Source organism: Xenopus laevis, chromosome 3L (genome assembly GCF_017654675.1).
Source record: "Xenopus laevis strain J_2021 chromosome 3L, Xenopus_laevis_v10.1, whole genome shotgun sequence".
NCBI lineage: Eukaryota > Metazoa > Chordata > Amphibia > Anura > Pipidae > Xenopus > Xenopus laevis.
This window is the reverse complement of record NC_054375.1, coordinates 36,368,265-36,512,443: the sequence shown is the minus strand read 5'-3', so window position 1 is coordinate 36,512,443 and position 144,179 is coordinate 36,368,265. Positions and strand designations below refer to the sequence as shown.

The 144,179-nt window shown below is 38.8% G+C and overlaps 1 long non-coding RNA gene across 1 annotated transcript; it reads right to left on the bottom strand.

Moving 5' to 3' along the window:
- Nucleotides 1–28,947: 28,947 nt before the first annotated feature.
- Nucleotides 28,948–136,009, bottom strand: LOC108710895. Its single transcript, XR_001934820.2, has 3 exons — nt 135,816–136,009; nt 116,412–116,514; nt 28,948–29,468 (listed from the first exon to the last, which is right to left on the bottom strand). It is a non-coding gene; the product is annotated as an uncharacterized LOC108710895 (long non-coding RNA).
- Nucleotides 136,010–144,179: the final 8,170 nt, after the last annotated feature.

Here is a 144,179-nt window from a genome sequence, read left to right as displayed (position 1 = left end):
TGCCCAACTTTATAATGTCTTCCTAAATGGCCACAATAGTGTGTTAGATAGAATTCACTGCAACAACATGCAAGTTTGCAGATGTAAATTAGCGCATATTTGTTAAATCATGCATATGTGCAAGAATGTTTTTTTTAAAAAAAAACAAACAAAAGCACACTTGAGTGGACATTTGGTCATGGTATAAATGTAATGTTCCAATGCTTGCAACCCTAAGGATTCTTGTACCTATATCATTGTGCAGTTCAGGCTGTGTTCTGCTCCTTGTACAGATATTGTATCTATTATCCAGAAGGCCTGGGACACAAGGTTTTCTTGAAATGGTTCTTTCTATAATTTGGATGACAGAAAACAAAAGGAGTTGATTAAAATGGACTGTTTGGGAGACTCCTGCTATAACCAGACATTAAGTACAGGGCTCTCTAGCACTTTGCTTCTCATGGGTGTGTGGGGATGTCCACTCTCAAATACCCTAGGGTGCAAACTTAGGGGGTGCCAGGCATGTACCTTCTCTGCCCCCTACCCCTAGTCTGGTCCCCTCTCTCTTCTCTGCCTGGCTGTGAGGGATTGTGTGCTCACCCCTATCTGCGTGTGTGTGCGCCTATTTGTTGCTACGGCTGGCAAGTTTGCCTAGGGTGCCTGGTCCATTGCTGCACCAAACTTTCTCCCCACCGCATTCTGAATACAGCACCTCTAAATAGAGGCAATGCAGCATGCAGGTTGAGGCACAACTCTTTGTGCTCTATTCTGGGTGCCTTGCTATGGTAAATGAACCCTTTGATGTTTCAGCTAAATGTTTAAAAACACAACCCAGTTCAGTTCAGATGCATCTTGATCAATTTAACTGTAACGTCAAACAGTGCTGCCCTAACAGTTTTGCAACATGGAGTTTTATACCCTTATAATCACTGAGGGTCATTTCTTAAGTTTGCGCAGCACATATTTATTAACAATCACAAATGGTCATATTGCCCATGTTTTTTCCTGAACGCTAAAATATTGCACTGCTGCGCCCGCCTTTCCTGTTTTTGCGAATTCGCATTGAGAATAAATTTTCACAAATGGCTCGCAAATGAGACGGGTGTTTGTGTGAGTGTGTCAACTGCGCGAGATTGTTGTGCATGAAAATAAGTGGTGACAATGGGGCTCATTTATTAAAGCAGCGCAGCGCATAAGTGGACGCAAAAGATTGTCTGCGCCATAACGAGCGTGATCGCTAATATATTTGCGTGATATTGCGCATAACACAGAGCTTTTGCGATGGTTTTGTTTATGCGCATTGCGCAAAAGATTGGGCATTTATGTCGCAAACGATGCCGTGGTTGTTAGGGGCGTGGCTGTGGGCGTGGCTACAATGCGCTTGCACTGCGGCCGTCGCAGATTTGCGTCTGTATATGTGCAAAACTGCACCCGGGCAACAGCACCACAATTTTTACGACTGCCTCTTCGTGGCGTAATAGTAACGCTCTTCAAAATGCGCATTCCTGCCCAGCTGCGCTAGTATATTCACATTTTTGTGTTTCATGTTGCTTAAAAGAGAATTTTATATATGTGTGCAGAGCCACACTGCTAAACTGGGTTCTGGCAAATACAATGGTGCTGCTGTTGGTGGGGATGTTTGTTAACTCAAAGTTAACTCAAAGATGAACAACCCCTGTAAAGTGCATATTAACCACGCCTTCCACCCAACATGTTTATATTGACCAAGGTTCCTTTAAGGGTATCAGGTAGGCTAAACACCTTTGCAACCAAACAAATATTAGCACAGAAACAAATGCAGATGCGTCTAAGTGAACGCAATATGCGCAATATGTGACGCAACTAATTAAAGCAGCGCATTCATACATGAGCACAACTAATCCTTACCTTTGCGGTATCTTCCTGTGCGCACAATTTATTATAAGCACTGCGACAGCTGATACGCAGTTTCACACGTCGCACCTGTCTGTGTCTACATTAGCGCACAAATCGCACTGTTAAGGTATCGTGCGCTACATTATTAAATACTCGCATGCGCTGGGCAAATGTCAGGCCATTGCGCTCTTTTTAGCGCTGCGCTGCGTTAATAAATGAGCCCCAGTAACTTAAATCGCAATTTGCAAAACTGTTTTGCAAATATTTTCTCCACCACCAAAGTTGTGGCATAATTCATACGCAGAGCGTGCACATAATATTTGCAAATTGTGATTTTTGCCGTATTTAAAAATCTCTTATTCGCAGTGTGAAAAAAAAATGGCAATTCTGTTTGTACACTCTTATTCAGCTTTTTAAATGTAACCATGCGCGGGGCAAATATATTCACTGTGTGAACCAATCTGCCCTGCGTGAAGTTTATAAATGAGCCCCACGGTGTATAAGACCACCCTATCATATTATTACTACTCACATCTCCATCCAGTCACAGAGGGGATCATAGACTATACAGTCACATTGTGTCCTGCAGACCAGAAGAAAGCATTGATCTAGCTGTGTATTTGTTATTAGTGATGGGCAAATTTATTCGCGGTGAATTTGGCCATTTTGCTGCTGATGAATAAATTTGCGAATTTGGTGCAAATTTGACGCAGGCGATGGTTTCGAGGCCGGCGACTTTTCCGCCTCTGGCGCCCATTTTGCCACCAGCGACAATAAACAGTTACCCATTAACTTTAATTTGCGCCGGCCACCCATTAACTTTGACGCCGGCGCCCATTTTGACGCTGGTGTCAAAATTGCAGTTTTGTGCATTTTTCACCAGTTTCGCTAATTTTGTGGGAAATTCGTGAAATTAGCGGTGAAGCAAATGGGACAAATTCACCCATCACTATTTGTTATGAATTTCTACTTAAAGAGGATGCCAGTGACTGGGCATAGATAATCACTCGTTTAATGACTAGAGAACAGGCAATTCCCTGTTAGACAAGTGCACTAAATGCTTGGTGAAAACGTTTACAAGAACTTGATTAAACAGAGGCTTTTGGCACAGTGACCCAATTACCCAACATAGGCTTCTGAAACAAAGGTAACTAATAAGATGCGTAACAGGAGAGCTCACAGCTGAGGGTTGAGACTTGCAGTTCAGCTCAGAAGCTACAGGGAAGCCACGTGATGGAGAGACTGAACACAAAAATCAAAAAAGTAGCAGGGAATTTACAAAGGAATCGTTACAGAATAGTCATGCACAGACTCACAGCTAAACCAGGAATCGGGATACACAAATCACCAATTTATAACACAATGGCAGGGATTTTACACAAATCATACACACATACTAGACCACAACACTCTAGCTAACTAGATTGCTGGAATACCATAAATCCCAGAAATAACCTGTTTGCTCAGGCAAGGTATGATGGGAGAAGAGACTATAAGAAGCCTACTCCTAGGGGCCGATTCACTAACTTCGAGTGAAGGATTCGAAGTAAAAAAACTTCGAATTTCGAAGGTTTTTTTGGGCTACTTCGACCATCGAATGGGCTACTTCGACCTTCGACTACGACTTCGAATCGAAGGATTCGTAGTAAAAATCGTTTGACTATTCGACCATTCAATAGTCGAAGTACTGTCTCTTTAAAAAAAACTTCGACCCCCTAGTTCGCCATCTAAAAGCTACCGAAGTCAATGTTAGCCTATGGGGAATTTCCCCATAGGCTTTCCTAAGTTTTTTTGATCGAAGGATATTCCTTCGATCGTTGGATTACAATCCTTCGAATCGTTCGATTCAAAGGATTTTATCTTTCGATCGAAGGAATTATCCTTCGATCGTTCGACTGAACTATCTGCGCTAAATCCTTCGACTTCAATATTCGAAGTCGAAGGATTTTTATTCCTAGTCGAATATTCGACCCTTAGTGAATCGGCCCCTTAAAGTTGATTGGTAGAAGAAATATAGCAATGAACCCCTGTACTGGCTTGGAGCTATCCCCTGTTTTTAGAGGAAGACTACCAATAGATGGATTTCCACTGTAAAACGATATACTTACTGTATATACGTATGGCAGCTGATCTCTTTTTGGGGAAGCTAATCCATCCTAAACCTTTATTGTTGCTTATGCCTGGCCTGCTTTCTATATGAGAAGAGTGTGGCATGGCCCCAAAGCATTCATGATTGTGGCTTAGTACACAATGGGGCTCATTTATCAACACTGGGCAAATTTGCCCATGGGTAGTTACCTATAGCAACCAATCAGTGAGTAGCTTTTTAAAGCCAGCCGCAGGTAGAACAATGAATGCAGCAATTTAATTGGTAGCCATGGGTTACTGCCCATGGGCAAATTTGCCCAGTGTTGATAAATGACCCCCAGTGTCTTGTGTGTCAGAAAGTTGTTGTACCCCTTCTACAGCTATCCTATGGCAAGGGTTAATGTTGCTGGGAAGTTTAATTGAATTTTAAAGGGTTGGTCCAACTTTGAAAGTCAAAAACTATTTGTAATTGGTTTTAATTTTTTATGGTTTTAGAATTATTTAGCTACTCTCCAGTTTGGAGTTTGCAGTTTGGAACGAGAGACTGGAATATAAATAGGAGAAGGCCTGAATAGAAAAATTCATGTAGCAAAGTAATAATAACAATTACATTCTAGCTTCACAGAACAATAGTATTTGGCTGCTGGGGTCAGTGACCCCAATTTGAAAGCTGGAAAGAGTCAAAAGAAGAAAGCAAATAATTCAAAAACTATACATAATAAAAAAGTTAATACCAACTGAAAAGAATAAGACATTCTCTAACATACTAAAAGTTAACTTAAAAGTAAGCAAACACTTTAGCCGTGCATACAAAAGCACAGGGGCCATATTGAACAGGATGTGCTTTAGCTTATTATTCAGTCGTTTGTGAAAAATCCTTCATTAATCCGAATTTATTTCAGTGATGCCTCAGATATAGCAGAAGCTGTAAGTGAGCCTCTCACCAATACAGTAGAACTTCACTTTATGAAAGAGTCATTTACATAAGAATAAAGGAAAAATAACAGTGACTCGTTTATAAGCTCTACTAAATTCCAATGTTTTTATTCTCCCTCCATCATTAGGCGTCTCCTGCCCTGAGAAATGTGTCTGCCAGAGGCCCTTGAACTTACAAGTTGTCCGACGTATTTCTGGATTTATTGAGCTGTGAAAAAAAGAACACTCCAAAAAAACGTCTCCAATCTTATCAAGAAGTGACAATACCACTTCAAAAAATCTCAGCAAATCTGTTTGCTAAGAATAATGCACTGAAATCCTCTACAGTCTATTCATCAAGCCGGTGGAGTCTTTGTGCATCCCCACAAATTATATTTTAAAGTATTTTTTTTTAGGAAGGGCATGTCTTGTTCCTTGCTTAGTCTGTCCTTCATAGGGGCAAATTCAGTAAAGGGAAAATTTTCGCCAGCTACCGCTTCGCCAGGTGTAAATTCGTTACCACTACGCTAATTCACTAAAACACGAAATTGCGTCTCTGCAGCCTAACGCTGGCGAAGTTTTGCCAGTGTTAATTTTTCAGCCTGAGCATTTCTTAGCGATCTTTCACTAGTGTTCAATTCTGCCTAGCGAAACTTCGTTAGTACTCTTATGCTGAGGTCAATCTAAATAGGGCGGGTACATATAGGTCGTATAGATGTCTTTATTAGAGATGTTGGTGCAAATGCTTGAAGTGGCCACTTATTACAAATGTCCAAGGAAGCAAAATAAAGATTAAAGGGACCCTCTAATGCTCTAGACATGAGCCCATCCTACGATCAATGTGGCATGCCCCTCAAATGGTTAAAAAAAACATAACATAAAAATCTTTAATACTCAGGACTTTTGAAAGCAATCCAGCTTTAAAAAATAAAAATTCGCCAGCGTTTTTTACAACTTTTATGACTTTTCGGGCATACAAGAAGAAACAAAATGAAAGGGGGCACTCACTGTTCCAATGCCGATACGCTGTGCTGCCACGTGAAAAACGCTTCTCGTAGCGTAGAATCCAAGTGAAAATCTTCAGAAGACACGGAGCACTTGCGGGGCTAAAAACATTCTTTTATCGTACAAACATCATTAAAATCATGGAGCGCACAAACTTAACACGCTTGATGCGTTTCGTGGACCAAACCACTTGACGCGGGCAAATCACTGACGATTGTGCGAAAAGTCGCTTGGCGATAGGGTGCGAATGTACACTATTGACGATCTCTTTCGCTAGCATATTGTCCTCTAAGCCTGTTAGTAAATTGGCAATGTCCCTGCGGATGGGATTTCTGGCAAATTGTCGCTAGCGATGGCCACTTCGCCCTTTAGTAAATCTGCCCCATAGTCTTTATACAGTTCAATAGGACAGAGACAACCAGGAGTTAAGAGATTAGCAAATCCCAGTTGTCTGATCATAGTCTCCAGAGAAGGCCTCAGCAGAAGGGAACAGTAAAGCAGATGCGTCTCATCTACATAAAAAAATAATCTTTTTGTTAACGAGATATGTCATAATGTTTGTTCAAAGGGCAATAGATGGATGATACATTCTTGGCCCATAAACCACTTAGGAAGTGATAAAACAAAGCAGTGCAATCAGAGTCGGACTGCCCCCTGGGACACAGGGAAAAGTCCTGGTGGGCCCCAACCGATATTGGACCCTGCCACCTGCACCCAAGCCAGCAACCCCCAAGCCACCACCACTTCCTGCTGCAGTGTGCTCCATTGTGGAATCTTTAATTGTTTACAGCGATATAAGTAGCTGAGCGGAGGGCTGGGGTGGAGCGGCAATGGGCCCTTGGGTGGCGGTACCCGTTAAGCCCCAGGTACCACAATCTCACTCTGAGTGCAATATATTTTTTTTGAGAAGTTATGGAGAGGGGCCTTTAAAACCTGATAACATTTTAGATGCTACAGGCTGAACTGCATATGTCTTCATTGTTTGCCAACTACTTCCAAAGTAGTGGAAGATTCCTCAACAGATCCTTGACTAGTTACATGGATTCATTGCTGATACTCAGGAAACAGAAGACCAGTCAATCCCATGAAACACTGCACACCACTCTACATCTATAATCCAATATTATGCCTTAGTAAATCTTTCCATTTCCCTCCCCTAATATGACAAGTAGAAATTTCAGTATGGTTACATGGAATCATTATATGGCCGCTAGTTGCATCTAAAGAGCTGCTATAAATGGGTTTTATTGTTTTCTAAAGGCAGCCATACACAGGCCAATTGGGTATACACTTTGATTGACTCAGGTCTGAATGATTAATGAGGGGCCACACACAGTATGGCCGCCTTTCTATTATTCCAATTATTTGTGCTCTTTGCACAACCTGTGGCTCCTCTGTACATTCTCCTCTGGCCAACAATGAGCATCAGCAAATGAAATTTTCAAACCTGCCCAATTCCTGAACTGACCGATAACCATAGTGCTTATGATTGGCAGGCCACCACATACAAACCAATAACTTTGTTTTATTATTGCCACATGTATCTAAGGTAGATACTGACACAGAAGGGGTATCTAAACATAAGCTAGCCACAGCAGGAAAGAAGGGTGATCTTTTGCTTGGGGAGGCTAAGAAAGGAACCAAAGGCTTTCCATTGGATACATTTTAATTAAATGAATATTTTGCAGTTGGTCTCTTTATAGGGTGGCTAAGAATCCATAAATTTTAATTACCTTCAGCGTACAGGTATGGGACCTGTTATTCAGAATGCTTAGGACCTGGAGTTTTCTGGATAAGGCATCTTTCTGTAACTTTATACCTTAAAGTGGGCTAGAAATCCCTTTAAACATAAAAAAAACTATTGGGTTTACTTAATTATTTAAATCTTAGTTTGGATAAAGTACAAGGTACAGTTTTGCAGAGAGAAAAGGGAACTAGGTTTTAACATTTAAAATTATTTCATTAAAAATGGGGTCTATGGGAGACGACATTATCGAGATTCCCCCTTTCTGGATAATTGGTTTCCAAATAATGGATCCTATACCTGTATCCAACCCACTGGTTAGCCCAATCAGCCATGCATACAACAAATCAGGTCATTGGTGAGGCTGTTTTTAGATTTGCCATTGCCAAATCCTTCATTAGATGGACCCACACCTACATTGGTAATGATACAATGGGATAGTAAAAGTGTCTGAAATTGAATTAAGTACCTGTATCCATCGTTTGAAAGAACGGATGAATAGTTTTAAAGTAAACTCATCTGCAGATTCCGCTAATATTTCCAGGATCCTTCTGGCTTCTTTGGGCATCTAATCTTGCAAGAGGCATATATGTCCTAATTCTTAATTATCAATACACTGCATTTTATCCAATGAACTGTAACTCCTCCATCACCTTCTCTGTAAGTCAGAAGTATTCTCTGATTATCATCAACCGGGCACAGAATTCTGCATGTCCCCATCTGTGCAACATAAAAGGGAGCAATGAAAAGGAAAAAAAAAAATCTACTCTTAGCATTCCATCCTAAACAAGTGAAGAAAGGGGTTAAGGTTTCCTGCTCACCTCTCCCTCCCCTAATTCCGGCTCCTTGCCAGCAGACAGACACTATAAGTACAAAAAGGGGAGAAGCAGCATGTTCCGTGTCGCTTCCAATTAACAGATCCTTTCATCTCACTGTAGGTTTTTTTTTTCCTTTCCAGCAGAAATCAATGGAGGGTGAGATTTCTTACCCCGCTGATGCTGGCTGTCTATATAAGAGTTTAGGAAAGATGAGTTTTCCCCATAAGAGGCTGCAGGAATAAGGCACAAGCGGGAAACTGAATTCAAGCAGTGTGAAGGCTGAAATAAACATTTTAGGGTTTTTTTCGATAAGAAAGGTAAAGTGTAAAACATAGCAATCGTTTCTACTTTTTCGATTAGTATTCTCTATAGTTTTGTTCAGAGCATGTGGGCTTACATTCACTTAAATAGCAACAAACGTCTTCTTCACCGGGAAAATATAGTCACTTACCTTCCCCAGGCTGGTGCTACTCTTTGCTGAAAAATGCACTGGCCCAGGGTAAATTCTATGGGAGCTCCAACAAAGGCATCTTACTGCTAAATGAGGACTCCTCCCCAAAAGCATTTTTTTTTCTAAACTATTAATTCACTGACATCAGCCAATTCGTAATTACTAAGCGGGAAAACTGCGATATAATATGGAAAAATGCTAAAGGCATGGGGGAATGTAATAAAATACTATAAATAGCCCTAGTGCAGTAACCCATAGCAGCCAATCAACAGGTAGCATTTTCTGGTCTCCCGTTTATAAGCAACATCTTATTAGTTGCTATGTGTTACTGCACCTGAGCAAATGTAGTGCCTTGTATTACATATGGGAGTAAGGCACTTATGCTAGGCATATAGAGAGCAAATATACACAATCCTTATGTTTCGTTTATTACCCGCTGATGAAATTACATGGCTCTTTTTTTCAGAGTATTCTCTGCTTTGATGGAGAGGGTGTAACTAAAGAACTATGCTCTCTATTCAGATTATCCACTACTATCAGATTTACAAAGTACTGTACCCATAGGCAAGGATGCTCTAAAGTTTCTGCTAATTGAACCATTACATAAAACCTTTATGCAATCACCATGGCTAATTAATCAAATTCCCACTGCTACTTGCCTAGAAAGATGGAAAACACTGCAGGCCACTACCTGGGCTGAGATCTGTAAAAGAGTCAGTAACAACATGAGATTTGTTATCTGGGATTGCCACATTTTATTGCACCCTTCTTTAACTGGCAATTAATCATTGGCTCACAACAATCCCAAAGGTTCCAGTTCTTTAGTAAATATTGTAGAATATTCTATAGGCCATTAATATGAATACTGAAAAGAAAGGTGCCATCTGTACTTCCAGTGTGCCTGACAAGTTCTTTCAGGACAGACCTGAGTTACATTCAGATTCTACTGCCAATGTGTTTGAGGCGAGAATAGATGAAATGGTTTAATTGCCTAAAATTGTGAGGCTCACTTCCAGTTCTGGTGAGGCTCATAAATACCTCTCTACCACCATGTGCCCTTCCCCACGTTTCTGTGAATACACAGATATACTGTACAATGCATGTTTGCAGAAAACTATAATTTATATTACAATTCTAATATTAATCCTACAAAGTGGTAAGGCCTGGGTATTGGCTATGATAAGTATATGAGGCCTGGGTATTAGCTATGAATGATTGGGACCAGATGAGTAACATATAAACTGTGATATGGATCCTTAAGTCTACTACAGAATCGTTTACACATTAAAAAAAAATTTCGCCTCCAGTAAGGATTAATTAAATCTCAGAAAGTATCGAGTACACGGTACCATTTTATTATTACAGAAAAAAAGGAGATCATTTTACAAAAACATGCATTATTTTGATTAAAATGGAGTCTATGATATAAATCTAAAAGCCCTCTTGAGACAATGTGTAAAATGAAGACACCAAGTTTGAATGTAAAGTTATGTTTTATGTTTTGTAAAATGTTTGTAATGATAAAAAGAATTGTTAAAAAAAGGAGTCTATAGGAGATGGTGTTCCCATAATTCAGAGCTTTATTAATAACAGGTTTCCAGATAACAGATCCCAGACGTGTATTGGTTATGATAAGCATGTGAGGCCAGGGTACTGGTTAGGATACAAACACGAGACCTGAGTATTGTCTGTGATACTCATGTGATAACAAACCTCATACTTAGTGATGGGCGAATAAATTCGGCAGGCTTGAATTCGCGGCGAATAAATTCGCGAAACTGGCGCGAAAATTCACCAGATGAAAATTCGCCGGCAACAAAAAATTTTGGGCGTGAAGCAGAAAAGTCACTCACGACAAAACCATTGCACGTCAACATTATTCGGACGTCGCCGTCAAAATTTACGCAGCCATCAAAATTCAAGTTTCACAAATTTTTCGTGGGACAAACTCGCCCATCACTACTGAATCCTTACATATCTTAGCCCTGGTAGGGGCCTGTGGATTTTTTTCCCCATCTTGCTAGGAGAGTAGCAGCGAGAATCTAATTAATTAGGCAATTGGAGCTTACTATTTTATGTTAGTTCACACGAGGAGAATTGGGGAGATTTTTTTCGCATTCATACACGTTGAGCCTTCAGAAAGTGAAGCAAGTATTATTCTTAAAGGGCCGTACACATACCAATAAAATCTTCAGAAATAAAATTCTGTGCTGTTTGCTTGCCGGGTAATCTCACACCATATAAACCCTGAATATCAGTCAGTTTGATAATCAGTAAAGTAATGCGTGTTTAATAATCTATACACACACACAATCTTTGCATTAAAAAATGGAAACATTTGTCAAACTCATTTATCGAAACAGAGCTTCTTAGAGATTTCTCTCTCATTGTCATCTTACATGTCCAACATACAAGAAATGTACAGCCGAGTGTATTTTTAGAATGATAACGAAGGACGACTATTTGCTTTTAAAACCCACCATACTTGGAAATTAATTAAACATCTTGAAAGGGGGCGAGAGGCAATAGCTGATCAGTTGATGAGTTGACAAGGGGCTGCAAAGGTTAAAAATAAGTGCATTTTGTGACTGGATATAAAGTATGAAAGCAAAACAGACTGATGTTGCCTAGCGATGGTGAAAGATGTGTGAAAATAAATGAACAATTTGCAAACCCACCCGAATCAGAGGGATGAGCGTTCTCAACTACGTTTAATCAGTTGATTTAGTTAACACTTTAGTACTGGGGAGCTTTTTGTTACAGTTTAGAGATTTAAGCAATTGTTCCCTTATAATAACAACTAATGATGGGCAAATCTGACCTGTTCTGTTTCACCAAAAATTCCTGAAATGTGGACAAAACCTGGTAAAACAAAAAGTCATCACTAATTCCAACAATTCTAACCTACAAATTCATCCCTGTACAGACTTAGGGACAAGGGGATTCTTTGAATATTCAGGAGATGTGAAGTGTACCCTAATATTTAAGTGTAACCTATGCCCTGTGGGAGGTGTGTTCCTATTGGTCTAAGCATTTTATGGGAAATCCAACAGAGGGATAACATAGCTGTTCCTTTTTGGAGATAAAATAACAAATAAAAAAAACAAACAAATACAAAAAGCTCCGAAAGCTTGCAATGTATTTTTATTGTTAGCCAATATAGGTATCACTTTTACAATACTTTTTGTATTTGTTTTATTTGTTATTTTTGCTACTGGCTAACATGATACCACAGTTTTTGTTTTGTTTTTAGAGATAATGATATTGGTGGGTCCATGCAGCACTTTCCAACGTTTTATGTAATCCACAAACTCATTTCTATACAGACTTAGGGACACGAAGATTCTTTAAATGTGTATGAAATGTGAAGTAAACCCCAATATGTAAGTGTAACCTATGACCTGTGGGAGGGATGTTGATGGTCCAGGAGTTTAATGAGTGATTCATAGTCGATAAATACAGAGGGATCCTATATCTTTTTTTGTACTCCACTAAAAGGGAAGGGTAAATGTGCCTGAGGAAAGAGGCCGGACACCTTAGTGGACGCTAGGGAAAATGGACCTTGTGAAAGGTCCTAGTTAGTCTTCTAGTTAGTGGCAGAGTAGGTCCTGTTATTGCACATCTAGGAGTGTAAAATAGACAGTATGAGCTATTAAGAGCCGTTCTGGGCTCCACTAAGGAGTTTGCACTGTCAGTTAGTTCACAAGGTGACTATTACCCAAACTGTATGGACTCCAATGGTTAAAACACAGGGTATTGTCAAACACTGTGAAATCCTGGTATGCTAAGACAGATATTAGTGATGAGCCATTCGGTCCCATTTCACGGAGCAAAAAAAAATATCAAAATGGCAAAAAATGTCAATGGACGCAACTTTTTTTTTTTGGCAGCAATTTTTTCAGCACACAATACATCAGTGTCTATGGGTGTTTGTTCGCTCACCACTAACAGATACCTGTGATGTGAGTAAAACTAATATGGAATATGAATGCGATGATCTACCATGAATATTAAGTGTACCAAGTGAAGAACCTTGTTTATTTTGTTCTTCAATAAGTCTACTGTTCCTGTTGGCAGCCAAGATTTTGTGTGGAAGTGTGTGTGTGTTATAGTCCGGCTTGGAGACTGCTCCATTCCTTTATCTGCAAGGGCCCAGCAGAGGAGAGCAGCTGGACAGCAGCACTACTAGTGTTTGTTCTGGAACATCACTACAAAGCTATAAAGGAAAATCGGCATATGATTAGAGCACTGGAGAAAAATCCAAACTAAGCCACATGCAGTGCCATAATCACACCAGTAGTATTTACTTCTAGGTCACAAAAAATTGTGATAGACAGGCCACTCACAGCCACTCACCGTATGTGGCACATGGACTCTAAATGTAATTACTTAAAAATGCTTGACCTCTAGGACACAATCAAAGCAATGTAGTGTAAAACCAATGGAATGAATAGAAGTTACAGGGCCACACAAAATCTTTTATGGTCCACAAAAGCTTGAGGATTATGATCTGTATCACAAACATACTTGCACATCAATGGTGACCAGGGGGGAATGCACATATTTCCTCCCCGTTTATTATACCACTAACCAACACCCCACCCATGAAAGAGGACATGGGATGTTTTTGTGGTATGAGCAGGCTGCAAAAGTCCTTATTTTGCAAAGTTTAACATAAATCATCCTTACATTCTAACAGATACACTCTTGCAGGGGAGGGAGGAACAGGCAGGGGAGGGAGGGATGAGCAGGGGAGGAAGAGACAGAGGAGGGAAGAACAGAGGAGCAAACGACAAAGGGGGTAGGCGAGACCTACAGAGGGGAACGAGTCTGGACTAGGGGTAGAAGAAATCTTGAATAGGCACCTGCCCAGCGCCCCCCACAGAGTTGCGCCCCTTGGCAGATGCCTCTTCTGCCGACCCATAGTTCTGACCCTTAAATGAAACTGTACCCCCAAACAATGTAGGTCTCTATAAAAAGATATTGCATAAAACAGCTCATATGTAAAAACCTGCTTCATGTAAATAAACCATTTTCATAATAATCTACATTTTTTAGTAGTATAATCATCCATAAAAAATTGCCATTTAAAAAAAAAAAAAAAAAGGGTGACCACCTGGGATCGTATGATTCATGGTGCACACAAACAAACCAAACATGTCCGGTCACATGAGCCAATTAACAGACAGTTCTGTCTTTTGCCTCCTGTTACAGTTAGAGCTGCAGTATTGATCTCTGAGGCAGCACACAGACCATCACAAAATGGTGGTTCAAGACAAAACATGTAAAAGGGCAATATTTACTTAAATATATATATATATATATATATATATATATATATATACACATACATATATATACATATATATATACACATACATATATATACATATATATACACATACATATATATACATATATATATATACACATACATATATATACATATATATATATATATATATATATATATATATATATATATATATATATACATATATATATATATATATATACATATATACATACATATATATATACATATATATATACATATATATATACATATATATATACATAATATATACATATATATATATATATATACATATATATATACATATATATATATATATATATACATATATATATACATATATATATATATATATATACATATATATATACATATATATATATATATATATACATATATATATATATATACATATACATATACATATATATACATATACATATATATATATATATATATATATATATATATATACATATATATATATATAATATCAAAACAGGGGGGTTGTGGGAGCACTCTAAAGGCTTTAAAGTATATATATATATATATAAGTATAATAAATGCTATTGCATATGTACCCAAAACAGGGGTTTATTTTGTTACAAAGTTATGATCATAAAATTGATAAGCCACCATACCACGTCAAGGTAAACCCCCGAATGGCGGTCCCTAACTTGTTTTATTTTTTATGTGCATTTTAGCATATGATCATAACTTTGTAACAAAATAACCCCTGTTTTGGGTACATATGCAATAGCATTTATTATACTTATATATATATATACTTTAAAGCCTTTAGAGTGCTCCCACAACCCCCCTGTTTTGATATTATATATATATATATATATATATATACACACGCCAGTTTGGTATGATTCTTTAAAGGGATACTGTCATGGAAAAACATGTTTTTTTTTCAAAACACATCAGTTAATAGTGCTGCTCCAGGCACTCTGCACTGAAATCCATTTCTCAAAAGTGCAAACAGATTTTTTTATATTCAATTTTGAAATCTGACATGGGGCTAGACATATTGTCAGTTTTCCAGCTGCCCCTGGTCATGTGGACCTCAATGGGCCCTTTACACTCCTGCACCACCAGGCTGCCTTATTTTCTCAAGAACTTGGTATATACTAAATTAAGAATCCTGATAACATAACTTACTTTCCATAAATGCAGAACAACCCCCAGTCACACAACACAATTAAATACTTTATATTTTTTGCTGTTTATTATGCATTTTGGAGCTGCGCATCAAGAGAAACGTGTTCATGTGTAAATGATGTGCACAAAATACAAATTGCTTTGCTAATGGCTTTTTCCTTTAATTTCTTTTGCACATTTTGTACAGGGAAAGTTTTCAGAAATCATTCCAAGCCAGGCGTCCCTATATCTCTCACTCCAGTAATTTGTCAGGACAGATCGCCTAGTAATTCCATTGGACCGTATCTAGAAGCACATTAACCCCCGGCTTACCCACTGCTGTTATTTTAATGCAGTCTAGGATTTACTTAAGCTTGCTTGTGTGGAAGGCATGTGTGAGACGTGGTGCTACAGGGGGAGGTGAAGAGAAATGGGGGTAATGAAGCTTTATGAGGTTAGATATGCCTAGGGTTAAATGCGCCTGATGTGGAACTAAAATAATCTTATATAAAAGATACAATCCGCGCTGTGGAATATTATTGTATTTTGTCAATGTCTAAGCGACATCTGAAACTGAGCTGTCTCAAACAATATTATATCATCCACCTGTATCCTATGTTAAAGGGAAAATATAATCAAAAAAAGTAATCATGTAGTTTACATGGAAAGACAGTAATGCATGAGAGCCATTTTTTTTACATTTCTACATATGAGCTTTCAGATGCCTTGCTATAAAGCTGGCATTATCCATAGACCCCAATAATATAATTTTAGTGGTCGCTAAAAGTGATGGGGGCGAATTTGGGGCTTTTCACCGGGAAATTTGCAAAACGGCGTCGTTTTTGACGCCGGCATCCATTTTTTTTACGCCGGCGAATTTTTGCGGCGGTTTTGCGAATTTATTTGCCGGCGGCGAATCGCGGGAATTCGACGCGCTTACGCTACGGCAAAAACTTCAGCTTTGAAGTAAAGAATATGGCAGTTCCTAGCTAAATACATTATTGCAAATACAGGTATCGAGAATGCTCGGGGACAGATATACAGTTTTAATGTATAACAGATCTTTCCATACTTTGGATCTTCATACCTTAAGTTTACTACAAAATCATGTAAATATTTAATAAACCCAATAGGCTGAGGTTGTCTCCAATAAGGAGTATTCATACCTTAGTTTGGATCAATTGCAAGGGTACTGTTTTATTACTTGGGATTTTTTAAAAATTAGATTTTTTTTGGATAAAATGGAGTCTGTGGGAGACAACTTTCCTGTGATTCAGAGCTTTCTGGATAATGGGTTTCCAAATAAAGGATCTCATATCTGTATAAAAGGTAATATCAGTGCATGAAAACCCTATGCCCATATATTATTTAATTACAGGCAGGTTCTCCTTACAAATAATGTGCAGTACAGTACATATTTAAAAATAATTTTTATGGGACACATACAGGAATCAGCAGGACTTTACTGTTCCTTAATAAACTGCAGCTTGTTGGCTTTTGTATTGCTTCATTCAATAGATCTGGCCACAAGATGTGTTATTGGAATTGCTCAAATATCAGTTGGACAAGGTAGAAAACAAACTTGACTTTGGAATCTAATGGCCAGTAGAACAACACAGCAAAACTAACCCTACATGATTGAGGTAAGGTGTGGCGGTTTCCATGTGGATTCAACTTGAGTTTAACATTACAACCAACATTTTACAGTTGTCCATAATTTAAAGGAACAAAAACTATTTTCTATGGCAAATCAAGTACAGGTATGGGATGTATTATCCGGAAATCCGTTATCCAGTTTTATGGAAAGGCTGTGTCCCATAGACTCAATTTTATCAAAATAATCCAAATTTTTAAAAACTGATTTCCTTTTTCTCTTTTACAATAAAACAATGCCTTGTAACTGATCCAAACTAAGATATAATTAATCCTTACTGCAAGCAAAACCAGCCTATTTGGTTTATTTAATCTTCACATGATTTTCTAGTAGACTTAAGGTAGGAAGATCCAAATTACAGAAAGATCTATTATCCGGAAAACCCCAGGTCCCGAGCATTCTGGATAATGGTTTTCATACCTGTACCAGACTTGCTCAGTGTCTCCTCGTAAATGTTGTTTTCCACTGCACTTTCAAAGCATCTCTGTTTGGTGGCATTTTTCTTCATGTTTCCATACATGTTGTGGTGTGCTTCAGTCTCTGGTGTTATTCCATTGCATCCCAGTGGGATTGTTCTTCCTGTTTCATCTTGCCTAGGGCTTTTTTTGTGGCTCCTTGATCAAGTCTTGTATCTTGATTGATTTGTCTGTATCGGTTTGACCATCAAACTGTCAGACTTTGTGTTATGTTTTGGCAGCCGATGATGAGTAGAGTATAACAGTGCTTTATTAGCAGGCTCATGCAGCCATTACACAACAGTAAGCAAGCTTTCTATACCACAAGCTGTATAGAAAGTATGCACATTATAAGTCTTGAGCACAGTGACATCTACAGGCCATTTGTATAAACACCGCACTTTGCTTCCATTCTCATTCTCGAACCTGTCCTGTTTATGGATTTATCTGCTCTTCATTGTTTCTGTTGCTCCTGTTGACCTCTGCATGTTTACAAACCCACCTTAGCTCTCTCCTTGTAGTAGCTTAGGGCTACTGCACATATGGTATTTTGACTATTAGGGTAATCTCAGACTATGGAGGTCAATGGCATATCCCGGTAGCATAAGTGTTGCACCACTCGGGAACTCCAAAGCATTGACTCCCATATAATTTTAGTCTGTTGTTAAATAGAAAATTTTGACAAAAAACAAATGCAATTTTGACCAAACAACCTCCTTCCAGACTGGGTCCATGAGAGCTGTGATATAACACACAAAGGGTATATTATATTACAGACCACACAATATTGAATTATCAAGCATATGTGGCTAGAAATAGTATGGGGTGCTTAAAATACAGGGCATTAACCCCCCCAATGAATTCCACCAGTTTTGTTGTAATTGTTTAAGCTGACTTGTGTGTTTGTATATACAGGTATAGGACCTGTTATCCAGAATGCTCGGGACCTGGAGGTTTCTGGATAACCGATATTTCCGTAATTTGGATCATCATATCTAATACTATAAAATCATTTAAACATTAAATAAACCCAATAGACTGGTTTTGCTTCCCATAAGGATTAATTATATCTTAGTTGGTACTGTTTATTATTACAGAGAAAAAGGAAAACATTTTTAAAAATATTATTACAGAGAAAAAGGAAAACATTTTTAAAAATCTTGATTACTTGGATAAAATGGAGTCTATGGGAGACGGTCTTTCCATAATTCAGGGCTTTCTGTATAACAGGTTTTCGGATAATGGATCCCATACCTGTAGCAGCTATTTTGTGGTTAACAACAACAGCTATTCCAATTCTAGGGATGTAGCGAACGGCGGAAAAAATGTTCGCGAACATATTCGCGAACTTGCGTCCAAAAATGCGAACGGTTCGCGAACGTCGCGAACCCCATAGACTTCAATGGGAAGGCGAATTTTAAAAGCTAGAAAAGACATTTCTGGCCAGAAAAATTATTTTAAAGTTGTTTAAAGGGTGCAACGACCTGGACAGTGGCATGCCAGAGGGGGATCAAGGGCAAAAATGTATCTGAAAAATACATTGTTGACACAGCGCTGCGTTTTGTGCTGTAAAGGGCAGAAATCACACTACGTCACTCAGGTGATGTTTCTGGACACGGAATGTGAAAAAGCTCACACAGCTAGGTGGCACTTGGTTAAAGACTGGGCAAACAATGCCTGCAAGGGCAACGTATACAGTAGTGGATACGGAATATATTATTGCTGCTGTAAAAACATCACTCAGGTGATGTTTACGGACACGGAATTATTATTGTTATTTAGACAGAATGTGAAAAAGCTCACACAGCTAGGTGGCACTTGCATACCTCCCAACTGTCCCTCTTTTGACCACTCAACCCCCTGTCCCTCTTTTGTACTGGAAAGTCCCTCTTTTCTCTGCACTGAACAGCCAGAAAAAAACAGTTTCTAACTTAATTAGCTTTTGGCAGATAGCTCAGAACAGCTAACAGGTGCAAATAAGATACTTTGTAACAATTTTGACTCTGGTTGGTGCTGGTAGTGGTGAACTACTAGGAGGAGCAGCACACCAGTCCCACTCCCCAACACAGCTAGACTAATAGCACTGGGCTCTTATAGTAGCAAAGTAAAAAAACAAAAAAGAAAATAAAAGCAGTCCTTACAAGGGTTATTACAGCAGTCAGCAGATGAGATCAGAAGCAGTGCCCACAGCAGCTACATACAGAGCACTGCAGTAGAAGGTAGATTACTAGTCAGCAAAGCTAACTAACCTAAACTCACTGTCCCTCAAATCCCTGCAGAGTTCTGTCCCTACAATACAGAGCAGTATCAAATAGATTACTAGCCAGCAAAGTTACTATCAACTGTCCCTCAAATCACTAAACAGCTCTCTCCCTACACTAGCTCTTTCAAGCACACACAGGCAGAATGAAAAAACGCTGCAGGGCTTCAGTTTATATATGGAAGGGGAGTGGTCCAGGGGGTGTGGGGGTGGTCCAGGAGGGAGAGCTTCCTGATTGGCTGCCATGTATCTGCTGGTCTGGGCTGAGAGGGCAAAAATAAGCGCCAGCTAAGGCGAACCCAAATTGGCGAACGTCGCGCGACGTTCGCGAACATTCGGCGGACGCGAACGGCCGATGTTCGCGCGAATTAGTTCGCGGGTGAACAGTCCGCAACATCCCTATCCAATTCTAAAAACTACTATCAAGTTTCAGGTGCATAGAGACCATTCTGACCTTGACAGCACAGAAAACTAGGCCTCACACTTTTAAGAAACACTGCTGCAAATTTAAGGGCCTATTTACTAACATTCAAATTTCTATTTTAATTTGTGTTTTTTTTGTCTCTCTAAAACTCTCTAAAAATTGGAGATTTTTTAAGTCTAATAACCACGAAAAACTCCAATACAAAACTTCGGCAAATAAAAGTAGTCAAGGTATTCAGACTTTTTGAGGCTTTCAGATTTTTTTTTTCCACTAGTATTTGCCCAAAATGCTAGAATTTTTAGAGGTTTCACAAGTTTTTGTATTCATTAGCACATTGCTCAGCTTTTTTAATTTTGTTTGTATTTTTTATCGTCCGATCTTTTAATAAATGACATGGCATGTATTGTTTTAGAGAAAATTACTTTATTCATGGTTTCAAAAACCTATAAAACCACTAAAATGAGTGTTTATATATGGCTCTCTAACAATCAAGGTGTAGAATTCCCCCCCAGCCATTTTTAGTAGATACTGCAGCCTATCTCCTGATCATACGAAAACTTTGTAGACATGTATATTTTATAATTATTTGGTTGTCAAGGGATGATGTTGAAACACATAGCAGGAAAAGACCAGTAATATTTATGATTAATTATGCCTGCAGCAAATACAGATCAGAAAAGGTAAAACATTGCTTTTTCATAGGAGAAACAAAGGAATCACATTAATAAATGTCTTTGTAGCTTAGGTATTCAGGCTTGAAACTTTTCTCTTTTTGCATCATTCTCCACCATGGCAGATATCAATCTCTTACAACAGCTTCACTTATAGGAGCCCACCACCTAGTCCCAAGGGTAACAAACGTGCAGGCAAACAAATAAAGAATAGTTGTAGTCAGAGATAATACCCTTGATACTGTAGAATAAAACCACCAGGAGCTCAAATAATAAAATGTATCCTTCTCCTAAAACAACAATATCAACCACCCACGACTCTCATTCTCCGTCATTTCAGAATACATTTTTCAGTAACTGTGAGCAGGACTTACTCTGCCTTTATTGTGAATGGAAAAAACATTTTTCCTGAAATACTTTTGCCATGTTAGAAGCATGCCTTGGATGACAGAGTAATAACATATGTGGCCACTCTCTCTGTCAAGCCCGCTCTAGTTTCCAGAGGACCAGAACAGGTTCAAGCATCAGTGGAACGTTTTAGACTGTTTGTCAAACCTCCCTAGAGCTTGTGATTCCAGAAATGTCACCAAAGATCTTGGAAAGCAGATGTCAATCAGTGTTAGCTGCACTGTTGAGTGAATTCAAGTAGAAAATAGCAGGCTCTTCTTGCTTTCACAAAGCAGCTTTCTTTTTGTTCTGAAGGCTTTTCCACCGTGCCATGAACTGGACTCAGCTTGTAGGCTAGTAGATTTTCTAGGCTATACAACTCAATCTATGAGACGTGTGGAGGTGAACTTTATCCATGGCCCTTAAGTGCACATTTTTCTTTAGTTCAAAAAACTATAAGACTAATTCAGATACATTTTGAGTCATGATTTATATTGTACTTTTTCCAACTAACCAACTATTGATTATTTGCCCATGTTGATTGTAGCTTGGTAACATTAACTGCCAGATGCCATTTTCCAAAGACGCTACAGTGGTGTCAAATTAAGCTAAGAGGCCACTGCGTCATAAAATGCTGGAAGTTACTGTGTCATATATTGCTACAAGGTTCTGAAATACTGGGGTTACTGTGTAATTAGTGATAGGCGAATAAATTTGCCTAGCGTGAATTCGTGGAGAATTTCCGCGTTTTGCTGCCAGCAAATAAATTCACGAAACTCCTGCGGCATCAATTTTCGAATATCACGAATTTTTCACCGTTTCGTGAATTTTTTAGCGAAGCAAAACAGGAAAAATTTGCCAGACACTATGTGTAATACATTCCTAGTGTTAATTTGCAATAAAACAGCATGGCCACTGGAACATATATTGCTAGAGCAGCTGTGAGATATTTGGTGGGGTCACTATGTCATAAATTGCTGGGACCACTGTATCATATATAGGTAATGGCGTTGTGCTGGGTTCACTAGGTTAAAACTGTGGTCACTCAAACATTGCTGGAATAAATGTGTCATTAAATGGCAGGACCATTGTGTCAAAAATTTCCAGGTTCACTCTAATAGATATTGCTGGGTGGCCTTACAAATAGTGGGGCTTAAATGGGTGGATGTGGCTAAAGAAATGCAGCACAAAATCAGGGTTGGACAGTGGGAAAAACCTAGTTGGCCCAAGTCTTCATGGGCCCTGCTAACCCAGGCCCCCTCTTCATGGCACTGTGAATGCCTACCCCGCTTCCCCCCCCTTTCACCGGATCACAACCATGAGTTGAGGAAGGAAGTAAAACAAACAATATGGCACAGGACGGGAGAGGGGTGGGCGGACGTCATGTTGGGGGCTCCCGGGGGAGCCTGGACACCTCAGTCCAATGCTGCACAAAATATACCATCTGTGCACTTTTTTTGAACCAATTAAACCACTGGAGCTGTTATTCAAGCATGAAAGGGGGTCTGAATATTATTATTAATATCATTAATATTATTGTCATTATATTTTAGATTTAGATTCACACTTCACTGCCACCAGATGTACATAAGCTTTGCCATGAAGGGATGTTACAGTTCAGCCCAAAAAAGTCACAAAGGAAGGATATTTCTGTAATTTAGATTTTCATAACTTAAATCTGCTAAAACAAAATAAAATAATAAATAAAACCCAATAGGCTGTTTTCCCCCAATAAGAAATAATTATATCTTAGTTTGGATCAAGTACAAGATACTATTTTATTATTACAAAGAAAAAGGAAATCATTTTTAAAAACTTGGATTATTTGGATAAAATGGAGTCTATGGGAGATGACATTTTTGTAATTCAGAACTTTCCAGATAGCGGGTTTCAGGATAACGGATCTCATACCTGTACTATGTTTTTCATATGGATTTGAACCTGGCCCTATGTATACCCAATTTTAAATGGATATGTTTTTACTGTTGACCTGTACCTAGGGATGGGCGAATTTTTTCGCCTTCTTTCACCGAAAAAAATTACGGCCATAGACTTGTATGGCGGCGTGCGTCAAAAAAAAAAAAAGACGCGCGTCAAACAATTTCGCCGCGCGACAAAATTTTTTTGACGCCCATAGACTTTAATGGGCATCTGCGACACGAAAACGGGTCAAATTCGCCCATCCCTACCTGTACCATATGGTTAATTACATATATTACTCTGCTATCTCTCCTGGACACTAAAAAACTATAATAAGTAGATTAGACCCTAAATGTAAAAAAACACAAAAATTCTCTGCTATAGAGTAACCTTGATCACAAACTCAATCCATCCCCAGCAGCAACCAACCATGCACACAGTCAACATCAAGACAAAATTGTCCATTCCCATCACAAGCCTGGCTAATCGTAAGGTCTGAGAATTATGCATTGAATATCTGCATTGAGCCTTGGGCAGAGTTCCCATCAGCACCCTCCCAGAATGGCGGCCCTGTGGTTATCCAATATTAGTGACTGCTCTGCATACCATTTAGATAATTATACAAGAGACTTTATAATAAAGTAATTACAATAATATGGGTATTAGTATAGTATTATTATACATTCATCTATTATAGGATTTATAAAGTGTTCTTCCATTAGTAACCCTCGTTGTAGAAGCAGAAAGCCTGATGCAAGAAGATTATCCAATAAGAACCCTGCATTGAAACACTACTTCGGTCATCTTGGAGTTATTTAAATGCATTTTGTATTGCCAGTTTTGCTCAGTAATTAGATATCAGAAGATTACAGATGAGTTTTGCTTATAGAAAAATTATATTTAATGTCCCAGTTTAGTTTGCATGAACAAAGAACAGGGTGCCATGCGTGTATAAGGCAGGCTGAATTCTCACTAGAGAATCCCCTTTTTAAGTAGGCCACTGGGTACTTAGGAGAAGTTTTATCAAATAGTAGTTGGTAATTTAAGCGTTCAACACAGGCGATCTTCCATCCAACCCAGTTTCTGCATATTTAATATCACCCAGATAAATACAAAGAGAAGCTAAAAGAAAAGTTAAAATCCCAGGTGCCTCTTTAAAAGAAGAGCAATATTTAATCCACTTCTTGGCTATCAGCATATATTATTTTTCTTAATATATTTGTGAAACCGACTGTTACATTGCCCGGCCTCCAGCCTAATTCCCCCCCCCCCCCATTCCTTGCATTCAAAGACCTTGACCAAGTTGGTCATACGCGAATGGCTACAATTCAAACCACTACAAAATTTATTTTAACAAATCGTATTAATCTATATTGTTTGTTTCTGTTTTAACCTTTTGTTATGACCTTCCATATTTCTGTATTATTCGTATGTACATTGCAGGAGAAAAGGAATAACATTGGTTCGAAAAGATGATTTCTCAAAACGTAACCATTTTTTGATCTTGTACACAAATTATTTTTCTCAATCTAAAATGAAGAAGTGGTGATTAATATTGTGCATAATATAAGATCAGTTCAATTAAATAAGGGTTGAAAATGGTTGCGATAAGACAAATGTTTAAAATAATAGAAATTCAATTATTAAGTCAAGTTATTAAGTTATGCCTATGATAGCAGGAGATATATCATCAAATACAAAATGATCTTTGGTGGACTTCCAGAAGGTAGAGCATTGATAGGACCATTTTATTAAACTGTCCTGAGCTAGGATTGCAAGTGATCAAGAGATATTTCTATCGGCCAACCTTAATGGCTTGATGTGTGGGTAAACTGATGCTGGTGACTAGGGCCTTCCCACATGACAATACCTGAAGATCAGTGGGCCTCATGCCACCACAGCACAGGTGGATAAGATAATTATAGCTTTATCCAGTGTTGGTCAGAAGTGACCTAGCCCGATACTCAAAACTAACTTGCTGCCAAACCTGATACAGGGGAAGACTTAGGGGCAGATATATTAAGGGTCGAATTGAAAATTGGAATTTTTTTATGGTCAATACTGGTTAATTCCCTAGTCAAATTTGACAAACTCGATTTGATTTGTTTTAAAAAAATTTGAATTAGATTTTCCAGATTTATCATACTCTGGCCCTTTAAGAATTTGAATTAGACTATTCGCCACCTAAAACCTGCCGAATTACTGTTTGTCGATGGGAGAGGTCCAGGGATCAATTTGGAGATGTTTGCAGCCTTCCTGACATTGAGTTTAAATGAATTTGAATCGAGTTTCGGGTCATTTAAATTTGAGTTTTTTGATAATTTGATTTTATTAGTACATTTCGGCAAGTGGAATTTTGAATTCATTCGAATTTAAAGTTTAAATATCACATTAATTCGACCATTGATAAATGTGCCTCCCCGGGGCCATTGAACAGCCCTGCTTTTCGTGATTCTGATGGTCACAGACAGCTTGCAGGAAGGCTATGGCACTTGAAGATTTCTGCATAGTGGGTGGCAGTCATGATACAGAAATCTATGCAGTATGGAGGTGGAGTCCCAGTGAAGTTGCAAATACAGGTATATATATATATATATTGTGTTTAATAACTGCCCTGGGGAAAATAAACACAGAGCTCTTTCTTCATTTTCTACTGGTATACAAAACTTTGCTTTGGTATGCTCCCTTTTGTTGTTCTGGTGAAGTCCTCCCTTGGTGCATTATATAGACACATATACAGATACATAAATTCATTATCATTGCAGTAATATATTCCTAGGCATATCCAGGACAAAAATAAGCATGTATGGTTAAGTTTCACCCCAAGTGGCCTTTTGGCTGTTCCTCCACTACCCATGAGAGAGGTCAGTCCCATAGTTTGGAACTTTACACAACAATGTAAATTGGCTTCAGTGATTATTTAGTCAACCTCATAACCTTGTGGTCCTGGGGCAAACATCTCCACCTGCTAATGTAATGTATCTTACTTTGTGTACCCATTAGCTACCAATATGCCTTGACCACCCAAATTACTATTCCAGATTACATCATATCTAATGACATACCCCCCAATATAAGGGGATGAAACAGCATAAAACACTAGCAGGAAAACCCATGGCTTTAAGGGGAAAAAAATCACTTTCCATATACAGTTCATGCTAAATCGGAAAGTCTCAATTGCTTTATTCCCCCCATCTACATACAGTGTCAGACTGAGTCACCAGGGGCCCACCCAAAAACCTTAGACCAGGGGCCCACACTTTCTCCTCACTCAACCACTATTCTCCTAGTCTCTATTCTTTACATATTATAATCTATTATTTCATCTATTTAGCCTCTTTGTTCTCAAAGAAATAGGAAATGGCCATGAAATAGGCCAAATCTTTAGCAGCACAAGGGCCCCCTAACACCTGGGCCCACAAGGCGTTTTCCTGGTATTCCGGTGGGCCAGCCCGACGCTGTCTACATAGGACATAGAATAAAAATATGAGGTGGGAAATTATTCTTCACTTCTTTTGGACCTGCCCAGTGATTCAGAAATGTTGATGCAATGTGGTTTCTTATTGCATGGTTAGTTTTAAGATGTTAGTTCAACTATGGCTCTCACACACCCTTAGTAAATTAGAGTAACGACACCTGGTGCACAAAGGCAGAGGATCGGCGCCTCCCAAACAGTCCAGCAGAATAGAATCCCAAGGCACACAGGATAATTGCAAGCAAGCTGCCTTGGGTGTTTATTGCGAAGTGCAACGTTTCGGGGTCATGCCCCTTTCTCAAGCATGAGAAAGGGGCGTGACCCCGAAACGTTGCACTTCGCAATAAACACCCAAGGCAGCTTGCTTGCAATTATCCTGTGTGCCTTGGGATTCTTTCTGCTAGTTTTAAGATGCTGCCTCCCCTTAACCCAGAGTGACAGCAATCAGTGGGTGTTCCCAAAGTGGATAAACGAACACGCTTGTGTATGTAGGAAAGCCAATAGTAAAAGATGTGAGTATTTTCAAAATAAAGCAAAAAGTGGTTAAAAATTCAAATACATTTATTAGAACAATACAGGTGAGACCTAGTGATGGGCAAATTTGTCCAGTTTCGGTTCGCCACGAATTTCCAGCAAAATTTACGGACGAAAAATTAGCTAAACGCCGATTTTGCTGTCACCGGCATCTAAATGGGCGCCGGTGTCAAAAGCTGAATTTTGCTGCAAATTCGCAAATTTATTCGCCTGCAGTGAAACGCACAGATTCGCTGCAATTTCACGCCGAGCCAATAAATTTGACCATCACTAGTGAGATCTATTGTGTTTCGTGCCTATTGGGGCACTTACTCATAGGCTCTATCTGTATTCCAGCAACCAGATCCAACTGTTTTAGGAGTCACTTTGGATATTCCTACTCCTGTTCTCCTTCAGACTGTGGTTTTGCTAAACAGGCTTAAAGAGTTGCACACTGCCAATAGAACTTTAAATCTGCCTTAATCGACTCAGGCACAGATGTAATGTAACCAGCTAATTTGCAAAACTCACATTATGTTGGCAGTATTTCTGACTGTCAGAAAATTACGACATCTTTACAACTTAGACAATTGCTGAAAATCACTGTCATAAATAATGTTGCCACCTTCTCCCAGAGTGATGACTGGGCAAGGAAAGAATGGCTAGGAAGGGGAAGGAAAGATCTAGTATTAAATGTGTCTGAAGCTATATTTCAAATGTTTTATAGGGATCATTCTATTTGGATATTGCACACATGTGCACTCATTTACATTTTCTACACTATACTATCATATACTTTTGAAAACGATTGCGGAAATTGTTTTTGTTAAAATTCCAAGCAGAGAACTGTATTCACAGATCTTATATTCCCAATGCTTTAAAATAGCAATGTCTTTGTCTGTGACATGGTAACTGTCAACCTGAACCATTCTGCTAGCCACCATCAAATTGTTCTTGTCCAACTTAAAGGCTCTCTCTGTTTTTCTGAGCTTTGGCCAAAAGGTACGTGGAAGATGTATCAATGATAAAACTGGGAATACTTTGAGTTTCCCTGCAGAATTCATAGTAATTTGATCTGCCGGAATTTCAGGTGCTATTGTCTCTGTGAAATCCCAGTGATGTCAATTCTTTGGCACAGATTGTAGATTCTTGATACTTGTCCTGAATGCCCATCACTAGACATCACTAAGTATTGTTTATAAGAATATAATTTACAGGATATTCATGGCTCTTGTTTAATATAAGGATTACTGAGGGGCAAACTTGTCAATCAAATTTCCTCCGAAACGGTAAAAAATTCAATCAGTGTCAGAAATATTTTGATGCTCGCCAATTTTGACGCCCGCGACAATTGTAATACTCACACCTATTTTGGGCAAATGCATTAAAGTCAATGGGCGTCTGAATAATTTTGACGCATGACAATGTGTATGTGCACGACTATTCTGACGCACGTCCAATATTTTTGCCGGTGAATTTTTGCGCCAGCTTCGCAAATTTATTTGCTGGCAGCGAAACATGGAAATTTACCGCAAATTTGTGCCTTGCAAATTTGTTCGCCCATCACTAATAAGGATATATGGGACAGGATATTCTTTGCTCTTTTGTATTATAAAGTATAACACAATTAGGCCCAATAGTGTTCGCTCTTCTGGTGCCTCATTAAACTGTAGTACTCATATTGCAATGTGTATATCATTTTAAGGAGAACCCTGGGTGTGCACATCATTCCACTTGGTATCTAACCAGTCTCTTCTTAAAGTCCATTAAAATACTGGTAGGCTAAAATTCTAATTTGTGCGTGTTGAAAGATGCAAAACTCCCAATCACCAGTTGGATGTCCTCTTTAAACACAATGGAAGGAAAACACTTCAGCTCAACAATAGCTGTATTTGTGGTTTTTATTTTATCGAATTTTTCAAGTTTACATTTTTATGCAACAGAACTTAATTTTCCAACATTATTATAAATAAAAAAAAAAGTTTATGAAGAGAAGAATCTGAATAAGCGTTTCTGCATTCTCATTTGTACTCTTGAATTATACACATCCCATGAGAGGGCTCCTGTCAGAAAGCTTTAGTCAGTCTACTACATTATCTTTATCTCTAGCAAAATGTTCTCTTTTTTTTTGTTATTTTATAAAATAATTATTTTGCCCAATGCGTCACTCTGCTTGATGTTTTCAAATACAGCAAACCGTCTTGACTACCACTGATTAAATGAGATGCCAAATATGTAAGATTAAGTTCCCCATAAAAAATGCAACTACAATGCACCCAGGGGCAGACTATGGATCTTTTAAATGTATATTGAAACAGAGTCAGAAATACTCGATGACATTCCTGGAAACCCATTTTTTCATCCAAAGACCCTGTGGGAAAATCGGAGAAATTTTCAGGAGTGTAAATTTGAAGAAAAACAATTGTTCTTAAAATATTTTTGTACACAGATTACGTAAACATACTAATACAAAACTGGTGTTTTTTATTTATATGTTAAAAAAAAGATTTTCCTAACTTGATCACGGCTGAGTTATAGGACATGTTGACTTTCATCAAACGAGGAAGAGAGAGATCTCCTGGAGAAGACTTTGGGGCCAATTTACTAACATTCGGATTTCTATTTTTTCCTCTAATAATTTGTGCTTTTTTATTTCTCTAAAATAATAAAAATTCCATATGTATGAAGTGTAAACACCATGAAAAACGCTAACACAAAACTTTACCAAGTAAAAGCAGTCGAGGTGCTATAGAAATCAATGGGAGCTGCGAAGATCCTGTTGGACCTTTTTTTTTAGCCACTCAGTTTTAGGGGTTTTCGGAATTTTATTGCTAGTAATAGTCTTAAGCACTTATTTTTTAGTGCATCATTCAGCGTTTCTTCTGTTTTATACTTTTTACTTTTACTGATACTTTTTATAATCAGATTTTTTAATAAACTTCATGGCATCCACGATTTTAGAGAAATAGAGTTTAAGTTTGAGGTGTTGGGTTTTCATAAACATATGAACCTATGCTCTTATAAGGCTCCTGTCCCATAGCAGCGACTACAATTCTGCATGTTTTTCTATCTTTGGCTTAAGTTGTTCTTTAAGTTAATCTTTATAGGAATCATTTAATATATAGGGATCCTAAATTATTCTCTAGTTTTTATTTTCCTGCTGCTGATTTTTTATAAAGCTATCTTCCTAGTTCCAATGGAAGAAAACAAGTGTAGTAGAAGCCTAGCTTCAACTGAAAAATAATGCGCTAAAAAATATGAATAACTCTGAAATTCAATATTTTCGGACAACTCCTAGCAAAAAAAAAAAATTGAAAAACTTTGTCTGAATTGATTTATAATGGTCCAACAGGACCAACGCAGCTCCCATTGACTTCTATAGGACCTTGACAACTTTTACCTGGACAATTTTTGTGTTAGCAGTTTTCACTTTAAATAAATCTCGAAGTTTTAGAGCTTTTTTTTTTAAAAAAAATAAGAAAACCACAAATTTTTAGAGATTCGTGGAAATTTTTAAATTCTAGTCAAACCAGAAATCAGACTTTATATGCAGTACTATAGATAGCTCATGAGAGAAGTATATACTGTACATCTGACCCATTAGTAACAATAGAAAATCTGGGAACAAAGTCATGATTTCTGTACTAATATAGTCACATGGCTCAGTTCAGTATCTACAAAGGTTTAAAGACATAAGAAGCAGAAACCTTATTTTTGGATTAATGTTTGGAGTGCTGTATATTGGGGCTAAACAAACCACCATTTGTAGACATTTGCTCTAGTATATTTTGGCATTCCTGCAAGCATTTTAAATTGGGAACCATGCTGAATCATTTTGTATAACCAGCCTCTAATTTTAGATGCATTTTCCCTCAATTATTTTCAAGACCTGGCTAAGCCCTTAGGTGGAATATTAAAATTCTGAAAGCAACATGGACAGACTCAGGTAAAGGCACTGTAGGACCATCTAATCAGACTGCTTGCTCTGTCAATTAGTTAAAAGTTGTCAGATTTCAGAAGCATCCCTTAAAGGTTGGTTACATCAGTATGTCATGGTAGAACACGGAACTCATTCAAACTGATGTATGCCAATTTATTAGGATAAAATAAGGATTGGCATTCAGTGCTGGCAGAATGGATAGGCTTGCTTCTATATCTAGTTATGGAAACATATTAGAACATAATTGGCCAAAATATATTTAAGGGATATTCCCAAGCGGAAGCCAAGGGCTTTGATAAAATATAGATTAGATTTTAAGTCAGCGTTTCTGGGCCTGAAGCAGAGCAACCATGACATTTTAATACATGAGTCATGCAGATCAGGTTGTGTATTTAAATGAATAATAAGTTGTTTTTTTATAGAAAATAAATGATCATAAATGATGTTTGTTTTACCCATGGCCTACCTTAATTAGATGATGGCTTTTAGATGATTGTATGGACAGTGCTGCCTTCTTTTTTTTTTTTTTTTTGCTTTATGCATGGGAGATAAAAGTGAAACAGACACAGCTGGTATTTATTGAAAGCAGATCTACAACATGTAGAACTGCTAATTAGGTACAGCTGGCTAAGAGCATGCAAATCCATTCACGGCAAAAGATGAAATGATGGAGAGGTTAGGATAAATTTGGCTTAAGTACAGTGTAGCCATGGTGGATAGATAAGGGCATAAGCTCCTTTAAAGGTGGTCCATGTTGAATTAATATGATTTTTTTTTCTTTTAGGTTTGTCAAAATTATCATTTATATTTAATTACTAGAACATGTTAAATGACTCATGTCGAACATTTACATAAAATACCATGTAACTGTACAAGAGATCTTACAACCCACAACCGCACAAACCATCAACATGGCAATGTTTATTAAGGTAAATTCCCTTACTCCAAAAATAAAGGCAATCTTTCCGGGATACACAATTGAAGATTTACATATAAATAAATCTATAAGGTTTGGATTTTCAAAGCAACTTTGCTAGGCACCTGCAATTGGTTCAGTCATAGAATGTGTGTTCAAATCTGACCATAATAAGGTTCCCATATTTAGACTTGTCAAAGTAGATGGGTTCCATATGCGGCTAAAGACAGGCAGAATCTGTTTATTTAAAAATGCCATCAAAATTGGTCAGTGTACACTGGTAGTCTCCTGGGCCCATACTCGTGACACTACCTAGTCTGGGTAACCAATTGAAAGATGAGCTCTGTTTTTTGGGTTAAGTAGCATCTGCCCCCCTACCTTTACCTCTCCCTTAAAATAACTAATTAGTCCATATAATTAATAAAAAAAAAAAAAGGATTTGTTTAAGTCTGTAAGGTTTGATGCCCTTAAATGGCAAGAAAAGATAATTCACTGTAGAGGGCCAATATGTGTATTAGATCACTGGGGGTCATTTCATCAAGACCCTGAGCAGAAGGGCGAGGACACTAATGGGCACCAGTGTGCAGGGTTGGAAGGGGGGGTCAGGGCCCACCAAGGCTGCCACATCAGGGCCCCTGCACCCCCCCAAGGGCCCCCCTTCCAGTCATAGCAAACCCCCCTCTGCCCTCTCCCCCCCCTTGTGGCTGTTTCCTACTTCATACTCATCTTCATACAAGCAAGTGAGCAGGAGGGGCAAGCGGGAGGAGGGGTAGAAAGTCAGCGGGTGTGGGCACACCGGGGTTTTTCCCAGCATCCCGCTGGCCCAGTCCGATATTGCCCTTAATGGTTGTGTAGAAAGCACAGCATTAGCCCTACCACAGCATGTCCCCGCTGCTGTTCCCTAACTTGTATTTACCTTACACCTCCCAACCTTTATGAATACAGCACTGCTCAATTTACTATTATGCACATTTACATTACTGGGTGTATAAAGAAGCCCCAAAAAGAGCCTTGAGAATATTGGTAAGACAGGGGCCATACACTAACTGGTGCAGTTATTCCAAAAAGGACCTAGAAAAAAATGTAGTGATTTTACATGTATGTATATTTTTGTTTATATAGTGCTACATATGTTCACAGCACTGTATAGTAGAACAATAGAATAGAATTAACAGGGGTCATTACAATTATAAATACAAACAAATACATAAACAGGGCTTATTACAATTATAAATACAAATAATACAAAGTACATTTGCATTAAAGTTTACAAGCTATGTATTAAAGATACAAGAGAAAGGAAGCCCCTATCCCATAGAGCTTACAATCTAAGGATATAAAATGCTGTAGGTTACAGTGGGTAACACTGCAATATAATTGCCAGTTCCCAGTTCAGGTGTTATGCAAGTGCTCCAAGAGGAAGCTTTTGAGTTTAGTTCTGAAGAGACTAAGGGAGGATTCTCTCTGGAGGAATTCAGGGATGGCATTCCAAATGCAAGGAAAAGCTAGCAGAGAAAGGTTTAAAGGAGAACTAAACTCCCCCATTAGAAAAGCCCCTACCTACTACCCTAGATAGTTTCACTCCCTGCTTCTACTTCCGCATAGTTAATTACCCCTGAAAGTGCCCCTAACACAGTACTCACATATCGGTGCAGGGTAAGCGCAGCAGGAGTTCATTGGTGTATCTCTGTATTCTTCCTTAAGGGAACGCCGTATTGGTGCATGTATTTGGGACACTTTCAGGTGTAATGAACTATGCTGGGGGGGAAGCAGGGTGGGGGGCTATTTAAAGGGATACTGTCATGGGGAAAAATTTTTTTTCAAAATTAATCAGTTAATAGAGCTGCTCCAGCAGAATTCTGCACTGAAATCCATTTCTCGAAAGAGCAAACAGATTTTTTTATATTACATTTTGAAATCTGACATGGGGCTAGACATATTGTCAATTTCCCAGCTGCCCCAAGTCATGTGACTTGTGCTCTGATAAACTTCAATCACTCTTTACTGCTGTACTGCAAGTTGGAGTGATATCATCCCCCTCCCTTTTTCCCCCCAGCAGCCAAACAAAAGAACAATGGGAAGGTAACCAGATAACAGCTCCCTAACACAAGATAATAGCTGCCTGGTAGATCTAAGAACAGCACTCAATAGTAAAAACCCATGTCCCACTGAGACACATTCAGTTACATTGAGAAGGAAAAACAGCAGCCTGCCAGAAAGCATTTCTCTCCTAAAGTGCAGGCACAAGTCACATGACCAGGGGCAGCTGGGAAATTGACAAAATGTCTAGCCCCAGAATTCTGCTGGAGCAGCACTATTAACTGATTCATTTTGAAAAAAATGTTTTTTCCCATGACAGTATCCCTAGTAGGTAAGGGCTTTTATTATTGGGGGGTTTATTTATCCTTTAAGGTGGGAAACAGCAGTAGTAGTGGGTGGTGTGACTAAGAGGTTTGTCTGAGAGGAGCAGAGGAGACGGGCAGGAACATATGGCGAGACAAGAAAAGAGATGTAGTTCAGGGCCTTAAAGGTTATGAGAAGGACTTCATAAGCAAGTCCTTGCTTTATGGCAAACCATGATAAGGACTTCAGCAATCCTTATCATGGCTTCCCATAAAGAAAAGATGAGAGGAGGATATTTCTGGCAACAGTATTTAATACCGACTGTAGTGGGGAGAGGTGGGAGTTTGGGAGACCAGTTACTAGAAGGTTACAGTAGTCTAGGGGGCTAGGATGAGAGCATGCATGAGCATCTTAGCTGTTTGTTACATGTGAAAGAAAGGGAAAGATTTTGGCAATACTGCATAAGAAAACGTGACAGGTGTTGACAGTAAGGTTTATATGATTAGGGAACGAGAGAGAGGATTACCCACTACACAATGTGATCAGTGTTGAGTTGACAGAGGTAATGAGCACTCCATCACTAGAGATAGTAAAGGGGATGCCTGTCATATTGGCAACCCCAAGTGCATTTTCCTTTCCATGTCCTTTAATAAGAAGCATCTAGGTCAATAGTCCATATTTATTCTTCAATGTATGTATTAATATCACTTTGTTACCTCAGCAACATATACTGTAATGTCTTTGAAATAAACTGCATGGGAAGCATGGGATTGCAAACAATATGCTGTAAACCAATAATGTCATGTTAATACCTAAGAAAAATCAGACATAACGATTCCCATTTCCCAGTATATAATAAAAAAATGTAAGGTTTCTGAGCATACACATCATTAAAATATAAGACTTTGCTAGAATGTATAATTACTAAGCCAAAAGTAAATTATGAGTTTAGAAATTCTTGTCCAAACAGCAGGAATCCTGCTGAAAACCAATATCCTGTCCTAAAATTTAATGGAATACCCTATGGACTTAAGTTTACCCCTTTGCTTTTCTAGCACAGCCAAGGTACCTGCCCATATTTGGTTTTTTATTGGGGCTTATGCTCGTAAGTGTAGTACAGGGTTTCCTGATCAACATATGTGAAGCCAGGGAAGTAGTTAGCAAATTTAAGCCAAGAGACCATCTCCTAATTGGAATACAAAACAGAATCCTGGGAAGGAAAATAAGTTGTCCCCAAACTTACATTTTCATGGATAAAAACCAACAGGAAAGGGCCTAACAGCTGTTAATTTACTGGTTTATCACAGAATAACAGTCTCACTTATATAGAAAGACAGTCTGGTATATGCCAACAATTGTCAGCTGTAACTGTCATTTTCTGAAAAGTGCTACTGTATATTTGTGAATGCCAACATCATTCATACTAAGCAAGCCTCAGGATATTATAAGAGAAAACACACGCGTTTCCCAGAATTCTGTTTGTTATATTACTACCCTTCAAATGATACTTTTCTTTCTTTCAAAATGGATAAAAGCTGTTACAGCAGTTAAATAATTTCTCAAGATTTCTAGTGCAACTTAACAGGGCTTCCGAGGGCACATTCATTTCTTCAGGTAGATAACCAGAAGACATACGTTCTTTTAAACTCATCATTTTCCCTTAAACTTTTTTATTTATTTTTTTACATGACATTGAGGGGCACATTTACTAAGGGTCGAAGTGAATAAGAAGTGAATTTTTGAATTCAAAAACGTTGAATTTCGAAGTAATATTTGGGTACTTCGACCATCAAATAGGCCAAAATTCAATTTGAATTGAAAAAACTTAGAATATTCGACCATTCGAAAATCAAAGTACTGTCTCTTATAAAAAAACTTCGACTTTGAAACCTTAAACCTGCTGAATTGCTATGTTAGCCTATGGGGACCTCCTAGAACCTATAGCCAGTTTTTAGAAGTTGAAGGGATTAAATCATTTGAATTGTTCGATTCGAACATTTCTACTGACGATCGAACGATTTGAATTCGATAGAAAGCGGCTAAATTCACTCAAAAAAAAAACTTAGACTATCAAATTTCTAGAATTTGATGGTCGAATTTCGAAGTTCTACCACTTCGAAATTTCGACAATTAGTAAATGTGCCCCTGAATGTCATTTACAGTAGCAGAGAGGATAAAAAATAATTAATATAGAGATCTGGCCCTTTAACACAAGATGAAAGGCCTGAAGAATGAAAGAATGGGCTGAGATTTAGTAGAGCAGAACACTCTAAATGATGCAGAGATAATGCCTTAAGTGTGAGAATGTCCCTTCCACATACAAGCTTTACAGGCCAGTGCTCTACTTAAACTGACAGTATGGAACAGAGAAATAATACATTTTTCCTTCTTGCATAGCATTGAATTTTACAATTTGACCACAGAGCTTGCTATTAAATTCCTCCCTTATGTCACTATTAAATAACTGAAAGAAGTGATATCAGTTTTTATATAAAGTGTTCATCCTATTTACATTGCAACACACCAGCAAAACATCTAAACGGATTTGTTAAACTTTTGGTGTGAGCCAATTACAGTAATGGTCTGACCCTTTTAAGAGTTATTTGTATGTGTGTCTCTGATACATGACACTGGATGCTGTTGTGAGAAAGTAACTACTGTGGGAGGTTTTTACTTTTTATAGCTGTAGGCAAACAGGTTTCTATCCACACAACAAAACATGAACAGGGTGATTTTGGTTCACAATGAAGCACAAAAAATATGACTACCCCAGGGCCTTCTCAGAGACAGTAGAAAACCTTAAGGCTAGCACCCTGTTACTCACAGTTCAACATCACAGAGATCATTTCTTTATTTTTCTCTTTCTTTTTCTCATTCTTTCTTTTTCGCTTTCTTTCACTCTTTCTTTCCTTTCTCTTTCTTTCCTTTCTCTTTCTTTCTTTCCTTCTTTCTTCTTCTCTTTCCTTCTTTCTCTCTCTCTCTACCTTTCTTTCTTTTTCTCTTTCTTTTCTTTTTTTTCTTTTTCTCTTTCTTTCTCTTTCTTTTTCTCTCTTTCTTTTTCTCTTTCTTTCACTCTTTCTTTCCTTTCTCTTTCTTTCTTTCCTTCTTTCTTCTTCTCTTTCCTTCTTTCTCTCTCTCTCTCTACCTTTCTTTCTTTTTCTCTTTCTTTTCTTTTTTTTCTTTTTCTCTTTCTTTTTCTCTCTTTCTTTTTCTCTTTCTTTCACTATTTTCTCTCTTTTTTTTCTTTCACTCTATCTTTCCTTTCTCTTTCTTTCGTTCTTTCACTCTTTCTTTCTCTCTTTCTTCTTCTCTTTCCTTCTCTCTTTCCTTCTTTTTTTCTCTCTCTCTTTATTTTTCTCTTCCTTTCTTTTTCTTTCTTGTAACCCCATCTAAGCTAGGCTAGACCTTGTCCGGCTAAAAACAAACATTTGACCCTCTTTCCACAGGATGGACCTTTTGCTATATGAAAGGGTTGAGGGGAACCAAAAGGTTCTTGAACATAAACACACCAGATTATATTTCTCTCTTAACCCTTTGCCTGCCAAGCACGTACACCGTACGTTCTGGCAGGCAAGGGCTTTAACTGCCAAGCACGTACATTGTACGTGCTTGCAGTTTTACATGCTGTACTCTGCATCAGCGGCTTTAGCCGCCTCTGCAGAGGTTTAGCAGCATTGACAGCCCCCTGGGCAACGAGGCTGGGGGGATGTCATGTCGGTCCTGCGACTGGATTGTCGCAGGGCCGACCTAAAAGAGGCAGACACAGCAAATCGCGTGTCTGCCTTGCTGCTCTGCTTCCTCCTGCTCACCTCGTGTTCCAGCGACGCCCACACACTTCCTGCTTGCTGTGAATCTGCAGATCTCTCTTCTCCAGCTCTTAGATCAGCCAAAAACTGTAAGTGCCCTTTATTTTACACACTTGCATACACCTACCTACATTATACACACATACACACATATTTTAGTAAAAAAACAAACAAAAAAAAAAACGTTTTTTTTAATTTTTCATTTTCCACTTATATGCACTTATATGCATTTATATACACTTATATGGACTTATATACACACTTATACACACTTATACACTGTCACACAATTCTTGGAAGTATACACACATGTATACACATTTTTTTTTTTTTTACTTTTTCATTTCACCAATTTGTGTTTTTTTTACCCATAAAAACTGTTTATTATAGCAGCGTGACTATTGGATAATCGATTTCGGCCACTAATTACGCTGTCGGTGCAGTTATTTTGTTATTTCATTGATTTGCACAATTTTTGTGGTTTTATTGCAATTTTATCCCTGGATTTCCTTATGTATCTTTAGTATAGTTTTGCTGTTTGGTGCTTTGGTATATTATTTTACTTAGATTGATCCGTCAGAATATATGCTTTCCAAAAATATATGGTTTTCTGGGGTCTTTTTACAGTTTGGGGGTCTTACGGCACATAACGCACAGTTGGGGCTCTCTTTTCTGCAACTTAGTTGGCCAGCGTGAAAATTCATATGCACATTTTACATTTGGGGCCGTACACACCATATACTTTGGTAAATCTATGCATATTGGGCATCAAACTATTCAGTAGACCTCTGATGTCCATATTTGGGGTGATTTTTCTTTGTACGTAAAACATTGTGTGAGATAAATGTGGCATACTTCAACATTTTTAGGCGATTTTCAGAAATGTAAAAATCTATGTTTATAAATGTTTTGCAGTTTGGTACTTTGCTGTAGAAAGACGTCTTTATCTTGGTTGTTTTCGTCAGAATGTGTACTTTCCAAAAACATATGGTTTTGGGGGGTCTTTGCTGTTAGGAGGGTCTTGAGGCACATAATATGAAGTCAAGGGTCTATGTTTACAGAAGGCGAATCGGCAGCAGAGAAAACTCATATTCACTATTTACATTTGGGGTCCGCACATGCCAGCTGCCTTGGTATATCAATGCATATTGGGCATAAAACTGTTCAGTAGACCCTTGGCATCAGTATTTATGGTGTTTTACAATTGTATGTAAGAAGTTGGGTGAGATAAATGCGGCCAATTGCAATATTTTTAGGCGATTTTCAGAAATGTAAAAACCGTTGCTTTTATCGCCAAATTTAGGAAAGGCTTGCGACTTGGTACTTTGGAGTACAAAGACATGCATACCCAATTTGGATTCGCGGGAATGTGTAATTTCCAAAAATATATGGTTTTCTGGGGCGAACATACTTTTTTCTACCTTTGCCCCCCCAAAACTATGTAAATGTGTTGATTTTGCAGTACCTGAAATGACAGACTATATGGGGGTCTTCCTTTTGGGGCCCCTATATGCCACGTGCTTGGGTACACCTATACATATTGGGCATCAAACTGTTCAGAGGACCCTAGGCTTTCATATTTGGGGTGATATCTCTTGATACCTAAAAGTATGTGGGTAATACGATGCTGCAGGGTAGAAATTTTGAGGTGATTTTTGGAAATATCACCAAATCACCAAATTTAGGAATGGTTTGCGGCTTTGTACTTTGGAGTACAAACACATGCATACCCAATTTAGATTCGTGGGAATGTGTACTTTCCGAAAATATATGGTTTTCTGGGGTGAACCCACTTTTTTCTACTTTTGACCCCCCCCAAAACGATGTAAATGTTTTGATTTTGCAGTACCTGAAATGACAGACCATATGGGGGTCTTCCTTTTGGGGCCCCTGTATGCCACGTGCTTGGGTACACCTATACATATTGGGCATCAAACTGTTCAGAGGACCCTAGGCTTTCATATTTGGGGTGATTTCTCTTGATACATAAAAGTATGTGGGTAATACGATGCTGCAGGGTAGAAATTTTGAGGTGATTTTTGGAAATGTCACCAAAATCACCAAATTTAGGAATGGTTTGCGGCTTGGTACTTTGTAGTACAAAGACATGCATACCCAATTTAGATTTGTGGGAATGTGTACTTTCCGAAAATATATGGTTTTCTGGGGTGAATTTACTTTTTTCTACTTTTGACCCCCCCAAAACGATGTAAATGTGTTGATTTTGCTGTACCTGAAATGACAGACCATATGGGGGTCTTCCTTTTGGGGCCACGTGCTTGGGTACACCTATACATATTGGGCATCAAACTGTTCAGAGGACCCTAGGCTTTCATATTTGGGGTGATTTTGCCTGATACCTAAAAGTATGTGGGTAATACGATGCTGCAGGGTAGAAATTTTGAGGTGATTTTTGGAAATATCACCAAAATCACCAAATTTAGGAATGGTTTGCGGCTTTGTACTTTGAAGTACAAACACATGCATACCCAATTTAGATTCATGGGAATGTGTACTTTCCGAAAATATATGGTTTTCTGGGGTGAACCCACTTTTTTCTACTTTTGACCCCCCCAAAACGATGTAAATGTGTTGATTTTGCAGTACCTGAAATGACAGACCATATGGGGGTCTTCCTTTTGGGGCCCCTGTATGCCAAGTGCTTGGGTACACCTATACATATTGGGCATCAAACTGTTCAGAGGACCCTAGGCTTTCATATTTGGGGTGATTTCTCTTGATACCTAAAAGTATGTGGGTAATACGATGCTGCAGGGTAGAAATTTTGAGGTGATTTTTGGAAATATCACCAAAATCACCAAATTTAGGAATGGTTTGCGGCTTGGTACTTTGTAGTACAAAGACATGCATACCCAATTTAGATTCGTGGGAATGTGTACTTTCCGAAAATATATGGTTTTCTGGGGTGAACTTATTTTTTTTTTTACTTTTACCCCACCCCAAAACGATGCAAATGTGTTGATTTTGCAGTATCTGGAATTACAGAACTGATAGCTCAAATGAGGTGTCTACATTTTAGGGCCCCTATATGTCACATGCTTGGGTACACCTATACATATTTGGCATCAAACTGTTCAGTGGACCCCAGGCTTTCATATTTGGGGTGTTTTACATTGATACCTAATGATGTGTGGGAGATACGATTCTGTAGATTGGAAGCTTTGAGGTCATTTTTCAAAAAATTCACCAATTTCTATAAAACATTATAACTTTAGGAAACAATTGCAACTTGGTAGTTTGGAGTACAACGATATGTTTACCCATTTTTGATTCACCAGAATCTGTTCTTTCTAATAATGGGTAGTTTTCTAGTGTAAACCTACTGTTAGTGGAATGTTTGGCCTTGAAATCAGAAGTATGCCGTTTGGGGAGCGGTGCTTTGGACATTTGCTAGTGTACTGCTTGTAGATTTTGATCTATACAAGTGAGAAATCTCCATAAAACTATATATATTTGGTATTGCCGCGTTCAGGAGACATAGACCTTTCCAAATCAGCTGTGTTCTCATACATAAAGTAAATAATGTTTCTGATATATGTGATTGTTCTTTGTGAAACATGATTTTTTTCTTTTTATTGGACACTTAGAAGCCTATATTTTTTTACAGAAGTAGAATTACACCAAAATTCTTGCATATTTTGAAAGTTCAGGTTGTCCTGAAAAAAACAATATATTGTTTTCCTGGGTAAACTAAAAGACCGCCCCAGGAAGGGCCCTTAAAGTGAAAGAGTGCAAAATATCTAAAAACTGCTTGGCAGTAGAAGTTCGCATCTAGGACAAAACGGCTGGCAGGGAAAGGGTTAAAGCGCAACCAGAGATAGCAAACTCACAACTCTTTCCGTTAAACATATATCACAGCCTAGGGTCCAATGGGGCAATTTTTAGCCATTATGCCAACAACCCAAACTAGATACATTACCTGCTGCCCAACAACCAGGGAATAATGAAGTGTAGGGATTTAAAGCCACAGGGGAGCATTAACCCTATGGGTCCCTACATCCATAATTGATGCATTTTTTAATTTTCTGTATCAAATGTGAAAATCAAACTACAGATCAACATTTGCACAAATCTTTCCTGAAAGATTTGATATTCAACCAAATCTAAATATTATATATTTTCTGCATCCCATATAATCAACTCGTCACTGCCAAATGATAGGACTACGTAGACAAAGCAAATATTCCCTCCTTCCTTGTTCACTATGAAGCAAGTGATACAAAGATTCAAAAGTTTCCTTAACTGTATAAATAAAATCATTAAAAAAAAAATAGTGTGACACTGATAATAAGGAGAATTATGTCTGTTTCCCTGACAAATATATTGCTGCATCAAGATTTGTGTGTGTCAAACCCCCTGGACACTTTTTTGAAAGCAGTAAAAATCTTTGCAAATCTGTGGTAGTTTTTCTCCATGTCTTTTGTTTCACTGAGAAAAATAAACACATTTTGGAAAGAAAAAAATGCCTTCATTTGACAGGAGAAAAAATGCAACGAAAAAACACCAATTTACTTTGCATTTGGTGCTAGAAAAAAGTCACAAAAAATAAGTCCATTCACTCCAATTTAGCATGAAAAAACTACAATTGACTCTATTTAGCAAAATTGTATGGGGTTATGCGAATGTCGGCGTGAAAAGAGGGCAGTTTTGCTCATCACTACCCTCCATCTGTATATATAAAAATAAAGTGAATCCCATACTCAAGTCATTAATTTTATAACATCATCATGATACTGGCATGAGAAAAAATGGGGAAAAAATGTCCATGGACTCCAATACATTTAACGCAGGAAAAAAAAAATTGTCAATAAGTAAAAAGGAAGAGAATACTAAGGGGGTTATTTACTAAACTCAATTAAATATTCGTGATTTTTTTTTTTTATAAAATTGGACTTTTAAAAAAATCACATATTTTTGCTATTTATTAAACCCCGAAGATGGAAAAGTCCGAATCTGAAAATACAGCATCTCAGACCTGTCAAGGTTGCATATAAGTCAATGGGAGAAGTCCCAATGTTTTTTTGATGTACGCTGGGTTTCGTGCAATACCCCAACGTTTATGGAGTTTTCAGGTGAAAAGCAAATTTTCGGGAAAATGTAATACTAAATAAGCATAGTTTAGTGTGTAACTTTGATAAATAACCCCCTTAATGTCCAATGTACATGTCCCATGCAAACCCACAACTGCAAACCACAAATATGGATCCCCAAGAAAAAAAGTGTTCCAAACAAATAATTACTAAAGTATAAAATTTGTATTGGTACAAAGAGAGCCTAACATGTTTCTTGCCCAATGAGACACCTATTCATATGTTTATGAGAATGTGTCCCATTAGGAATGAAACACGTTAAGCTCTCTATGTACTAATAACTTTTTTACTTTTACATTTGTTTGGAACACTTTTTCTCTTGGGTTCCATATTTTTGGTTTCCAACGCTTTTGGCACAAGAAAAAACTCCCATTGACTGCAGTTTGCAAACTTTTCTGGGGTTTTGAGAATTTGTCCAAGTGACCTCATCTAAAAACAAATGCTCTGTAAGGCTACAAATGTATTGTTATTACTACTTTTTATTACTCATCTTTTTATTCAGGCCTCTCCTATTCATATTCCAGTCTCTTATTCAAATCAATGCATGTTTGCTAAGGTATTTTGGACTCTAGCAACCAGATGGCTGAAATGGCAAACTGGATAGCTGCTGAATAAAAATCTAAATAACTCTCAGAATAGTACTCTCTACATCATACCAAAAGTTAATCAAAGGTGAACCAGCCCTTTAATTACTTCTGAAAAGAAAGAGAGGAATCCATATATCTTTTTGGTCATCTGATTTTTTTTTTGGTTAAAAAACTGAAGTCCTCTCTTTCTTTATGGCAGGGATTCTGGGCATTCAATGCAATAACAGCAAGGGCTGAAATAGGAAATTCATGGTGCACACTTGTTCATCAATAGAATACTGCAGTGTATGGCTGGTTCTGTTGAATTAGCTAAATTCATAGTTTTTAGTCAATAAAAACATCACACATTACCTGAGATAAATTTACTGTACATTTGGTTGGTTGCTTCTCTTCCACCTTAATGCTGATTACACATGAACAGAGACAAATACTAATTATATGAAAAGCTCACACTCCAGTGGAACATACATTAATAAACAATGAATTTTCTTTATTTGTTATTATATATATATTATTTATTTCAAAAGGTGCCTGAGAATGATAGGTTTTGCTGTTATGAAGTTACATTCAATGCAGATCTTCCAGGTCATTTAAAATAAATACCCTATTACTCACTGGAGCACCTTTTGTGAAGGCCACACTCACAATATATACAATAATTAACACAACACATAGTCTATAAAGCCCGGCCCTGTGTGACATATTGGACATGGAAATGATTACAATATGCTTTTGAAAGCAGCTAATAAAGTGAGACGTGAGAATTGCCTAGCAGCTTGTCATGTTTGTTAGATATGAGATGAAATGAAAGTGTCTTTGTCTCTTTTTTTTTTTTTAATATCCTTTTATTGGTCTGTAAATTTCTCTCCTTTGCCCTCCAGCTAAAATCAATACACTGTAGCATTAACCCAGTGTTTGAATAACGCTTCCACTCATGGCGACCTGTCCTAATATTAATAAAAACAATTTATATTGCCGCTATATGATTATATGAGAGCGATGCAATTATGTAGCATTTTCATCCTGTGCGCACTTTGCAAACGTTGACTGAATTGCCCAGTTGTGGCTTCTATGTTGGAAGCAGGTGTACACACACTTATCTTTCTCTGTCCCCTCTACAATTCCCCAATTCCTAATTTACCAAAAGTAAGTCTAACTATATTGGCATCTTTTCAATATCCAAGAGTGCAGCAACCACCATTTAATATCCTTTTTGGATGGGTGCTCATGCAGGTCAAACCCTTGCTAGGGATGAAAAGTCATAGAAAAAAAGAAAATGCTGTGGCCTTCCTTATGTTTTGGGCCTTCCTTTGCCCTTGCATATAATGGAATGTTTTATGGGACACTTGCAGCTAACCCTTATATTAAATCAGTATTCTTCATAACAGTGGCCCTCCTAATAATTGAATTACTAGCCTTCTTTCTAGGAGTATGCACTTGTAATTTGTCAGGGTCTATTCTTAGCTGTCACCCCTTACAGTTATAATGACCAGCACAATATGGCAGAGATTTTGATCGCTAAAGGGGTCTTGTTCACTGAGGCTGACCCAGTGTCAGACTGGGATGCCAGGGGCCCACAGAAAACCTCAGACTGTGGGCCCACTTTCCAAACCATTATTCCTCCTCTCCTCACTCAACCTCTTTATTCTCCTAGTTTTTATATCTACTTACTATACTTTATTCTTCCACTATTAAGCCTCTTTTTCCCCATAAAGAAATAGGGAATGACCATGAAATAGGCCAATTGGTTAGAAGCATGAGGGCCCACTGGGAGTTTTCCTGGTATCCCTGTGGGCCAGTCCAACACTGGGCTGACCAGGTAAAGGTGAGGTTGTAGTTATTATTCTCACTAGTACCCAACCCCTATAACATACAGTGGTTAGCACCCTAACTTCACATATCATTCCTAATGAAAAAGAACATTTTCAATGAGACAATATACACCCAGACTTGTCAACTCCCCTGATTTACCCAGAAGCTACACGGTTTTGGACCCTCTCAGCCTGGTCTCCTGTCACCATAAATAGTTTCCAGTTTCTCCTCTGAATTCATGTTGGCATATGCAATAATGATTTAGAGATGGGGCTAACATCTCCGTTATTTGTCATGAGCTAGAGATGATCTAAATAAATAGGGCACTGCATTTTTATAGCAAACGTTGCCTGTGAAGCCAAACACTGATCAGACACATCATATGGCTGAAATCAGCTAAAAGCACCAACCAAATATGGATAGATACAGGGCCTGAACTAGCAAATTTTTCGCCGTTACGCGAACTTCGCAGGAAATTCACAAATTTTGCAGCGAAGCGAAACAGCGCAAATTCGCCCATTACTAAATATTAACAAATCTACTAAAATATCATCACAGTATCTTCCATTCACACAGATATATTGGAAAGGGAGCACTATTCACACTTCTTTGGTGTTGGTTTTCATGGTGGTGCTATTGCTAGACGCACGGCCATGTCATCACATAACAGAATCACAAATGGATAAAGCACTCCAATTAATCCTTTATTGAGCCAGCTTTACCTATTCAATAAAGGATTCCTTGCACAGTAAGAGTGCTTTATCCGTTTGTGATTCTGCTACCACTCACACGGAACAGATATGATTATTTTTTTCCCATAAGCTGAATCTTTTATGTAAATGCTCATTGGGAATGTGACTTTATATCTCCCAATTATTTTTCTTTAAACAGACCACAGAAAATGGCTTGGGAAAACCTGAAATGGATCATTATCTACCTCTGGTGACCTAGAGTTGGTTAACATCTCTAAGGACTCTATTAATCAGGGGCACAGCTAGAAGTGTTTCAAATATAAACTCTCATTTCAGACTGGATTTGTTCAGTTCCTTCACTCGCTGTTAGTTCACATTCCATTTCTAAGGAAAGACCATCCAAAAGGGGAAAATTAATGCAAAAGCCTGATTACACTTGCACACAGAACCATTTTTCAATACGGATTGTGCACTGCTAATGAAATAAATATCTTCAAAATAAAAAGTGTTTTTATCTGACAAGATGTATATAGTTTAGTTAATAATGGATATTTCTGACTTCCAATTTTTCTTCTCCCCAGCCTGAAATGTAAAATTGTTAGTGCCATCTAGTTGCCTAAGGCTACATTTTTATTGTTATGTTTTTGTATTAGTTATCCATCTGTTCAGACTCTCCTATTCAACCCCCATCTGACATTTAACTGTTTGCCTGCTATAGTTTCTAGAAAGACTCCAATGCCATAACTGTTGATTTCAAGTTTCCTGGTTCCATCACTTTCTATAGGGATCAAGCGTAGTTAGACAATGCATTTTTAAAGAAAATGATCTGGTGGCTTGAAGCTAAATCAGGGGTCTCCAACCTTTTTTTAAAGATAAAAAGAGTTGGGGAACATCACAAGATGAAAACTGTACCAGGGTGGTGCCAAACAAGGGCTGTGGTTGGCTATTTGGTAGCACCTATGTGGACTTTTTTTGTGTGGTTTTTATGCAGCCAAAACTTGCCTCCAAGGCAAATATTCAAAAATAAGCACCTGCTTTGAGGCTACTGAGATCAACAGCCAAGGGGTTGTTGAGTAATGTGTTGCTCAGGAACACTGAGCTAAATGAATAAAAATCAAAAATCCAGTGTAAAATAAGTGACCATGTTGATCTCTCTCTCCAGTTTGGTTGTAAAACAATAGCTAGAACCAATGATTATATCAGACAGCTAGAATCTTATGACTTGAAGGAAGCAGAATGACTTATTGGGGTTTATTTTTGAAGTGCAGGACAAGGTATAAAGTGCAAAAAATGGGTGCAATCCTTCATGTTTTTGCGCTTTGCATCCTGACCTTGCATCATTCAGAAGTGCAAGGCAGCTGAAGGCCAAAATGGAGCCCTGTACTGACTGCCCTATGGCAGACATAGTATTGTTCCACCCATCATAAACTATATCAGATTCTGCTTCCACCATGAGGGAGACAAATCAAACGTTGCTTTGTTTAAAAGATGCCCAATACTGCCTTCAATTTACAATAGTTCTCAATTAAATGGCAAATGTATTTAACATGGATCTAAATGACAAATGTACATGGCAAGGATTCCAAACAAATCAAAACCTGTCTGGAGCTCAGAGAAATCAAATCAATGTTTTTTTTTTTTACAGATTTGCAGTAGAATGGTATACATTTAATTGAAGGAAAAGAGATTTTAGAAGAGCCATTGCCTATACCCTCTCTTGCTAATAAAGAAATAACTAGCTCCCTGTACAGAAAGGCCCTTCCCCCTTTCCAAGAAAACTCTTATAATTAAGCAACGCAGCTTTTAACCAAATTGTTTCAGCCTCAACAAGCAATTAGGACAGGCAGTGCTGATAATATGCAGTACAATGAGTTCTCCTCTGTCCGAACCCCTCCCTATTGACATCCCCAGATCCCCTCAGTCCACCTCTTTCTCTATGTTTTTATGAGTTACAAGAACATTCAAGCTACAAAAAAATGTTGCTCTTCAAACGTTCGAAAGAAAACTTCTCTCAAATGTATGCATCATTTTGGCTCTATGGTAATGGCACTTAAAAAGGAAATTGTACTGGAAAGGAAAGTTGTTTTTCTTTCAATTAATGACCCATAATTCAACACGCGCAGGAAGATTCTCTCTGGGATTTTTTAATTAAAGTCAAGCTGACACAAGGCTGACCTGTTCATCCAGGCAGAATACATGTTACATATCAGTGTGATTGAAAATCTCAGGTGCTTGTACCTAGAACTTATTGTTTACCCTAAAAAAAAAAAGTCTCCTCATTCTTCTTCTGATGGCTTAGACAAGGGCTTTATTACAGAAGTACTTTGCATCAAGAGACTATAAACCATCCACCCTAATGTTGCTGGATGATACCAACATCATTCTATAGCTAAATGCATGATGGGAACTGTAGTCCAGCAACCACAGATTGCTAAACTAACACTGAATTCCAAAAATGTTTTAGAGCCTCCAGGCCAACTTATGACAGAAACTCCATCAGTGAGTCCTGGTTGCTTTCATCTCATCCTCATATAAACACAAAGGCTGTAAACAGCACTATATCCACCCTTCTGTATTTTTATTAAGTTAACAAGATGACTGATGTAGTACTAGTAGGGATTATTCTCACTGGAAACTGCTCTAGCATCTGTAATTAAAGCAGAACCAAACCCTTTTTATTAAAAGCCCCTACCCTACATAGACCCCCTCCCTGCACCCCCAGCCTGGGTGATACCCTGAGTAAATGCCCCTAACTCTTTACTTACCCCTCGTTGCAGATTCAGGGCATCTGAGTTCAAAGGAGCCATCTTCTTCTCTTCAGTTATCTTCGGGAAAAGAGCGGCGTATAGGCGCATGTGCAGTTGGCCCAATCTTCAGGTCCCAAACAACTGCGCATGCACCGAAAACCACAGAAATCGGGAAGCGCTGAAAGAAGACCCGAAGATTACTGAAGAGAAGTGTAACGATATTATCAGAACCTTGCGCAGTGATGAGTACACTCGGCTGCACAGGTTAACACTATGGTCTATGGTGTTCACCGACACCCTTGTGGGACCAGGGCTTTCTGCTGTGGAAAACCAACAAGGAAGTGCGGAGTTTAGAAATCCATAAATGAGGTACCGGCAAGGATTTAGAAAAGACATAGTCAATCAGGCGAAGAATCAAGGGCTGGCAGCAGGAATCATAAACGAGAGTCAGGCAGGAGTCAAAAACCAAATAATCAGAATACGCTTGAGCTGGAACAGTAACCTGAAGCCTAACTTGGGCAATAACAAGCTTTTAAGGATGAATTGGTGCCAAAAGTTTCAAACTGGCGCTGAGCGATGACATCACAACGCTCAGCGTCACAACGCCTGCGTCAAAACGGCTGGCGTCAAACGACAGTGTCAAGACGTCTTGCGTCAAATGCTAGCGCCCATACCCTAACCCGGAAGTGCGCGCCTGCACACGGAAACAGCCAAGGAGACACGGTGGAAGGTAAGAAAGGGAGGTAAGTGGGGAGTAAGATCTCCTGGCGCGTCTTACAAGAAGAAGATGTCGCCCGTGAACTCCGATGCCCTGAATCTGCAATGAGGGATAAGTAAAGAGTTAGGGTAATACCTAGGCTGGGAGAGAGCAGGAAGGGGGCCCCATGTAGGGATTTTAATAAAATGGTTTGGTTCTCCTTTAAGATTGGAATATCTACTATGGAGAGTTGGGAAAGTTTAAAACATAAAAGTAATTTGCAAACATGGAACCATAATTCTCTTTTATAATAAATCATCCATACCTCTAATAAACATATTTAAAAATCTGACCTGTCAATCAAATAATGTCGGTTTCCCCTTTATACCTTAGGCATAGAGGCAGGACAGTCAATTACTTTCACTTTCCATTCAGCACTTCCTAGATATCACTGCTCTCCTCTCAATTCCCCTCCCTCCTCACAGGCTATAATTGTGTCGCTTGGGCATGGGTGTGGGCACTAGGTACCCCATTCTGGTACATATCCAAGATTTGGGGGAAGATACAAAACTTGCCTTGCCTTAATAACAGTGTCAACAAAATGGCACCTGCCTGTTTACTGTGATTGCAAGTGATTGAAGGAAACAAAGTTGAAATTATTTATATAGTGAAAATGTAATGTATTTTAATCAATTAACATAATGGAAAAGGATTTGGAATTATGTTAGGGTGACAAGTCAGTTGTTTACAAACTGTGGGGCTGGACCCTTGAAGGGATTTAGGGCAGTGGCAAAGGGTATAATCCAGTTAGGGTTATTATTAGGTACACGTGAAAAGCCACCTTAAAAGTCTGTTAGGGTAATACTTAGTTTAATAGATAGATAGATATATTTGCTGCCCTAGTTATTCTTGAAACTATGACTGAAACACAGATATAAGGGGATTGAGGTCAATGGTTTGACTCGTAAGAGGGGCCCTGGCCAAAAGCTGGACCTTCATGGGGGTACTTGAAATAAAAGGTTTGACAACCACTGGTTTAAGTCCTTTTCATGAAAACAACTGATGCTTCAAAAGTCAGTGTGCTGTGGTTTGTCCCTCTAGTTAAAGGGGTTGTTCACCTTTGAGTTGCCTTTTAGTATGATGCAGAAAATGATATTCTGAGACAATTTGCAATTGGTTTTCATTTTTTATTAATTAAGGTTTTTGAGTTATTTAGCTTTTTATTCAGCAAAATCTGGTAGCTAGTGTCCCTATCAACCATGCATTGATTTGAATAACAGACTGGAATATGAATAGGAATGGACTGAATAGAAAGATGAGTAATAAAAAGTAGCAATAACAATACATTTGTAGCCTTACAGAGCATTTGTTTTTTAAATGGGGTCAGTGACGCCCATTTGAAAGCTGAAAAGAGTCAGAAGAAAAAGGCAAATAATCATCAAGCTATATAAAATAATAATGAAAACCAATGGAAAAGTTGCTTAGTATTGTTCATTCTATAACATACTAAAAGTTTAAAGGTGAACCGCCCCTTTAAATAGCACTTTTATTCCTTGCTGCTTATATGCTTTGTTTGCTTCTATTATTCTAATTAAAGTGTACTCCTCCCCTATTAATCTAGGTATCTGTAGATACGGTAGTGCCCTACTAGTGCCTGTGTTGAGAGAGAGATAGAGAGATGGAGAGATAGAGAGATAGATAGACAGACAGACAGACAGACAGAGATGGATGGATAGATGATTGATAAGATTAGATAGATAGATAGATAGATAGATAGATAGATAGATAGATAGATAGATAGATAGATAGATAGATAGATAGATAGATAGATAGATAGATAGATAGACAGATAGATGATTGATAAGATTAGATAGATAGGATAGATAGATAATCAGTTAATATACTTTTTCCCCTTTTTATGAAGTTAGAAGCTGTAAAGCAACTCCAAAACCTTGATTATGCAGGATTACAGCACTGTTAAGTACTATTGAGCTAAAACACAAAATAGATGCAAGGACCTGCTTTTGCCCCACAAAGCAAACCCTCTACATTTTTATGTAAAGAAAGTTACTTGTAGACAGGAGTGTACAGGTCTTTGGGGATCAAGGATCCCTCTTTGCTGTGTAATGAACTGCACAATAAACACAGTGGCATTTGGATGGATTTTAAATGCCTGCGTATGGTTATCCTGAGATGCTAAAAGGCTTTTCAATTTCACCAGTCACTTTTAGTTCCCTCCCCATTACTCTAAAACGAGTGAGATTTCCATTGTTGCCTTTACTTACAGTGCCTTACAGTCATAAAGACTATCATTTGTTACAAATCTGTTTGTGTTCGGGTCACTTTGTACCAGCCAGAATTTGTTTTCTGTTTCTCCTACTCCCTGTGCTGAAGGCTCAGGGCTTGTACAACTGGACTTTTAACACTTGCACTGGTGAGTTTACTGTGGACACTGGAACTTTATATTTTATTAATTTGTTACATTCCATCAAATTAAAAATGCTACATTCCTATTTAAAGTCACATATTTCACATAATGCTGAATGCCACCCTGTCTTTGGTTCAGATGGGAGCTGGTAGCAATGGGATTGTGATGCAATTCTACTGTATAATCTTTATCAAAGAGGGCAGATTTGCATATACCCTCCCCCACCTGAGCTGGAAATGTGATACAGGTATGGGATCTGTCATCCAGAAACCTGTTATCCAAAAACTCGTTATCCAGAAAGCTCAAAATTATGAAAAGGCAGTCTCCCATAGACATTATAATAAAATAATTCAAACCTTTAAAAAAGATTTCTGTAATAATAAAACAGTACACTGTACTTGATCCAAACTAAGATATAATTAAGCAAAACCAGCTTTTTGGGTTTATTTAATGTTTCCATCATTTTCTAGTAAACTTAAGGTATGAAGATCCAAATTATGGAAAGACCCGTTAACCGGAAAACCCCAGGTCCCAACTATTCTAGATAAAAAGTCCCATACCTGTACAAGTGCTACAGAATCTTAACTATACCAGAAAATTAAGGACCTATTAATGAATGCAAGTTTTTGGGTGGCACTGAATGTGATGGTGGTTGGCATTTAAATGAATGCAGCCAATGAAGTCCTTCTGGTTGTACTTTCTAGGAGTGTCCCCCAATCTTTTACCTGATCTGGTCACCTTATCCTAATAGGTCTGAGTTTAGGACTAGGGCCAGAATGAGGGGTTGGCAGAAAAGACACGTGCCTAGGGTGCAATAGTGTGTGTGTGTGTGGTGTTTGTGCTAGGCATACACTTCTTCTCTTTGCCTACCCCTACTCGGGGCTCTTATCACCTGGCAGCCAGCTGATCTTTTAAGTAACGCTCTCATCTCCCAATCCCTCAGCAGTGGGCACACTTCCCAGATGCTACATCACCACGCATGTGCGCTCATTCATTTAAACAGTGGTTTGGGGGCGAACTGGCGAGCTGGGTTGCCTAGGGTGCTCAGTTAGTTAGGCCAGGCACTGGTTAGTACAGAAACATTTAGGGGCAAATTCACTAAGATTCGTAGTTGCGCCAGGCGTAACTTTGCCGCACTTCGCCAGGCGTGGTTTCGCTAGCGCTCCGCAAATTCACTAAAATCCGAAGTTGCGCTCAGGGGTAGCGTAAGGTTGCGAAGTTGCGCTAGCGTTGATTCGCTAAGTGAAGCGAAGTTACGCTAGCGATGGTTAATTTGCATACGGCGCCAAATTCAAATTTCAATGGAGGAATATGTAGCAGCACTACAAATGGCTGGGAAACCTTCAAAACATCAAATAAAATTTTTATTTTGCCCTACACATGTGCCCACTGTATAGTTAAGTTGCCATGAGTTAGGAAATGTAGGGGGGAAGGAGGGGAGCCCCAAAATTTTTTTAGATCTTGTTCAGCCTATCACCCATAATATAGAAAAAAACGCCAGCGTGGTCTGAGGTGTCGAAGGAAGTCTAGCGTAAAAGGTAGCGTTCAGAAAAATGCGCGCGTTAGTGAATTTGCGTAGTTACGTTTGTTGTGCAAATTAGCCAGGCATAAGGGTGCAAAGTAACACTAGCGAATTTATGCCAGCGTTCGTTAGTGAATTTGCAAAGTAACGAAAATGACCAATGCTAGCGAAGTGACGCTAGTGTTAGGCGCTTCGGCGCTTAGTGAATTTGCCCCATAGGCTTTAAATGTAGTCTTTTTTGGCCAAATTCTCACCCAATCAACCAACGTAGGGAACCAAAAATGAACAGCTTTCTAAAATGCTATAAATCGGTGATCAGGCCAAGGCAAAAAGACAATTAAGGACAATGAAAGGCAGAATATAATAAAACTACATCTGAAATAGCTCTTAAACTTAGAACCTACTTTGTTGCTCAGTTTTATGTTCCTGGTTAAGATTCACACTCTATTTCTGCTTTTGGAATCTCTAGCACGGAACAAGATCATGCTCAGTAGTAGAACAAGCCTCACTTTTGCACATGCCCATTACTCTTTTTTTCTTTTAAATTTCCTCTGCTGATGATATAAGGTTCACGTTCCTGCTCACCATTACTGGCTCTTGTGCCATCTAATTGGTGGTCCGTGGTGAAGGTGTATGCTCAGAACGGACTGCAGACAGAAGGAGGGGACATCAAAGGAAGTCAAGCTAGTGAAAACTGTTCTTTATAGATGATGAATTTTTAAGAACTTTTTTGTTGTTTTTAAATGAGAACTTCTAGACATTGGCCCTTCTTGATGTTACCAGTTTTATCAAAAACACTGTAAAATCTTAGGACCTATTTATAAGCATGCAAGTATATATGTAGCCTTCACTCTTTGAGTTGAGGACTACATTGTTATAAGTATAAAGAGACACCAGGGAAATTGGATAGGAAATGGCTATTTTTTTTAGTGAATCTGTGTAGCCATCAAAACCTTAAAGGACCAGTAACAGCAAAAATGTTCTAAAAAATGTTCTAAAAAAAAATGTGTTAGTATGCTACGAAAAAAAGCCGCCAACGCATATTAAACTTTAAAATCGCTAAGTCTTTATTAAGAAATAACTTACCGAAACTCTGCTTGCGCTCTTCTACAGAAACGCGACAGCGCGATGGATCCATCGTGCAGTGATCCATTTCTCCTATAAGGAAGGCAGGGAGGAGAAATGGAGCGACGCAATATGGATCGCCAATCGCCTTTTCTGAAGAGGAGCAAAAGCGGAGTTTCGGTAAGTTATTTCTTAATAAAGACTAAGGCGATTTTAAAGTTTAATATGTGTTGGCGGCTTTTTATTCGTAGCATACTAACAAATTGTTTTGAAAAAAAAATCCTTTCTAATTGCAAAAATAAGATCCTTTCTAATTGCAAAAATAAGGTTTATTATCTTTGCACAATAAACCAAAGCGGTTAACTTGTGATATGTACAGAGCTGAGAGGTCATCTGCTGGCAGAATATGGCAGTGGGCGAAGATTCCCTCCACATTTTTCAATAAACCTTATTGCTCATTCTATAGAGCAAATTATTTTATTACTGGAATTTCACCATCCATGTGTGTATTTAAACTGAGCAAACAATCATGTGGGAATTGTGCAAAGAGGCCAATCTGTGGCCAGCATTAGAGATACAGAGCCTACAGTAAGTATTCATCCTATGCACCCTCAACACATCTGCATTTCCCTTTTAGAATGCAAATGCTTTATATAAAATGATCCGGCTTCTGAGCCAGAAAGCTGCCAGTCATTCCCGCCATTAACCCATTAACTGTCAATCAGAAGGGGCTGCAGCACGCCGCAATTACTCTAGAGCAGCGAGATTCCTAGCAGTGAAATGAATCTCATTTACGCCAAATCCATTAGAAAACAGCTTTCAGAATATTACATTTTTAAGTGCAATGAAAACATTTATAGTTTGAAAAAAAAAAAAATGGAACTGCAAAGCTAAGTGGAATACATTTGGAAGTTCCAAACCATTGTCAATATGTGCGGGAATCATTATTTAGCACTCTAAGGGGGCAGAGTGCTGGCACTGCACTCATTAACTCTGCCACTAATTTGCACATATTAAATGCACATTATGATCAACAAAGGAGAAGCCTAAAAAATTAACTAGAACCAGGCACGAATCTTAAAATAAGGGGAAGAGGGAGAGAGAGGTTACCATAAATCATACACACCATATGCAAACCGGCATGCTGTATAATCAAGGTACCAAGAGGCCAAATTTCCATTTACAAAGGATTTTCTTTGCTTTTTTTTTTTTTTTAATACAATTTTTAATGAACTTTTTATGATAAGAAGAAAACAATTTCATTGTATCCCGAGCTACTGTTCAATGGATTAACTACAGGGTTGGACTGGGGTGGGCCCTGCCAGCCCAAGCCTGCTTCCCACGGCAACCTGAAAAACTACTTCATGACATCCCCTGCCCCAATCGTGTCCACTTGTAGGGGCTGAAGGGGGGATGCGGCTGGGGCGGGGGGCACATGGGAAAGAGGGTGGTTTCAGCTTGGGGTGGAAAGGGGCCTGAGGGGTATACGGGCCCCTAATGCAGCAGCCCTAATGGGCCTGGACCCCCAGTCTGATGCAGAGTAACTACTTAAGTAGTCAGATCCCAAATTCAATGTCTTCTGAATTATATGGGGACCTTGGTTTCAGTACTACAGTATTGAAGGTTACATTTACCAAGGACTGGGTGCCAGGGTAGAAGTGCTAAGAGCTGCAAAATACAACTTATTCTCAATGGCATTCATTGCACAAATGGTTCACAGCATGAGGTTCAATCACAACACTTTTGTATGCACCTGCAACTCTAGGACATCTCAGGTATCATCTTGGGAGAATAGGTATAGGGGTTGGAACGCTGAAAACTGTCAACAGGAGAAAATAAAATGGCAGTTTGAGGATGCAGAGTGATAAAAGTATATATAGGTAGTTAAAAAATAATGAACAAGATTGGTGGAAGGAGGATTTTGGGAAGCCAGTGTGTAGGTACTATATTCCATTGCCCTTACACCTAATCGTTGTCTCTGCTTATGCTCCTGGTAGACAGTGGTCCATATGTATGTGATTTTCAACCTTTTGAACCCTGTCCATCCCGACATGGCGCCACTACTGAATGAATCAGAAGAGTCCGGAATACAAAACACTGAATGCGCAGATGAAATCCAGACTTATCTTCCATCCAAATGCAACAGAAGGAAAAATGTCCCAATTGTACTCTAATCATCCAAAAAAATATTTACACAAAGAGCCAAAACCAAAACACACCAATATCTTATAAAAGTATGAAACCTTCCTGAATGATGCCTGGAGTTGCCTTAATCTGAAAGAATATACCAATTATTCTAAGACTCATATATGTTACTTATGGATAAATGATATATTTTATCTTGCAAAATTAGCTGCACAAAGTAGAGAAAGCAAAACTAGGATTGAACAAAATCTCAGACCCTGCATTGGCCATGATAAGGTGGAAGATCCCAAACTCTACCAGATCAGAATACAACTGGAATTGTACAGGTATAGGACCTGTTATGCAGAATGCTCAGGGCCTGAGGTTTTTCTGGATAACGGATCTTTCCATGATTTGGATCTCCATACCTTTAGTCTACTAGATTATGTAAACATTACATAAACCCAATAGGCTGGTTTTGTTTCCAATAAGGATTAATTATATCTTAGCTTGGATCATGTACAAGATACTGTTTTATTATTACAGGGAAAAATAAATCATTTTTACAATTTCAGTTTATTTGGATAAAATGGAGTTGACCATCACAGGTTTCCCAATAATGGATCCCAGAGTTTTTTTTATTCTGATATTGCTCTTGAAAACCCATTGGACAAGGTAGGTATGGGATCCATTATCCGGAGACCCATTATCCAGAAAGTTCAGAATTATGGAAAGACCACCTCCCCTAGACTCCATTTTGTCCAAATAATGAAAATTTTTAAAAAGTATTTCCTTTTTCTCTGTAATAATAAAGCAATACCTTGTACTTGATCCCAACTAAAATATAATTAATCCTTATTGGATTAATTATATCCAATAATGAATTATTGGCTTTAATATTTAAATGATTTTCTAGAACACTTAAGGTATGAAAATCTAAATTACAGAAAGATTCTTTATCCAGAAAACCCCAGGTCCCGAGCATTTTTGATAACACATCCCACACCTCTAATATCAATACTGTGTATTCTAATAAACTTATCTTGAAACTTTTATGGGGTTATTTATTAAAGTCTGAATGCAAAAAACTAGAGTTTTTTTTACTATTAAATCTGGATTTTTTTAGTGGAAAAAAACCTTGAATTTTTCAATATTTCTAATACCCCAAGGATGGAAAAAATATCCGAAAATCCGATATCTCAGACCTGATTTATAAGTCAATGGGAAAGGTCCTTATCCTATTTGGAAGTTTCTATGGTCCGCACTTAAATTAGCATGAAAATCTGACTATTTCTGGCTTTTCAGTCAAAAATCTGAAAAATTCTCGGGAAAAAGCCTGAAAAAAATGGGCGATTTGGGTAAAAAAATCCAGAAAAATCGCACAATTCAGATTTTCTCTCTGATCCAATTGAGCTTTTTTTTATCAATAAATAAGGTCCAATCGTGGATTCTAGTTTGGTCAGACTTTTTTTATTTAAATACTCAAAACAATTTTGATAAATAAGGCCCTAAATATTCATACAGGCTCTTAAGAAGTGAAAGAAATTTCCCCAAGTCAGACTTGACTATACCTGATTCAATGTAAAAATCTAAAATTGTTTATGAGAGTGGAGTTGGAATATAAGGAATAATCTTTGTATGCATTTGCAACCATCAATTTCCAGGAATATTTAATGCTTTTATGAATGATTTTGCTTGCAGAGTAGGAAAGTCTTTTAAGCAGGATATCATGTCATAGGTCTGCCTCTTGCCTTTTACATGGAACGGTTAAAATTGGATAGTTCTGCTGTATATATATTGCTTATTTATGAGCATGCTCCTGTTTAACATTCACTCTAAGGGATTGTCTTGTTCAAATTTTGAAAGCTGTTTAATGGTTTTCAATAATGAACATTCTCATGCTGTCAGCTGTATGATCAAATGTGGTTGGTAGTAAATGAAAATAATTAATCAGGCCAGTAGTGATGTATTTTTATATGATCTATGCGCTGTTTATTACATTTATGTTTTTTCCATTCCACTTTCCTTTGATTTTCATTCACAATCCAGTCTAAAATCAATAGATGTTTATACAATTTTTTATATTTCATGTGCAAAATCCACCCTAATAAAAAAACAATATAAAGTACATACCGCCAGAGTTGCACTCAGAATGGCTAACTACAGGTATGGGACCTGTTCTACAGAATGCTTGAGACCTGGGACTTTCCAGATAAGGGGTCTTTCTGTAATTTGTATCTCCATACCTAAAAAAAACTTTCATTAAACCTAATAGGATTGTTTTGCCACCAATAAGGATTAATATCTTCGTCTGGATCAAGTACAAGGCATTGTCTTCTTATTACAGGAAAAAAATTAAAATCTGAATTATTGGATTCAACTGGAGTCTATGGAAGACGGCCTTTCCGTAATTTGGAACTTTCTGGTTGCAGGTTGCATATAAGAGATCCATATAATATCTGATTAGATATTTTTGTAAATACAGGTATAGGATCTACTTTATTATTTGGAATGTTTGGGACCTCAGTATTTCTGAAATCTGAATCACCGTAAATCTGATAAAAATCATTTAAACATTAAACCTAATAGGGTTGGTTTGCCATAAAGATTCATGCAGCTTAGTTATCATCAAGTACAAGCTACTGCTTTATTATAAGTGCAGTTGGTAAAAAAAACAAAAAAAAAACGCCAATGAGTTTCGAAATCAGAGATCTTATTAGTTGCTCTGGGTACGTTAGTGATTTAGTCCTTCTAGTTAATATCTGCAAGTATAACTGTTCCAATTTTGGACTCTTTGAGTATATTTTCAGTGCTCCTATAATACCAATAATTCTCTCTTTAATGTTAAATGTTCTTACCTCCTAGTAAATCAATTCCTCACTATAAACTTTTTAGATCTTTCTTATTGCATCAAATTCTATTCTCAGTTGACAGTGGCCATTAAACGTGTTCAAGTCTAAATTCCCTTTTATTAGGGATACACCAAATCCAGGAGGATTCGGCCAAGATTTTACCTTTTTCAGCAGGATTCAGACTAATCTAAATCCAAAAAAATGACGTGAATTTTCATCAAACAAATAAGGAATTCAAAAATGTCTTAACCCGCGCGCTTCTCACACAGTTGTCTTTCCCACTTTTACGCCTAATTTACATTTGCAAATGAAGGTTCAGAAGGTTCGGTATTCAGCCAAATACTTCACAAAGTTTTGGGATTCAGTTGAATCCGAAAATAGCTGATTCGGTACCTTTTACCTTTAAAGATGAACATGATGCTGGTCTAAACTCTATCCAAATATCTCTACCTAGCTAGTGTGATAATTCCAGTTATACAAAATGTTACATTTGTCAGTCTATACCTGGTAATAAAACGGACATGCCCAAAGTTACATTGCTAACTGGTATATTATAATGTACTGACGGTATGACTTATATTTCCAATATTATATAAATCTAGCTCTGTGGTGCAGTTGTCTCTGGGGATTTAACTTGGTACAGGTATAGGATCCATTATCCAGAAACCCATTATCCAGAAAGCTCTGAATTACGGAAAGGCTGTCTCCCGTAGACGCCATTTTATCCAAAGAATTCAATTTTTTTTAAATAGTTTCCATTTTCTTTGCAATAAAATAGCTTGTACTTGATCCAAATTAAGGTATAATTAATCCTTATTGGAGGCAAGATCAACCTATTGGGTTTATTTAATGTTTACATGATGTTCTAGTAGACTTTAGGTATGAAGATCCACATTATGGAAAGATCCATTATCCTGAAAACCCTAGGTCACGAATATTCTGGAAAACAGGTCCCATACCTGTATAAGTAGCTACTAGGAGCAGTGATGCCATTCCCAATCTCCATTTTACTTCAATGACTTTGAGCACATACAAAGACTTTTAGATGATTCACATTGTCCCTAAGAGAGAGATGCTTACTGTCTGCAGCAGTGCTTTAAATCTAGTGAGGACACAGAGCTGCTAGAATACATGTGATTGCATTAAAAGCAACAACCTGCTGCTTGGGTCAAGAACGCTGTCTTTTAGTCTCAATTACAAACACAGCCAAATGTATCCCCAATGCAGTTATCCACAGCAACCAATCAGTAGTAATGGGCGAATAAATTCGCGAATCCGCCGGCGAATAAATTCGCAAAACCGCCTCGGAAATTCGCCGGCGCCAAAAAGAAAAAATGGACACCGGAAGTCAGTTTTTTTGGATGCCGGTGCATTTTCGCAGGCGTCCAAAAAACGGATGCCGGCATCAAAAACGAGACGCCAGCGATGTTTCTCAAATTTTTCGCCGTTTGGCAAATTTTGCAGGAAATTCACAAATTTTTCGGCAAAGCAAAATGCCCCAAATTCACCCATCACTGTCAATCAGCATTTATGGTAATCGATTTACAGCCAGTAGAATAACAAAGTAAATCTTGGATTGGTTAGAATGGGTAACTGCATTAGGGTAGTAATGTATTTATTTATTTTTAAACCAACACTTTTTTTTATTTCTCTCAGCATTGAACATTTTCTGCAACCCTGTTGTTTCTGAAAAACCCAATAGACTGCTTCATCGAAACCTTTTTTTTTTTTTTTTCCATCTGTACTTTAACTTATTCTTTCCATGCCCAATACTTTTGTATCATAAGAGTTCACAAAACAACTCTGAGAAACCACTGCCTGGGATAATAATTTGATCTAATCAATTGAAACATTTGTCAGATAAATGCATTAATAACCTTGGCAGACCTATCGACTTTCTGATTTTTTAGAAATGTGTCTTGGTGTACTTTAGAAAAAAAAAGAGAGAAAGAGAAAATCCATCAATGACCAAGAGAACAGGACGTGCAAAGGGCAATGCAGTTTTAGATGAACTAGATTTACTATATTTTAGAACAGAGATGCTAAAACATCAATTCTCCACATACTGTTCCCAGCATCCTTGGATAGACAATGGGGTGGGGGTTAGAAGTAGCTGAGAATCATTAGTTCCCTATTCCTGTCATTGACCCATTTCTCCTTACTATTAGTGTTGAAAAAAAAGGACAAGTAACGTGGTAATCTCAATGGTGGAATCAAATAGCTTCCTGGAGTCGATGCTTCATGATGTCCATTAGTCTTGGGTTGGTAAAGTAGACCCTTCATTCTTTATCAACAGCAGTTGAAGTATGTCTGATCTCTCATCTCTTTGAGGTATTTTATATGTGTGGGCATATGTGGGCTCCATAAAAATTACTGAACTAGTTATAGCAACCCACAACAGCCAGTCACCTGTGTACCTTCAAAACAACACTTCAGGGGTCATTTATTTCATGGTGGTGTTATGGCAATATCATTTGAGAGTGTAACTGATTTCTTACAACCTGCTTACTTTCAAAAAATTAACCAACAACTTGTGTTATGGGTTTGTAGACCTGGTGTAAACTGTAATTCTTATTGCATTACTCCATCAATGTCCATGTGTGAGAAGGACAAGTCTTCTAGTGTAGAAAAAATGAACTCTAATTTATTGTCAGAAATACAGCTAGATCCTTAATGGCAACCATGGAAAACCACAATGGACTACCAATCATTTCATTCTATTTGATATGAAGGCCCATCTGCTATCTCTCAGTATTGTCCTCTGGACTTGTCACAAGTTGGAGACAACCATCTAGGTCCCATATCTCTTTATGAGTGGGGCCTATATTTTTCATGATGGATTACTTCCTTTATTGTAAAACAAACTACTGAAAAGCCATAAAAACCGTCCAACTTTGACTTCTTATGAGCTAGGGAGGAAAGATATATTGGTAAAATACCAATCCTGGAGTTACTGCAAAGCATTATCAGTACTCAAGTACTGTAAAAGTAGCTGAGTTTTAGGAACATGATAAGGTCCCTGTAGCAAGGCGCAATTAGGGATAGGAAACAATTAGAAGTTATGCAGGTTCAGATCAGGTTATTCTGCAAAAATATCTAAGTTGCTTTAGCCCCAGAATAATAATTATCAAGGAGCAAATGGCTGCAGTAATATTGTACACATATAGCTAGTAGGGCGTTAGCAGGAGAGGAGTTGAAAGGGTTTAGCTCCCACTGGCTGTGACTGCAAACAGAGTGTAGACTAGCTGCCTTAATAACAAACGCTCTGAATGATTAGGGGTATGTTTATTATGTGGTGTAAAAAACGGGGGGATAATACACCACACATCGCCAAGCATCACCGTAAATTTTTAACGCCTTTCTTAAGAGTGACTTCCACTGGAATCACTGTCAAATAACGGCAGCAAATCTGGCATTCAGATGGAGTAAAATAAAAACGCACCTTGATAAATTCACCATTTATTTTTACACAGCTTTTTTTGGCGAATTCTGTTTTACGCAGCATAATAAATATGCCCCTTAGTCACACAGAAACCAACTAGTTCTAATATATCTGGAATAAAGTATGACAGTACTGGAGAATTCTAGGTAAGTACAACAGCTGCTCAATAGTAAAACTTAGATGAGAAAAGAAACCCTCAGTCTGGGACACACAAAACTAACAAATAGCTATTTGCTAAAACAGTAACTAAAGAAGAGTTAGAAATCAGACTCTAACTAGAAATCTCACAAAATACTTTAGCAAAGTCTCTAGAACACTAACCCACCTCTTGCTCTCTACACAACCTGTAGTTTAAGCAGGATGATCAGGTGACCAAGGGATATTTAAAGCTTCTCCTCAAAGCGGATTGGTTAGCACTCTCAGAAGGATTAACCCTTTCATTGCTGGAGGTAACCAGAAGGTAGGAATTTCCAACACTGAGCTTTGTTTTCTGGTCATGGACAACAAGACAAGGTCTGTGAGGTTTACCTTCAGCTATTACGGTGAATGTCCTGAATAAACTTTCAAGTGTCATTTTTATAAAGCTGGTTATTCATTGGAAAAGCTCGCACCAGTCAGAGTGTGTCCCTTAATTTTCATTCAACTAGCACTTCTTCCCCTGAGGCCCCGTTTTCATGACATGCCATAGAGCAGGCATAGAGAGTCTTATTTTAGCATGTGTCCACTGTGGATTCCTTGCATCTCATTCAGACATGACAGGTGGGGTGGGAAGCCAATGTGCCGCCTCTCCACGTGGCCCTCATGAATACAAAGCTACAGAATGCAGGTAGTGTTGTATTCATTAGTGCAGCTGTATGTCTTTGAACTTTGAAATGGAGCACAGAGACCTATGTTATTCCTACAATGGACAAAGTTGGTGTGCACTAAAGTGACTCTTATTGTGTCAAGTGTAGCTTGTACTTGTTAATGGTTCCCTGTGTGTATCTATAATAGGTGACATGGGAGAGAATTGATGGCACTTGAGGGCTTCCCAAATGGAGGTTGACATGTTAGATACAACTTTGCATGGTTTTAACGGACTTCTCTCTATTACATCAATATTTAAATGTCATTTTGCCACAATTGAATTGGATAGTCAGCCCACCACTTGTATTGCACTGATTAAATGTAAAAACTAAAGCATCTGATCCCATCATATTCCTTTAGAATGAAAATGTTATAACTCTTAGGGTTGACTGAACTGTGACCATGACCCTAACCATTCGTCAAGACAACACTGTCCCCAGAATGAATAATATTGCAGCTCCCTTACCTATTAGTTATAGAGAGAAAAAAAACCCTTGTTAATCAATTTTGGTGCAAAGGTCCCAGGAAGCTTAGAGGAAAGGAGAGTTTTGAGAGAAGTGTAGAAATTGAGCATAACCACCAACCCACACACTTGAATTAACTTAATATAAAATCAGAGGTAAAAATTTATATAATCGAGTAAAATCAATTGGTGATGACGCCTGTTTCGCTGTATAGCTTTATCAGTAAGGATTGACTCCGAATGAATTATTTATTTATTTGAGCACTGCACTTTAGTTCATTGGTGAATTTGAAGTGACAAATTCACAATATTTTCCTCAATTAATTGAAGGAGGTTAAGTTAATTTCACTATTTCATTGTTTATTTAAAAGGTTCCAAAAACCTGGGTAATTAATTGTTTGATTATTTGATGATATACAATGGCTGTTTAGGTGGAATGAATTGAATTGTAAATAATCTATATACATCTAGTATGTTTTTTTTTGAGTGGGAATCAACTTAAACATTAATAGAATTGCATAGCACCACTGGAATTGGTTTCAAACTTAGAATAAGGGAATTATAATTGGACCAAAATTGATCTCTTTTTCTCTATAACTTATAACGCTTAATTCACACGGACGTAAGCCTATGGACGTTGACATTTTTTTGTAGCGTGGCAGAATGTTTTTGACACAAGTCATTTTTTATTGATGCATGACGCAATACAAGTCTATGTGCGAAAAAAATCGCCCATCCCTAAATATATTTCAGGTTGTTCAATTTGCAACAGCTCCCCTACCTTGTCTAGTCAGCATTCAGCAAATGCCACAAACAAGTATGTTTTCATCAATGCATATACAGCAAGATTTTTTTAAAGGAAAAAAATGAAAGTAATTGTATTGATGCACAACTTGTCAAAGCATCTGCAGTATAGACAAACTGGGAAAAGCGGTCTTCTTAATGATTATCTTTCAATACAATGTCATTGCTTACTTCAGAATTTCCTGAAAACACAGACAGAGGTTGATACCTATGCCTTGAAATTAAAAAGATAACAGCAAATGTTTGAAATGACTTTCTAAATATCTAATTCCAAGGGCAATGTAAATTAGAGCGCTTATCAACGCAGTAGGCTTCTGTCAGATGATTAATAGTCTTCTGCTTGTGCTTATTTGTTTGCTTTGAAAAGGAAAAAAAGGGTTATTCCAAGTGTTCTTATTCAGATTGTACTATGTTGATCTATAATTGGCTAATTATGATATCACAGTTGACTGAGAAGCAAAACAAACGTCAGTTTATCCTAAAATGATAAAATCAAGTGAAATAATGCGATCACACATTAGTTTAAGCTGACTATACATGTGGTCAGACACTTTATAACATATGGACATTTCTACAGTTTCAGAGGACCATTTCAACTGACCATCTTGTTAGAACTAATAAGGCACGAATTTTCTGCGAATTTCCGTGTTTTGCTGCCAGCAAATAAATTTTGTGAAACTGCAGAGAAAATTCGCCGGTGAAAAATCAGCCACGTCTAAAAAATAAAATTGGCTGCGCGTTAGAATAAGCGCACGGATAAAAATTGTTGCGTGTCAGGATTATTCAGACCCCCATTGACTTTAATGCATTTAAACAAAATAGGTGCGTGTATAAAAAATGTTGCGGGTGTCGAAATTGACACGCGTCAAAATTATTCGGACGTCCATTGACTTTAATGCATTTGGACAAAATAGGCACGCATATGAAAATTGTTGCAGGCATTGAAATTGACGCGCCTCAAAATAGTTTTGACGTCTATTGACAAATGCGTCTTGCACATTTTTCACCATTTCGCAAATTTCACTGTGAAAGGGGACAAATTTGCCCATCACTAGTTAGAACAAAGATAATGGACATGTTTGGCAAATGCATGCTACATCTTCAGATGCGGAAGTGAAGAAAGTGAATTAATGGGAAGGTGGCCATACAAGTAGATCTCTAAAAAAAAAAATCTCTGGAGATATTTATCCCCAATGTTAGTAAACATACACCAAAGACTCCATTCTATCCACATAATCCAAATGTTTTAATATATTTTCCATTTTCTCTGTAATAACAAAACAGTACCTTGATCCAAACTAAGATATAATTAATCCTTATTGGAATTAAAGCCAGCCTATTTTTTAATATTTAAATAATTTTTTGTAGACTTAAGGTATAAAGATCCAAATTAAGAAATGATCTGTTTTCCAGAAAACCCCAGAACATTCTGGATACCTGTAATACAAAACCAACGTCTGGTATAGGTAGCAGATATTTTTCTGTTTGTGCCATTTAGAAAGATCTTTTTTCCCCCACTTCGTTATTGTAATGAAGCTGAGGGCATATTATACGCCTGAGAAGGAAATGTACAAAATCACAAGAACTATAACCATATTTATGTTTAGGGTTCCTTCAATCTTTTTTTTTTTTTTTTCAAACAGTAGAATTATTGCTTAGCGGGCTATGCATCAAGCAGATTGTGTAAGCGCCGTGTATGTCTAATCAATGAATTGATAACCCATTCCTGTGTCTGTGGGAAATGTAATCTCATTTTTATTTAGTAAAGAAAGGTTAATGCAAGCAATAAGACATGATGGGCCATTTCGTAAGAGCATTAAAACACTTCTGACTGTGCGTTAAATGATTAGAGGGCAGGAATGCACTATTTATCAAGTAGACTCTATTAAAGCATGAAGTGTGTGTGATTTACTGGGCTTTACTGTTCAGTTCTTTTCATTAGCATCTGTGTCAAAACTAAGAAAGTGATCTCTTTTCTTACATGCCGTAATATCCCTTAAATGAATGGTAACGCTAAAACATATGCTGCTATTTTATTAAATGCAAAATGTTTTGTTAGGGGAAGGTTCCCTGGGAGAGCTCTAGGTTCTAAAGCTTGTATGCCTGACATGCTCTTCAGTGGTGTAGCTACAGTCACATGGGTCCTGATGAAAAATTGGGTCCCATGGACTGTCACCCCCCAACAACTCACTGATGCATGATGGGTATTACACCCACACCTGCCATCCTCAATTCTTGGCACGTCCAGTGGGCCCCATAGGGTATGAATGCTTATACAGTGTTCTTTAAATGAGGACTAAACCCTAAAAACGATTGTGGTTAAAAATGTCATATTTTATTTACTGATATTGATACTGATACTTATTGCAACAGAATAAAGTTTCAGCTTCTCAATAGCAGCAATGATCCAGGTCTTCAAACATGTTACAGGGGGTCACCATCTTGAAAAGTGTCTGTGACTCTCACATGCTCAGTGGGCTCTGAGCAGCTGTTGAGAAGCTACGGTTAGGGGTCGTCACAAATTATCCAGCAGAAAATTAGGTTGGCTTTTAATATAAACTGATGCTACAATTTTGATGCTAGTTGCACTGGTTTCTGTGCTGCCATGTAGTAATTATCTGTATTAAATACTAATCAGCCTTATATTGTGGCCTTTATATTCTATGTGTACTGTATATTGTGCTTCGGACCCTAAGCTCAGTAAGGGACAGCAGCACAGAGCATGTGCAGTGAATCAGCAGAAAAGAAGATGGGGGGCTACTGGGGCATCCATGGAGGCACAGATCTTCCCTGTTTAAGAAAACCAAGAAGCGGATTGCACACTTACAAAAATAATTAGTGAGCCCAATGCGTTTCGACCATAGTGGTCTTCCTCAGGGGCACAAATAATAAATAATCAAAATGAAAAAAGGTCTTTTTCTTTTTGATTATTATTTTTGCCCCTGAGGAAGACCACTATGGCCGAAGCGCATTCGGTTCACCAATTATTTTTGTAATTTTTGTAACCCCTTTTTTTTTGATTTAATAAACACTTTTATTTTTGTAAATAAGCCGCTTCTTGGTTTTTTGCAGGTTAGTTTTGTTGACCCAATTGGGGAGCCTCCTATGGATTAGCACCTCATAATGTGTGCCTTCTTACTTGACTTTTTTAGATGCTCTTCCCTGTTGAAGGGCTGGTACAGAAGCCAAAAGCATAATGTATATCATTTCTAGCCTACTTTTTTAGTTAGGCTTTAGCTGTCCTTTAAAGTTTTTAAGGACACCTAGGTCCGAGCACGTTTTTTTTTTATTGTCCTGGATATTCTATTATAGTTGGATGACTGATAACAAAATGTGTTCACTTATCTGTAACCTTGTAAGCGAGGCCACCATCCATTGCTGGACTATAAATTGGGACCGGAACCTAAGAAGTCACAGAACCACTTCTTTCAATGGAATTCCTCGTGTAAAGGGATTTGTTTGGTTAGGATGAAAAGTCTTTGGACTACAAAATATTATTATTGACTAATGACCCATCCATTACAGTGAGAGAGGAGAGCGTTCAGGCAAGACACACAGGGGCAAATTCACTAAGATTCGTCGTTGCGCCAGGCGTAACTTCGCCGCACTTCGCCAGGCGTAGTTTCGCCAGCGCTTCGCAAATTCACTAAAATCCGAAGTTGCGCTCAGGGGTAGCGTAAGGTTGCGAAGTTGCGCTAGCGTTGATTCGCTAAGCGAAGCGAAGTTACGCTAGCGATGGTTAATTTGCATACGGCGCCAAATTCAAATTTCAATGGAGGAATACGTAGAATCACTACAAATGCCTGGGAAACCTTCAAAACATCAAATAAAATTTTAATTTTGCCCTACACATGTGCCCACTGTATAGGTAAATTGCCATGAGTTAGGAAATGTAGGGGGGAAGGAGGGGAGCCCCAAAAAAAATTTGGGGCTTTTTATCAGCCTATCACCCATAATGTAGAAAACACGCCAGCGTTTTTTGGGACTTAGAAAAAAATTTGACTTTTTTTGAAGCAATCCCTATCTACTCTATTGCGCTTCGCCTGGTCTGAGGTGGCGAAGGAAGTCTAGCGTAAAAGGTAGCGTTCAGTACACTGCGCGCGTTAGTGAATTTGCGTAGTTACGTCCGTAGCGAAAATTCGCCAGGCGTAAGGGTGCGAAGTAACACTAGCGAATCTACGCCAGCGTTCGTTAGTGAATTTGCGCAGTAACGAAAATGCCAAACGCTAGCGAAGTAACGCTAGCGAAGTAACGCTAGCGAAGTAACGCTAGCGTTCGGCGCTTAGTGAATTTGCCCCACAGAGAGAGTGCAACACATGATTCTGTCTATGAAGCTAAAGAGAGCATAACATGACACTTGGTAAGGGAACAGCTGACAGAAAGGAAAGTGGACATGAAGCCTACTTTTGTTTGTAGGAGATGGGGCCTACTTTTACCGCATGCAAAAGGTGTTCATTTAAGGACAGTGTGCAGCCATGAAAGAGATCCAGGATTTTCATTGCTTCCAATAAAGATTAATTTTATCTTAGTTTGGATCAAGTACAAGGTACTGTTTTATTATAACAGAGAAAAATGAAATGTGTTATAAATGCTGATTTATTTCATTTATTGATTTATAATTTGGCACTTTTTTGGATAACATGTCTCTGGATAACAGATCCTATACCTGTACCAGATAGCCGATATGTTATTCATAGCAAATATGAACCCACTTTAGCAATTTATAAGTTATAGTTTATATGTTTAATAGTTTCTACAAGTTAATTAGATATTAGCACGATACAACATGATTACATCCAGCAGATTAAATTTGAGGGATTGTCTTAGTATATTTCTCAGTGAAGCTCTTCTTGCCGTTACTGGGAAATAAGTGATGTTAGAGAGTTTTGCATCTGGTAGGAAGTCTTTTTATAGCCAATGTGTATTTTTATGAGGTTATGTTGCTGCTGTAGGGCAGTAAGGTCAAGTAAAACATGCTTTGTGCATTATGGCTACAGCAACAAAAATGACATTTAAAGACTGTTACTTATTGCTGCTCTATTTGAAAGCACACAGGCTCCTGGAGTCGACTCTTTATACAGATCTGCATGTTACAATAATAAGGTGTGATATAGAATGCTAGAAAGGACAGCGTTGGGCTGCAATGTGTGGTCTTAAGAGTAGCGTTAAAATGTTTTTATATCATATGTCTGTGCAACATTACATTTATATAGTGCCGGAGAGACCTCGTTTCAGGCGTTTATTAAGAATGGCTCTAAATGGGAAGCGAAGCCTATTCAGACTGATACTGGATCACAAATGTACATTTATTTTGTATGTTTTTATACTGTACAGGGGAGTAAAATAAGCAAAAAAAATAAATGACTAGTCAACTTAGTTAAAAGCAGCGGGGCTGTCCCGCTGGACAGGAGTTATTGTTGGAGCAGGGGGGCTTAGCCTGATTGACATTAGGATAAAATCTGGGGAGATGACAATTTGCACCAAAAAAAAAAAATCTTAAAATTCCGTTAGGGTGAAATTTGAGTTGGAAATGTAGTTATAGTTTAGAGATGAATAATGGCTGAATAACATCCTTGCCAATGCCGAAATTTCTCTGTTATGAATTATTTTGGCCACTGATAAATGGTTGGACCTCTGGGGGGGGTAGTGGAAGGCTGACAACCAGTGGTGATAAGTATTGGAAAAATATAACATTATTTATATTCAGAGTATTGCTGTGCGAAATCTTTCACGGGTAGTGATGTCTGACCCGGTTCGCTTCGCTGAAAATTTGCAAAGCAGCAAAAATTCACCAAAATGCATTGAAATCTACAGGCGATAAGAGTTTGTTTTGACGCAAGACAATTTTTTTCACCAATTGGAGTCTAAGAGCGTCATGTTCGCTGGGAAACTTGGCAAAAGATTTCACTCATCACTATTCACTATGGATTTCCCATCAAAATCATTTTTGCTGTGAGAAAAAAAAATGGATTTCAATATATTGTGCACTGAAAAGTCACAGTGAAAAAACGTCCCATGGACTTTTCACACATTGTTCAGTTAAGCCAAATGGGACAGATTTCATCATCACTAATTCTTAGCCCTTATAAAGGCACAAAACTGTTTATATAGGTCATGGAACTGTAACTGTAATTTCTATGATTTCTTATAATAAATACGCAGTTTGTAACAGATGACATCACTAAGCTACATTTATTAGGATATGGCTGCCCATGGCCTTTATGTTATACACACACAGATGCTTTTTCTGCTTTGATTCTCTCAAGCTTTTTTCTCCATCTGATTGCAATGGGTTTAGCTGTAGGAGATGTCAGTACTCCAGTAAGCTGATTATTTGCCTTATCGGAGGTTGTAGCTCCTGCTAGCACTTTTTATGTAATGATTTTGAAAGATGCCTTTGATTACAGACAGAGGGGGAGGGTTCAGAACAACAATGGTCAAGTTGGTATTAAAGGGAAGCGAACGGTTACACGTTTACAAGAGCAAGGTTATTGCAGCAATTGCAGAAATTGTAGATAAAACAGCTATGGCTGGATGTATGTAATGCAACCGATATAGTGCTCGTTCATATTATGTACATTATGTAGAACAGATAGAAACAATCCAGAACCAATGTTATCCTTAGTAGCAATGAGACCTAGAAGAAATTCGCCTGCATTGGGCCCAGTTACAGAAGTAACGTGTGGAATGCTAACTGTGGCTGATATGGAATCCCTGACATCCCTTAATACTCGAAAGAACCCCATACATGGGCCGATAAAAGCTGCCGACAGACTCTGGGGCAAATTCACTAAGATCCGAAGTTGCGCCAGCGACAGCTTCGCCGCACTTTGCCAGGCGTAGTTTCGCCAGCGCTATGCAAATTCACTAAAATGCAAATTTTGCGCTCAGGGAGGCGAATGGTAGCGAAGTTGCGCTAGCGTTAATTTGTCAAGGAAAGCGCAGTTACGCTAGCGATGCCTAATTTGCATACGGCGACAAGTTGACGTATATGTAGCAGCAAATACATTACACTACACAAGCCTGCGAAAGCTTCATAAAATAAAATAGAGGTGTTATATTGCCCTACACATGTGGCCACTGTATAGTTTAGGTGCCATATGTTAGGAAATGTAGAGGGGAAGGTGGGCACCCTAAAAAAAATTTGATCTTTTTCAGCCAGCGTTTTTTGGGACTTAGAAAAAATTTCAACTATTTGGGACTTTTGAGGTTTTTTTTTTTTTAAAACTCCTATCTACTCTATTGCACTTCGCCTGCTCTAACCCGGCGAAGTAAACTCTGGCGAAGGAGGTCACGTTCAGAAAAAGACCAATGTTAGTAAATTTGCGTATTTTCTCCCCCTTCGCCAGAGTGCACTTCGCCAGCGTTAGGGTGCAAAAGTTGCGCCAGGGTGACTGATAGTAAATTTGCGAAGTTGCAAAATGACTTCACGCTGGCGAATTTTCACCAGCGTTAGTCACTTCGCCCTTTAGTAAATTTACCCCCAAGTCGGCAGCTTATTGGCCCATCTGTAGAGCCCCTGATGGGCTTTCCTGATCGATATCTGTCCGAAAGTTGCGCAGATGCCGATCAGGCAGGTTAGAAAATCCTATAGGATTGCAGCTGCATCTTTTCATTGATGCGGTCCTGTGATCCGACCACCCGTTTGGCCCCTAGGGCCCATGATCGGATCAGCACGATATCGCCCACTTCAATATGGCCATATGGGGTAGAGATCGACACTGCTAAACGAGCGGATCTCTACATCTATGGCCACCTTAAAAGGAACCATACACATAAGTGTTTTAAAGTAATAAAAATATAATGCAGTGTTGCCCTGCACTGGTAAAAATGCTTCAGAAACACTACTATTGTTTATATAAATAAGCTGCTGTGTAGCAATGGGGACAGCCATTCAAAGGAGAAAAGGCTCAAGTTACACAGCAGATAGCAAATAAGCTCTGTCTGTCTAATGGTGTTATCTGTTATCCATTAGTTAACCTGTGCCATATAGCTGTTTTTCAATTTCCACCATTGCTCCACAGCAAATTAATATGAACTATAGTAGTGTTTCTGAAGCAAACAGGTCAGTTTTACCAGTGCAGGGCAGCACTATTTGATATTTTCATTACTTTAAAGCACTTTGATTTTTTTTGGTGTTACTGTTCCTTTAAGGATGAAGCTCGACAACAGATGGAACAGGCCAAAATTTCAGTAGTTCAGTTCAGTTGGTATATGCCCTACTGTAGTGTAGAAAATGAACAGCACCATCGACTTGGATGTGATTTAAAAAGCCTTTATTTGTGCTCTTGTGGGCATCCCCCGCGACGTTTCAGGCCATGTGGCCTTTTATCAAGCTTGATAAAAGGCCACATGGCCTGAAACGTCGCGGGGGATGCCCACAAGAGCACAAATAAAGGCTTTTTAAATCACATCCAAGTCGATGGTGCTGTTCATTTTCTACATTATATGGTCTGTCAATGGAAAGTGGTCGTTGCAGAACGTGCACCATCAAGGCAAGATACTAAGAATCGGTGTGCTGACTAAATCTGTTCTTCATATGCCCTACTGTAGTGCCATGAAACAATATTAATGTTTTCTGTTGTGACATGGAAAGCACAAAGTAGGCTTGCCACATGGTTTAGACCCAGGTTGATTTAATATTGTTTATTAATATATTTATTTGCTGATTTTGGCCATTGGTTTGAAAGATAAATCAGCCTCAGTTGTTCTAGATTGGGCTGCTCCTGTAATTTGTAAAACAAAAGATCCTGTGTTAGGAGTCAATGCAGATAACAGAAGTCAATTTCTTGTTTATAAAACCACTGTACTGAGGGTTTCCTCACTCCATCCAGAACATGTATCATACTCACAGAAAGTCTCACAATAAGGGTCATAAAGCGGCGATACAGATTTAAGTCCTTTAGACCAAGTTGGCAGCTTATCTGCCTATGTATGGGCCCCCCCAATTGGGCTACCCAACTGATATCTGCCCAAAAATTGGCCAGATGTCAATCGCACACGCTTAATGTTCACATCACATTGAGGACCACATGGGCTTGTTGATGAGGTCCTTGCACTGAAAGCCCTTTGTGCTGGTCATTGTAATCCAATCATTTGGCCCTAGGGCTAAATTATTGTATTAGCCTGATATTACCCAACTTTGGTGGGCATATTGGGGGAAAGATCCACTCATTTGACCTTGCCAAATGATCAGTCACCTTTACTGAACAGCGAAAGTGGTATGATACGTAAGCTTTCCAAGAAAAACTTAATAGACATGCAGGACATGGATGGAATGATCAGTCTGTCCTGATAGATCCCAATGTACAGGTAGAGTTAGTCTGTTAAGGGAGTGATGATTGAAAGAGACTGTGCAGGATTGTTTTGAAATATCTTGGACATAAATGTGCAGGATACAGGGTGTCTGACCTAGGACATTGTGAATGTGATTGGACATTTAAATATTGCTGAAGGTGGTCATTGAAGCAAAGCTCACAAGATTCTACCTCCATCTAAGGGCTACAGCTCTCCAGGAACTTCTGTTAAACTCCAATACCTAAACCTAACTGTAGGAGCTAAAGAGACACTAAACTAATGAAAGTTTAAGAGCATAGAATGCTTTGCCCTCAGAAGTCACCACTATTAAAAATTACCTTGTCCAAATGCTGTTGTGACTTGGTCTCCTAGCACTGCTATAAAACCCAGGAATTAATAGCACCCTACTCAGGAAACCAAGAAGAACTGTGTAAAATATATATTGGCTTTGTCTAGTGGAATCCAATGCTATGTGCAACCAACTTACAACATATGGTGTTCATGAGTATGGTAGGTGCAATAGGAATGCCTTGTAGTTTGATGACATAGTTCAATAAGTGTGCATTAAAAATGTATAACTGCATTTATGGAGGGTCATCAATTCCATCTATATCAGACCAGTTACCTGACATGTTTTTGTAGACCTGGGTATTGTAATGTAAAGCATGCAACATGATTTCTTTTTTTTTGTCACTGAAATAGGAGAGAAAGAGAATTGATTAAAGCACATCCATTATGAAAAGCCGTATTGTCATAGCTCTGGGGGAAAAAAACTGTAGCAAACACAAAAGAAGTTTCTGAACCCACTACAAGAAAGCAGTCTCCAAAGAATAAAGCACTTTATGAGTGTAAAAGAGGTAGTGCGGGCTGCTTTATGGATGCACAGCTGGAATTATTGGAGAGATATTGATTTGGGAACTTTGTTCTTCACAGAGTTAAAAATAAAAGCTTTAGGGGTGCTTAAAGAGAGAAAGTGAGAGAGATGCAGGCACACAAAACATGAGCAGATGCTTTAAGGTGATGATTATGCAGCGATGCGACTGCTCAGGGAATCTGGCTGTACCGGCTGGCGTTTTATTAATATTATTTGTTGTCTGTGATGGATAGTGGAGTGCCACCCACAAATAGTAAATGACATTGCTAGTACTATCATGTGCAATAAAATCTCTCTGGAGACAGAAGAGCAGGGGATGTGGTTGCACTCCTGGCTGGCAACTGTTGTGTATGCCAGTCTGCCAGAGCATTCGACTGTCTGTCTGCATTCATGACCTCCTAAGTGATGGTCATTTACTTTTAACAAAAATCAATTAACCACTTCACATATGGGAGCAAAAAAAAAACCATCTGCATGTGACCATTCCATTTTCCCCAGACAGCCAAGATTTATATGTATATTGAATTAAGATACAACTTAGGGTGTGACTCAGAATTAATGTGTTATGGGCAATAGTCTATTATACATTCCCATTGTGCACTGGGTTGGATATGGCAAGAGTGAGGGCAGCTCCCAGGGCTCCTGGACCATGCAAAAGCCAAAGAGCCAGGTGCTGCTGGATATATATTATGTCCCATTGTTGTTCTGCTGTCACGGATGGTTATTTACAAACACCAGACCCCAGTATATAAAAATTGACTACAGTCTGAATTAAATGTGACAGGGAACTTGGATGTTAAGGGGAAGGGTATGCTGATTATTTACTGACTTTGTAAAGCACTATATAAATATACATAAATGGCAATCAATAAATAGTAAATCACATCACATTATGACCAAGACTATCATCATAAACATACCCAAGAAGGAATTCTCAGTCAAGGGAAAAAAAGCTGCAATTTTGCTCAGGTGGCTATTTACTAAAATTCAAATTTCTATTTTTTTTTCACAAATGTATTTTTTTCTTTATAAATTTGTGTTCATTTATAAAGTTAAAAACCACAACGAAAAACAGCTTCGGCAAGTAAACGCCGTTGAGGTCCTATAGAAGTCAATGGGAGCTGCATTGATCCTATTGGACCATTTTTAGCCATTTTTCAGTCATTTTTCTCCAATAATTACCCAAACAATTGTAAGAGTTTTTCAAGGTATTTGTACTCTTTTTGCGGATTGTTCAGCGTTTTTTGGGTTTTTTTCATATTCGGATCTTTTCATAAATTACATGGCATTTGTGATTTTAGAGAAATAGGGTTATATTGTAATTTTTTTAAAAAAAAATCTAAAACCCCTACAATGAGAATGTTGATAAAAGCCTCCCCAGGGCAGATTTATCAAAATATTTAAAGCTTGTAACAGAAAAATTCAATCATTTAATATTTATCCCATAGTAGTTTTGCTGTGAGCTGTAATCTGTTCCACCATAATTATTAGAGGCCTATTTATCAAAATTCTAATTTTTAAAATATTTTTTACATTAGAGAAAACACAAAAAAAGACCGAACTCAAATGTGTGCTTATTTATTCAAAAAGTTGAATGTAAGAAACTCAATTGATTAAAAATGAGTAGAAAAACCCCTCGAACACAGCAAATTGGCATTCTTCTCATCATTTTCAATGGGTCGGTCAACTCTCAAAAAAAAATTAACAAAGTTGATAAACTAAATTGAAAAAAAAAAAAAACACATTTTGTCTAGGACAACTCCTATTGACTTTTGCATGAACTCCAATTGAAGTAGACTCTCGCATACCCGTTGTACAGATATTTGGCTTTGCTCGGTGCACAGTGAATGGAGGATACGGTAACCTCTCTGTAAACTGTATAGAAAAGACCACACTAGCACATGAGACTTGTGTCTGCAGGGCAAGCCCTGCAGACACTTTTGCAAGGGTTTGCCCTGCAGGCACAAGTCTCGTGTGCTAGTGTGGTCTTTTCTATATAGTTTTGCATTAACTTAGCAGCTTTTAGAAGCCACATTTTTTCATTCTAGTTTTTTGCACTTACAATTCTAAAATAGTTTGAAAACTCTACAGTAATTCAGGTTGTGTTATCAGGGTTGATAAATCAGCCCCTTAGAGTTTAGTGGCCACCAGCGGTTACGTGATACATGTAGAGTTACATTTGAGCGCCAACCAATCTGATTTGTGTCATTCAAAGACCTACTCATTAGACCACCCATGTGGAGCTCAATGCTCAGTCAAATCTGCTTTGCGAATTCAATGAAGACTGCCTCAAACTATTTCTTAAAGGAATTATGACTTGGGAAAACTTGTTGTTTTCAAAACACATCAGTTAACAGTGCTGCTCCAGCAGAATTCTGCACTGGAATCCATTTTTCAAAAGAGCAAACATGTTTTTTACATTACATTTTGAAATTTGACATGTTGTTTGATTCCTAGGTGCCATTCGTCATGTTATTTGTGCTCTGATAAGTTTAAGTCACAATTAACTGCAAGTTGGAGTGATATCATACCCTTCCCTTGTTCCCCAGCAGCCTATCAAGAGAACAATTGGAAGGTTACAAGACCCTGATAGAAAATTGTAAAAAGCCCACTGTGTCCCACAGTGACTCGTTCGGTTACATTGAGTAGGAGAAACAATAGCTTATCTGAAAGCAGTTCATCGTGCAGGCTATTTATGAAAGCAAAGGATCAGGGACTAAGCCCAGAGAAGTGCCTACAGAACAATATTACAGCTTAAAAAATACACTTGTTGATTCAGGGATACATTTTTTTTTATGGTAGAGTGAATTATTTGTAATGCAAACAGTGTAATTTAGAAATAAAAACTACACCATATAATTCATCAATCCCTTGAGAAACCCTTTAAAGAAAAGCTAAACCCTCTAACAAATGATTCCACTGCACTCTGTAGTTCTCTAAAGTAGCTGACCTAATAGTTAGAGTGAAAAGAGAATTCACCAACAGGTTACCAGCAGTATGGCAGTCATCTTGCTATTATCTTAAATACAGAGATCACGGAGTAAGTCTGGCTTCATAATTTTATACTGTAATCAATCATCAGAACTTTAGGCAGAGATTTTTGGATCCTCTTAATGGTGTAATGGCACAAAGCAAAATAACCTATTAACATCTGAGACTGATTGATGAATTGTTACATTTGCTTGACATTTTTGAAAATTATCAGACATTTTTTTAAATACCCAAAAATGTTGCATTTATAAAAATTTTAATTTTATCAAATTTCTAAACACAATTTCCAACCAATTCTTAAGGTATTATGCAGTGGGGTAACAAGCGCTTGCCAGGCCCCCCTGCCGAAAATCTTGGAAGAGGCATGGCGCACATTGTAACACAGTCCCCTTCTCCTCCGCCTGCCCTTTCCCCGTTGCCCCCACAAAATTTTATTTTAGAGAGTGCTAGAGGGAGGATTTTAGTGCTGCAGTCTGGGCCCCCCTGTTCCCCGGGCCCCTTGCGACCAAGGGGTCTGATTCCTCTATAGTTACACACCTGTTATTATCATTAGTTCTAACAACAACTTTAAACTAATCAGGCAAATCCTAAACTGGTCTAAGCTGGGCATGGATATAACCGGTGTTTCCAAAGGCTGCTGGACAGTTAGCTTGACATGGAGTCAGGACATTATTCTGCTGATGCATTAAAACATTGTGCGGATCTTTATTTGAATTTCCCAAAATAAAACTTTATCTTGTAATAACTTTTGCACTACTACTTTCCTCTAACAAAATGCGGTTTGTGGGAAGAAAGTGTTAAGTGAGCCGGGTAGCTTTAGCTTAAGGGAGTCAATGGGACTGTTAAATTATTTACAAAAAGTGACATTAGAATCTTTGGCAAAGCACCTCTGTTCGTGATTCAGTCTGCAGCAAAGCACTGGCCTCTACTGAAATCAATCTGCCTTTTTAATAAAAGAAAACCTTGTGTTTATCTTGAAGGAAAATGATATCCTTAGAGGTATGATTTTCTATTTTATTTAAAGATTGCTTAACAATAAAAAGCACACTGAATAAAGAAGCCTGCATCGCTATATGTAATTACCGCAAGCTATGGCTAGGGCCACAGAGGCTACTTGTGGGGGCAGAGGGTTGAATTTTTGCTTAGTGAGGCAACAAACAAATGGTTTTCCATTAGAGAGCTATACGAATACTGTTTATATAACAGGTTGTATCTTTTTGGGGAGACCACCTATGGCCACCATTAGGGATGTCGCGGACTGTTCTGCGGCGAACTTGTTCGCGCGAACATCGGCTGTTCGCGTCCGCCGCAAGTTCGCGAACGTCGCGCGACGTTCGCCAATAGGCGTTCGCGTCAAAATCGTTCGACCATTCGGTCGCTAAAATCGAACGATTTTCGTTCGATTCGAACGAAAATCGTTCGATTGAACGATTAAAATCCTTCGATCGTTCGAATCGAACGATTTTCGGATGTTCGAAGTTCGCAAACTGTTCAAATTTTTTGACGGTGTTCGCGAACGGCGTTCGCGAACACATTATCGGCGGTTCGCTACATCCCTAGCCACCATCACTTTGGTTTCTCGAACTGTGGTGTCTTTTGAAAAAGACTTAGCCTGGGGCACCCTGCAGGGCAATTTTTAAGGAGTTCACTGTGGCCTACAAAACAGCCTGAGAAAGTTGTCCAGCTTTACCAGGCTTTGAAGGAACAGTAACACAAGTGATGGGCGAATAAATTCGCCTGGCACGAATTTGCAGCGAATTTCCGCGGCCAGACGAATAAATTCACAAATGTCCTGCGAAAATTCACCGGAATCAATTTACGATTTTCATGATTTTTTGTGAAAACGTTTGAATTTCAAGTTTTTTAGTGAAAATGTTCGAATTGCACGATTTTTACGTGGAACTGTTCAAATTGCACAATTTTTTCGTGAAAACGTTTGAATTTCATGATTTTTTCGTGAAAACTTTCGATTTTTTTTGCAAACTTTAAGATTTCAAGTTTTTTTTGTGAATTTTTTCGCTGTTTCACGCATTTTGCGGGAAACGCCAAAAAATTTAAGTGTTTTAAAGTAATGAAAATATAATGCAGTGTTACCCTGAACTGGTAAAACTGATTTGTTTGCTTCAGTAACACTACTATCGTTCATATAAACAAGCTGCTGTGTAGCAATGGCGGAAATTGAAAAAAGTCTATATGGCACAAGTTTAATAGTGGATAACAGATACCACCATAATGTTCTACAGAGCTTATCTGCTGTGTAACCTGAGTCTATTCTCCTTTGAATTGCTGCCCCCATCGCTACACAGCAGCTTAATTATATAAACAGCAGAACACAGACGTTTTACCAGTGCAGGGCAACACTGCATTATATTTTTATTACTTTAAAACTTATTTTTTGATGTTACTTTTCCTTTAAGATCAACAAAGCCCAAGGCTGCATTTAGATAAGAAAAGGAGAGCACTCTACCGCAGATTAACTGCTTGTGATTTTTATTTATTGCAGACTGACAAACACTGGTTGGTCTTTAAGCTAGATTTTTTTGCAAGTGGTGAAGCTCTGATCAAGTGCAAGTTTGTATATATGGAACATAATACAGTATGTTACTATGTATGCGTGATTTCAGGTATGGGATCCATTAGCTAGAATGCTTTTTTGTGGATAAAGGGCCTTACTGTAATTTAGAGCACCATACCTTACTTAAGGTTTGCTTTTGTCATCAACATGGACTTATGCAGTTAGGGACGGTCTTATTTTTTTATAGGTTTGGGATCCATTATTTGGAAACATTATGCAGAAAGCACCATCTCCCATAGACTCCATTTTATCCAAATACATTTTTAATTATACCTTTTTCTCTGTAATAATAAAACAGTAGCTTGTACTTGATCCAAACTACATTATAATTAATCCTTAATGGAGACAAAACAATCCTGTTGGGTTTATTTAATGCTTAAATGATTTTCTAATAGACAAAGGGATTCTTTCATGATTTTTATAGTTGTTTTCGTAAATTACACTGTTTGCTCTGCAAATAATTCACTCCTGAACCACCAAGTATATTTTTTAGTTGTAATATTGGTGTGTAGGCAGCCATCTCTGGTCATTTTGCCTGGTCATGTGCTTTTAGAAAGAGCCAGCACTTAAAGATAGAACTGCTTTTAGGCAGGCTGTTGTTTCTCCTACTCAATGTAACTGAAGGAGTCGCAGTGGGATGTGGATTTTTACTATTGAGTGCTGTTCTTAGATCTACCAGCCAGCTGTTATCTTGTGTTAGGGAGCTGCTATCTGGTTATCTTCCCTTTATTCTGTTGTTAGGCTATTGGGGGGAAAGGGAGGAGGGAGATATCAGTCCAACTTGTAGTACAGCAGTAAAAAGTGACTGAAGTTTATCAGAGCACAAGTCACATGACTGGGGGCATCTGAGAAACTGGCAATATGTCTAGCCCCATGTCAGATTTCAAAATTAAATATAAAAAATCAGTTCACATTTTTCAAAAGCGAATTTCAATGCATAAGTCTGCTGGAGCAGCACTATTACCTGATGCATTTTGAAAAAAAAAAAACATGTTTTCCCGTGCCAGTATCCTTTAAAGTTATGGTGATCCAAATTTTGTTAAGATCTGTTATCTGGAAAACCGAAGCATTCTGTATAACAGGTGCCATAACTGTACACAAAAAGCAAATCAAGTGCGTCACATTTTTAAATAAATAGGATGCTAGGAAAAATGGCATTGCTTGTATTTCCGAGTTTTCTGGATAATGGGTTTCCATAGAAACAATATAACATATAACAATACATGCAATACTATAACACACATTAACTTTAAGATAATGAAATTATGCAATAGGACTCGTTTACGAAGCAAGCACAAGTAGAAGGTAAAAAAAAAAAAATGAACTCTGGAATTAACAGCTGCTGAGAGTAGGTGGTACCACCAGGGTTCCCTTAGAATGTTGCACCTACTGAGACCTGATCAGTCTGCATGTGGCCATCTTTACAGAACAGCATTCCTCATGGACACCATGCATCTATGCATACTTAATTTATCATACAGTTCAATAGGAGTTACTGTATGTTGCTTTGGTGACAATGAAGAACACCTTGGATAAGGAGAGCAATTTCCACTCATAAGGTATATGGTAACCAATATGTAGAGCATGTTCAGTATAGCCATTAGATGAGAAGAGATGGTACAATTATAGAGGAATCTTTAAAGGGATACTGTCATGGGGAAAAAAAAAAAATTCCAAAATGAATCAGTTAATAGAGCTGCTCCAGCAATTCTGAACTGAAATCCATTTCTCAAAAGAGCAAACAGATTTGTATATATTCAATTTTGAAACCTGACATGGGGCTAGACATTTTGTCAGCTGCCCCAAGTCATGTGACTTGTGCTCTGATAAACTTCAATCACTCTTTACTGCTGTACTGCAAGTTGGACTGATATCACCCCCTCCCTTTTCCCCCCAGCAGCCAAACAAAAGAACAATGGGAAGGTAACCAGATAGCAGCTCCCTAACACAAGATAACAGCTGTCTGGTAGATCTAAGAACAACACTCAATAGTAAAAACCCATGTCTCACTGAGACACATTCAGTTACATTGAGAAGGAAAAACAGCAGCCTGCCAGAAAGCATTTCTCTCCTAAAGTGCAGACACAAGTCACATGACCAGGGGCAGCTGGGAGATTGACAAAATGTCTAGCCCCATGTCAGATTTCAAAATTGAATATAAAAAAAATCTGTTTTGCTCTTTTGAGAAATGGATTTCAGTGCAGAAGTCTGCTGGAGTAGCACTATTAACTGATGTGTTTTGAAAAAAACATGTTTTCCCATCACAGTATCCCTTTAAATTTCACAGTTTGATGTGTTACAAGGCTTCCCAAAGGTTCTTTAGTTATTGGGACCCAGAGGAAAAAAAGTAGTTTAGAGAGATTACTAGTTCTGCCCACATATTAATTAATACCCATATATTTCATGGCTAAATTGGGGGAGGCGACTCAAGTATAGGAAAACCTCCTAAGGCCAGAAATAATCCAATGTCTGATAGTGAGAGCAAATGGTCTGCAGTTACAACTTCAACCAGTTGATGGCAGTGGATAACTTTTTCATTTTTCCTGCACTAAGTGAGTCAGTCCTTGGCAGGAGGTTTCAGGGAACATTGGAATGGGTATTGAAAGTGTGTGTGCGCGCTAAATGGAAGCACTGTACTTAAGTTTGTGCCTTTGAATCATATTCCTTTATACGACATTTGAATATGAAAGTGGGAGCCGTTGTATAAAAAAGTTGTGCATGCTTGTGTATTTAACTAATAAATAAGGTAGATGCCCCCTTTGAAGTAAACTAAAAACAAATGGAATAAATATCAAATGTTATCAATGTTATAGGAATGGGTAGAAAATAAAAGCTTAATATCAGTTGAATGCATATATGTCTATTTTGGGCTGCTGGAATAAAAGCATAGCATGGGAGGTACTGACAGGGTTAGGGAGGGACAGTGCTGCTAATGTCAAGGGAAGGGGAGGAGTCTTTGAAGGACAGAAGTGATACAAGAAGGGTGCCATCCAAACAGCCTCCCTCCCACCCTTAATATCTGCAAGGACAGCCATTATTCATACCATTACAACTGGTGGAGAATGTTGAGGGGTTTATTACAGATATGTTACCAACCAGGATGCAATATACTGTATGTTGTGGGCCCTGTTGTTGCTAAACTGTTAAGTATGAAGGAAACTGGAGAGTCTTCAAATGTGAAAAAAGTAGTTTTTATTGAGTGTGTCAATAAAAACTACTTTTTTCACATTTGAAGACTCTCCAGTTTCCTTCATACTTCATGTTACTACTGTGGAGATGGCTACTAAGACTACTAAGTCACTTGGAGGATCATTTGGGAATAAAAGTTGGAATCCATTGCTAAACTGTGAATCAGTTTTAATTAGCCCATTGGAGTAAGGCCAGATGACTGACTTGTAACACACAATCCTTGGGTGTGGGGAGGGGGGGAGGTTGGCATTGTTGAATTGTTTTAAAGTGGACCTGTCAGCTAGACATAAAAAGCTGTATAATAAAAAAATTAAGCATGAAATTATTTTTTTTTTATTAAAGCATTTATAGCTGGTTCACCTGGAATACAACACCAAGGGCCTTGTTCATAACCACCAGGTGTCCTGCTGCCCCCTTCTGACCCTGTTTTATTGTCATTGGTTAACTAAAGCTTTGGCCTTCACTGATCTCTCTCTCTCATCATTTTCTTTCATTCACTTGGTTAGCTAAAGGGGTACCAGGGTGCTTTGGTAAGTAGGTGCAGTTGTTCCTGTTCCTTTCTGCTTGACATTGTAGCCACTTCTAGCAACTTCTTTGCCTTTTTCGGAGCACAAGCGAATGTTAATACCCTGACTTTCCATGTTATTTGCTATTTCACAGATAACAGAAGTGATTTTCTTCTACACATTGAAAGTGGCGTGACTGAAGAGCAGCCAACAAAATCTGAAATATGGAAAGTTCCACGTAAGTATGAAAATCCGTTTCCATACATTTCATCTGTGATTGTTCGCAAAGCTGCTTCTTATAAGCATTAGACTTTTCCTTTACACACACCTGATAATGTTGGCATATTCCAAAAGGCAGAGCCAATGCCCTTTCTACACAAAGCCTCAAGTTAAAAACAGCAATGACTTTCTATTGTAGCACTGTGGTCAATAACCCATTACCATAACAGTCAGTTATAGCTTTGGGTAACCAGAGTCTTTTTGAATGAGAAATCCTCGCTGCAAGCAGGCCAAGAGCCTGCTCCAGGGTTATGTAGTATGTTCATTGGCTTCAAGCAAATGTATCGCTAAATCTTTTTATCGAGTCCTTAATGCACAAGTCTTTATAAGCACTGTGCCTGGGCATTGAACTTGCTGAAAGAATTCATGCTCTGGGCTCTACTAAACTTTCTTCTGTCATTCTTATTAGAGGTCAACAACGTGTGAAATTCAGGTAATTGCACAATAAGGGAAACAAAATAAAGGGCCTCATTTACCTTTGTTGGCAAAGTTCACATTCTGTCAATATATGGTTTTTACGCTACATTGCAGTGCTGGATTAACACCTAAACTATTCCCCCCTTTGATCCATTTCCTGCCTGATTAGACCATGAACAATTCAATATATGGACATTTGCAGACCAGGAAGGAAAGATGTACTCCCTAGATTTTGCAATAATGTCTGGCAGCAGGCTAGTGGATAGTTGAAAAAAAGAGGCATATATTTTTAAAAATATATAGGCATTCTTGGACTATTCCCCCACACACACACACACACAAAAGCTGCTGCCTTTTCCCAATGCATGGTTTCCTTCCCCAACAGAAATCCAGTGGCAAAAGCTACACATCAGTATGGTCTCAAAATTTGTATTCTGCTATAAATAGCAATGGGCAAACCTCAGCCAAAAAAAGTCGACAAATGCTTTGAAGTCAACAGGCTTTTTTGGTGCAACATTTTCCAAACCATGTGACTGTTTAATGAGACATTAGAGACTATGGACATTTTTTTCATGGCCAAATGTCATTAAATATCTAGCTTTAAATAGTACGCCTAGTTTTGCAATGTGAACCTCAGTCACAATAGTTGTCAATATGGTTTAGGCAGGCTAGGCACAACAATCAATTTTACAGATGCAAATTTTACAGTTTGCACTACAAGTCAACTTGATAAATGAGTCTGAATATGCTCATGCCAGCCTTGATTCCCTTCAACCTAACCATAGCAGGTTTCTCTGTGCAATGGCATAATTAGAAAATACGTTGTGCCACAGCTAAAGCATTTTAGGGTATTAAAAAGCGAAAGGACCTCACTCTGTTCACTTTGTAAAGTTTTTAGTGGATTATACTTGCTGCCTTTTGTCAATAATTACCTGAAAGATGAGTAAGAGTTATTCGGCAGTCTTTCCTTCCATACTGAATCAATACATGACATCACAGCTGAAGAAAATGCACTTAGGCTTACACATACCCCTGGTAGATAATATATATTATTTTCTTTAAACGTCCATGCCATCATCACTTTAGTCTCTGTTATCTTTTTAGGAGAATCATGCCAACATCATCATCTTAGTCTTTCTTACCTCTCAAGTAGGCATGTGCCATCATCATCTTGGTTTCCGTTACCTCGGAGCCAATATCACCTTAGTTTCCGTTACCTCTCAAGGAGAACCATGCCAACATGATCTTAGCCTCTGTTACCTCTCCAGGAGAATATTTGCTAATATAACCTTAACCCCTGTTACTTCTCAAGGAGAATTGTGGCAATTTTCTTACATTTAAAAATGAGTGAAGAATTGGCATTAAACTAATTGTAAATGCGATAACAATAAATGATATAGTGAATAAAGTACCCCCTCTTGTAAAATATAAGGATATTATAAATTACCGAGGATTTTCATGACCATATATATATAGGTCATGGAACTCCGAGGTAACATAATATTCTCATATTTTGCAACTGGGGGTACTTTATTTATTATAATACACAAGTTTCAGTGAGTCATGTGACAGAAATGACATCAGAACTCACCGTTTATAAGGATATAATTTACAGGATATTCATGGCTTTTGTGTATTATATGTATGTATATATATATACGGTATTTATTTAAATCTATATCTATATCTATATATATATATATATATATATATATAAAGTCAACTATGTCAAAGTATATATATATATATATATATATATATATCTCCTGGAAAAAGGCGAGCACTCACAGGTCTTAAGATGCAAGAAAATTTGTGAAATTTATTGAAAATAAATAACTGACTTTGAGAATGGCTAATGCCAAAACGTCAGTTATTTATTTTCAATAAATTTCACAGATTTTCTTGCATCTTAAGACCTGTGAGTGCTTGCCTTTTTCCAGGATATCTTACTCACTTTGCTGATAGCACCCAGGCACCAAACACTATATATATATATACAGGGCCGCCATCAGGGGGGGACAGGGGGGACAAGCGTACCGGGCCCGGGCATGAAGGGGGGCCCGGCAGCGCTGCATTTTTTTGAAGATCCGGGCCCCCCTTACGAGCGCCCGAGCCGTACGTCTTGCCTCTTCAGTGCCGAATGCGGAAGTGCCGAAAAGCCGAAGCCGATGCGACGAAAAGACCCGAAGTCACGGAAAAAGCCGAAGTCACGAAGCGCCGAAAAGTCACGAAAACAGCCGAAGCCGAAGTCCTGAAGCAGCGCAAAGACCCGAAGTCACGAAAACAGCCGAAGCAGAAGTCCTGAAGCGGTGAAAAGACCCGAAGTCACGAAAGGAGGCGAAGTTGAAGTACTGAAGCCATGAGTTCAATTCTACTGAACACCAGTTTGTGTTTTTTTTTTTTTTAATCCCCTGGCCACCAATGTATTATTTTAATATTCTATAGGCCCCTGCCACCAATCTTTTTTTTAAAACTTTTGTTTTTGGGGCCCCAATTTTTTTTTAACTCGTAAGGGGCCCCTTGCCACCATTGTTTTTTTTTTGGGTTTTTTTTTTTTAAAAAAAAATTAATTTTCTTTTTGGTGGCCCCAAATTTTTTTAACTTGTAAGGGGGCCCCTGCCACCAGTTTTTTTTTTTTAAATTTTTTTTGGGGCCCAAATTTGTTTTTAACTTGTAAGGGGGCCCCTGCCACCATTTTTTTTTTTTTCAAAAAAATTTTTTTTCAAAAAAATTTTTTTTTTGGGGCCCCAATTTGTTTTTAACTTATAAGGGGGCCCCTGCCGCCAATGTTTTTTTTTTTTTTCAAAAAAAAATTAATTTTTTTTCAAATTTTTTTTTGGGGCCCCAATTTGTTTTTAACTTAGAAGGGGGCCCCTGCCACCAATGTTTGTTTATTTTTTAGTTTTTTTTACATTTTTTTTGTTGGGGCCCCAAGTTTTTTTTAACAGGGGGCCCCTGCCACCAATGTTTTTAAAAAAAAAAAATTTTAATTTTTTTTTTTTTGGGGCCCCAATTTTTTTTATAAGGGGGCCCTGACCATCAATAGCTTTTTACAACTTGTGTGGGGGGGGGTTACTTTTTTAGCGCTGATGTCTGTGTGGTCTTTTAACTGCGATGTGGGCGGGATATGGGGCGGAGCTTGGTCGTCAGTGTGGGCGGGGCCCAGGGGGCCCCAAAAATTTTGTTGTACGGGGCCCCGTGATTTCTAATGGCGGCCCTGTATATATATATATACACACACACACACACACAGACACATATACAGTAAACTTGATACTGCACTTACAGGACTTACAAACATAAAAGTGATTTATTGAACCAAAACAGACAGTTCAGCTGGACTCCCAGCCTTTCTCAAAGTTATAGGAAAAAAAGAATGAACCCAATACAGGGTGGAAATAGAGAGAGGCTGAATGGATTCACAAACTCAACACCCTTAGGCCATTTGCACTAAATGAACTGATTTCATTAAAAATTACCATTACTGAGTATATACTGAATACAATGTATATTCAGTTTATTAACTTGTTATATTGTTCAAGCTACATTTTGTGCCATAAGTATATGAGTTGAAGTGGCTCCACTGCTTCACTTGCTTTGCTGTAGACAATTTCCCATATACAGTATATGCTTGCTCAGGTTACATTCCATATATTTTTTCACCTGACTCCTGAGAACTCTAGTAGTGCAGACATTTATCCTATATTTGTGTGCAGAAAGGATGTACTATAATTGACCTATACCGTCTACGTTTCTTCTTTGCTGGGTACGGTTACCCCTTTTTCTGGTGATAGCCAGCCAGTTAACGCCATATGTCCTTTTGTACTATGTGCACTCGGGATTTAGGAGCATGGCAACATGTGGAACCCTGTGCTGGTCCACACTTTGTCCACTTCAATGTAGTAGTTCCGTTACCGATCTGGCAAACCAGCCGAGATCCATGAAATACACTTAGCCCTGCAGTTCAATACATGTTGATGTAGCAGATGGATTTAGGTGCCCTGTGATAGTACCTGTTGACCAGCCAGTTATACATATATAGATTAAAATAAGATATAAATATTTAAAAAGGCAATATATGAGGTTATAGTATTAGTATCCTTTCAATACTGAAATCTGTATAAAAACGCAAATTTAGAGGACTAAAATAACCACAATTGTGCCAACCCTGACCTAGCAATATAATAACAAAATGTAAACTAAACAGCAGTATGACAGACTGCATTGCTATTGCTTTAAAAATTGCCATTCATATAGGACTGATAAGACAAGAGCAAACAAGAGTAAAACATGGCTGTCATTTGGTTAGCATACATCTGTTTCAGAAAACACAGAAAGATATGATCACAGATGAAGTGTGGAGCAAGAGGATTGATCAAGATTTGCAAGTTCTACCATTTGCATTTAGATCATTTTGCTTCCAGGTTTACAGAACAAAAAATGCATTATTTATACAATGTACGGTGTATACTGTTCCTAGTGTTCCTAGTTTTTTAAGACTATAGGGCTCTTTTATGGGCGCAAGTGCAGTTTTGGGTGCAAGTTGACATGTTTTTTTAACCCAAAGTACAGTGTTTTTTCCCCCATCATTTCCCCATAAATGCAGCTACGACAATGTAGACTTAATTGCGTTAAAAACCATTAGTATTTGGATAGCATCATATATATGAAAAGTTTGGCCATAAAAAATATCACTTACTCTACCTTTTCCTGCTTTGGTCAGTGACTAACCCAGTACTATGCTATAATCAAGCATGTGCCATTGTGAAATTAAAAAAAAACAAACAATTTCAAGACTTCTAAGCATTTTGCAGATAGGTGTCAAGGATATTTAAAAAAAAATAAATAAATAAAAGTGTCAGACAAGGCAAAAAACATGCAGATGACAATCAGAACCATTTCCTTCAGTGCCAGTTAAACCATCCGCCCTTGGGCCAGCTTCATAGATTGTGAGAATGTTAATCCAGTAAATGTATGCAAACAGATCTGCATTTCTCTGCCTCCCTTCTCCTTCCAGGAACCCCATCACTAACGTCCAACTTCCTTATATCTCAGAGTGCATGTTACATTGCACCATTCAGAGATTATATATTTGATTAAACAAATCATTTTTATTCACAGTGAAGCCTCAATTTTACATCTTCTGATTTTTTTTCTCTCATTTTACATTGTTTTTTTTTGTGGTGCCACCTATATCTATGCATAATATGTTTCTCAGATTTAGCATTTTCCTCCGGATTTTAAACCCGTGAAAAACACAAACTGGGGGATCTGTATTGGTCTTGCCACGCATATTTGAAAGTGGTGTTCCTTCAATTTATTAGGATGGGACTTTAAGCTTTGACTTTGAACAAATTCAAATATCTATCAATCTATCGCTGTCTATTTAGTATCAATTTATCCATCATTAAAATTGGATTCATATTGATTGACCTCACTGTTGTTCCATTAGGTACTCAAGCATGAGAGGGAGAAAGCTATTTAACGAAACGCTCATCAAGGTGGAGCGGAGTCTAGCATTAAACAATTTTCAGACGTTGAGGTATAATCTTGCGTAATATAAGCGTTTGAGAGGCGTGGGTCTATCAATATTCCCCTGTAATATCCTCCGAGTTCATGGCAATGGAAAGTAAATGAGCCCTGTGAGCGACTATTTTAGAAATGCATTTTGCCCCTTGATCCAAGGACAGGATCCATGTTTTCAATAATGGCAACTGGTTAATAAAACAAATTGTGAATGACCCAACAGCAGGTAAAAGGAAACACTGCATAACATCCCTAATTCTGGAGAGCACTTATGTCAAACTTGGGTTGTATATACAGGAAATGCCTTTAATATGCTTAATTCAAGGGCTGTAATATACTTATTGTGTTCATGGTAGGAGGATCTTTACAATTCGCAAGTGCTTTCTTCCCCTGTATGTGTGTTTGCACTAAAATACAATGTACAATTGCACAATGGACTGCTTAGAGCTGCTCTCTCGTCCTGAAAGGTTTATAGATAGTGAAAAGGAACTTTGTATTATAAAGTGTGTAACGTGGCAAGTTACATTTCAGTTCACAATAATGGAGAAGTATATTTATCCTGGAGGCCAACACATACAGTAGTAGGATTTTGAACATATTTGAGCAGTAAACCCTGTTATCTCCACATACATCTAGAAATATAAATACAGTATATGCAACAAATACCAGCCTTTGCATCAGCCAAAGCTAAATAAGCAAAATGTGCCATACCAACACAAGCAATGAGTAAATCCCTCCTTTTCGACTATATAGCTGCATGGGAATGTTGGTAAAAAGGGTTGTTCTGCATCATGCATAGATGTAGGATTTGCACTGAAAGGCTGCCATTATTTAAGTAGGTTGCATTTACTGATTAGATGTTTAAAAGCAAACTTTATAGGGTAAATTTACTAAGTGGCACCCATTGCTAGACTTCGCCGGGCGAAAATTCGCTCAGACAACTCTCATTTACTGAAATGCTAAGTTGCGTCCAGGGAGCCAAACGCTGGCAAAGTTTCCCTAGCATTACGTCGGCAATCAAAGAGAAGATGTGCTAGCGTTCAATTATGTAGTAAACAAATAAATGGGAGCACTCCCCCTTCTCTCACCTGCACGTGAAGATTCAGCAAGCCTGTGTGCTTACACGCAAAGGGCCCCCGGTCCAGGCCAATATCATGTAGAAACAAACCAAAAGATTGCGGAGCATGTCGGTCACTGAATCTTTAAAATCTTCATTTATTGGAAAACATTAAAAACATGAATTACAATGACATGTTCCCCTACGCTTGACGCGTTTCGTGGCATCTCGCCACTTCCTCAGAAGCATAAGGTATACTAACCCCCATATTGGTTAATATAGCACCTCAACAAGCAGACACACCCATAGAAACGCCCATAAAAACCTTATATTTATACATAAATAGGTTAACACCAAAAAATACCAAAAAACCAACAAAATGTACATAGTGAATCACATACTCCCAACATACGCTGGGCAAATTGAGTGTTACAAAATTGCTACTATGAAAATAAGAGAGGAAATATAACATACAATGTTTGGTAGTGGTTATGTAGTATCTTACGATTAAAGCATCTCAATGTAGCAATTTGAAGCTGTCTGACATGTTCTTAAAGGGGTAATTTTAGATTAATAGCGTGTTATAGATATTACATATTATAATCTCAATATGTATGATGGGTGTATGTGATTCACTATGTACATTTTGTTGGTTTTTTGGTATTTTTTGGTGTTAACCTATTTATGTATAAATCCCTTTTGGGGTTAATGTTTTTATGGGCGTTTCTATGGGTGTGTCTGCTTGTTGAGGTGCTATATTAACCAATATGGGGGTTAGTATACCTTATGCTTCTGAGGAAGTGGCGAGATGCCATGAAACGCGTCAAGCGTAGGGGAACATGTCATTGTAATTCATGTTTTTAACGTTTTCCAATAAATGAAGATTTTAAAGATTCAGTGACCGACATGCTCCGCAATCTTTTGGTTTGTAGCGTTCAATTATGCCTAGCACAACTTTGTTAGAGGTCTTCGCTCAGGCTAATTTGCATACGGCGAGAAATTATAAAGTTGAATGGACGTATATGTTGCAGCAAATACATCACAAAAGTCCAGGGAACCTTAAAGGGTTTTTCAAAATGAATCAGTTAATAGAGCTGCTCCAGCAGAATTCTGCACTGAAATCCATTTCTCAATAGAGCAAACAGATTTTTTTTATATTTAATTTTTTTTTTTTTTTTTCACAAATGTTTTTATTTGTTTTCAATATGCACAAAGAATTTTTACAGTGAACAAAAGAAAGAAAAGGAAATTAAGATAAGGCAAACAAACAATGTCAAGTACAGATTCAAATATAATAAAGCAGGGTTGACAAAGATAGGCTAGAATAGCGTCAAGTGATCGCAGAAATAGAAATCGGGTAGGCATACCCCTAACTGTAGAAATTGAAAGTTACTCACTACATTACAGTCTGTAGACAATGGGTTAGCGCGTTAGAGGATCATGATCGTGATTATATTCAATTTTGAAATCTGACATGGGGCTAGACATTTTGTCAATTTCCCAGCTGCCCCATGTCAGTATCCCTTTAAATAAAAAAAAATATAGTTGTTATAATGCCCTACACATGAGCCCTCTGTATAGTTTGTGTTCCATATGTTAGAAAATGTATGGGGGAACCCAGTTAGCCAAAAAACATTTTTGAAGGACATTTGCAGGCTATCACAAAAAAAGAAAAGATGCCAGTGTTTTTTCCACTAAAAATTTAGGAAGATCTATGCACTCCATTGCACTTCGCCTGGTCTGAGCTGGTGATGGCAAGTCTGGCGAAAGAGGTAACGTTCAGTAAAATCCACATCCTAGTGAATTTGCAGAGTTAAGTCCAATCGCCAGAACAAAAATTCGCCTGGCGTTAGAGTGCGAATCAACGCTAGCGTCTGCGCCCGTTAGTAAATCGGCGAAGTAACAAAATTACATCATGCTGGCGAATCATTGCCCTTTAGTAAATGTGCCCCTATATCTAGAGCAGGGATCCCCAACCTTTTGAACCCGTGAGCAACATTCAAAAGTAAAAGGAGTTGGGGAGCATCACAGGCATGAAAAATGTTCTTGGGGTGCCAAATATGGATAATCAACCTACATTGAAGCTCAGTTTGGCAGTACACCTGTTTTTTATACAACCATAACTTGCCTCCAAACCTGGAATTCAAAAATAAGCTCCTGCTTTGAGGCCACTGGGAGCAACATCTAAGGGGTTGGAGAGCAACATGTTACTCACGAGCTACTGGTTGGGGATCACTGATCTAGAGTATAAGTTCTTTCATGTTGCTCAGCTAGCAAAGTTCAGCTAGCTGGCTCATTATACAACAATACTGTTCCTTGTATTATGCACAGTCACCTGTTTATCCGTAAGATTTATTTTTGCAAAGCAATTCTATGTGAGCAATTCTAATATGAGCAATTCTACACAAGAGCTGTCTAACAACAGAGCATTTGTTTTGATGCTTCTGTATTTTCCTATCATTGTCCTAAAGACTTGAAATCTCCCCGACAGGAGGAAAAAATTTTCATTAAAATGGCATTTTGGTCCAGAAACACCAAAAAAAATGTTTTCAATCGCACTTTTCTGCTGACATTCCTAGTGCATCATTAAGGCTGGAATTGTGTCAGCTGTTTTACCGTTCAAGGGCTGCACGAAGGTTAGGCAAAGGGTTAGAAGCAAGCGGTGACAACAGGCCAAATATGTGCAACAAATTGTCCTTATCGCTGTCACTTTCCATTTCGATCTGCCATGTAGACGAAAAGCACTGCCCAGCTGACAGGTCTCCCAAGACCTGGCAGGCTTTAAGGGGTTCATTTTTTTCTGCTGTTGAATTCTGTGATTTCTGTGTCCTGCATAATGTCTTAGACCTCTTCTTCCAACTGGAAAAAAAAACCTGACAAAGTTCAGTATAGGAATTGCATCTCATAAATATATATTTCCTTACGGTATCCTCTAATAAACCTCTCTTGTCTGTGCAGCAGCATTCACTCTAGTGACTGGCAGTTTTTGTTTTTTGTACATCCCACTAAAGACCTGTTATACACTTGCAATAGCATTATAAACTACGAGATGCTCATAAAGTCATTCCTGAGTCAGGCTACTTTTACCCGGCCCCTCATCCACTCCTCACCCTCTGCTCCTGCCCTCCTGTAAGAAAGCAACTGGGGATGGTGATTTTCAATACTTTCTTCTTTATCAACTAGAGAGGAAGCAGACCCCATGGTCCTGCCCCCCTTTCCTCTGGGCCTCTGCTACTGTGAGCGAAATCAAAGCTCATCACAGTAAAACTCCACCATTCTCTATTCATTTCAAGTCCCCACCCCCCTTGGAGGCCCAGCCTTTTATAGGTCCCCCCTGAGCTCATAGTAAGGTTACAAATATAGGACTGCATTAGTGTTTCAAGCATAGTTCTATAGTTTCCAGAATATTTAAGACATGGCATACATTTTTACCCAAATCTCACCTTAATAGGCCTTTAAGCTGAGCTAAGGAAACACAACAACTTAAAATCGGGCTACATGTTGATGTTAGAATAGCCAACAAAAATGGCTTATACACATATGGAACTGCATGAATATAGAATCCGGGTCCCAATTAAAGACATGGCAACTTGGAAGTTTATACAACTGAACAAAGAACCTAAAAAACAACAATAACAAGAGAATCCTTTTAGTTAAATCCAAATCAGATAACTTGACATGTTTTTATTGTTAAAAAGCCAAGGGTTATTTCCCATGTATTTGTTAACCCTATTGCACTTGGTGCTTGTGCTAGGAGCCCTTGAGTTGCACAGTGACGTAAGGCGATCCTTCAGACAATAGACTATTTTCAACTTGGTATGTCCCACATCCTGCCAGATGCTCGAATACTCGCCTTTCCTTATGACCTTTTGCCCAAGAAAGCAACAGTTCTATTAAGGGCATTTGTAATGGACAGCTCGTGCTGGGTTACATGGAACACAAAGATCAACAACTAATTTAGCAAAAAAAGATGACAAAGGTTCAGCCTGCAACATATTGTCAAATAATCTACAGAGGCCAACCAGGCACACCATATGTTTTTCTGATAAGTTCATAGCTTCCTCATAACATGTGCACCATATTTATGTGTTTCTTATAGGCTCTAGAGCCCTGAGTAGCACCCATTATTCTGTATTTCCTCCTCCTCTCTCTCTCTCTCTCTCTCTCTCTCTAGGAGCACTAAACATACATCATAGAACATGAAAACATTAGTTGGGAGTTTCACAAATATGTGTTTGCAAGATAAAAACATGCGATGCAATAACAATCTAACAAATATAAATGGAAATTATATTTAAATGATATACATATGTATATACATTTTATATGTCAAAATAATAAATCTTATCCACCATGAAATGCTGCCACAATTAGCCATCACAAACAAACTGTGGGATACCAGTCATGCCAGTCACCCAATCTGGTGGAAATGAATGTGCTAAATTGCCATCACATTTGGGGCCTAGACTGGTATATTGTATATTCTCTACCAGTCAGCTCCCTTCCATAAATAAACCTCAGGCCTAAGTCCCCACCTGGCAGCATTTCTCCTACTGTACTATGATAAATTCCTTAACCTCCATCATACCGTAACCCTTGGCTACCTTATAACTGGGTAGGAGGGACCCTCCAAACGTTCCAGAAAATGGCACAAGTGCATCCACCTCTGGTCTACTTCTCTGAGTGTCTCAATTGGGCTCCTGTAAATGGGGTTCAGGTACCCCTGTGCTTCTTCCAGACTTTCTAGAAGTTTTAACTTTGTTGTTAGAATTAGTTCTGTTGTTGGGGTTTTCCAAACATGTCAAGCTCACCATGTTGGTTTTCACTCCTTCAGGCCACCAGGAGCAACAAATTCTTCTGGATGTTTATAGTTCTGCTTCTTCATCTTCCTCCTCAGGAAATCCATATCACAGGCATAGACTCTTCATCAGACGGAGATTGTCTTTGTCCCATTGTCAAGTTCTTCAGAGCTGGGGGGGAGGATTTAAGTTCATGAGGGTTGTTCATTGGCATGTTGGTCTGAGTTCTGTTAATACTTTCTTGTAAAGTTTTCAATAAAAAAAACAAAGCTTAACCACAGCCACCCCCTACCTAACCACATCATATCACCTTCACATACTCCACCAATTGTCTGAGGATCTCAGTAATGGTGGCCATACATGGAGAAATCCTGACATTTTTCACAATTTTCACATATGTAATGGTCCCCCCTTACATGTCAAGATTTTTCCATTTTTTTCACATACGCAATGGTCCCCCCTTGCGTCTTGACATTTTTCAAAAATGTAATGGTCCCCCCTTACATGTCAAGATTTTTCCAGTTTTTTCAGATACGCAATGGTCCCCCCCCTTACGTATTGACATTTTTCACATATGTTATGCCCCCCCTTACATGTCAAGATTTTTCCATTTTTTTCACATACGCAATGGTCCCCCTTACGTCTTGACATTTTTCACAATTTTCACATATGTTATGGTCCCCCCTTACATGTCAAGATTTTTACATTTTTTTTCACATATGCAATGGTCCCCCCATGCGTCCTGACATTTTTCACATATATAATGGTCCCCCCTTACATGTCAAGATTTTATTTGGCTAGCGGATCTCTCCCATATATGCCCACCTTGAGGTGGGCGATATCAGGATGATCCGATCGTGGGCCCTAGGGCCCAATGATAAGATTATAGCGATGGCGGTCGGATCGCTGGACCGCATCAATGAAAAGATGTGGTCTGCGATCTGACAGGATTTTTAGTCCCGTCCGATTGACATCTGGCCGACTTTCAGACAGATATTGATTGGGGAAGCCCGTTGGAGGGCCCCATACACTGGCCAATAAGCTGCTGACTCGGTCTTTCAGCAGCTTTTATCGGCCAGTGTATGGCCACCTTTAGAATAAAATGAGCACTTGATGAATATGCAATGTATAGCGTCGCAGCACATGCCTCTTCAGAACTTTGAAGATACATTTCAATATCAAGGTAAAAAGGCACCTACTGCTGACCCCATCTTCAATCTATAATACAACCCTTATTGCATGTGTTATTCTGTAACACTGAACCATGATAACAGACAGCGCTTACACTTACCTAACAAACAACTTATTTACATACAAAATGTAAGGTGTTATGAATGTCTTTTAGCCACTCCGTTAATAATAATAATCTAACCGTGAGAGACAAAATCCAACAATTTCTGCCTCTTGTTTTATACAATTATTGGATGCGCAGACGGATAAAGCTCATTAGTGGATGCATTTTAATCTGTTTAACACTTTACTGCTCTCGACCGCAGCAAATCTCCTGCCGTAAAAGTTCATAAGCTTTTCGCCAACAGTTTAATAGCTTTTTAATGGCATAATGTCAAAATATTTACACCATCAACTCAGCTTAAGCTTCTCCACTGTAGCTTATGCTAAATTGCAGCTGTCGGACATTTAAATATGGATTTTTGGGTCTTATAGTGCATTGATCAAATAAGAAAGAGAGAGAGGCGCACAGCATCTCCTGTATTTATTGATTAGCTTTTATTTATTTTTTAGCTTTTTGCTATGAAACTATATTACCACTATTTTTCTGCATCTGTACAAACATGCCAATTTGCTTAAAACAACTGAATCATCCTTGGAATCGATTGCTTCTTTTAACGTCATGTGAACTGCATCACTACATACTGTAATGTTTTAATAATTAAACATGATCCCTTTTGTATAGCTGTAGAACAGTAACACTGAAGTATAAAATGTAAATGTTGGAGGTTGGGTGGATGTGTCAGGGGGTGAGTGCATGTGTCAGGGGGTGGGTGCATGTGTCTGCGGATGGGTCACCGTGAGTGAAAAGTGCAACAGTAGTACCTACTAAACGTGGACTGAGATCCATAACAGGCTCATGTGGCTGGTCCTAGTTCTTATGCTTATTGTTAGTTATGTTCCCCTTGCAATAGGGCCACTTGCACAGTCTACATCTTGCAACCCCCACCCCAGACTGGCATTAGTCAGGACTTGGTGGCCAGGAGATTGGATAGCAGCTTGGATGGCCACCAATAGACACCTGCTTCCCTATGTCTGGGCCATTGTGACCTTCCCATAAATCCAGGACTGAGTGTAGGGGCATTACCTTTGTTTTGTCTGATGCTGCTTAGGGGAGGTCACACAAGAGAGACCCTTAAAGGGGACCTGTCACCAGACATAAAAAGCTGTATAGTAAAAAAAACTTTTCAAATTAAACCTGAAACCCCTTACTTTTTTTAATTAAAACATCCATGCCTGTTATAAACTTGTTTAAATATCTCAGAGGAAGCAGAGAGACTGGACAGTCAATTACTTTCACTTTCTGCACCTCAATTCCTCTTTACATTCCCCGTCCTTCCTCACCATCTAATTGTGTGCCTAGTGCATGGACATGGACATCAGGTGCCTCATTGGAGCCTTAACAAGTTAATTGCATTAATAGCAATGTCCACAAAATGGCACCTACCTGCTTGCTGTGCTTGCGAATTTCAAGAAACAAGATTTAAATAATTTATACTTGATAAAGAATGAAATAATTTGTAATGTAAGTGAAGTTTATCCTGTTTGACTAACATCATAAAAATAAGACTTGGAATTATTTCTTAGGATGACAGGTCCCCTTTAATTGAATTTCTTCTAGTTTTAAACTGTGAATAGATCATGTTGGACTCTTCTCTTTCCTACACGAAAATGAAAATAACCAGAGAGGATTTTCAGCCTGTGGTAAGTTCTATATTCATGTATCTCAAAGGTAAAATGCCTGACCTACAAAAAAGGTGTAGTTCACGTCCCTGTTTAAAGAAATCACAAAATCTACATCAAGGAGTTTGTATATGACACTCTGGGGCAAATTCACTAACCTCCAAAAATTCGCTAGCGACAGCTTCGCTCACATCGCAACACTTCACCAGGCGTAGATTCGCCAAGACAACGCTAATTCACTAAAATCCGAAGTTGCGTCCAGGGTGCCGAACGCTGGATAAGTTGCGCTAGCGGCAAGTGAAACGAAGTTGCACTCAGTGCCGGGCCTACTCGGCCGGGCGCCCTAGGCAACCCGGCCAACTACTTCACCCCCGCCGCTCGCACATGCGCAGAAGTGTGCGAGTGGAAAGGAAGCGCGAGTGCGCAGAAAATGCGAGCGTGCGCATGCGCAGAAGACCGTACACTACGTAGAACTGCAGCCACAGCTTCTGAACATAGTGGTCCGAGCTAGGGGAAGGCGTCAGAAGAGGTACGTGCCTGGCGCCGCTGTGCCTTTGCGCCCTAGGCAAGTGCCTCTTCTGCCTACACCTAGTTCCGGCCCTAGATGCACTAGCAGTGCCCAATTTGCATACGGCGGGAAGTTAAAGTTCAATGGACATATATGTTGCAGCAAATACATTACACTACACCACCCCGGGAAACCTTAATAAAATAAAGCTGTTATATTGCCCTACACATGAGCCCAGTGTATAGTTTATGTGCCATATGTTAGGAAATGAAGGGGGAAGCCGGGTACCCCAGAAAAAAATTACGATCTTTTGCAGCCTATCACCCTGAAAAATGAAAAGTCGCCAGCGTTTTTTGGGACTTTTCAACTATTTTTTGAGGAACTCCTATCTACTCTATTGCACTTCGCCTGGTCTGAAGTGGCGAAGGCAAGTCTGGCGCAAGAGGTAACGTTCAGTAAAATCGTCATTTTAGTGAATTTGCGTAGTTACGTCCCTTTGCCAAAGTGCAACTTTGCCAGGTGTAAGGGAGCGAATTACCGCTAGTCTGTCTCCTTCGCTAGTGAAGTTACGCCTGCGCCCATTAGTAAGTAACGAAGTAACAAAATTATGCCACGCTAGCGTTAGTCACTTCGCCCTTTAGTAAATCTGCCCCCAAGTGAATGAGGGAGAGGAGGGGGAGAAGAGTCTATTTATGAATTCATGTGTATGAATGGTTACATACAGGACATTTAAATATACCATAACATCACAAAAAGGCATGGACAAGTTCTAGGATGTTATAAAGTGATGATGCCTCAAATAAGAATAATGTGTGATAGTCAAATATTTTAGTGTGAGTGGTTAATAGCCCCTTGTACTGCTAAATATAGTTGTTTATCTCTACATATGTAAGCTTGGTACCAATTGAAGGGCTACATGGCACTTGGTGCTCAAATACAATAGAAATCGGGCACTGTTTTCCTACTCAACTGCAAGTTTGATAGCACCCCTTGAGAAAGTAGTAAAAGGGCCTAAAACCATTCATGTTCAAGGAACTACAGTAGTGTGACTGTGTGATACCTGTGTTGTTAGCAGAGGGGGTGCTAACCAGAAGTCAAACTTCATGGGGTGGGAGCTTAAACTTGTGGTCAAACATACTCATTGAACCTCCCTATAGTTATGCCAAGCTCTATTGCATCCATCCTGCTTATTTCTATTAATGTTGGGGATCGCATGAGCTACTGCAACCCTGAACTTTGAGTTAATTACAATATTGCCAAAGTCAGCATCAGACATGAGGGGGTCTAGGGTCCACAACCCTCCTGGCCAGCAGCCCCAGTCACAACCCCCCTCCCATCCCCCAGCCCCAACTCCCCTCCAAGCCCCCATGCTCATACCATATCTTACTACAGCCACTATTGGGCCTGGGAGGCTTTAAGGATGCAGCTACCAGGGCGGGGAGCAGGTCCTGGTCGGCAGGGCCCACAGAGTTTTTTCCAGGGGGCCCTGATTTCTGCCCTGTCTAGTCTAATACTCTTAGGGGCAGAAGTTGTACAATCACGAATGTGAACACAACTGCATTCTTTTTTACAGCAGGTGCAACTCCCCTCACTGGAATCACACTGGAATTATGGAAAAAATGCTGTATAATGGATCAAAAAAAAAAATTGCATGTTGCACTTGTCATAAATGTCCCCTAGCAACATTCATAGCTAAATCTCTATGTTTAACACCCTTACACATGAGACCATTTGGTATCCGTCAACATATTATTTATAATTCCTCTTTAAAGCAATTTCCATCCCTGTGTACTCTCAGGCCCGATATTCTTATCCCTGACTTGCATAAATATTTATGCACTTTCAGATTGCATGTGTTCACTGGGCTAATGGCTTACCCAATATAAGTAATAAGCAAGAAGGGCTGGGGAGAGCGACAACAACAACAAACACGAACATTGATTCATATAATAATGTCACTTATTTTCGTGCTCCCCTCCCTTGCTCCCTGCAGACGTTCATCTCCAGCTCGCTTTAATTAATGCCAGGGTGGTAAAATTGGTGGAATGTAATTGGTATTTACAGATGAATATTCAGGATGGATATTTTAAACATCAAATTAGTGCCAGAGTAATCAGCATGAAAGACTGCTTCAAAGCCTAATGCATTTTGTGCTTAAGTGTTTATTAGTTCTGGCAGTTATACTTTTTTTTCATTATTATTTGTACTACCTGACCCATCACTTTCAGGGACCTTACAAGATGGTTGAACATGGTTGAATTGGCCGATATATTTCTCAGCTAAACAAAAAATAAAATTATTTTCTCAACTGACAATCACCTGGCCTATGTATATAACTGTGATTGCTGTTGAGATTAATGGGGAGCGATTCTACACATTTTGTCACCTGACCAGGACCTCAAAACATTATAGGTGATACAAGGGATATATCAATCAACCAGCTATACTGTTCCAAGAGGATCCAGAGGAGATAAATAAGATTAATCCAGTCTTTTTCTTATGTTTCATGCTGGAACTTCCTTCTTTTGAGACCCCATAAGTGCCCTGCTTGCTGCAATTTTGCACCCAAAATCTATTCTGACGCGACTCGAAGTCGGATTTTGGCACACGATTTAGCAGGGCACACGGGGGCAGTGCTTCCTGCTTAGAAGATCTGATAGAGACCCGGCAGCAGCGAAAATGAAGAAAGCAGAACAGATGCTGGTGAGCGGATGCAGGAGATAATCCATCGAATGAATCAGAATCTTTAGAATGGGTTAGAAGTTTAAATGTATTATTTAAGAACATGATTAAAATGCCTGATCTCCAAAAAAAAAAAGTTAATTTCATGATAGCACTTCCTCAAGTGTTACAGATGAAGTGCCCTTTAACAGCGACTAATGTATGAGGGAATAGCTCATGGGTACTTTTCAGCTGAAGAGCATTATGTGCATTTGATTTCAGCACTGATTTTATGGCATTTGTAGTAAAAGAAAAATCATCCTACAGGGGTTCATTTGGGTTAAGGTCCGGGCCACTGTTTCGTCTAAGCTGTGAGCTCGAGCATGCATACAGAAGTAGAGGCCAGCACACACAATAAATTGTGTCGCGCATAGCTTTTTATGTGAAACCGCACAGGGGACTATTTACTAACATTCCAATCTCTATTATTTTCACAAATCTATTTTTCTCAAAAAATGTATTTTCTCTAAAACTTAAGATGTAGGATGCATAAAAACCACAAAAAACCCCTTTTAATACAATATTTCAGCAAGTAAAAGCAGTCAAGGTCCTACAGAAGTCAAGGGGACCTGCGCTTATTCTATTGGACCTTTGGACTCAAAACTTGAGGTTTTTGGATATTTTTTCGCTAATTTTTTTTTTCTAGAGATTTTCATATGTTTTTACTGCATCATTCAGCATTTTTTTTTTCATTTGTACTTTATTATATTCGGATCTTTTAATAAATTAAATATCAAATTTTTAGTGTACACAACCAAGAGGAAATTAAAGGTAACATCAGTCAGTCCCAGTCAAGTTCTATCATTCCCTCCTCAGCAAACCCATTCTGTACACACCTTGCTCTGTGCATGGGGCATTATTGTGCTGAAAAAAAAAGGAATAAATCTTCCCCAAACTGATGCCACAAAGTCGTAAGAATTGAAATGTGAACTGTATGCTATAGCCTTAAGGTTTACTATTAATGGGACTGGAATGCCTAGCCCAAACCATGCGATCAGACCCAGACCATTATTCCTCCCACACCAATTTTACCATTATCATTATGCATTTAGGCAGGTAGTGCTATCATGGCATCTGCCATATATTTTCATTGTATTTCTAGATGTATAATGCTATTTATTACTTCTGAGGCTTCCAATGTTCCAGAGTCCAATGGAAGTGAGCTTTACTCCATTTCAGCCAACATTGCACATGGTAGTTTCTACTGATTAACCATAAAACTCCAATTCTACCTTGACGTTTTTAGAGACAGTTGGGAACTCAGGACATATCATTCTATACTGGCTGTGTTTCCTGATACTTATGTCCATATAGTGGCATTGAAGGAGAAGGTAAGTGTGCATATTATAAAGATTTGTTTGCATTCATAAAAAGATACATCCTTATTCACTGTCATCATTGACTCTAGTAATAAAGTGCATATGAATAGTGGATGGTTTATTCAATCTAAAATCCAATAATGTTTTTCTATCCTCTCCCAAAACATTCCACCTCTCTGTGTAAAGTAGCAGCTGTGGACAACTGTTAACTTTAAATGGGTTGTTCACCTTTGAGTTAACTTTTAGTAGGATGTAGAGAGTGATTTGCAAGTGGCTTTCATTTTTTATTGTTTGTGGTTCTTTAGCTTTTTATTCAGCAGCTCTCCAGTTTGCAATTTCAGCAATCTGGTTGCTAGTATCTAAATTACCCTAGCAACCATGCATTGATTTGAATAAAAGACTGAGCAATACAAATTAGCAATACATTGGTAGCCTTACAGATCATTTGTTTTTAGATTTGAAAGTTGGAAAGAGTCAGATGAAAAAGGCAAATAACAAAAATGGAAAAGATTGAAATGTCCCATTTCCCAATTATAACATCTGTTCCCCCCTTAACCAAGAGACAGACATTGTTTGAAACAATGCAAGCTTTATTGATGCTCCCATCCATATATGTGTAAAACAGCATTTAGCAAAACATTATTGTCATGCAACTTATCCTTAATAAACAATAAAAAGTTGAAAAAAAAAACATAAAAAAATCAATAATTTTATAACATACTAAAGTTACCAAAGTTGAACCACCCTTTTAAATCTGGCAATCATCACACCCTAGTATATTGGGTGTGGTATAATTTTTCTTGTAGAGGTTTCTAGTGAGTAAACCATTGTTAGAAACTGAAACCTCCAAGTAAAATAATAAGAAAACAAGAATATACTTCAAAGGTAAATCATATAAATCAGGGGTGCATCAAATCCAGGATTCAGCCAAGATTTGTCCTTTTTCAGCAGGATTCGACCAACTCCAAAAGCCTGGAATCATGCAACTTGGAAGTGAATTTTTTTTTACATTTTTCTTTTTAGCCCGTTCTGGCACTAATTTTTATATACAAATTAGGGTTAAAATTTGGCTTGTGATTCGGTTACATTTTCCATCGTCCGAATCCCAAATAGCGGATTTGGTGCATCCCTAATTAGGCACGAGGCTTATCAATGCATGACTGAGTACATTACAATAAAGACATAGCTGCATTGGAGAACATGGCAGTGCCACACAGCTTATGCCAATACTTGCCCATAAACATGACATTGTTCTTAAAGGAGAAATTAAAAAAATACTACCCTACATTGACCCCCCTCCCTGCTTCCCCCAGCCTAGCTGTTACCCCTGGTAAATGCCCAAAGAGAAGATGGCGCCTGTGAACTCTAATGCCCTGAATTTGCACCGAGGAGTAAGTAAAGAGTTATGGACATTTACCAGGGGTAACAGCTAGGCTGAGGGGGAGCAGGGTCTATGTAGGGTAGGGGTTTTTTTTTAAATTAAGGGTTTAGTTCTCCTTTAAGCAATAATACAAATGCAACCTGTCTCTCTCTCTATACAGACACACACACCACGAGCCAGCAACTCGCTATTATAATAAATATGCAATGCTTTAAAGTATAACTGAGAATGCTTGCAACATGTTATTGTTGTTTTAGAGTGACTCAAGATCCCAAAAGCCTTTTCATTCTGAGCCATAGTAAATACAATAGCACCACTGTGAGAGCAAACACCTACTGAAACGGTTTTTGGCAACAAGCCACAATAAATGCTCATTTGGATTCTGTAGGACTTATTCAGGTTTTTGGGTTCTAATAATTATTTTATGGTAGCAAATATAACATTTGGTACAACATGGAGTAAAATAAAATGTATTACACCTTAAATCAAAGCTGCAAGTAGAAGACAAAATAATAATGCAAGCTCTTTTCGGCAGGGACCTCTTCACCATCAGTCATTAATTTTACGGGAAACTGTCCCATATATGATTGACTGAATACCAAATAAAATGTAACCTTTATTCAATCAATTAAAACCATAGTATGTGTTTAGGGGACATGAGGAATCCTTCCCCTGTGTGTCTGCCTGTGAAATCATCTAACCCAGTAACAGGCTGGATAGCGATCCGATTGGCTGGGAACCCCAGTGCATCCTTGGGAGAAAGGGTGTGCCTGACTTTGGCGCCAAATGCACGGGGTGCCAAGTGATGGGTCATCAGGCCCGGAGTTGTAAGACTTACAAAAATTTTACAGTACAGAAGTCTGATTATGAGCCTTCCATCTGTGAGAGTGACTACCCTGAAGAGGATTAGGTGTTGAGTCGAGAGAAGACTACTGTGGAGAACCCTGTTGGCATGAAGGTGGTCCCTGAAACCTCTGATACCCCTGATAGATCTAAAGGACTGGGTCTGGGTAAGCGCAGGTCTTCAGGTAGGGCAAATGTTAGGGTCTCAGGTAACAGTAATGACACCAACATTATTGACTGTTTTACTGTTCAGGCATGCCAGGGCATACGGCAAGTGAGGACGTTGCCGGTTTGTCCAAGCGGAGAATGTAGGGGACATGAGGAATCCTTCCCCTGTTTATCTGCCTGTGACATCATCCAGCCCAGTTGCATGCTGGATAGCGATCCGATTGGCTGGGAACCCCAGTGCATCCTTGGGAGAAAGGGTGTGCCTGAGTTTGAAGCCAAATGCATGGGGTCTCCCAGAGAGAGAGCCAGCGTGAATAGCTTTAAGACTGTAAGGTACAGAGAAACCTGTCCCCTGCCAAGAGGCTAGAAACTCAGAAGGAGAAAGGTGCCACTAGTCAGATTGATCCTGCTGCAGAGCTGCGTGTGATCTCCAGTGTGAATTCCACCAAGAGCACCCTGGTGAGTGAGCCACCCAAGGGAGGATCTTGGCACGCATACAAGTGTGGGGCCCCACAGTGAAGACAGGTCTTAACCCTTTACCTACTACGAGGGAGCTGCTGCCAACTTCAAAAGGTAGAGGTGCTTTTGGGGAATAAGGTAGCGCTACCTGGGGAATAAGAGCTCTGGGAAAGGGACAATCATTTGAACTGTGTGGTTATTAACCCCTTCCGGAGAATTGGGACTGACATTTAACAAGGACTGTGTTGAAGCAACATAGTGATTTAGGTAGTGTCCCGCGTGTCTCCAGTGTAGGAGTGCATAGCGTATTAGTTGCCCATGTGTTTACTAAAATTTATATAAAGTTTATATTTGTTCATTTGCATATACGCAAAAGGGACTCAGGGCCCCTGGATTGCCAAGGGTAAGTTGCTATTTAAAGAGACAGTAACCAAATTAGTGTTATATGTCCATACAGAAAAGTTAAAATTTGCGACCAGGCAGGGATCTACTGTATACTCTCTAGTAAATTGCTCTATTCTAAAAATATGACTCACATGCTAAGTCTCAATAGCTGAGATAGAACAAACTGATTGCCAGACCAATTCCAATTAATTGTCAATATATGCCTTCTACCCCTCCAAACCTTTCACCCCACTCCGGAGTTTCTCCCTGGAAAAAGAACTGGTAGGCAACTTCAATTTTTCAGCATGAGTTCCAACGCCCTGCCTAATTCTTCTAAAAACTGTTTGCGCCTCAGACAGATTTACATTGGAGAAATGTAATGTAATACCTTCTGAGGCGCAGGTTTTAGTTGAATTAGACAGGGCGTTGGAACTTATGCTGAAAAATTGCTTTGTATGTAAATCTGTTCTATGGATATACCCATTTATTGTACAACACAGCTGAATATGTTGGCACTTTATAAATACATGCGAATAACTATAACTTGGGTTTTACTAAACCATGGATGTCCCACCTACTGTCTAAATCAAGAACAAATTTGATTGGATAATTCACAGGATCAACTTGTATTGAGTTAATTTCAGTAACCCTGTGTTTTTTCACTTTTGTAAGAGCCATCCAACCCCTTCTTGAAACTATCTAATGTTTCCACCAGTACAGCTGCTCCAGCGAAAGAATTCCCCAACTTCACATCACTCATAGTAAAATGGATGCCTTTGTGTCTGCTGAGATTTTATTTTATAAGCCCCTTATATATTTAAATGTAGTTATCATATCCCCTTCCCTTTCAGTGTAAATAACAGAGATCTTTCATATCCTTTATCAGCTTAATCTCTCTTCTTTGTAAATGGAAAAACAGAGTTGGAATTATAAAACAAGGATTGAGAGATATCCAAATACTTCATATATGTTTGTGCTGAATCTGTACAGATAACAATGAATGCCCAGGACATTGGCTTAGTGCACCACATTTTTTACTCAATGGGTAAATAAGGTGGCTTCTTCTACTTCCTAATGGCAACATAATTTTGTCAGAGATCAATCACATTTCAAACAAGAAATCTCTTTACCTTCTGTATTTATAAGCATGACAAAAACATGACATGCCCTTGTGGGTGTAGTTTCTGAAAAATAAAAGCTTATTACATCTTCTCAGAATCTCTTTTGATCTACCTGTGGTATATCTAGAATGTCCTTGGCCCTCAAGCACAATTTGAGGCTAGATCCCCTCCCTGTATTTTTCATATCTGCCAAGACTAACAGGTTAACACCAAGGACTCAGAACTTCACTTATCGTCTTTCACAACCCAGATGCTGTTAGACCAAACAACACACCCTACATATTTTCTTGCTTAGAATCCCCATGGGGTGACAAACAGCTTAAAGTGGATTCCATGGAAATCAAAAACATTGAAGCAGTTCTTTCCCATCATTCGTGCTGTTTATTCTTCTACTTTAATTCGCATAAACTGTCCTTGGGAAGCCGTTCAAGAAAATAATTTGATATTTAAATATGCTCTTAGCAGATGCGGGCATGCATTTTACAGTTATTTATTTATTTTATTTTTTTGTAACTTAAATTTTTTTAGGTTTTAGCATTTAAGTTTCCAAGCATAACAATATTTCTCAGGATACATGTAAATAAAGTCATGGTTATTGTTTTACAAAGTTCTCTATAAGCAAAAAGTAAGAGAATACAAACTTGCACAGGTGAAATAATATACTCTTAGTATCACATGAGTGGATAAAAAGCAATGAGGTACCATGCAGGGGTTGTTATTTCAACAGGCGTTATTTCCCTTATCCAAGTACAGATGTCTGAGACACAAAGTAATCCCATTTTGACCAAACTTTCTCATGTTTAGGTAAAGACCCATTATGCTTAGCTGTCATGTCTTCCATTAATTTCATGTCTCGAAATGGTCTCGCCTATTGTTGGAGCATGAGATGCTTTCCAGTTAGAGGTAATTGACAGTCTGGCTGCTGTATAGATAAAGTTCAGAAGTTTCTGCTCTGGGGGGGGGGGGGAAATATCTGTATGGGGTAGGCCTAACAATGCATTGGATGCATGTATGGGTATTTCATAGAAAAAAAGCTTTGTGATCATAGCCCCTATATCTTTCCAAAATTCAGATAGTTTTGGACAGAACCATATAATATGAGAGAGAGAGAGAGAGAGCCTTCTTGTCCAAATGCCCTCCAGCACATTGCTGTGGTAGCCGGGTATATTCTACTCAATTTAGTTATTTATTTATTAACACGAACATTCGGTTTAAATATACCATGAAATCTGTCATTAAATGGGTTAACATAACCCCCAAACAGGAAGGGAAATGATTTGAGTTACTACATGATTCGCTTTACAGTTCTTTATGCACAATACATAATCTCAGGAAACATCTCTCTGAGAAACTCCGAGCGAGTCAGGATCACGTGCTGATGAATCATTTTGGTTTTGATGTATCCAGAATAAGAGATACATGTAGCTCTGATTCTACCATATGAAATGCTCTCATTACGGTTTCTCAGTGTGTACAGATGCGGTAGCAGCTGGTTGCATATCTAGGGAAGGGGAGACAATGGAGAAGTGTGGGCACCTTTTGTAAGCCTGCCAAAAAAATTCATGGATGGCAGCCAGGTATGCAGAATCTTGCAAAACACCTTGTACTACCCTGTTTCATTATAAGACTTTATGTAGTGCAAAGCAGCACATTTGCTAGTATTTTACATGGACAAATTACAGTCTTCCTGAATTGTGCTTAATAAAGGAAATTAACTATAGAGTGTTTATTGGGCCCACCAGTTTTTCTTTTTCTCAGTGTCCCTCAAGTTTGACCATACCTCACTGGTCAACTACACACTGCCCCTGCAGGGCTGGACTGGGCCTGTGGGACACTAAGAGACACCACTGGCCCATGTCCGCCTCCTTGACCAGCCACCTCTTTAAAGTTTAAAGAATGAAGGAGGTAGGCTGTATGTTACATGATGTGCACAAGAGCAAAGGGGGTGGATGTCAGGAGAAGGGAGATCCCTGGTGGTTATACATGGGGCCCTTAGTGTCCCAGCACAGCCTCAGTGGGCTCCCCAAAGCTGCAGTCCGACACTGGGCCCCTGTGCTTTCTTACAAGAAGGATATTTGGAGAGACAGGATAGCTTTTGGAGAGGATAATGATTTGAGGGGGGATACAAAATAAAATGGTAGAGAAAAGATAAGCAGGGCCAAAAACCAGAGAATTCTTATAAAACATATATGCTGCATGGCCATGTGTGTATGTGGACGTGTCCAACATCTCATTCCTGTCCAAAGATATTAATCTTAGTCAGCCCTTTGCTATAATAACAGACTCTAGTCTTCTGGAAACTCTACTAGATGTTGGAATATTGTTCTGATTTGCTATTATGCAGCCACAAGTGCATTGCTGAGGTAGGGCTTAGCTTGCTCACATCAGTATTCATTGTTCAGTGTTAGGGTTCAGGTCAGGGCTCTGTGCAGACCAGTCAGGTTTTTCCACTCTCATCTCAGCAAACCCATTCTGTATGGACCTCAGTTTGTGCTTGGGGACAATTGCCTAAATTGTTGCCACTAAGTAGGAATCAAAACATTCTCCATAATCTGATTGTCTAATTTAGTCGCACCTGTGTCAGTAATGATGGGTACTCATTCACTGCCTCCACTGACCACCCCTTCCCCTGCTCCCAACCATCATTCTTCTCCAGCCTCCCCTCCAGAGAAGCACAAGCAGATGGATCTGTCCCCAATTTTTTTGGGTGGAGTGAAACTGCGCCCACCTCCAGTTGCTGCCTACTCCTAGTTCCGGCTATAATCACAACCAGTTAGTAATCACCATGTCGGCATGCCTGATGGCACAGTCCTAAATAATTAATTTCCCATAATAATTATAGATAAAAACACAAAAGTTGCCACTATTGAGTTGAAGAATCTATGTGTTCAACCCTCCCTAGATAACACATATGGCTCTTATGTGTCATTGCATGGAATCACCATCTTGTGGGATTTTCTTGTATGTTGACCCACAGCCCACAAGTTAGAGCGTGGCCCATATCTGTGACCTAAATAAGGAAGGGTGCAAGTCACAGGGCTATGAAAGATTGCCACTATACAGAACTTGTTTGAAATCTGTTTTCAGAGTTCCGCTAAGTTTTTCCATATCAGACAGACAAGAGCTTAACAGGTTTATGAAGAGGAAGCGAAGAGTTGAATATCAAATTCTAAATAAGGGGTAATTACAAAAATCAGTGCGCACTGTGGATTCTGATTGTGTTTTCGTTCTCCTGTCTGGCAAAGAATAGATATAAATGACCAACTTCAGAGAAAAAGTAGTTACATTTGATTGATGATCGCAAGCAGGCAATAAAAGGCAGACACTGAAAAATTACCGAGATGTTTAAATAAATACAAGATAGGAATTCTGAGTGAAGATTGTACAAGAAAGCCCTCAAGCTATACACTGCTGCAAGGGGTTTTCTATGGCTCCAAGTCATGAACCCATTGATAAGGGGGAGAAATGCTATTTGCTGTCTAGGAAAACAATCACCTGCCGGTACATGGAGTGCCAAGGGCTGTGTGAAAAGCTTTGACATAATATTGCAGCGGGCCTGGCCGTCTAAACGCAGTATACAACCATAAAGAAAAAGACTCCTTTGATATATTGCTTAACCCCCTGTTTAGAATTGCTCCACGGCAAACCCAAGAGGGGTAATTATTTTACAAATAAATATATTGATGAACATACTGTGAATTAATAAAGCTGTTCATGTGTTTTGAGGATTTCCAAGACCATGGATAGCAGTAATTTCTGCAGTCAAGACAGGTTTTGGTTGAATTCCTTCTTCAACATTATCTGCATGAGTATGACCACTGGCCAATCCTGAGATAACAATAGTATGATGTTTCCAGATAATGGTATCCTAAATGAAAATTAGGGATGCACAGAATCCAGGAATTCGAGTCTTTTTTGGAATGATTTGGCGGAATCCAAATTTCTTTCACAATTAAAAACATCCATTCACTTCAATGCATTATGGAGTATGGAAAAAAAAACTTGAGAAAAAAACACCCATTGTCTGTAAAGATTATTATTTTACCACTTGCCATTAGGTAAAAGAGAATCCAATCTCAGGCACAGGTTTAAAAAGTTAGTCTTATTTGTGATTACATGGGAGAAATGAGAATAAAAACAACTGTACTCCAAACTTACAAACTTAACCGGGGTCTAGGAAGGGGAAGTTACTGAGATCCAAACTAATGCAGCAACCTAAAATTGAGTGGTTGTATTCTTCAGAGGACCACTGGAAGGCGGTTAGCCTTCTGTAGTAGCCGATGTTTGATTAGCACAAGCATAATTAGACCAAGCTGTAAGGTCTGGAGATGATAAGCAGAGAGCTGCTCAAAATCTCAATGCCAGCTGGCTCACAAAGATAGTGCCAGAAGTGATTTTGAAGGGCCGAGGGATTGAACAGGTGGGCTCACTTCTAAACAATTTTTCAGAGAGGTTTTGATTTCTCTATGTACTCACTGCGCTTCATCCCTGGAGGTTTAGGGGTAGACAGTTTCCCCATTTTGGTGAAGAATAGGCACTCAGGTTGCCATCAGGAGACGTCCTACCAATGTTTTTATGGGGCTTATTAACCCGATGCCCTTCGGGGCTCTGACCCGATGCCCTTCGGGGCTCTGACCCGATGCCCTTCGGGGCTCTGACCCGATGCCCTTCGGGGCTCTGACCCGATGCCCTTCGGGGCTCTGACCCGATGCCCTTCGGGGCTCTGACCCGATGCCCTTCGGGGCTCTGACCCGATGCCCTTCGGGGCTCTGACCCGATGCCTTTCGGGGCTCTAATCCGATTCCTTTCATGGCGCTAATCCGATGCCTATCGGGCTGTAACCCGATGCCTATTGGGGCTGTAACCCGATGCAGGATGGGACTTTAACCCAATCTCCTTGTCTCCTCTGTGACACAACTGGGGACTCTCTAGGTCCCACTGTAAATTTGGCGGTCTTGCTGTCAGATGGGACTAAACACAGTTATACTAACCGTCTGACTTAGCGAGACCCCATTTCTGGTACCATTAACTGTAAGAACAGTCAGGGGTTCTGACCTCAATGTTGTTGTCTGTGTGTGGAATAAATGGGAGCACTTCAGCCAGGAGACAAGATCTCGGAAAGCACTAAGGACACAAGCAGAACTTATCTCATATCAAAACTCAGAGTGAAGCACTGTATATATACACTCTATAGGTTGGATGTAAAGGCTATGTCTGTACAATATATTCTATATATATATATCTATATATATACCGGACCATAGGTGCCAGACTGTGATTTTCCTATTGTTCTAGAAATGCAAGAAGGTTAATTACAAGGCAGAGCTTTTTACGGTTTCTTAGAAATCCTTTTATTTTTTGGAGACAGCGCACCATTAAATGAAAATCTAGCTAATGAACTGAAAGCTCATCTTTCTGGCCAAACAAATTAAAAGTTATAACTTTATTAACATTCTATGAATTACTTAATAGAGGATAAATAATGTTTCATAAATATACACCATCCTAGGAGTCTTTATTATTCCCTGGGGTGCAAGTGCTAGAGCAGTAATGGGGGCTTAAGAGTGCACCCCTAGTGCTCACTTATGAACATGCGCCGTACGTACTGAAAATAACAAATACTACACAGTACATGTACTTTGTACTTTCACCTTTGTTCTTCAGCCAGCAACCAATGCTGGCATCTTTGGACAAGTACCTTTTCTGTCTCCCCAAAAACTAGCCCTGTGGATGAAATCCATGTACTTGGAATCTCCTAAAGTATATAAAATAGCTGCCACTTGTGTTGCCTCTCTTATGCTGGACATTTCTCTCTCTTTTTTTTTTTTTTAAACTGACCAACTGCACAGAGGTATTTATACAGTGACGTGACCCTCAATGGTATCAAGCACAATTTCATTGTTACTATACATGACAGAGAAACATACACTATAGAGCAAGCACAAAGCTTTTAGACAATTTTGTGTGTATTTCTCGTGTAGTATGGTCTTGCAGCAAATTAATCCTAGAAATTATTTCCAAATGTTGAGAACTATGAGAAAATAGCTTTATTTAATTTAATTTCTTTTATTTGACATTACTTGAATTGGTGTTTTGCCCTTATTTGTTTGATTTTTGCATCGTTCAGGAGTGATTTAAAGGTAATTGGTTTAAGAGAATAAACTTACAACTGAAAACAATTTTCCATTCACTTAGATTGTACTGGGTGCATAAACTTTTTCAGTTTAATGGCCAAAGAGAAAGCAGAACCCACGGTCTCTCTTTGGGTGGCCAAATGGAAGTGATTTGTTACTTCTGGCTGAGCATCTGCTTATGCCCCACTAACCCATAAAATAATAACTGCCAGTTTCTTTGTCTAACAGTTTTCGTAGAAGGCAGATGGTTGAGTGGTTGGTCCCTACACATTCTATTTATTTATGGCCTGACCATTTAAAGGGGACCTGTCATCCTAAAGAAATGATCCCATATTCTTTTCTATCATGTTAGTTGAGCAAAATAAACGTTACTCACACTATATTTGTTTACATTTTGTTTCCTTCAGTCTTGAATTCACAATCATAGTTAAGGTGCAATTTTGTGGACAAGGCAAGTTGTTGTATCACCCCAGAATTGTATGTATGCACCAGAATGCCCATGCATGGTACCTTACACAATTATATAGTGTAAGGAGGGAAGGGGACTGTAAGGAGTGCAGTGACATCTAGGAAGTACTAAATGAAAAGTAAAAACGTTAGTGACTCCCCGCCTCTATGCCTGATTGTAAACAGACTGCCGAGTGCTGCAAAGCTTATTTGTGACCTTTCAGAATTGGTGGGTGAGATAGGAAAACCGCTAGTATCTAAATGAAATTTAGCAGGTAATTACCTTATTGCTCTTAATCAAAATACGGCTTTCCGTCATGTTTTGTGGTTGACCCTTCCCAAGAGAACCCAAGTGACCTCAGTCAACAATATGAAATGATAAGATCCACACACTGTTGTTGACATTGTTGTAGTAAGGAAAAGCCATTTAGGAATTGAATTAGTAGCGCTGAGGAGATAAGACCATGAAACTAAAGCCAGGCATGCATATAAGGGTAAAGGACAAATAATACCATGCCAGAAATGACCTTTTACTTAAAGATGCTTCAAGTCATTGTATCACTATGCAATTAATGCTGACAGTCATAGTATGTAACATGGTGTACGGTGGATGATGATCCTTTTAGTAGTAATTGCCAAATTAACCCCTACCAACTGTTGCCCAAACTGTATGGCCCACTTTGGCACCTCTATTGCATCATCCACTCTTATTTTCTCGTGAACCTTCTGGAAGGGTGCCACGAAGACGCTTAAATCATGGGTTTTATTAAATACCATGCCTATGAATGATTTTTAAAAGGTAAATAAAAGATATTTAAGCCCACACTCCGTAAAAAATAATGTAACCCCTGTTATATAAGTATAAAGATATTAGTAGTTACCTCTGACTTGTGCCTTTATATGGTCATGGAACTCCTTGATTACATCTAGTAGCCTTGATTACATCTATTTTACAATCGGTTTACAATACGTTATTAACTATATAAATGTGGGGGTATATTATTCGCTATATTATAATAGTGCCAACAAATTCCTCAGCACGGAGGCAGTATACATCATACATACAAATTTTATACAAATACTGATACAGATTTACAAAAAGACGCATGAAAGCAGGCGAAACCTTTAGCATGAATCGTCTCTAAATATTTCCATTAGGCAAATATAAAGAGAATGTATATTTATAAACACATAAAGCGCTGAGTGTACCTTTAATAGCTTTTCTGCTAGAAAATCTCTGAGGCTGATTTTGGGCGCTGAAGTCGCAGGCAACACTTCAAGAAGAAGAAAACCGCACACCACAATGATCCTCCTGTGGATTAAAAAGCCAATAATAGTATATTTAATATCAGATTGATGCCTTTTCCCATTGAATATTTAAAATGTGTTTTGTTACAGGACTGCTGAGCCACTGGAGAATGGGTTCTGTCAGAAGAACACGATGGAATAGTTGGAGCGCTATGAAGGATTCTATATTTGCTCATTGTAAATTAAAAGCACTGAATAAATATGTGTACATGATATGAACTGCCGGTGCCACTCACTATCAAGTATTGATTAAGTGCTTTGAAAAATGTACTTCAGCTCTCCTCTTTGCTCAGCTGTCTCTCTGTTCAGCCACTGCTAAGACAGATAGCAGATAAAGGAACATGCACCTCTCTCTCAAACAAGCATTACTTCTGAAATAAGTGGCATGCTGAATATGCCTCTGCCAGCTCCGCCAGACTCAACCTTTAATAAATGTTGATATTACAGAATGTAAGCTATATTTCTTCCTCTGCCTCGCAATCCATCCCAACGTACCCCTTTTTTGTATTGTGGGTTTTCCAAGTGATTCAGCTGTTCAGCGCATCATTTATCAAAAAGGAAACAGTTGTTTGACTATGGGGTTTCTCTTGGTAAGGAGGAGCGACAAAGATTTTTGAAGGTATCTACAGTATATTAAGTTTGAAGAATGTAATCTTCCGTAAAGTAAATGTACAGTTATTATACAGGGCACAAAAGCCCTGCTCACTCTTGAGATGCAAGTCTACGGAAAGCTGTTTGGGGTGTTAATTAAAAATGTGGCACATAAACTGTAACACTTTGAATAGTCCTATTCTATAATAATGTCCTATGAAAAAAGTGTGCCTTGTTGGGCCAGGTACATAGGGGCAAATTCACTAAGATTCGTCGTTGTGCCAGCGTCCACTTCACCAGGCGTATTTTCGCCAGCGCTACGCAAATTCACTAAAATCCGAAGTTGCGCTCAGGGGAAGCGTAAGGTTGCGAAGTTGCGCTAGCGTTAATTCGCCAAGCAAAGTGAAGTTACGCTAGCGATGCTTTATTTGCATACCGTGCCAAATTGAAGTTACAATGGAGGAATATGTAGCATCACTACACAAGCCTGGGAAACCTTGAAAACACCAAATAATTTGCCCTACACATGTGCCCACTGTATAGTTAAGGTGCCATGAGTAAGGAAATGTAGGGGGGAAGGAGGGTAGCCCCAAAAAAAATTTCGATCTTTTTCAGCCTATCACCCATAAAAAAGAAAAAAACTCCAGTGTTTTTTGGGACTTAGAAAATTTTTTTACTTTTTTTGAATCAATCCCTATCTACTCTATTGCACTTCAGCTGGTCTGAGGTGACGAAGGAAGTCTGGCGTCAAAGGTAGCGTCCAGAAAAATTTGCACGTCAGTGAATTTGCGTAGTTATGTCCGTTGTGCAAATTCGCCAGGCGTAAGGGTGCGAAGTATCTAGCGAATTTACGCCAGCGTCCGTTAGTGAATCGGCGAATTAACTCTAGCGTTAGGCGCTTCGTCCTTTAGTGAATTTGCCTCATACTCTGGTGTCACTGGGGGATGTAGTTACTGAACACAGTCATCAACGGACAGATCTGTATTTTGCTTGTACAGGTACGGAATCTGCAATCATGGAAACCTGTTATCCAGAACTCTCTCTGAATTACAGAAAGGCCACCTCCCATAGATTTAAATCAATCCAAATGTTTAAAAATGATTTCCTTTTTCTCTATAATGTTTAAACAATTTTTTTTGTTAACAGGCCCCCTACCTTGATGCTGTATGCTAAAGACTGCCTTAAGTTCCCCTCCATATACTGACAGCCTCCTTACCACCTCATATAGCCTCTGTCCCTTTTAAGTATCATCACATTTTCCCAGCCATAGAGCCAACATACGTGGAAATAGGGTGCAACACCACTACTGTGCAATGTTTCAGGATTTGCCCGTGGCAAAGACCATACTAAATGTGGTTGGTCTTATAAACAAGGCAGGGGAGGGCTGGCACAGAGTACTAAGCAATTTTAATGTAGAGGAGCTGACCAGAGCTGATTGTGACCCAACCATTAAATCCACAAACAAAATAATTAACTTAAAACAGAGGTATTTTACAGTAAGATGTTGATAGAGTATTGGCAAAAAGGCAAAAATATGCTTGCTGTTGTGGCATATTAACAGACAGGTCAACATTCAGAACTGGGCAATCGGCAAAAAAGTTTTGGCTCCCCAAACAATAAAAACACTCTCTAATACATACAAACTTTCAAAAGACTTAATTTTGGACAAGGCTACACCATGGTACACAGGGTGCAGGCCCACATCCACCACCTAGTAAACAACACAGGCACACACCTCCCCACTCATCTTCTCTATTTTTCTGGTCTTCCATGATCTCTTAATTCCTGCTCCTCTCCTCTCTTCACTTTATTCTTCCACCTACCCTTTCTGATTTTACTTTCTTTGTGTCTTCCTCTCCTGTTGTGTCCCATTCTTCTGTTCCTTTCTACTTATGTCACATTTTTATTTCTGTAAAATTTCTCCTTCTTCCTCTTCCCTTTTCTTTCCTACCACTCCCTCTTCATTTCTTTCTCCATTCCTTTCATCCCTGCTAATAACCCAATTTTTCCCCAATTTAATTATGCTCTCCCATTCCCCTCCCACACCTTTCCCTCCAATGCTTTGCTCTGTTACCACCTAACTAAAGTTTGCTCCACTTTTCCATATTCCATATCTAATTACATATTTTCTCTCTTGTTGTCAAGGCTGCCGGGAGCGCGAGGAAACGTGTCTACTCCCGGCGGCGAAGAATCCAAAATGGCGGCGCCCAGTCGGCCCACGTGGGCGCTGAGACGCCAGCGCCGCAACGCATGCGCACACACGCCGGCTTAAGGACGCCAATGACGTCACTATGGCACCAAATTCAAATATAAAAGCGCATCCAGGATGCCAGAATGGCGCCCAAGTATAGGATACATTTCATGTGTTTATCCTGGGTTCCCTGTGAGCAGTTTATTACTGAATCTTGTTCCTGTTTGTTTTCCTGACCTTTTTGCCTGGACTTTGGATCTTGCTTCCTGAACTTTGGATCTTGCTGCCTGAACTTTGATTATCCGTTTGTTTAACCCTTTGGACACTGTGACTTTGATTCCTCGATCCTGACTACCTCCCTGGAGGGAGCTCCCGGCTCCCTGACACTTGTTCCTTTATCCCCTTTCTTCTTATGTTATCCCATACCATATTTTGTCATTTCCCTGTATGCTTCCTCCCTTCTTTCTCTTATACTTTTCCTTTTCTGTTTCTCCCATAACAAAATAAACACATTATTCCAATCTTGTCTGCATGTAAATGGAATGCAAGTCACTGTCCCTTTTCTGCTCTACTAGCTCCTTCACCCATACTTCTTTCTGCTCTTACTTCCTTATTCAGCTTCACAGTAAATCTTTCTTGATGTTCCAGCTGAACTCTACCCCCTTGGCCGCTCCTCCTTTCTTTCCCCAATTGTACCCATGGTCAGTAAACTTCTCTTACAGCTATGATAGGCTGCAAGTGAATACAGAACTCATGTGTCCACATCCATGTCAACGATGACAGAATAATTCATAGGAAGTGTGAACCAGGACAATTTAAGCAAAATCCCAAATGCTGTCTTACACTTATATACTCCCCTGATCACTTAGTATTACCTTCCAATTTCTTAAGCCCCATCTGTTTTCTTATATGTTGACCCATAATGAGGTTTTCTCATCAATTTTTCTACAGACAAACAGAATATTTTACTAATAAAATTGTATTTCCTTATACAACTAAAAACAGTGGCAATATCTGTAAAAGGATAAAGGAATGTTTTCCAATGATAATTGAATACAGTAGATAAAACATTCCAACAGTTATGGGACTGGCCTCATGACTGGGAGGTTCAAACTAATCTGAATGAGATTTGGGGAGAAAGTCTATCCGCTCCCTCAGATAAACCTAAAAGCCAATCTTTATGATAATTTACAATGAAACATGATGAACATATATAAAAAAAGAAACATTTCATATTCAAGAAACAATGACTGAATGGCAGCTACAACAATGTAATCTTGTTATGACCTAAGAGGGGCTCTGACTCCCTGCTTTACACATTTCCAACTGAATAAATATTTGTTTTCATCCCACCTGATGCTGGGGGTCCAGCCTTGCTCTAATGCTGGCCCAGCTAATTCCATTGGGTCCACATTATATGTAAAGAGAGGCTGTGATTGCTTTTTACATTGTAAATGTCTAAGTTATGGTTAAGAATATAGCAAATCCCTCTGGTAAATTCCCCCTGATGTACAAAGATAGATGTGTATCATTACCAAACAGTGCAAGTCTTGCACTATTATATAGATAAACGCAGAAGAAGGAAGCTGGATCGATGTAAACAACAGTAGCCCAGGAAGGAATGTAGCCATTAAACACTTCTGCTCTTGCTATCTATTTTTTCATTCTGGTGCAATATAAATAGGAAAGCATTTCTCACCCAAAACTCCACTCTGTATATGAATTTGCTTTGCTCTACAGACTCCTCTCATAACTATAATCAGATCGGGAGGCCCATTTATTAAAGGTTGAATTTTGGTGGTATTAGAGATTTTTGAAACCATGATTAAACTCTTTTTCTCTAAAACCACAAATACCATGAAAGTTATTTAAAGATACAGTATAAAAAAAAAAGTATGAATGGCAAAAAAGAGCTGAACGATGGCAAAAAAAACGAATATCGTTAAGTTTGTTGGACAAATAAAAGCGTGAGGAAAAAAATATCATAAAACCCATTAAAGTCTGAATGGCTAAAGAAATGTCCAATAGGATCAACTGAGTTTTTTTTGTGTTTTTTACACTTAATAAATCTCAAAGTTTTAGAGAAATACATTTTTTTTTGAGAAATAAGATTTGTGAAAAAGAAAGGAAATCTGAATAAATATGCCCCTTAATGTTGGGTCAAGATGAGCTGGATTAATTAAGGGTGGACGGAGCTGTAGCATGTCCAGGCCACCTTACAAAAACAGACACTGCCAACATGGGGCCAAATGACTAGGGAGCCTGGAGTAATATTAATATGTACATTATATGCCATTATGCTTTTGTAGGTCAAGATTAGACCACTTTCCCATATCAGCTGCATCTGATGATGATGGGACTGTAGTGGGCAGAGTGTAGGTTGCCAACTTGATTGGGTTCTAAATCTCCTTGGCCTAGAATCTTACTAGAATAATCTTATCAGCATTGGTCAGTTTCCCAATTCCCGTTGCTAGTAGCTGCATGGTTTAAACAAAATTCTACAGTTTTATAAAATGATTGGATGCCTTTCCTTCCCTCTCCAAGTTAGCTACTAATGATTGTAAGTGAAGTGCTTCAAATCCAATTTCCTTCCCTAATGTAATTCTACATGCCATTCTTTGAAAGTAAATGAAAGCTACACTCCAGTGTGCGTAATCATTAGTAAATGAAAACTAGACACAGAGAAAACAGGCACCAATATAAATGCCCAAAACTGCACAGTTCAGTTTACCCCACCTGTAAACAATGGCAATTAGAAGCTAACCTGCGCTGAGGATTTCTACATGAACAGCATTCAAAGTCCTGATTGGTGGATTGTGCTTGCATAAATATTGCATAGGAGGATGTAATCAAGAATGGTGTAATTAAAAGTTCAAAATGCATATCTATTAAGATTATCATAACATTGTTAAAATAAGCATCTCATAAAAGTAAAAGAAAAAAAATATCCCAGTTGGCCTTGGTCTCACCTAACATTATCTTTGGTGAGACCAAGAGTTGACAGTTGTATGTTGAAACAGTAATATTCACAAAGAGAGAGATTGAGCGTCAGGCTGGAATTCCATAGGACCACCAGAGAACCTGATATCATGTCCCTCTTTTGAACCTGCTAAAGAGATTGGGGTCCTACCATGTAAATAAGAATAGCCCATTAGGACCATGGCCCATTGGAAACATCTTGGACTCTGGTAGCCCAACGTTAACCTGGAGGTGCTACTCTCTGTTTAAAGGGATATAAATAAAAGTTAAATATCTGTGGAAGTAGGCTATACATCAAAGACACTAATGTTGTTCCATCCAAAGACCAAAAGCAGAAACTATTGCAGACTAGCAAATTACCATAGACAAAACACTTACAGTAAATACAAAAACTATTTTACTGTGAATTCAAATCAAGATTACTTAGATGAGATATGCATTCAATATGGTTATGTCCTTTGGAGTAAAGTTCTGATAAGCTGCTACAGACAAAGTAAATCAGTCTTGAATGTGACTTAAGTAGGTGGTGTGCAAGAGACAACATTATGATTGTTTTCGGGTTTCATCTCCGACCTTTATCGTATGACAGTATTTGAATCAATCTTCCACTTCTACATCACAATTCCTCTAGAGTACTGGACATCTGTGTACAATAAGGGGTTTCTGTAACCAATTTAGATAACACTATGACCAAGATGATTTTACCAACTCTCGTTAGGTATCTAATGTTACTTGTGTCTCTTGTATAATCTGGCTCACCACTATACCAGAATTATATTTCCAGTGGAGCACTTGCTGATACTCCAAGTTAGAGTGTAACATTTGGCAGTTACCTCCATTGGCACATGCAGAAAGTCATAATACATACTAAAAGTGTAGTCACCTTAATCCAATCATTTGTCCCAAATTGGTGCCAACTAGTCATCAAGGTGGGTATTTTATGATTGGAACCTGTTTCAGAAGGACAGATGGATATAGGAGAAGGAAATATGGAGAATTTTGTATGGAGAAGTGTCAGTGCAAGAACAATGGTTTTTATAGCCAAGGTAGAATATGGGTGCCAGATACAAAGAAACAATATAAAATCAAAGGTTAAGACACCTTTTTTGGAATTGCAGAATAAGTATTGTCATTTGTGTACACCCACATCCTGCATGTTCAAGCAAACAAAAGTCCCCATTAAAATTGCATGAATTCTTATATAAGGTCGTTGTGTGAATATAAATATATTCAAGTGAATTGGTTAGTTCGCTTTTAATAAACCGTCTATTTCTATTGACTTTTACAAAGGAATTAAATAATAAATGTGAAACTATTAAAAGCTTAACCTAATCAGCACTGGAACACACAACAAGACAGCACAACATGTTTTTTTAAATTTCCCATTGCATTCCCACATCATGTTTGGCATTTTATTAAACAGCGCATTCATGGACTTGCTCTGATATTTGCACACCTTGGATGGATAAACATACAGTACTCTGCGGAAGTTCACAGAAGGAATTTGCAGTCTGAAGGACGGGTAAAGAAATAGAGGGGAAAAAGTAGAAAAGAGAAAAATATGCAAACCGTTTTAGTTGCAGCAGAGCACTGAGTGGGCTAGACATTAAACTAATATCACTGGGGGATAATTTTTAATTTAATGAATTTTTCTGTGAAGTAAAACAGGACAGATTCGCCCATTACTACTGATGCATTGAGTTCAGGTCAGAAGTCAGATCTAGTCAAATCTTTAGTGCTCAGTTGAACTGTGTGCAGGAGACAACCTGAAACCAGCCAAGAACAGCCCTGTAAAGACAGTTGGCTGAAATTGTGTCCGTGGCCTGCCACAGCATAGGGAACCCACCCATGGGTATTGGGCCCAATTGTTACAAATTGGTAATGTAGTACTTCAAGGTAATGTAATGTAATACATCAAGGTATGCCCTCTGAAACAAGGGGCCTGATGTGACTCTTGAGCTGCTGTTCGGACAGACACTTTTTAAGGTATTTTTTGGACTAGATTATTTCTTAGGCTAAAGTACATGCAAATGCGAATATCTCAGTATGTGACATGCTACCATTTTGTTGCTTGCCAAATGTTGCATCTTTTCATTAGACGTTATGGTAGAGTTGGATCTAACGAATCACACATGGATAGACAAAATGCAGTTTAAGTACATCCTGATTCATGTAAATTATCCATCTCAAGATTGTGGGGTATTTCATCTTGTGTTGAGCCAGATACCAAATCCATTAAGGTTTAACTCTATGCTCACCTTATGAGCCATATTAGTATTGTTAACAATGATATTTTGACATCATTTGTCCCATATAGATAGAAGTAGAGCAGGTATTCAGTTGTTTCAGAAGTCCGGTACAATAAGGTATTGATTAAGCAGAATTCAAGAGACAGATGCTAGAAGCAAATCAAGAGATTGAACAAGAATATAAAACACTAAAAGCTGGAACAATAAGGAAACAGAAAACTTTACGATAACACTAATGGCTAATTTAAAGCAAAATATGACAGTCTAATAATTGAGATTGTTCTCCCCCAATTATGCAAGTTTTGAACTCTAAAGAAGGGCTAATAATGATAGGAAAAGCTGCAATGTTACACATCAGTCTGCTCATATACCGTTAGAAAAATAGCATCCAATGACGCCTCCCTATGCAACCCTTTAGCATCAGCATTAATTGGTATAAACGCATTCATTAAGGCCTGGCACTCGATATTCACTCTACTCTAAAAGGACATTTGTGCAAACTTATGTCTGCTAGTTTGCAATAGGCCAAAGTTGGAGCTGAGAGATATAATTCATCCTTATAAAGTAACAACTTTTCTAGGGAGCATGTGAAATGCAGTATACACTAAAACACTGCTTCCTTTATTGTCCTTAAAATCATGCATATTAGCATAACATAAACTTGGACCAACAGTGTACATTGCTCCTTCATGCAGCCAAGTGGTTTAGCAGCACCAAACTGAAGAACCTGAAGGAAACATTTAGCTCAATGCATCATTCATATAGAAAACAATGGAAATCCAGATGACTTCACAGTTATCTTTAGGAAAACCTCAGGGATGACATAATGGTGACCTTCACAGTAATAACTATATCTTTAGGAGAACCTCAGGGATTTTATGGTAGTGAAATTCACAGTAATAACTATATCTTTAGGAAGACCTCAGGGATGACAAGATAGTGATATTCACAGGGATGATATAGTGATGACCTTCACAGTTGACAACTACAGAACAATCAGGCCCGGATTTGTGGAAAGGCCACCTAGGCCCGGGCCTAGGGCGGCAGGATTTTAGGGGGGCGGCATGCTGCCCAACCACAAGCACGTTAGTTCAAAAACACAGGTAATGTACTGAAGATCATTTTTTAAATTTCCCATGCACCAATCCCCATTGCTCCAGTCCAGATGATGAAAATATGCAAGATAAAAGGGGAGGGGACAGGGATAACGAACGGCAGTGGGCCTAGGGGCGCCCACTATGTAAATCCGGCCCTGAGAACAATGTGGCGAGAGCAGGTTTAGTAGAGCAAGATGTTAACAATAGTGCAAGATACAACATGAACACTTTGGGGCAGATTTATCTAGGGTCGAATATCGAGGGTTAATTAACCCTCGATATTCGACTGCCAAATTGAAATCCTTCGACTTCGATATTCGAAGGATTTAGCGATATTCCTACAAACGATGAAAGGAAAAATTTTTGAACGAACGATTCGAATGATTTTAATCCATCAAAGGATATTCCTATGATCAGAAAATTGTTAGGAAGCCTATGGGGACCTTCCCCATAGGCTAACATTGGCCTCTGGAGGTTTTAGGTGGCAAACTGAGGGGTTGAAGAATTTTTTAAAGAGACAGTACTTTGACTATCGAATGGTCGAATAGTCGAACGATTTTTAGTTCGAATAAAAGTCGAAGGTCGAAGTACCCCATTCGATGGTCGAAGTAGCCAAAAAAAACATTCGAAATTCGTTTTTTCCTCTATTCCTTCACTCGAGCTAAGTAAATGGGCCCCTATATATCACTATTGCTAAACCTGAAGCTCTTCAGTTTTTGTTAAAGTAAACCCAATTGACACACAAACATGGAGGAAGGATCCTGGAATTGTAGCTGCTGGGGGAAGTTTTAGTTTTTTTAAATTTCATTATGTAGGTCTTCTGTGGCTTTCCTATAGATACTGTAAACACATATTGGTACTAAAAACAGTACTCCAAATTCGTACGCTTTCTGTAAGGCACTGGTTCCAACTTCTAAGCAAATAAGCTATTCTTAATGGTCATATATGCTATTCTCAGCTTGGTTTTGGTTAGGTGTATGTCTAACCTCAAGTGGTGGATAGTTATTTGATTGGTAGTCTTGCTGACAATACCTTTGCAGCTGAATAGTAAGGAACCTCTCAGTACATCTCTCCGGTGGTCATTATTTTCTCTCTAACAAGGCATAACAACATATTTTTTTTATGAATAATGAGGCCCTACACAATCTGCATTTCTCTGGGCCCCACCACTGTTAACAGTCCAAATGGAGTAGCCAGTACTATAGAGTTTCAAACACATTGTCCATTCCAGTGTTACCAGTATTCATAAAAATTTACTAGATTCACAAGCATTTATTATCCTAAACCTAAGCTGTGCATATAAGCTGCAGTGCTTACCACTCTAACCATATTGGTACTCTTGAACTTTACCTGTTTCTATAATTTATTGATGCTTCTGGTGTCTCCAACTTTTGTCTGGCTCGGGATGGTTTGATAATTGAGTGTGAACGATGTGGTTAATGAATTTGGATGACTGTACCGATTAATAAAAGTTTAACTCATGCTTTTACCTTGTTATTTACATGGAAGAACCTTGTGATGAGGCCATCAAGGTGCAATTTAGTTCTTAAAGCTCAAGAAGTCCAAGGTATAAGTTTGAAAATGCTACAGAGTTAATCTGATTTAGCAGCAAAGAAAGCAGGTAGGTAATCCATCAAGAAATAGAATGATAGAGATGAGAATAAATTACAGTCTGATCAGCGATAGAGTCTATTCCTATGTATGAATGAAAAGCTCTAAATCAGTAGAGAGGGCATTATTATATTCCAGCCAATGAGGTCACAAATCAGAAAACTATTTAGCCAATGATATGAAAGCATGAATTAAAACATTTTTCAGATATATTTTGGCCCCTTTGGTTACTACAGTGTATATATATATATATATATATATATATATATATATATAATTATAATGTTTTTATATACCTGGGCACTCATGCATAAGTAGTCAATAGCAAAAATAGTGATGGCACTCGATCCGAAGTTTCGGATATATATATATATATTGAAAGTCCAAACGTACCCGCACTCTTATTCCATTATTCAATGTTGGGTGCTTGGTCAAAGAAGTAGTATGTAGAATTCAAGATGGACCAGCACTCCAATAGTCTTCAAACAAATGTGTTTATTGAGTCATCACTCGTGTAACCAACATTTCCGCCCTCGTTGGGGCCTTTATCAAGGATGAAATACAAGTGACAGTATTGTGATATATATAACCTCATTTCCTTTCAAAAAATACATGTTGAATACATGTAAGCATAACGCTTACATGCATTTAACTCATGTTAATTGTTTGCACAAATTACAAATTTTTTCTAGTGGTTTATGACGTCATGTTGGCGCCTTTTTTGAAAGGAAATTAGGGTATATATATCACAATACTGTCATGTGTATTTCATCCTTGATAAAGGCCCCAATGAGGGCTGAAACGTTGGTTACACGAGTGATGACTCAATAAACACATTTGTGTTGGAGTGCTGGTCCATCTTGAATTATATATATATATATATATATATATATATATATATATATATATATATATATATATATATATATATATATATATATTTTTTTTTTTTTTTTAATTTATTTATACATCTTTTAAAAGCTTTAGGGTTAGTGATTTAACCTGCATACACAAACTCTTCAGGTACATATTTAAATGATTGGGTTTCTCATGGCTGAGGTTAATAATGTAGGGATCAGATTCTCTAATTCCTGCATTGGGCTTTTATCCAGCTTGCTCAGCATATCTTCAAAGCTAACTAGGCATTTTTCCCAGTCCAGACCCCCCCCCCCCGATACTTTGTTACATTTAGCAGCAAGAAGAAAACAGGTCAATAGCAAAACCGTGACCTGATAAAGTCGATAAAGGTTTATTAATTCATTTATACCGGTGGAAGATATATGGCTGGAATGTTGTCTTTTTTTATTTATTAAAAACCTGTGTTCTTGTATAGCAGCAAAAATGTTACACCGTAATGTCCCCCACATTTCCAGCTGTAATGTCACTTAGAAACCAAGAAGTGAAAACTAGTAATATATTGCAGTCCTTCAGGATGTTTCATTTATTGGAAAACCAATCACAAAAGTATTTAGTATAGAAATTACCCAATCAGATAACCAATGCAACCAATATGCAGTAAGCTTTTCCTGACTAAACCAGGTTCCAACCCTACTTGAAAGCAAACCAGATTTCAGCAGTATAAATATCCCAGAAAGGTACTGTACCACCCTCCAGGCACTTCTAAGGAGAAGGAAAGTTAACAATCAATGCCAAAATTTAAGACACCGTCACAGTCATTGTATTCACTTACCTGATACCCCAGGCCGGTGCTTCCGTTAGCAGAAAACTGCACCAGACCATAGTTCTTCGCAGTGAAAAACGGAATAATACTAATTTAACATATAATTCTTCACTAAGTAATGCACATTTCAAAAGTAAAAGTAGTAACCTCCGCTGTATGCTGGCAAATGCACGGAGTTTGTCAGGTAAAATGGGAGACCTAGAATTAATTGCATGCTCTAAAAATTATGATATAATTGGTATCACTGAGACCTGGTGGGATGAAACATGTGACTGGATTGTGAATTTAAATGGTTACACCCTTTTTAGGAGGGACAGAGGGATTAAAAAGGGTGGAGGAGTGGGTTTGTATGTAAAGCCTGAATTAAAGCCATGCGCTAAAGAAATAAAAATAGTTGGCACTGGTGAGGGTGTAGAATCACTCTGGGTAGAGATTTCGACTGGGCAAAAGGTATCAAAAAGAATTATCATTGGTGTATGCTATAAACCACCTCGTATTAGTGTCGAGTATGAAGCCCAGCTACTCTTGCAGATACAAGAGGCTTCACAGCTGGGTCAAGTTGTTGCTATGGGTGACTTCAATTATCCAGACATTGACTGGGGTAATGGGGTTGCTAAGACAGAAAAAGCTAGTAGGTTTGTAAATATGCTGAATGACAACTTTTTATTCCAGCTCGTTCAAGAACCTACTAGGAATAACTCTCTTTTGGACCTTGTAATAACTAACAATACTGAACCCATCTCTAACATTTGTGTGGGTGAGCATTTAGGGAATAGTGATCATAACATGGTCTCCTTTGAGATTCTGTTGCAGAAGCAATTCTATAAGGGAGTAACTAAAACACAAAATTTCAGACGTGCAAACTTTGACAGTATAAGGGCATCTCTGCAACATATTAAGTGGGAAATGCTTTTCACAGGGTTAAACACAGAACAAAAATGGGAAGTCTTTAAAATGCTGCTTAATAAATATACTTGTCAGTATATTCCACTTGTAAGCAAGGAACGTCGTTGCAAAGCAAAACCTTTTTGGTTCAATAGAAGCGTTGGTGTTGAGGTGGGTAAGAAAAGACGTGCTTTTAAGGCTTTCAAGTTAGCTGGTACAGCCGAAACATTTATAAGGTACAAGGAGGCCAATAAATCATGCATAGAAGCTATAAGGCAAGCTAAAATTGCTATAGAAAAGGATATTGCAGCAAGCAGTAAAAATAATCCAAAATTATTTTTTAAATATGTCAATAGTAAAAAAATGAAGCAGGAAGGGGTGGGACCCTTACTATCAGAGGGGGGTCAGCTGGTTGATGAAAACAAAATAAAAGCGCAGATTCTGAACTCGTATTTTTCATCTGTCTACACAAATGAAGAACCAGTAAGTGAAGGTTTCCTTCTTAACACTCCCAATTCTAGTAATACAACTAATGATGCATGGTTCACACATGAAGAAATTCAAAGGAGACTTGAACATGTTAAGATTAACAAAGGTCCAGGGCCAGATGGTATTCATCCCAGGGTAATTAGCGAGCTTAGCTCTGTGATTGCCAAACCTCTTTACTTAATTTTTCAGGATTCATTGAGATCTGGCATTGTGCCGAGAGACTGGCGAATTGCTAATGTGGTGCCTCTATTCAAAAAAGGATCCCGTTCTCAGCCTCAAAACTATAGGCCAGTTAGTCTGACGTCAGTATTAGGAAAGCTTTTCGAAGGCTTAATAAAGGATAAGATACTGGACTTCATAGCAAATCATAATACTATGAGTTTGTGCCAGCATGGTTTTATGCGTAACAGATCTTGCCAGACTAACTTAATTTCTTTTTACGAGAATGTAAGTAGAGACCTAGATTCTGGGATGGCAGTGGATGTGATTTACTTAGACTTTGCTAAAGCATTTGATACAGTGCCACACAACAGGTTACTGGTTAAATTAAGGAATGTTGGCCTGGAACATAGTATTTGTACCTGGATAGAGAACTGGCTAAAAGATAGACTACAAAGAGTGGTGGTAAATGGAACATTTTCTAATTGGACCAGTGTTGTTAGTGGAGTACCGCAGGGCTCTGTACTAGGTCCCTTGCTTTTCAACTTGTTTATTAATGACCTGGAGGTGGGCATTGAAAGTACTGTTTCTATTTTTGCAGATGATACTAAATTGTGCAGAACTATAGGTTCCATGCAGGATGCTGCCACTTTGCAAAGTGATCTGTCTAAACTGGAAAACTGGGCAGCAAACTGGAAAATGAGGTTCAATGTTGATAAATGCAAGGTTATGCACTTTGGCAAAAATAATATAAATGCAAGTTATACACTAAATGGCAATGTGTTGGGAGTTTCCTTAAATGAAAAGGATCTAGGGGTCTTTGTAGATAACACGTTGTCTAATTCTGGGCAGTGTCATTCTGTGGCTACTAAAGCAAATAAAGTTCTGTCTTGCATAAAAAAGGGCATTAACTCAAGGGATGAAAACATAATTATGCCTCTTTATAGGTCCCTGGTAAGGCCTCATCTGGAGTATGCAGTTCAGTTTTGGACTCCAGTCCTTAAGAGGGATATAAATGAGCTGGAGAGAGTGCAGAGACGTGCAACTAAATTGGTTAGAGGGACGGAAGACTTAAATTATGAGGGTAGACTGTCAAGGTTGGGGTTGTTTTCTCTGGAAAAAAGGCGCTTGCGAGGGGACATGATTACACTTTACAAGTACATTAGAGGACATTATAGACAAATGGCAGGGGACCTTTTTACCCATAAAGTGGATCACCGTACCAGAGGCCACCCCTTTAGACTAGAAGAAAAGAACTTTCATTTGAAGCAACGTAGAGGGTTCTTCACAGTCAGGACAGTGAGGTTGTGGAATGCACTGCCGGGTGATGTTGTGATGGCTGATTCAGTTAATGCCTTTAAGAATGGCTTGGATGATTTTTTGGACAGACATAATATTAAAGGCTATTGTGATACTAAACTCTATAGTTAATATAGGTATGGGTATATAGAATTTTAATTAAAAGTAGGGAGGGGTGTGTGTATGGATGCTGGGTTTTCATTTGGAGGGGTTGAACTTGATGGACTTTGTCTTTTTTCAACCCAATTTAACTATGTAACTATGTGAGCAGTGAGTGGTGCATCTTCTTTCTTCACACAGATGTGCATGCATAGTACAATGAAAAGCCAAACTTTAACAAAAAGCTATCTGTTTCACTCTACTGGGTAGAAGAGAATTGCTTGGTGGTGCTCGTTGAAAAGAACCCAAGATTGTTGCAGTTGCCTGCTAACAGGAGCACCAGCCCTGGGTATTAGGAAAGTGAAAACAATCACTAAGAGGTGAGGTGCCCCCCCCAGTGATTGTTACTTTTCTTCTCCTTTAAGACACATCCTTCATTGCCCACAGAAGTCCAATACATAATACAAGGAGATCCTTGGCAACTATATGCTTCTTCCTGGCAACATTTTGTGAAAAGCCCTTGGAAGCAACTGAAAAAGTGTCTATTTCTGGTGAACAATATGAAAACAACTGGTGTTTGGAAGGTGAACCCTTTAAACAGAAAAGAAATTACCAACTTCTATGGCTACATGCATAGCCGGAACTAGGGTGTAATGGAAATGGAAGTTACTCACCTTCAAGATGGCCACGACGTCCAAGATGGCGACTCCTTGCTTCCCCATGTGGATCCCTTCGGTCACAGAATGATGACGTCGGCATCTTCCCGCCCGCCGATTGGTCACCGGCGACGGAACGGTCGCCGGCGTCAGAACGTTCGTCGGCGTACTGACGCCAGCATCTTGACGCCGGCGTCAGCGTCATGACGTCATTGCGTCCAAACTTTGGCGCCAATTCTGCCTATTTAAGCCCTCTGGACACTAGAGATTTTGCCCAAGTATAGGTTTATCTTCGTGAATTCCTGGGTGTGATATTATTGACTGATTTCCTGTGTACCTACCTTGCCTGTTATTCAGATTGACCCTTTGCTGCCTGGACTGAACCTTTTGCCTGAACTTCGACTATTCTCTTGCCTTATCCTTCTGTTACCACAAACTCGGTTGTTACCTGCCTCCTCCTTGGTCCGCACTCCTACTGTGCCTTCGGGCCCTGACATAGGGGTAGGCAGAAATAGCACATGCCTAGGGGGCAACACTGTGTATGCGTGTGGGGGGGAGGGGGGAGGCATTTATCTCTTGTATGCCTAGCCCTATTCCAGGCCCTCTAGTCCCACCCACTCCCCACCACTCACTGATGCCGCTCACCTCTGGAGTAGGGTTGCCACTTTTTCTGGAAAAAAATACTGGCCTTCCTATATTTTGCCGGTTTTTCCTATTAATAACATTGGCATCAAGCATCATTTTTACTGGCCAGGCCGGTAAAATACTTACCAGGTGGCAACCCCACTCTGAGCGAAATGGCTGGCCAAGGTGTCTAGGGTGCCTGCCCGGCCTGGCACTGCCTATGTGCATTTGGTATGAATATTATGCCTCTCTCTCTCTTTCTGAAACAATCTATAGCCAACCGTGCCAATATAGACACTTGAAACCCTACCTATAAACTTGTGAGGTTAATTTTATGCCAAAAAAACCCCCACAAAACAGTAATAAAATTAATTGCATATTCATAAATCAGTGTGCAAGCTAAAGCAGTTTCCTGGCTCATAAACTCCAGGTGTACAAGCTTCCAAGCTTCAGAATGCGCAAGACCTGAGGTTTTCTTGGTAAGGGATCTTTCCATAAATTGAATTGCAATACCTTACATCTACCTAAAAATCATTTAGGGCTCTTACAGACGAGCGTTTTTACCTGCGCTCCCCTGCGTTCCGTTTTTCTGCGTTCAGCCGCAGGGAAACGCAGGGATAGACGCATTACATTTTTTCCAATGGGGCTGTACTCACACAGGCGCGTGTAGGCGCCGAACGCAGGAAAAATGCAGCATGTTTCGACTCAACCTGCGTTCGGCGCCTACACGCGCCTGTGTGAGTACAGCCCCATTGGAAAAAATGTAATGCGTCTATCCCTGCGCTCCCCTGCGGCAGAACGCAGAAAAACTGAACGCAGGGGAGCGCAGGTAAAAACGCTCGTCTGTAAGAGCCCTTAAACATGAATTAAATCTAATAGGCTAGTTTTGCTTCCAATAAGGACTAATTGCATCTTATTTAGGCTCAGAAACAAGCTTCTGTTTTATTATTACAGAGAAAATGGAACTCATTTTGAAACATGTTAATTATCTGGAGTCTATGGGAAATAGCCGTCCTGTAATTTGGAGCTTTCTGGATAACAGGTTTCCAGATAATGAATTCCATTTCTGTATTATGCTATTATTTTACCCCATTCACATTATGAATTGGTGAGCAACACAGAAGAATAATATCTCGCCCACTGCATTGTCAAGGTGCACCATAGATTACGGAGGACAATTAAAGAATTCTGGGAAAGTGAACATCAGTGGTTAACTTATTTCATTTTTGCCTTTACTGCCGATGTGCCTTTAAGTTCAGTCACTATATCTATGCCTGCATACACGAACATGAATATATTTATTATCCAATGTTCACAAATATACCATAGACTGGGTGGCAGGAGATAAAAGGTGTCTGCAGAAACCAGAGCACACAGCAAAAAAAAACAAAAAACCCCAGGATTGATTGAAGTAAATCATTTTTTATATGCACTAGATAGAAATAACTGGTAGGCCATCCAATAAATTATTTTCATTTTCTGATGCTATTGGTCCTTTAAATTTAGTTGACCTTGCCCAGCCAGATCCTTTTTCTAGAATAGTTTCTATTAAAGTGGTGGGAAATTGAAAAAAAAATGTAATAATATACTGCCTTTAATGTATGTTCCTTTAAATAGAAAGTGATATATGAGGGTAGTGAGAGCACAGAACAATCTTTCTTCCGATGGCAGAAAGTGACAAATATAAGCTGCACATTCCTGCCTAATCTACTATAGCAGCCCCCCCCCAACACATACTTTCAGTTACCTCTGAACGGACCATCATCACTCAAGAACTCCCACTAAAAAGCCATTTACAATAATAAAGGTGGCAATTGTGGGGTTTACACTCAATACATATTGTACCCTTGCGTGACGGACGCTTTCTCCAAAGGGTATTGCTTTGTAAACCAAAGAAGCATTCGACCATGTGTCATGATAAACTGCCCATCAGGGACAGTACAACGTTGTGCTTTATTTTATCTTGAGCATAAAAAAATATATATATATGTTCAGCTATGGGATCTGTTATCTGGAAACCTGCTATCCAGAAAGCTCCAAATTACGGATAGACCATCTCCCATGGATTCCATTTTATCCAAGTTTTTAAAAATGATTTCCTTTATCTGTCATAATAAAACAATACCTTGAAAACCCCAAGTCAAAAGCATTCTGGATAACAGGTCCCATACCTGGATATATATTGTTCTGAGGCATAAATAACGAATGTGGGGGGGACCTAATGCCATGGACAAACTTTACATTGCTTTAGTTAATAATCCTATATTTCCTTTAATCAATCTAACCTCACTTGAATGGTTCATTTTATTTCCTGAGTAGTAGTAAGTGGACAGGGTTATACCACCCCATTATACCCCTATGCTTTAATTTATAGAAACATGAAGTCAATATTTTAACTACAACGCAAGCCAGTCTTTACCAGACCTAAAGGGATAAGAACCAGGACCTATTTTTGTAATTATATAATTATTTTAGATTTTTTTTTTTCTCCTTACTTTTACTTGACCCATTGTTAGGATATGCACAGTGATTTATGCGGTCTGTCTGTATGTATGGTATAAATTTTTTTCCCTTTCTCTATTACTGGCCAGCAAACCTCTTTTTTCTGTTCACTTTTCCCCCTCTGCAGACAAAATAATAAACGGTTTTCCACATTGTATCCAGCATTACAGAAATCAGCAAAAATATCACTTACCAAGTGTATCTGTTCCCATTCAGTATAACGTGAAGCAAAACCTTAGCGTTGGGTGTGTGCAGGAGCTTAATTAGCTTAATTAGCTATTGGTAAAACCTGCAGCAGGTCACCTTGTATCAAATTATGTTTTTGTACACTGATGGTGTTGTTTTGCCTGTTTTCTTTTGTAAGCGCCATTTCTGGGGAGATAGAAATAAAAACATATATTTATACAAATGTATTTTTTTGTTAATAGTTTCAACTTTGCTGTAGCTAATTATGCCTTTATGAGCATGGGTTGCTGGGAAAGGCAGACTCCCATAACATAGGTATGGTATTTATTATCCTCCGGAAACCTGTTATCCAAAAAGCTCCAAATCATGGGAAAGCTATGTCACAGACTCCATTTTAATGAAATAATTCAAATTTTTAAAAATGATTTCCTTGTAACAATAAAACAGCACTTTATTCTTGATCCCAACTATAATTAATCATCACTGGAAGCAAAATCAGCCTATTGGGTTTAATTAGTGATTTCTAGTCAACTTAAAGTATGAAGAGCCAAATTAAAGAAAGATCCTTTATCCAGAAAACCCCAGGTCCTGAGAATTCTACATAACAGATCCAATACCTGTAGGGTAGCTGTCTGAAAACAGATATGAAATCTGTGTTCTAGAATGATAGGGACCTTAGTTGGGTTCAAGTAAAAGGTACTGTTTAATTATTACAGAGAAAATCATTTTTGAAAATTTGGATTAGTTGGATAAAAAGGAGCCTATGGGAGGTAATTCAGAGCTTTCTTGATAACGTGTTTCTGGATAATGGATCCTATACCTGTAGTTGAATAAACGCTGTTCTTGATTGCGAACTGGGACACTGCTTTTTGTGAAAAGTCAGCAAAAAATTATTTTCTTTTGTTTTTGTCCTGATATTTGCTCCTGATATTGGATTAATGCAGGAAGAACTCACATCCCAACACTCATGATCCAGCTTTACCCATGCCTAAACTACCCTTGTCTTCAAGTTTTTTTTCAAACTTTTACTTATGACCTCCCATGGCCCTCCTTTCTGTTATATAATATACCAAGAACATCAGGATGCTTGATTTGACATAGTTTTGAATCTTGCTCAGCTTTAACTACTGGGTACTAAGCAAAATTCTGTTGACTAGTGTAGTCAGTCAAGCTCATTCACATCCGTACAAATACAGTCAAGCTCATGCAAACATCACAAACACACACTCACACGCCTTCCTTTAAATATTATTACTCTCTGGAGAATCCCGATTCGTCCAAATGAGCCTGGAAGTGGCAGAATGCCCGATAGGCTTTATGTTTTGAACAAAGCATCCTGCCTCCTCTTCGGAAGCCACCGAAATCCATTATTGGTTTCAAATCCATAACTGGTGATTGTAATATTATTTTAAGGACTATAATCAGCAAATGAAATTCACACTGAAGCAGACAGAGTTGATTGATTTCCATGTGCTGAGGAGAGTGGGGCCGGAACTAGGGGTGGGCAGAAGACAGAGGCATGTGCCTAGAGGCAAAGTTTGGGGGCAGCAGACACGTACCTCATAAGCAGCCTACCCCTAGTCCGACACTGAAAAAGGTTAAGCGGCTGCTGCTCTCTGAAGTCAAAGTGTGCTGATGCAGGCCTGTCTTCCTCGTTAACTAATTTGGAATTACAAATGTCCCTTTATGATGGTGACCACACATATGGGCAAATTCACTAACCAACGAAAATTCACCAGCGCAGGCTTCTCACACATCACAACACTTCGCCAGGCGTAAATTCGCCTGGACAACGCTAATTCACAAAGATCTGAAGTTGTGCACAGGGTACTGAACGCTGGCGAAATTATGCCAGCGAAATTACGCTCAGCAGTTCGAAGTTACGCTAGCGTTGGCTAATTAGCATACAGTGTGCAGTTAAAGTACAATGGCCGCATATGCGGCAGCAAATACATTACACTACTCAAAGCCAGGGAACCCTAATAAAATTATATAAAGTTGCTATAATGCCCTACACAGTATAGTGTAGGTGTCATATGTTAGGGGGGAAGGAGGGTACTCCAAAAAAAATTTTTTCAGTCTATCACCCTTTAAATAGGAAAAAATGCCAGCGTTTTTTGTGACTTAAAAAATGTTCAGCTTTTTTTTGAGGAACATCTATCTACTCTACGAATTTTCGCCAGCGTTAGCCACTTCGCCCTTTAGTAAATTTGCCCCACATACGTATGCTATCTTGGCGATGCTCAGGGACTTTAGGGGCCGTCGTTCCTCTAGAGATGAGGGACCAAAGCCGCATAAAACTACAGGGGGAAATGATGATGGCTTCTCGAAACGCTATCATTTCTACGTGAAACACTATGTGAATTCTGGGAAATTGCGGTATTCATGAAAACAGCGGGAGTCCAGAACTAGAATGGGCTGTGTGTTTTTTTTTTTTTAAAAGCTTGTAAGACGGTCACCACTCAATTAAAATATCATGTATATATTTTTGTATTATTTGCATGTAATCCATCACAAAAATAGAGGCTCATGTGCGTCATTACTCTGACATTCCCTTCCAGAGAACCTGTCATATGTGAAAACCCAGCGCCTTCTTCTCTGTATACTGGAGACAAGAGGAAATTTGACAAGAAAGATTTCACTTTGATTTATAAACATGTGTGGCCGTGTAGATATCTGGAGATTACCCACAAAGAATGTACTGGCGCGCACGTGCGTCCTTGTTTGCGCACGCGCGTCTTCGTTTACGCACGAGTGCGCACGCGCGTAATTGATTACGCACGTGCGTTCTTGTTTACGCACGCACGTGCGTGCGTGCGTTCCACGTTTGCGCATAGTCGTGCGAGCTGGGCGTGGCCTGCTGAGTTGCCTGGGGCGCGCAGTAGACACTGGATGAAGGTGTATGTACCTAGTAAAAGGCTTCAGGATTCTGTGCTATTCATATCAGCTCAGTTTTTAGCAGAAAACCATAAACCTCTACATAATAATTTATGCAATAAATGTATAACTTGAAAGTGTTTTTTTTGTTTAATATGAGACAAGCACAAAGAATTGATACCATTGTCACAACAAGGTTGACATATTGGAAGTACCAAGCAATTTTTATTTGCCAATATTGCCCCTGCAAACAAATTTCAGAAAGGTGGATTTAGTGCTAATTTGGTGTTTGTTACTAGGATTTTTATACATATGATGAGCTACCAAAATGAGAGACAAGTATGAACAGAGCAGGCAGCACCTCAATGGATGGTCATTTGATGGATGATGGCTGTGGAGATTTTAAACATCTCTCTGTGGTTCTGTAGCTACCATCGTGCTTTAACCCTTACTAAATATACTGGGAACTGTAAGTACATATCCCTATAGTGTCAAGTAATCTAAGACACAGGGGTTGGAATTAGGGGTGCACCAAATCCAGGATTCTGTTCTGGATTCAGCCGAATTAGGGTTGACACCTGTTCAGACAACCCGGTATTTTGAAGGGCTGCCCGGGTCAAAACTTCCTTCCAAATGGAAAAGGAAACCGCGCAGGATTCCCATGATTTACATGGCGCTCAGCTGATTGCTGCATCACAGCCCCGCCCCCTGATAGTGTTGCCACCTGGCCGGGATTCTACCGGCCTAGCCGGTAAAACACCTGCCAAGGCTGGGGCCGGTATTACAAATTTGCCGGCAATGTAGCAGCCAGTAAATTTGTAATACACCTAAAAAAAGCCCGTGGCCTGCCCCCAGCCTGGTCAAAACTAACCTTTTTCCTGCTGGCTTCTTGCAAAACGCATGCTGTGGCCCCGCACCTTTAACGTCACGACCCACCCAGCCAATAGCGCATCGTGGCTCTGCCCCTTTATCGTCATGTCCCGCCCTTTTATTGCCGCCCCCTCCACCGGGCGGTGAAGATTTTTTTAAAAGGTGGCAACCCTACTCCCTGACGTCACCGCCACTCCCATCTATGTCATGGACATGCCCAGTGACATCACAGCCCGCCCCCTGCCCGGTCTCAGCCATAACGAAAGGTGGCAACCCTAGGCCAAATCCTTCTGCCCGGCAGAACTGAATCCTAATTTCCATATGCAAATTAGGGGGAGGGAGGGAAATCTCATGACTTTTTGTCACAAAACAAAAGTAAAAAATGGTTTCCCTTCCCGCTCCTAATTTGCATATGCTAATTAAGGTTTGGTATTTGGCCGACTCTTTCGCGAAGGATTCAGGGGTTTCGGCTAAATCTAAAATAGTTGATTCGGTGTATCCCTAGTTGGAATAAAGGGTAGGAAGAAAAGGCATGTGCCTGGGGGGGTTGTGGCACATACCGATACATGAGTGAGTTTCTACACTCTCCTTCATTTTGTGCAAATTAATTGTATGTCACAAAAAAAGGATTATAGTCTCTTTCTTTCTTTTTCTCATTCACACAGTACATTAGACTTGTTTTAGATTTTCTTATCAACTTGTTGTTTTCCTCCATTCACCTTTATTCCAGTAACAATAATGATTTTACTCAAATTTATTGTGATTTACTGCAATATATAACTTGACATTTTAGCCCCCTATCCTGGCCTTGTGTCATGACAATTACATTATTGTCAAATAAAGACAGACAAGAGCGTATCTTATGATTGATGTAAGGTAATGAGAGTGGCATTGCAGGAATATATGATTCAGAGCGTTTGCCCAACTCTGGTAGATGTGGCTTTTTTATTGTTACACATTGTTTCAAGATAAGAATATCAGTTTGTAGGAGGTTTGTACCAGGGACACCTGCCTTTTAACAATAATTTCTACTGCTGGGGTCCAGTGTCTCAAGACTAGGGATGCACCGAATCCAGGATTCGGCCTTTTTCAGCAGGAGTTGGATCCGGCCGAATCCTTCAGCCCGGCCGAACCGAATCATAATTTGCATAAATTAGGGGCGGGGAGGGAAATCACGTGACTTTTTGTCACAAAACAAGGAAGTAAAAATGTTTCCCCTTCCCACCCCTAATTTGCATATGCAAATTAGGATTTGGTTCGGTATTCTGACAAATTTTTTTGCGAAGAGTCAGGGGTTCGGCTGAATCCAAAATAGTGGATTCGGTGTAGGATCCATGATCCTACACGGAGGTTGCAACTTCATGCCCCACTTTGAGCTCGAAAAACGATAAAAAAAAGAAATAAAGAACAAGTGAAAAGTTGCTAAGAATTGGCCATTCTAGAACATACTAAATGTTAACTTAAAGGTGAACCACCCCTTTAACTTTTATTTTTGAAACTAATGCTAATAAAGGTGTGAGGTCTATTCCAGAATGCTTGAGTTTTCCAGATAAGGGTTTTTTTTTTACTGTAATTTGGATCACTGTACCTTAAAAGTTCTAAAAAATATTTAAAGACATAACCCCAATAGGATTGTTTACCGCCAATATGGATTGACCATCAATTACAAGCTACAGTTTTATTGTTACACAGAAAAAAGGAATTAGAAACAGTTGCTTAAAATTATAACCTTCCCATAATATGGAGCTCCTGTTTCCAAATAATAGATCCTATAAATGCGCACGCCAAGTCATACCAGAAAAATATATTTAAAAAATGATTACAGCCATTTAATAAATGTCAAAATGCCATGTACAGAGCATATTTATTATTACAGTTTATATAGGAGACAGGAGCACAGGGTGGTTTTGACAGAGAACTCACATAAAGGTCACACAAAAATGACACCAACTGGATAATAAATGGTGCTGGCAAGGGCAGTCAGTCACTCTGCTGCCTTCAAGTCATTAGCATATGATGAAGTAATTTGCAGGGACCATTTTTTTATTTTCCCCCTTTCACCCTTTCAGTCTTCCTCCATTAGAAAAAAAGCAAGTGAGACGTTCCAACTCTTTCCCTTGGTACATAAGACTGCTGAAAACGACTGCAGAGGGGTTAAGTCAGTTGTGCAAGACAAGTGTAACTCTGTAGCAGCCTAAACTAATGGAATCTGGATGTTGGCAGCTCTGCCTCCCTGAAGAATTTCATTATCTACTTTTTAAATGAAGGATTTAATGGTCCATGGAGGTGTATCAGGCGCTAGGCCTGGCTGCTGGAGGCCTTGCCCAGATCTCCCTGCAAGGCAGAAGAACAGAACACGTACACTTAACAAGTACCATACCTGATGTGTAGAATGGCATTGGCCTCTGGCTTCTGATCATCCTGATGTTCAAATTTAGGACAGTTTCTGAAATTGAAAAAATTGAAGAAATATCCCCGGATTTAGTGAACTAGACATCTGTTTCCATCCCCTCATCCATTACCCAGTGCAAACTTTTTGTCCATAGCCAAGTAAGGCACTGACCATGTTAACTGAATGAATATCTGCAAAGAGGCAAACGTTATTTGAATAATCATTTTATTTTGGAATTGAATGAATAGAGGCTAAAGTTAAAAAAAATGAGGTGCCCCTGCATTGCTTGGTTTAGGCCATTATTACGTGCAACATTCAGTTGGTCATGGGTTAGACTGACAGGGTTGGACTAGATTTGTGGGACACCAGGAAAAAGCCTGGTGGGCTCCAGCCCTCGTGGGGCCCTGGTCTACCTAGGTCCCCTTCTCCTGGCTGGGAACTGTAGACACCAATTACAGTGCACGATTGCCTCCTCAAGGAGTACACAGGTATGTACGTGATTTGCGGGGGGATGGTGGCAGAGCCCACGTAGAGTGGTTGTCGTGCTCCCAGCTGTGTGTGGCCCCAGTGGTCCCTGGAGACCCCAGTCAGACAATGGGCCCACCAGTGCACTAGAGGATCTTAAAGTAGCCTCAAGCACAATTTCCCATTTGCACATCATTATTTTCAGCCTGGAATTATATTAAAAAAACCAATATCATTTGGCACTTTCTATATCAAATTGCTGTGAGAGTGGGGCCAGAGTTTCGGTCCTAGGGGACCCAGTCCAGTGCTGTTTTGGCATGCCCAAATGGTAAGGGCACACTGCGTTGGCTATGTAATCATGCCTCATTATTGTGATATTATCAGAGTCAAGGGCTTTGAGAGGCCCATAGTGCGGCCCGTTTTCAAATTTACACCGGCTCTGAGCCTCCATCATGAAATAAATAATAATGAGGCCCCCAGCACAGTGCGATCATCAATCCCATAGCAGTAATATTAAGGCACAATAGTGAAATAATCTGCCACTTGGTCTATACTGCTGCCTGTGTGCTGAAGGTGTTAGCAATAGGCACCTACTGGCACGTAGAAACGCGCTGTTTTCACATACTTCTTTAGGGCTGAAGGTGTCAATAGACGTACTGACGTGCCAGTACAGTAAACTAAAGAGTATGGCTTCACTACGTTCCAGCCCTCGTTGCAAAAAGTTTGGGCACCTCTGCTAAAAGCAATCTTATGTAAAAAAAAAAAAAAAAGAAGAAACAAAATAATGGCTGAAACAAGACAAGAAAGAGTCTACAAAAGGGAGAAATATCCATTAAAGAACAAGCTGGCAGCTCCCTATAAAAATATAATTATATATTTATTTACAGTCATTCACTAAATTCTGTGCCACAATTGCTGAAGCACTTTTGGCAGTTCAGAACACTTTTGACTGGGGATCCAAGTACAACCTATCATAGGGCAGGTGGTAGGTACACAAAAAATTAGGAAATTGTACAATCTGCTAGATCCAAGAATTAAGGCAATAACCAAAATGTCCAAAAAATAAATGAAGATGGGGGAAGAAAAAAATAAAGCACATACATAAACCAATGGTTTCACAACTGTGATTGGTTTATGTGTGTGCTCCTTTGATTGGTCCCAGCCCCTATAAAAGGGATGTACAGGGGTGTGCCCACTAGCTAATGAGTAAGTGCCTCACTAGGCATGAAAGGCGTTAGGCTTCTCTATCTTTTATATCCTTATAAATGCTTTTGCATTTTTAACTACTATTTTTGGGAAAGTCCTATTGTTTTGGTAGGTACAGAGCCTGGCAGCATCCTGCAACCAGCAGTGTTCCCTAATTTGTGCATCTGAATGACACACTAGTCTGTGGGCAGGTTAAGAGATGACTATGTGTCTCCACCAGCCCAAATAAATACAGTGCTGATGAACACTGTCAATATATTCATTCAGGAGGAGCAGCCCCTGAAATTCCTTTTTAAGCTGCTGCTGCCCAGTACCAGTTCCCCTTCCTTACCTGAGTAGCAAATTTGTACCACCTAGATACAATAATTCAAGGCAAAAAAAATAAAAAAGATGTGCAGCCCCTTTAGAGTCCTCTGCACTCAACCCATTATCAATATATTTAAGACATTAAGACATTTTGTGCATACTGCTACTGAAAAATGACTTACCCTTTAAACAAAACAGGGATTGTTTGTCCATATATTGCAATATATTTAAGCTGGCCAACTACGTCAAAGTCAT